The 144,179-nt window shown below is 45.0% G+C and overlaps 1 protein-coding gene and 1 long non-coding RNA gene across 2 annotated transcripts; both read right to left on the bottom strand.

Annotated features, from left to right (window-relative positions):
* Positions 1–28,771: 28,771 nt before the first annotated feature.
* Positions 28,772–113,178, bottom strand: RCOR1 (REST corepressor 1). Its single transcript, XM_017807649.1, has 13 exons — positions 113,110–113,178; positions 112,642–112,821; positions 112,486–112,545; positions 70,067–70,150; positions 52,740–52,792; positions 48,506–48,667; positions 45,778–45,896; positions 42,290–42,368; positions 37,507–37,701; positions 36,492–36,569; positions 35,715–35,772; positions 34,937–35,166; positions 28,772–32,413 (listed from the first exon to the last, which is right to left on the bottom strand). Exons 1-13 carry the CDS (start codon positions 113,156–113,158, stop codon positions 32,372–32,374), a joined length of 1,389 nt encoding a protein of 462 aa, XP_017663138.1. The 5' UTR covers positions 113,159–113,178; the 3' UTR covers positions 28,772–32,371.
* Positions 113,179–124,268: 11,090 nt separating this feature from the next.
* On the bottom strand, positions 124,269–127,422 carry LOC108493742. Its single transcript, XR_001873593.1, has 3 exons — positions 127,097–127,422; positions 126,330–126,424; positions 124,269–124,426 (listed from the first exon to the last, which is right to left on the bottom strand). It is a non-coding gene; the product is annotated as an uncharacterized LOC108493742 (long non-coding RNA).
* Positions 127,423–144,179: the final 16,757 nt, after the last annotated feature.

Genomic DNA, 144,179 nt, shown 5'->3' on the forward strand with positions numbered 1-144,179 from the left:
TGCAGCGCTGTCCTGTCGCTCGGTCTGTGGGGCACTGCTGAAAGAAGCAAACACCCAGCGGCGTGGCTGCAGCCCCGTGGCTTTAATGAGCAGTGAACTTCACGGGGGAGTTGGGGCTGTTTTGTCAATAACGTTTGCCCTCCTACCTCTCTCCTGTGAAAAAGGAGCGAAGTTCAATTCCGAGCTCTGCGCTAATGCAACTGTAAAATTACAGTTTAAAAAAAGCTCAGAAAGGGGAAGCTGAGGGGCTGTTTCAGCAGCAGCTGTAGTCCAGCCTTGCTGCAGTGACCCAGGTGGGTTCCCCTGGGCGAGGACACGCTGACAGCGTTACAGCTTTGATCTCGGTGTTTTGGCAGAGCAAAGAGCTCAGGGAGACTTGGCACAGCCTTGGATGCAACTTCCAGAGCCTCTGCAGGCTCGCACCTTGGCTCTCATTTTAATAATCAGTGCATGGTGCAATCTGATGGTGCCTGGAAGGAGCCTGTGCCATAGCTACACATGCATGCAAGCAAGCTGAGGAACAGGTAGGAAAAACAAAGTATATGAAGCTGCATTTCTGCTGGCATGCATGTAAATCCTGATGACAGACTAATCCTTCTTGTTAACGTCCCTAAATTTCTTGCTACCGTTTAGCAAGTTGATGCTATTTGGGCAAAATACCACAATCAACATATAAGTTGGCAGGCACGGCAAATTGAAAAGGTTTTGAATAATGTTGTTCCAATTCCTAGCTTGAAAGCTTATAGCCCACAAACAACATAACATGTAACAAGACTGTGTATTGATTTCATTAAATAATAGCACTGGGTGGGGGGAAATTGCTCTGAAAAGTGGCTTTTAGGAAAATCACTTTATAGTCCGTAGCATCTGATAAAAATCACGGTGCTATCAATCCAGACCAAGGGGAGAAAGAGCTGAATCAGAAGCCCTCGGGATGCAGCGCCAGTCTCTGCTGCAAGGGTGTGGGAATCCTGCAGCAAATTTTACTAATTCTCCTCCAGCCCTGCAGTAGCAGCATGTGACTGCAATCCCCCGGCCCCGGGCTGCCGCCAGCCCCGCTCGGCCCTGCGTCCCCAAGAGCCACCACTGAAATCCTCCACAGCAAGAAACAGCATCAATCCTTCTGAGCAGTGCTTGTGCTTGGACTAGGCAGGTTATGCCACAACGTATTGTGCCAGAATAAAATGTTTTAAACTAAAAGAGCAGAGATTTACACTGGATGTTAGGAGGAAACTCATTACTCAGAGGTTGGTAAGACACTGGCACAGTGAATTGCACAGGTTGCTCAGGGAAGCTGTGGCTGCCTCATCTCTGGAGGTGTTCAAGGCCAAGTTGGATGGGGCTTTGAGCAACCTGCTCTAGTGGAAGGTGTCCTGGCCCATGGGAGGGTTGTTGAACTAGACGATCTTTAAGGTCACTTCCAACCCAAGACATTCCATGATTCTATGGCTTGGGTATGGGCTAGAGCTGCACAGGTGGGGCTTTATCAGAACAACTAGACCAGACTATCCCCAGGCAAAGTGGTCTGAGTGCAGTCATTGGCCATCTGCAAAAGTGAATTTCTGCCAGATAAATGTACCCAACCTCTCCTCTGCCTCCCTTACCCCAAACAACCCTAGTAGGGAAAAGACTGCTCAGGGCATATCCAAAGGGCTTTTTCCATCACTATTCTCTCAAGCACCCTCTGGATCCCATCACACTTCCAGCTGGTGCGGCTCTGGGAGGGTCACCAGAGCCTGGCCTCCAGTAAGACAAAAGGGAAAAGCCTCAAAAATTGACAGATTAGGTCCTGCTCAGAGCAGCACGGACAGTGTTAGGATCTGTGGGGCAGCCATTTAACATCATCATGAAGTTTCCATCAGGTGACACCACTGCCCCTGCCAATTCACTGGGTAGGTCCCAGTTAATTGTCACCTCCCCGTCCCTGGCTCCTCTCATTCAGAGCAGTCTGTAAAGGCACAGACCTTGCCAGCCAGAAGCACACTATAAGTAGTACTAGTAGTGGCACTGTTATTATTAGCTAGTCTTGTATTTATTTTTTAGGAAGTTCTACTGCTGGACTGCAGACCTGTCTGCAATGCTTTTCTAAGGGGGGGTTGGGGAGGGCAGACTCCCAGGCACCAAATCCATCATTAATCTATTTTGAAAACAAGATCATGTTTTCCAAATAGCACTGCATGACTCGTTCCTATTCTGCCAATACATTTTTATGGTGGTTTGGGATTTTTAGGGGGTTTCTTGGTGGTGGGGGAGGAGCTTAATGACTGATAAGTGTACTAGCCTGCTTCGCAGGGAGCCAGAATAGTCTGTGCCCTCACCCTGGGCTGCTGAGTGAGTAAAGCCCTTCTGTGTTGGGTGGGGAGCGGGTCCCTGGGAAGCCCTCTTCACAGGAACTGGCTATAATCCGTCCAAGCTGGAGGATGTGCCCGTTTCAATACACAGCTGGATCACCGGCCATGCACGCAGGAGGTTGGCTGAGGCACACGCTGTGGGAGGTTGGCTGAGGCACACGCTGTGGGATCGTAGTTAACCCCCTCAAAAAGCTGCCGTGACTGCAGCCCAGCGAAATGTGGGGCTGGATTCTCCACCAATGCTCTGTCAAGCTGAGCTTTAACTGCCTTGTCCTGCTGGAAATGCCGCCTCTGCTGCAGCGCAGCATCCCTCGCTCCCCGCGGGGCTGACCCGGCTGCCAGAGGGCAGCCGGACCTCACAGGAGCACTCTGCCCCTGCCTGGGGAAGGTGCCTGGGGTGGGTTCCTGCAGGCCCCAGCCACATTTGCCAAGTGCAGAGGTCCCTCCTCTGTCACTGCTGCGATTAAAAATGAGGCTCAGTTATAGGCTACATGTCAGAGCTGGTCTGAAGGGTTTATGGTGCTCGAGTACAGGCAGATGCTCCAAATCCGAGTGGATTTGCCCTGCACCTCAGCACAGACTAGCTTAGGATGGAAAGCTGGTTCAGTCTCCAGCTGCTGCTGTTTAAGGAGATGTGTGTTTTACAGATAGGAAGAATTGAGCTGGCTGCTGGCAGCCACTGTGAACAGGATCGGGAGGGACAGGCGAGGACCATCAGCCTTGCAGTGAAGACAGTATGGAAAGCGAAACCTCAGCATTTTAGCTCAAAGCTTTGGACCCCTTTGGGGAATTCCCAGCATTCAAGACGCTATTTCCTTTCTCCTGGGGTCCCTCAGGAGCTTTAGGGCAATTACAAATGCATGTGGTGAAGCACAAAACCTGGCTTCTCCCTGGGATAGAGGAGGAAGTCTGGCTCTGCAGCAAGCTTTTCCAGCAGCCTGGAGGAGCCGTGCTCACTCTGAGCTTCTGCACCATCCCCGCCTCCAGCCCGGCACTAACGTGGGTAAAAGGCACCCGAGCAAGAAGCAGCAGAGGCGAGAGTACAGACCTACAGTTCAGAAAACACAGTCTACTTCCAGTGCCACCTTTTCCTCCTGATGGTCCTGTACAAGATGCCTGCCTGGCTCCATGCCTCGGTTTCCCTCTCTGTAAAATGGGCTGGCAGCCACCCTTCTGGTGAGGTCTCTGACAGGTAGGGAGGGGAAGCACTGCTAGTGCCATTGCCTGGCTGCTGCCCTGGGGAGAGGCGGGGGGCTGGGGGCAGGTAGATGTGTCAGCTGCGTAGCAGGAACAGCAGAAAGGACCTTAGCACTTGCTTTTCCCACGACATTGTTTAAAAAAACAGGAATCCTGGCTAAAGGAAATGAAATTAAGAAATTCAGGTGAGAAAATGGGTGGCTGCCAAAGCCAAACAAATGGGAAAACTGAGGCAGAGACAAGCTTCAGTTGAGAATCCACTGACACTGAAAAGCCTCTTCAGCAGAGGGCCTCATCCACTCTTGAGACTAGGACATTCCTGGCAGCCCATATATTGCCTCTAAATATTGCAGAAAGTCCCAGCTGCTGCAGAGAAAGGAGTCTTCCCCCCAGGATAGTGCCAGACCGGCTCAGGAGAATGTGAGTGTGCTGCAAAACAAATCTCCTGGAAAGGCTACTGGGTGCTTTGCTCGTTTAGAACAGCGTTGTGCTTATTCATCTCTGTGCAATGTCCCCTGTGATCACACACGGCTGCATGCAATACTGGGGAAGTTAGGAGAAATTCAATTATATTGATTTACAGAAGAAAGAGACAATAACAAATGTAATGGGTAGTTGCTATTCCATATTTTATCGTGAGCCATTAAGACTTCAGGTTCTAATATCCTCTACCTTTAGAATGAAATTAAAACAATCATTTTCAGGATGAGGTGCTTCTCCACACAGAGCCTGGAGCTGCCAGCTAACCAAGCGTTGACACACATAAATCAAAGCCTCCTCAAATCTGGGTGCCCTCAGATACTTGCTGGAAATCAATGGAAGAAGGCTCCTCTCAGTAAAAGTGCTTCTTGGTACAAAATATACCAAGCAGGTGCCCCACTCATTGTGCAAACCTAGTTGTAGACTGGATAAATACACAGTAGGAATCTGAATCTGCAGAGGCTTCTGTTTGACACCCATGCTTTGAAGATCCACCTTCTAATTACTATGTAGGTGACCACAGTCTATTTCCCTAGCAGGGAAATAGAAAACTCAAAGTATTAAGCTAAAGCAAGTAGAGAATTGTGCTGGTCTGTAGCATTTTACAGGTGCCAATGATTTTATGGGAGACTTGAAAACAAAACAAAACAAAACAAAACAAACAAAAAAACCCAAACCCAAAGAAACAAACAAAAAACCTCAAACAAACAAACGAACAAAAAACGGATTTTTGAGAGGTGGTAACAAAACCAGCCATCCAGATGTGAGGCTACCAGCTAAGGAGTCCCTGGCATCACCTGCTGCTGGATACACATATCACTACTGGCAGCTTAATGTGCTGCTGCTCTGAAGCTAGGTGTGCAGCTCCACTCCCACAAGGAATAAAGCCCTGAGCCTCTCCTAGCTGCCTTTCCTCCTCTGGCTCACCTCTCATTAGGTTTGCAGTGCCGCGATGACCCAGATGGAAAACAAAGTGCGACCAGTTCTCCAAACCTCTTCCTTTCAAGCAAACACAGTCCGAAACCCCCTCATGGATAGGTATGCTGCTAGTGGAGGAGTTTCCCTCCCCAGCATTCAGATTCTGCTGGGGACACATAACCAGGCAGTCACTCTGTCTAACACAGTCTGAAAACAATTGTTCTTTTTTATGGGCAAGGGCTAAAAAGCTGCTGAGACACATTCCAGCATTGTAATATTGCTCTGAATAGAAAACAATAGGATAAAACTCTGGCTTCGTGAAGTATAGCATTTTTATGTTAATTGTGGTTTAGAAGCCCTGCTCAGTGGTTGAATGAGTGGCCATTTGTTTGCATCATCTTAAGCTACCACTGCATGCAGTTTATGGCAATTTAACAGAGTATTTATAGCCAAGGCTAATAATTTCCCTGCAGTTTTTCTTAGCTCCTTGCCATCATCTGACACCTTGAATGGCTCTTGCTCACCCACTGCCTGGACCGAGCAGCAACGTGCTGCCAAAGCAGCAGTGATGGGAGCAACTTTTGCCTACCTAAGGCATGGCCCCTTGTTCCCAGCAATCAGTCTCAGAGTCGTACATCTCTCTCCCTAATGCTATCAATGCTGAGGACTTCCCAAAAGTCCCCCTTTAAGAAACACCACAGCACCCCCTGCACTGGATCTGGTGGGACCCTGGTGCAGCTCCCATGGGATGTGAGGGAGACTGCTAACACACCCAGCCTTCCTCCATTGAGCAGACCAGAGTGCTGCTTCAGCTCACAGCTGCCTGGCACTTCTCCAGGTGATGCTTGCTTGCGTTTTAAAAGCAAGCCACCCACAGCCAAGTCCCACCACAGGTGGTTTCCCCAGCATTGGCTTTCTGCATGAAACCCAGAGACACCTCATAGTCCCAAAGCACCAGCGGGTGGAAAGTGGCTCCCTGAGCCCTGCACATAAGCCCACTCCAGAGCACTGCTCCTGCTGACAACCTCCAAAGTCCTTTCTCTGGGTGGGGAGAGTGCAGAGGGCAGTTACCTCCATCAGGCTCTTCCCTCTGTTTCACACTTGTTTAGAAGGATGGATGGATGGATGGATGGATGGATGGATGGATGGATGGATGGATGGTTGGTTCAGTGCCTCCACATCCTCAAGGATGCCCAGCTCCTGCAGGGCAGCTCACTGAGGGCTGGCTCTACCCCAACTTGAGCCTGGAGCTCCAATGCATTTAGACCACCCTTGGGGAGAGATGACCTGATGTTTGGGTGGAGGCCAGGGAGGTGGGAGGGGGCTCTGGGGCATCCCTGGGGTGCAGGGCAGGGGTGTGAGGGGAAGCAGCAGCTGCACACCTTCCCTAGGGAGCAGAGAGCTGAGAGACAAGTTTCAGTGCCAGTTTCAAAGGCACATGCTTCTCACAATTAACCCTCTGACCTCCCTGCATGCCCTGGGCCAGGGCAGAGTCAGGCAGAGCAGATTGCTCGATTAGGCTTTGTGTATCTCTGTGGGTGGAGATGCTACATCCTCTCTGGGTGCCCTATACTTGTGTTTGACCATCTATGACATCCAGGCAGGCTGGGATTTAATCTCAGTCAACATCTGAAAATGTCATCGCAGCTGAGCAGAGCTGGTCATTCTGGATCCCTTTCCGCACCCACAGCGTGGGGGAGCCCAGTTCTAGTTCCATCTCCATCTGAAGAACCATTTCGACGTCTTGAGGGACAGGGAAAGGGAACTCCAGCGACAGGGTTTTTCAGGCCCCGAGCCTGGAGGGGAGAGGTGCCCTCCCCTCCCCCCAGCACCCACGTGGTCCCATGGCAGGCACAGAGACAGCACACTGGTGTGGAGAGGAGGCAAGAGAGAGTTTATTGTTGGGGATGTTACATTTATAGGGTTTAGGAGGATTTACAGAGTAACCAATTAGATGTCTCAAGGGGCTTACAGGAACACCCAATCACAGGATGGGGTTAACAAGGTCCAATGGGAAACACCTCAGGACACCTTTCCCAGGACATTCCTGCATGGGAGATAACCTGTCCTGGGGGGTGCTGGGAAGAAGAAACACGTGTTTGCAAAGAGACCACAAAAGGCCATTTTAAGACATGTTTAAACAAGTTTCTCATCAGATTTAGTGCTACAGGTCATCTTCATCCTTATCCTAAGTCTCCTCCCTATGTGTGTAAAACTGTCACTCTCTGCCTGGCCCCGGTCCAGCGCTGCTTCTTGGGAGCCTGCACCACCTCAGAGGTACAATCACATTAGGACAGAAGACAGTCTCTCCACTAGATCAGCTCCCTCCTCTAAGCTCACCATCCATTTGATAATTCACAGAGTCAAATATTCTACCTTTTGCCATTTAACCTTTGTTGGCAAAGTTAATTTGCAGAGGCAGATTGTGAGCTCTGTGGGACAGAAACCACATTTTTCTACTGTGTTGTACATAGTAACAGTTTCTATGTAATATTCCATAGAAATAAGAGTCTTTATAGGACAGACTAAATATAACAGCTCTAATGAAGTTACCTCTGGTCTTAAACATAACATGTTGCCTTTTCAGCCTGCAGGGCTTCAGTACATGTATTGTTCCCCTTTCTCAAAAACAGGGGAGTGGGATGGCTGGTTTTTTTTGTCCTCAGGCAGATTTACCAACTGTTTTTCTGTTCTTATGCAGCTTTACCTGCCTCCTTTTTGTCCTGGGAGCTGTTTCAATACATCCTTTACTTTCTAAATATTGCATGGTGACCCTTAGGACATGTCACATCCCTCTTTTGCCACCTCCTCCTGCCCAGACCACTTCCGAGCTCTGTCCCACCACTCCACAGCCTCCTCATCCTCACCCCTGTCACTGCGTTTCTTGGCATCTCCATCCCTCATTACTTCCCAGAACTACCTAAATCTCAGCAGAAAATAGGTCTGCCACCTTTTTCTATGCTCATTTTTTTAAAAAATTTTCTCTTACTGTGCCTAAAAATGAGGAGATAAATCTCATGTGAGAGCAAACAAAATCATCCCCCAACCTCAGGATGAACAAAATGAAGCCTTGCCTGATTAGCTAGAGAGGAATTGAAACTTCCCTCTAAAAGCTCTCAGCATAGTAGCCCAAAAACTGAGGAAACTTTAATGACCTCAGCTAATGAATTAGATTGCTCAGGTTGATTCCTGCTTGTGAGTTACATGGCATCACACACAGTGCAGCAACGCAACCATCCAGGTTAAAAATGTGTGCAATCACCTCCAGGCTTGCAGACAGTAATGGAAGACAAGGGATTCCTGCCTGGCCCCGAAGAGAGAGTGCCTTGGATCACTGCACCCTAAACATGTAAAGTTATTAAATGTGTTTGTTGGGACCATCTGCTCCGAGAGCTGCAGCGGGCAGGCAGGAGGAGCTGCCTGCCATGGCTTGTTGTCTGTAGCTGCTTATCTGGAACCCAAGTCACAGTTGGCTGCTGGTCCAGAACTGAGAAGCGAAAGGCACCCAAATGAAATGTAGTCAGCTCGAGCAAGGCTTTAGCATTTCGCTCACGGGCCGCCTCACTTAAAATCACTTACAACTTCTGTTCCACGTGCAGAGGGAAAGAGCACTTCAGAAGTCACAGATACTCTACATGTAGACGCACAAAAATAAACAGTGGCTTAGCTAAAATTATGTATAGATATGAGGAGGGAGGGGAACCCACTATCCTTATTATGCATTTCAGGCTTACAGATAATAAGAATCTCATTTCCTTTTCCTACCTGCTCTCTGCATCCTCTTCCATCACAGGGAGTGTTTGAAGAACCCAAATAAGCAAAGAGTATCTGACAATGTGCCACTGCAGATGCAGTGGTAGCACTTGCTATTTGCACCTTTATTGTCTAAAACTGACATCATGCCCTTGTAAAACAAGCCAGAGACTCTGCTCCACACCCCTTCACTAGAATAGGTACACCTGCTATAGCTATACCTATAGAACTCTATCTATTCTATTGACAGAATAGGTTACACTCACTGTACCCAAAAGTGTGCTGGATGAAATTTGTGGAGAAGCTCCTTTAAAATACCCAGTTTTCATTGCCTGTGAAGGCCAGATCCAGGCAATAGCACTCTGTACTGTGTGCATTGCAACAACCTGTAGATCACTGTGTGACATGAGACTTACCTGCAGACTGCCAAGCTGTCCAGGAGCTCGAGATGAGAGACCTCAGTGGTTCTGACTAACCTCATGTGCTCAGGACCTGTGGGCCACTGTGCACCACTTTCCCTCATGAAGCAGGCACCTCTTAGCCAAGGTCATGAAGTCACTCTCTTTGGCAAACAGTGACCAACACAAGTTACAGCCAAAAGCCTCTTGGCTGGGGTTGTTTTCTACAATCTCCATGGCTGCCTTTGCAAAGGGCAACCAGGCAGGGTGGAGGCTAATGCCACTGGTCAGCTGCCTGGCTCCTGGATGGTGTTCCAGGTAGCAGTAGGGAGTTTTCTCCCTAAGGGGATCTCAACTTGGGATGTTCAAATTCCAAGTAATGGGTTAATTTACTGAGGTAGACCCAGAGGTCTGTGCTTACAGGAGCCTGAGATGCTGTTTTGAGCACAATACTGTCATGAGCAGCCAGCCACCTGCCAGCCCCAAGGTCTCCAGGCTGGGGCCGCAACTCTATTCCAAAAAAACCAACACCCCGTGCAATATTCTCTTTTTCTGTTTTACCACTGAGAAACTCTGTGTTTTCTCATGTTGCCAACTGCACCCAGCTGTCACCACCAAGCAAAGGCAGCTCAGCAGCCACATCCACTCTGGCAAGCCAAGTTGGAGAGCATGGCCACACAGCCAGGGGGAAGAGCTGCACCAGAGAGACTGTGTGAGGGGCAGCAGAGAGGATCTTCCTTCTGCTTTGCTCTCTGTGTTTTCTCCTTTTATCACTTGCATTCCTTCTTTACCTTTTCCTGCTGTCTTCTTCCTCCTCTCTCCTTGATAACAAATCCACCCTTGGTTCCCACCAGAGCTCAGTGGGTTCAGCATCTGACATTTGCAGCTCCAACACCGAACTAAGCTGTGCTTTCTCTCAGGCAAGAATCATCAGTTCCACCACCAAGACTGCTCCTAATCTCTGCACCTCCGTCTCCCCAAACAGCTTTTTTTCTCACCAGTCCCCAGAGTCCCCAAGCTCTCTGGGTGAGGTTAAGTTTGGAAACTACAAGCAGATGTCCATGGTGGCAGAGGACAGCATTTGGCTGGATCAGGAGAGCAGAGCACTGTGGATGCCTGAGCTTTGTTGCCAAACCCACAAGTCCTTTGTGGGTGCATGCAGGCATGGGATGTCCCTCTGTCCAGCCGTGTTTGGACCTGCAGCTCTCCCCTCCCAAACCGGCACCTCTGCTCACGTCGTCACTCCATTCTCTGCTTCCAGCACTTGCTCAAAGTCAAAGCTCGCTCAAACTCAACTGGCATTCACAGTGATTGGGCTAGGGGTACCTATATCCTTTATTCTCAGAGTTTCACCATGCCACAAGGAGCAAATACTCTTCAGATTTAGTTTAGTGCAAGAATTTCTTTCATTAAATGCTCACTAGAAACCCCTCACCTTATCCATGCTGCTAATGCCGCACAGGACTTGGCATTAATCCAACACACAGCCACCAACACTCAAATTTGTTGCTAATAAACATGAAGAAATGCTTGGCTGCTGATGCATCCATGACCTTGTCTCTGGCATCACAAGGAATTGCTGTTTTCCCCTTACCTGACTTCTTCTCTTCCATTTTCCAGGATGCGAAACAATCAATCATGGGGGCTGGGAGGGGGGGGTGGAAGATGGGGGGAAATGCTCTTTTTTGCTCCCGGAGAAGGGAAGAAAGGAGCTGCAGGACACTTCTAGCCCAAGTAAAAAGCATCAGGCAGTCTGGCACCAAGTCATCCTACAAAGAAATTAGCAATGATCTCCACTGCAACAGGAACAGGAGCTGGCTGGATATTTGTCAGGATTTTGGCATGTGTGGGTTGGGGTTGGTTGGGGTTTTTTGCTTTTATATAAATTAATTTAGAAATGGAATGCAGAGGTGCCCCTTTTATAGTGGCTCAGCTGAGAAAATGTTGATTTGCTGTTTTTGTGAGCGTTTAAGTGATAAGGTTCCTCTTGCTTTCACTGAACCAGCCCATTTCTACACCATGGACACACCGGTTTGCTTCCTCTCTGCTCGTTTGTGAGGAATATATATCAGCTATATAAATGTTTGTTTGTTTTCCCTGTTTGTATTTCAAACCTCCTTTTTTTCCTCTCCAGGCATCTTTATTGACAGACTAATAAATAGTACAGCCTCTCTTTCCCATGGATTAGGAGGGCTGCAACTATCTGTTCAAATGCTCAGAATAATCCATTTTTTCACTGCACGTAATAGGGGAGGGGAAGAAAAAGCATCATAACCCGCAACGGGCAATCAGGCAGGAGAACAGCGTGTACACAAAATGCTCCATAGCGGCTCTGGAATTACACTGTACCTGTTTCTGAAAGCTTCATTTTTCATTTCAGGATTTTGTATACCAGAAGATCCAGCTGCAAGCTTGAATCACTGTATTCCCATCCAGGCAGCTCACAGAAATCATGCAGGAGGAAAGCCATATACCAGAACCAAGAGGTTTATTGTTTTCAGCAGGCCAGGTAAGAATGGGTGTTTCAAAACAACAGCGTGCCCTGTATTTCTGGAAATGAAGAATTGGGTCTGAGGCTCTTGAGTCAAGAGCAATCTTCTGGTCTTCTCAAGCACCCAAATATCTCAGGATGCCACAGTCTCCCCTCTTTTCCCAGACGTGGTGCTGAATTTGTTAGTCCTGTGCTGCAGGGTGGGACCAGACATGGGAAAGCCACACCAGATGTGCAGGCAGGATTTGCATCTCTGATGTATTATGGCCGCAAAGCCCAATGCTCTAGGCAAGACCAAGGCAATGGGACTTACTAAAATCACTGCTTTTCCTCAAAAAAAAGCCATTTCTTGCCTTTACCACAGGGACGTTACCCGCAGACTCATGGAGATTTGAGAGCACAGGGCATCGACTGGATAAAACTGGCAGGAGTAAAGGAGAAATGAGATATGAAATTAAATAATGGATTATAACACTTGTCTCTTGCCTGTGAAAATCTGGAAAATAAGAGACGGGAATGTGCCTAGCACCAGAAATACCATTAATAAAGGCTCATGGAAGGTTTTATTTTTATGAAGACATGCTCAAAAGGAAGACAAGCAAAGCATGGCTCTAAAACAAATATGATTTTTCACAGTCAAAAAGATTAGTCTTGCTCAATAGTCTACAGCTAAGTGGGAAGAGGTAGTAATTAGGTGACACAAGACAAGAAAGAGAACAACACTGCAATCTTACAAAAAATATTGGAGGGCTAACGCTTTTATACAAAGACAGACACTCCTGAGGTATAAGATGGGAGATTTACATCAGACTCAGTTTGGTGAAATGCCTTGTTTAAGGCTAGGTTGTAAGGGCTGTCAGAGATACAAAGCTCAAAAAGATGGTGCTAAAAAAGCCCAGTGAGGATTCACTACTACTGCAGATCACAGCTGCAAATCCTGGCCAGAAAACCATGGTGGGCTGAGTGAGACCATCGCAGCCCCAGGAAGTGGTGATGCAGAGCCAGGATTGCAAGACCCAAGGAAAGATTTGCAAAGCCCAGTGTCTTTGCAGAAAGGTTTTCCCATCCACTGTGGAAGTATGCATGGGCTTCTGCAGCTCTGCTGCTTCGACAAGAACACGGTGAGGACCCACAGAAACACACCTTGAAAGAAACCCCAAAGGTCCATCCCCATGGGGCCTTGGTACAGAGATGAGGAGGGGAACCTCTCACGGGGATCTCTCAAGAAGTCAAGGCACTCAGCAGGTGAAACATGAGCATCAGCATGAGGGTCTCTTATAAACTGAACACTTCTATGAGTGGGTAGAGAGAGGCTCAATAAAAGGGTTGGAAAGAAACTGTAATCGAGTTCATTGCTGACCTCAGCTAGCACAGTGGGAAAATAATTTCTGTCGTGGATAGAGGCAAGCTACATGTCTGAGGAAAACAAAATATTGAACTGTTTCTTTCAAGTAACAAGTTCTATCCCAGAGCTGAAAACATCTTAAGCTTCAGCACTTGGACTCATGTTCCTCAGCTTGGATGGAAACCTGAGTTTCCAGGGTCCCCTCATGGGTTAAGGGGAGAACAGACACCTCTGAGATGCAGTTCAGCTCAGCTGGTTTAGAGAACTAGCTTAGAAGGAGATGAGCCGCATCAAAGAAAGGAGTATTTTTCTCCATCAGATAAAAAGAGGGGCTTTACAACACAAGTATCTACACATGAGCTGGTTGGTCACCATCATCTGAAACCAGGGTGGGATTCATCTTACCTAACTGAAGGAAAATTTGTAGTACGGGAGCTTGCAGGGAAAAAAATAAAGAGAAGCAGAATTAAAGAACAAAAACAAAATAAAAGCCCAATTCCCAGTAGTAGGTGAAGGCAATGCAGAGAGAGATATCTCTAAAATAAAATGAAAAAGAGACAGAATAAAAAATCCTCTAAGCTAGTGTTTCTGAACATACTGAAGGAAGCCAGATTCACAGGCCAAGGCTGGCACAGGCCTGCTGATGCTGGGAAAATATATATATTGATTTTGGATCATTGTTCTTAGAATCCCAAAATAGCATGATTAAAGATTACAAACCAGTAACAATGTGTCTAAAAGTCTATCTGCCAGTCACAGCACAACAACTATGGAAACAACAGATAACAAACCACAGCTTGTCTATTACAAGTTAAAGTGGTCCAGGGGGGAAAAAATTATTGTGAATAAAATCCACTGAGCCCAAAGCGATTTGGCTCAGTCTGGGTTCTCCAGCTTATCTACCTCATGGGAAGCAATGCCTACTGTCCCAGCTCGGCATACAAATGTATAATGAGGTGTTATTCTATTTGCTGGGAGGCAATTTCACCCTCCTGGTGCCTCCAAAGGGATTACTAGAGGGGACAAGACCTATAAGAGAAACAGGAAACCCTTCATCAGGTTCACCTAGGGAAAAGAGAGATGGCAGCTCTGGTTCTCCAAGTTGCTGAGGGAGGCTGGCTGGGCTCATCGGACCTGGAAGGGGACTGAGGGGTCAGCACTGGGACACTTGGGGTGCACATAAGCGAGAAGTCCAGTGCCAGGCACAGCCAAGTCCCAATGATTTGCTTGTTCAGTGCTATGCAAGTCTATCCTTCCTTCCTTCCAGACAGTGGGGCTGAGCTGCAGTGTCCCAGAGCAACCCAGCCAGAGCAGTTTTGGGAACAGTAAGAGTCTGCAGCCAGGGACAAGAAGATGATGCCTTTTTTCAGCTGGCAGGAAGATTTTTTTTAATTTATCTCATACACTAAGATGCATCCAAGTCATTACTCCAGCCAGGCAACTGCCTCCCCTCCACCTACATGTATTGCCTGTGTGAAGAAGCTGTAACCAACAGCTGGACCCCTCCACCCAACGAGTGGCTGTACCTCCATGGTGGCTGAGCTGCCTGGAGGGGGGAGTGAGCTGGTCCCACAGGGGCCAGCACTGCCCAGGGGCTGAGCAGCTGCTGCTGGAGCTGCAGCCCCTCCGAGTCTCCAGCAGCTCCTCTGTGTCCAGGGCACTGTGACTTCAGGGTCTGCTGCAAGCTTGATGTTCTTGGCAGAGGCACGAGAAGGATGAAGGAGGGAGAGGGTGATGGAGAAGAATTCAATGCTGTTCTGAGCACAGTGAAAACTACAGAAAGAAAAAAATAATCCTGCAGAGGTAGAAAAGCTGATTTACAGCCAAGCTCATTTTTAGAGTGGCAGCCACCAACATCTGCTAATGGCAGTAAAAGTCCTCCCACTTTGGCTACACATCAGCTCCTGTATAAACTCATCTGAAGGCTGGCAGGCATTCTGGGATGGCTCTTTCTGTATGTTTTATTGCTTCAGCACTTGTGAAGGGAACAAATTTCTGTTCCTGATGGCCGAGAGCCACACATAACCTGCAGCTTCACCTCTCACTGATGTTTAAACCCCCCTGCGTTTCCTGTCCCACACCCACTTGTTAATGCTGCCCCAGGCTGCAGAGTCCCAGCCCAGCCCCCACCTTCACCACAGCTCCACCAAGCCCCTACTTCCCAGTGGAGGACAACAGCACAGCAGCTGAGCTTCCTTCCACCTGGCCAGGAGTTCCCTTAGGAGGAAGGCTCCAGCTCACCAAGCCCAGAGCAGGCATGGCCTGGAGAGTGCAGCATGCACAAGCTACCCAGGACAGTGCCAGCAGGGCAGGAGAACAGCTACAACTTCTGCTAAAATTCCTCTGCAAAGGACTCAGGATGTTAGTGGGTTTTAATTTTCCATGAATTTGCAAAAGCAGTATCCTGCAAAGCTGCAGCTGATTGTTCGTGCTTACTCACCTAGTCTAACATTTATTATATTTTTCAAACAGGCATTAGTATTAATTTAATCTTGATTTTATTTTTTTTTCCTGAAGTAGGCTATAATTATGTATGCTTTTCCCTGTGACATTTGCTGGGATATAGTGAGGCCAGGGCATTTTTAAAGGCTGAGTATAACTAGCATTTCAATTAGTGTAAGCACACAAAGTAAACATTTTTAAAAAACAGCCTAGTCACTTGAACTCATATACATGGGACAATTTGATTTTTAATTGACTGCAGTTTTTCATTTTTTCAAAGGATAGGAAGTCTGATTGAGTGGTGGAAGTCCTAACAGAGTATGCATGTTAAAGCATGCTGAATTTCTCCTCATTTTCTCCTCACAGCTGTAATATATTTTCCTTTCCACAGCCGAAGCCTCATGTTGACACTTAATCTCTGTGCTGCTGCCTTTAGTTGGGGAGATTTTCATACAGGAAATTTCCTACTGAGCAACACTGTTTCACTGAACAAAGCTGCTTCTCTTTTGGTCCATCCCATCAGCGTGCCTGAGCATGGATTGGCAAAGGCATAAGTAATATTTTCAGTGGTTTACCCTTGCTCTTTAAAAGCAATCACAGAGAAATACGGTATTCATTTCATTCCTCTATTTCAGGGAACGTCTCTGAAAAGAAAAATAAAATAAAGGCCTCCTTTGGGGGTTCACAGGTTCCAGCTACCTACTGAGAAGTAGGTCGTTAAAGCAAGAGTCACATCTCGCTGTGTATTAGTGCAGCATCTCACACAACAGACCCCTGACCTTGCTTGGGGTGCTGGGCAGGAGGTGGCAGCGCTCTGCAGCAGTAACAGCCATTGAGCCTTTAATAAGTTGTCTCAAATTACCACAGGAGACATTAAGGAAAGAGACATTTAATTACAGTTCTCTGTTAGAGGGGGAAAAAAAAAGTAAGGATCATTTTAATTCATCTCCCACAAAGCATGGGAAAAGAATGCCATCTTCCCTGTTAAATCTCCTTTCTGTACCACAGTGACCGAGGCCGAAGGGCAGTGGGGAGAGGACACCAGTGACTCCTGGAGGCTCAACTTTTCCAACCCACTATAAAGGCAGTTACAATATAGCACTGGAGAGGTTGTCCTGCTTGAAGAAAGCTCCCTGTGTTCCTGCCAGCACCTGCTGGTTGCACAGCTCCTAGTGCAGCATGTTTGTGAGAGGGCACTAACACTTCTGGGCTTGTTGCAGAAGCCACAGGGAGAAATCATGCACTGAAGCTGAAGAGTCAGGTTTGGGAAAAAGACAAACCTGAACTTTCCCTGCAGGAAGCAGAGGCCTGGGGGCTCACGTGGTAAGAGGGGCATGTCCCTAAAGTGACTGCTCAAAGGCACATGGGGGAGGCTCCCGCCATGGGAGCAGCAGTGGCAAGGAACTCTGCATGCAGACACCTCATCCCTGAGTAACCCAACCAGGCTGGAGTAAATTAGGCAGGTCTTTGGCCCCAGTTCCCCCCAAGACCTGGAGAAACATGGGCAGAGAACTCAAGAAGAAACCCAGCATCTACACTGCTATTTCTCTTCCCAATAAAACTGTTACAATACCTAAGTGAAGTGTGATTACAAAAACCAAGAGTATTTCTAAAAATAAAGAAATACCAGGAAATGCCTACATATGAAATGCAGCATTTTATCTAACACTCCCAATTGAACTAAATGCTGCGCTGCTCACTCTGCCGTTCCCAGAAAAAGCACAGTACATCTCCAATTGATTTACCCTTATTACTCATTTTGTAGTGGGGTTTGCAAATTCCTCTCCCAGCACAACACATAATTTTTCTCCATTGCTGATGAACAGCAGCAGGCTGACTCCGATAAATCCCACTTGGTCAGAACTGAGTATCTCCATAATCATTCCTCCTAACCGAGTGGGTGAAAACGCTGCTGGCACTGCATTAGTGGGAGGCAATTTCAGTAGTTGCATTTATCCTTTAGCTTCCTTTAGCTTCTTCCACAGATCCCAGAGCTTTCCCATTATTTCAGATGCTGGAGATGCTTTTCTCAACTTAGGTGGAAAGCAATCCTGTCCAGGAGGAAAGGAGATTTGAATGCCATCATCTCTGGGAAGAAAATCACCTTTAGAAAGGCTCAACCCAGAATCATCAGTTGTTCCCAAGGGGAAGCGAGCATTCCAGTGCCATTTTCCTGCCTCAGCCGAAGGCACTTGGCTTGAGCAGGAACCCAACAGGTCCCATGGTTGGAGTAAGATTTATGAGTAGCTTAGCAATATGTTTGTTTTTGTGCAGTCAGTTACTACACACTGACAAGTGTCCTTAACTTGACACTTCTGGGGCTGGCATTTCCTGCCCAACAGGAAAATTGTTGGCCAAGAGGCTCTAAATAATTAATCCCTGGCCATCCTCAATATTTGCTGATAAGACCCCCGAGCGAGGGTCCATGCTTAATTTTCCTGGGCATAGGTAACCTCATTTCCATCTTTTTTTTTTTTAATTGAACTTGCAGTAGGTGAGTACCAGAGATAAACAGGGGAGGAGGAGGAAGGTGACAGTTTAAACACCAAAGCTGACCTGCCTGGCATGCCAATGATGCTCCTCCACTGGCAAACCATTTCCCTATCTCTCCCTACAGCAGAGGAGAGGCAGCCCGGGACAGCAGTGCAGGAAACGCAAACCCATTAGCTGTGCCTCTCAGTTAAAGGTGACATCTAGAAAGCTCCTCACCACAGGAAGGAGGTGGCATGCCTGGCTAACTGTGCCCCTCAGTATCCTCAAGAAGTGATACAGGGGCTGGAGCCTCCCCTATGCCCTTCCCAGAGGAAACTCAGCTCAGCTCCCTGACCCATGGACTGGTTTTGCCTTGAGATCCTGGTGCCCCCCAGGCCTCCAGAGGAAATCACATTATTTTCTCTCAGGGACACCTGGGGCCTTGCCTGGACTCCGCCAATTAGAGGCAGAGTTGCAGAGAGACTGCAGAATTACTCTCATTTGGTATTTCATTTTTTCAGTTAGATTAGTTCAGGAATCAGAAAATGAATGAGCTTAGCTCAAGTCCCACAAGCCTGCTTTTCCTCCAGGCAGCTAAACACGCAGCTCGACTTGCTAGGCAAACATTTAATCACTTTCTGCACTCAGCATCCTCCATCACGCTGGGAGGTGGGCTCTGGCCAGGTTCCTTAAACAGGCAAAGCAGCCTCATGCATATACTTTTTCCTGAGCAAGTTGTGGTGAACGCATGAGAACAGACACAAAGAGAGGAAATAACCTTTTGTAAGGCAGCAACCTTGTAAATAGGATCAGGTTCAATGGCTTTCTTGACTTCCAGAGCATCTTCAATGCATCTATGAAACAGGAACCCATCTGATAACGTACCTATCCAATAATTTATTCCAGGAAACACAGGGGAAGGGAGATTCACCTCCAAATGTCATCAGTGCCAAGTATCATGGGTTTGAGTGGAGGGCATTTAAGTTTTCCAAAGTCCTCCTTTTCATGAAAGCAGCAGGAAACTCATACTACTTGGTTTATCCAAAATAAGACTGAGGTGCAGCTGCCTGCTCATCAAGTACCAGGCTGGGAAGAAGTGGCTGATCATGGTCTTTAACCTAGCAGAAGGCAATGCAATGAAGTATAGCAAGTAGAAAACAAAAAAGATGCTGGGCAAATTAAGGCAGCAAAGGTAACTTAAAATTGAAGCAACTTGCTTAGGGACCTTGTGAATTCATCATTGCTTGAAGTCAAACCTGGGCATCTTTCCAAGAGCTACGTTACAGCTCAAGAATAAATTACAGGTGTGACAGAGCTTATGTTCTGGAAGCGCAGAGATATGACAAAGGCCGCGGAAACAGTCACATCAAGCGGATATCATTATGAATAAATTGTTATTCCTTACCTGATGGGAACTGCTGAAATGTGCGGGAAAGGGGAGAAAGGGATAATTAGGGCAAGCTCCCACAACTGCCTGTATCGACGGTTTGTCCTCCTGAGACATCACCTCCCAAGGAAAACAGCACTGCTTGGTTTTGGAGGCTGGATGAGACCCTTGAGGTAAATACCAACAATGCTGGGCTTGGAAGAGCAGTCCTCACTCTGGTATCAAATGCCAAGCATATGCTCCACATGCACCATCTGCTCCTACTGCTGTCCTGCTAACCTGGGCAAACGGGGATCTGCTTTGTAGGAGCCTCTACCCTCAGCTGGGGAGGTCTAGCTGGCATCCAACAGCTGGAACCTACCACGGCACATCAGAAAGCAATTGGAGGTTTAAAACCCATTCCTGGGTTTCCAGACTTCAAAACCTGCAATTCATCCCACTTCATCATTTACCATTAGACGTGTGGGTCCTTCATGCATCCCAGCACAGCTTGTGCCTCCCCCTCAAATTACATTCATCTAGACTTTTCTTCAGAGAAATCCCCCAAATAAATCATTAGTGATTCATAATTTATTGAAGCAGTTCCCAATCCTTTGGAATAGGTATTGCTTGAGCTGTCATCTGACAAGATTAATCACTTTTCAGAGCCACTGGGAACACCTTCCCCATCCTTGCCTCCTCAGAGCTTTGCCGACTCTGGCAAAGTACAGGCTGGAGGTGCCACCTGGCACTCCTGGATCGAGCACAGGCTGTTGAGAAACAGTTTTCTGTAGAAAGATAACCAAACTCAAAGTTTTGCAGCAATAAAGAACACGGCACATCTGTCACTCAGCTCTGCTAATGATTAATTCCCTTTGCCGCCTCATTTCCAGGACTTTGTCAAGAGCTAATTTCTAGCCCTACCACACAGTCTGGGCTGAAGCACCCACCTCTCCACTGTCCTTGGCCAGAAACCATCTCCTGCAAAAATAAATCCTGTCAGTTCAGGGCTCTGAGCTGCTCCCTGCACCAGGGGCATAGTCTACACTCAGTGTCTCCTTTCCATCCCCCAAGGACTTGCACCACTTCCTTCCAGCCCCTCACTGTTCCTGCCACTGCCCTTCTGCAGCCTCTGCTTCACCACTGGACAAGAGTTGGATTTTTTGTCAGTATATTTCAGTATCTTTGAATGGTCAGAGTAATTAACTTATCCCAAGCTTCCCACATGAAAGACCTCCTTCTAAGAGGGGTTAGGAGGGAGTGAAGAGGAAATACGAGGACACATCCATGCCCCTTCCTCCTGTAGGGTCTTCAGTTTCTTCCCCAGTTTCTGCTGTAGGCACTATTCAAGACAGCAGCACACACACACTGCCCAGCTTCCAGCCACAAACATACGGCTTCCAAAGGCTTCTGCAAGCATTAATCAAACACTTCAGGACACACAGTTTTCACGTACTAATTTACTTAAATGACATGTTACTTTGTCTTCACATCCAAGACACCTAAACAGCTGAACAGAAATCACAAACTGAATCTCAAAGGAATAATTAGTATACAAAAAATAAACCAAGCTGAGCTAAAGCCACCCAGGCAAGTGGCCCTTGGGGTCTGCCTACAAAACAACTCACTTAGAACAAAATTGTCACAGAATAGTCACTGAAGAAATTTGGACAGTGTTCTCCAAAGCTCCAGCTATTCTAGGAGAACAACCTGCTATAAAAGGCTGTCATGAAAAATGGAACCTGTGATCTGCAGCCAGACTCAGCAGGGAAAACAAACCGAACTTTTCATCCATTACTCAGGAATGGCCTTAGAGATGGGACCATGGCAGCAGTCCCAAGCCCCAACTCCTCCACAGACTGCAATGGTGCTTCCACTGCTCCCAGTGTAGATTCCATGGTGTTGATTTCTAGACGCCCACGCTTGTCTGTAGCTGGAGCACAGCCGAACAATCTTGTTGATGTGTATAATATCTCTCTGTGCTTTGGTTGTACTTGGTTAGGAGTTTGCAGAAAAAACTGCTAAAAATACCATCACTGCCAAGGAGGAAGCCAACACCAAGGGCAGCATCCTTCTAGTATCGGAGAACTTCAGCCTTCAGAAAGTGAGTCCACACTGACATCTCTCTCCAGAAGATTCTTGCATCCAGCCAAGGACCTCATTCCTCCAGTCTGCTACATGACCTCAGCCTCTATAACATTCCTGCAACAGGGACACACTCACAGCCACGTGCAGCTCAAGTCAGCCCCTTCCCACTAGCATTGACTTTTCATAGGACTTGTCTTGCACAAGGCAAAAATAACCCTTTGCTATTAGAGAATATCCCCCACAGATCTCTCATACAATACCTTGTTTGAGCACATTTCCTAAAACGACATTGTGGGGTCTTTGGTAGCCAAGTATCACAAGGATTAGAAAATGCATCTTCCTTAGGTGTGTTAATTGCTCTTCTATAACTGTGAAACATTAAGGGTTTTACCTCCCAAACCCCCACAGGCTGGGAACCCAAGACCTAACTGACCCCTTTTCTAGGACTGACTAATCCATAGGAAGGACACATCCTAACACTTCCCATCTGCAGACATCAGACTGACATTACTGTCTACCCAGAGCTCATGGGTGAGTTAACCTGGACTCAGGTTTGGCAGAAGTTAGCAGGAATTATAGTTTTGCTCCACCTCCACAAGCACGTTAACAACCCACAGCAGTGCTGTGAGTCCTCCCCAAGTGACCAGCAGTTGTTTGAAGCCTTTAGTAGGTTCTGAATTTTTAAACAAAGACATATTCTCCTGAGGGTTTACAGGCCATTAAGTAAACATTAAACTTTTTAGCAAAATGTAAAAACATTGAAAACCCTCTCAATTACTCAGCTTTCATTTATACAGCACTGTGACCTCTCTGTCCCAGGAGGCTGTAGAAACAAGACTGAGTTACTAAATGAAAAAATGCACCTTTACAAGAAAAATAGAGATGACTCCACTGCCTTTTGGCAATCTTTTAATGTAAGAACAGCAACAAAAATTATATAAACCCTCTTTGCTTCATTTTACAGATTACTTTTTTCTTTTCATATCAGAGCAAAAGCAAAATATTGCAGGAGGACAGAAAACAGGACCACATTCACTGGCCTCTTGTTAACACAATTATTCAGGAAATCCTTAAGATCACCCTGTTCGATCCAGGAGATTACCATCTCCAGTGGACAAAGTAAAAAAAAAAAAAAAGAGTTTCATGAATGCAAGATAATTCTCTCCTTAATGCCTTCAAAATGGGTTCACCAACCAACAAGGAAGCAATTTGAGGTGCTGGATGCTCTCGTGAGTCGATAAAGCATTGCTGAAATCTTGCTGCTTCTCACAGCACACCAACACATCCCTTCATCAGCAAGGCATGTCCTTCCTTGTCAGGTTTCTGCTTGGCCACAACACTAATAAGAGGCTGACAGGTAATCATTTAAAACTGCATTTGCTGTAACGTTATCAAGTTATTTACCATCCACCTGGTCCAACTCTTACTGCAGACTATGTAAATGCACCTAACAAGGCTTGGATTAGGCTCCTTACTGTTTATTTAACGCCTACTGCAGGGCCTACACCCCCTCTTGGGGGGGACTTGTGGTTTAAAGCATTAATACAAAAATATTTTGGGAAGCTAGGGAATCATAAGTAATTTTTATTTATATATATGTATATAAAAATCAAGTTTTCTCCTCTTATTGTAAGAGATTTTCTCTGCACCTCAAGAGCCAGGCTGGCAGAAGAAGACTCAGTATTTCTCATTATGGAGGCCCTAGGAAGTGCACATTTGAGGGCAGCGAAGTTGCAAGTCAGTTGATAGTTATTTGTTATGGAGCTTTTTTCTTGACACTGAATTCTGAACCACAGATCTGGAGCCCTGGGCAGATCCCAGTACCCACCGCTAACAATGCACTAAAATAAAACCAGGAGGAAGAGAAGTTATCCATCCATGCCTTGGGCTAAAGGCATTGTTCATAACAAATTGCTTGACTAGTTTATCTTCCTTGTGTACACAGCACAATTCTCTTAAATTATTTTTCTGCTGCTAAATCCCACTGTGGTTCTGGGTCACTCATTTGGAGTCAAAGCAAGAGGCTGCTTGTGATGGAGCACAGGCACAGGGTATTGTTTGCTTCCCGAGTAAGGCACGGTGCTGATCCCACAGCCTCCCATGATTAATTGCAGAAACTGAAATCTTTATACAAATACTTTTAAAGGATAATTTGTTTAAGCTTAAAAGTTATCTTCTCAGAATATTTGTACCAGTGAGACTTGACCGTACAAGGGAGAGAACCAGTCACGCAGCAAAAGGGAATTAGCTTAAAAGAGAACATCCAATTGACTGCTTTTGGGTTTATTAATAGGGGTTTTTTAATTTATTTTTTCAAGAGAGAACATTAACAGCACAATATATTGATAAGAGACCCAAAGGTACTTTTGGCATCAGAAAAGCTGTCCCTGAAGTTGTATTGGATAGGCTAAAAATGGTAGAAAACATACATATATTTTCAGCATTAGTGACACTTCTTCACAGGATGACACTTCTTACCTGAGTTGTCTCTTCAAGGCAAGTGGGACACAGGGCCCAAAGGAATGGAAATTGGGTCCAGTGAGGTTCCCCACACAACACAGATACATTTCTAGAGTACTCAAAAGGTACCAAGCCAGACAGGTCTGGCACTTGGAGAATGAACAGTTACTGCATCCCAATGGCAAGTGTCCCGGCTGCTGTGGGCTGCAGTTCAAAGCAGGCAAGGTGCCTGCAGCGAGCCAAGGCTTCTTCAAATCAGCTTCTATACCCAGAATAGCACACACAAAATCCAGCTGAGTGCCACAACACCATCTTTACTTGCCCAGGGGCATGTCTCTCAAATCTCCCCCTATTCCAAAGCCATCTATCCCACCCCCCAGACAGCACACGGAGCATAGCCATGGACCTGACTACTCAAGGGAGCTCTCCATCCCCTGCTCTCACCCACACAGATGCCAGCTAGCAGCTTCATCCTGGTGCACGACTGGACTCGAAATCCACAGCCAGCACACTCCTACACAGTCCCAGCACCTCTATTCACCTCTGACACTGGAGCTGCTTGGCCTCTGCACCCACTGGCCAGCTGCAGGCAGCTGAAAGCCAGGACAGGGGACAACTCCAGATACAATCAGAGGCAGGTATGTCTCCTGGAGCACCCTTCCACCAGAGGCCATGGTCCTGCCAACAGTATAATTCCTGGGATTCAACACCACTCTCCTGGAAAAGCAGCTGGCAGTAAGGGTGGACCTAAGTGGCAAACCAGGGTCGCTCAACACTCTTCTGTACCAAGAAGCAGGGAACTGGGAAGAATCTTCTCAGTACCATGTTCAGCACAGTAACTACAGCACCTCCTTCACATACTTTCAAAGTTTAGGATTAATGGAAATGTTTGTCCTCAAACCTGGAAGAATCACCTCACTAAGGTTCTGGACAGCCTAGTTTTACTCCCATCAACACTGCCTTTATCAGAACATGTGATGCCCAGGTGCCATTTCGAGAGAACAGACACAACCCCCAGACCTCCTTTCCACCTTTCCAAGCAAGGCGGGAAGGCACAGGCGCCTTCCTTTCATCTCCATGTGCTTGGGCAGACCAGTCTTCCAGAGGATGAGCCAGGATTATACAAAACACCCCACAGGAACCTCCCAAAGCATTGGTATGAGGCATTCACATTTCTTTGTCCAGCTGCAAGTGCAACACCCAGTGCTGAGCGAGGGGTCTAAGTCCTCCCTCCCCTCCTGGGTTAAGCCCAGGCAGCCACAGCACCAGTGTGGTTAATGCCCAGCTTCCACACCCGAGACAGAGCCCTAGGCTCTACCTTAATCTATAATAAGGGAAGGAATAAGCACTTCCAGCATGTAATACATTAGATCAGTTTTCAACATCTAATTTAGGATTAAATTAATTATACCCTAGAAAAGCTTATTTCTCTCTAAGGGATTCTGGACAGTGAGCTCAGGCAGCGATATCCTTATCCACTGATGAATCCTGCACCTTGTGATAGACTAGTCAGGCACACTGCTCTCTCTGGCAAACTCACTGCACCCTTTCTTCTATTTCATTAATTCACCTAATTTTCTTTTCCATCACAGCTTATTCTAAACCTTGAATACACAAGGCAGCATCAAGAACTCTGCAGCTGCCTAGATCTCCTATTCATCTTTTTCTTTGAGAAATCAGTTCAGTTTTGTCACACACATAGTCTCATCTACCATTTCAAAAGCTTATTCATGTCTTGCTAAGCCATACAGTCTCATAAGCTAGGTGTCAGACAAATTATGTCTGTTCCCCCAAAGTGTGCACGTAGGGAAAAGCACCTCCCAGTTCACATGTGCATGTTTTATTTCCATCATTCCACACACCACCTCCTGTTGCAAACTAACTTCATGAAAACTAAGCATGTGTCCAGAATCAGAACAAACACCTCACCTCTCACTCATCCTCGTCTCCAGCTGGATACAAGTAGAAGTCAGCACAATGTATCAGTTCTTTAACTCCCATTTCCCGATCTCCCCAGTGTAAACTTCTTGGCTGGTCAGTGTTTTTTCCCATCTCAGAAATCCCTGCCCTTTGCTGCCCTTGCTAGGCTAGGCCTGCAGCCCTACAAACTTCTCCCCTTTTAGTAGAGGAAACTTCCAGGTGATTTCTCCACCTCATATCAAAGTTCAGACCTCCTGTATGCTACTGTCCTCAAGAATTCCCTCCTTGATGACTTCAGAAACTAGTTCCCTTAATATTTTACAGTGATTCTCTCCTTAGCCTTTCGGCAGCAAAAGAAAACAATTTTTCTACCACTGTCAGCAGGAGTGTTTTTGTTTTGTTGGGTTTGTTTGTTTTTACACACACAGTTTTTTGACTGTTTACTAAAAGCAAGACCAGAAATTACATTTGCCGTTATTACCTCAAAGACTAGATGGGTGGATAAGCCAGAGCATGGTTTGGAGGAGAATGTTATAATGGGTTTGATAACTGGGTTTCTCTCTCAAACATCACACAGCATCTTTCACACTGGAAGATAGTTTATGAAATGAAATCCAAGCTTATACTGTTATTTCATAAAGCTGATAGTTGGGGATTTGATTAAGATCTCAACACACAAACAGCACCAACACTGAACTCTTCCCTTTCAGCCTTAACTCCAGCTCATACTGCATCCTACAAGACATTTCCTATCCTAAGGGAGAAGTACTCCATGCTGCCATGTTGCTCATACTCCACAGGAGGGGAATGGCCTGGAAGACACACCCATGCTTTGGAAACTAAGGTTTCCCCATATACACCTTTCCATTCTTAGTTAAGGTCCAAAGCTTAGTTAAGGCCAGACCTCAAAGTCCAAACCACAGTAGTTGCTTGAGTGCTGATGATGCCTTAACACTTCAGCACCGGAAATTATCAGATGCCAATTTGTTTCTGTAGGACAGGCTATCAGGAATACTGAACACATTAATTCACCACTGCATTCCTATTTACAAATACATACCACTACTAGGTAGAAATGTAGCACCTGTGTTTCCAAAACCAGCACTATTACCACTACTTTACCTTTGCTTCTGGACTCCTCAGGAGACTCCTGAGGTACATGTTCAGGCACGGAAGTCCCCATTTCCTCACCTCTTTCTGTTCCCTGACTGAAAGAAGGGGAAATTCCTTCTTTTTTATTTGTGTCTTTGTTTTACTTTGGGGCAAGAAGAGCTGATTTGTATTGAAGGTTTAAGGGCTGAAAGGACTTTGAGTCAAACTCCCCTGAAAGAGCAGATCGCTACTTTACAAAACTGGTACCATATTCTCTACCAGCAGGAAAATTACAAGGATGCTTTCCAGTAAGGAAGCACCTTCAGTTTTCAAAAATGCTGTCTGTTCCTCCAAAACCCCAAGCCCTTCTTCCTCCCCACTCCCTTACTTCACAATATAGAAATGGCTAATTCCTGCCCTCCATATGCTGCAGCATTGGAAACCACCACAGTATCCTTCTGTATTAGTTCTACTGTAGAGAACTTCTTGTCACCTGTCCTGCACTAACACCCAGAGCACTGCTGGTACCTGCCTGTCAAAGGTAACAAGGCAAGACAGAGCAGTTTCCCCCAGACTGCCCTATAAAGTCTTGTTTGGGCTCCTGCATTTAGTGCTTAGTAGCACCAAGCATGTGAAGAGACAAAACACAACCTTCCTGAAAATCTCAAGGCACAAAATTTCCTGCCTTTTTGAGCACCTTCAATAGCAACATCTACGCATTGCTAAGCTTTGAGGGCAAGGGTTGCCTTTTTCTATATATTTTAAACGCATTTCTTTCATTGTAGGACAAAGATGAAAATCTTGTCAACGTGTACAGCCAAGTGCTCTTTGCACGGAGCAGAGGAAGCAGTTTATTCTTCAGGTCCTCCTCATATCAGGGATGACACTGTCAACTACACTCCACCCATATTCTATGAGCAAGGCTCCTGCTCTACCTCTTCAAAACCAGTCATCACTCCAGTCCCACTGCTTCCCAAATGCAAGAGCAGTTGCCTGGAAGGTGGCCAGGGAAAGGAATGTGCCACACCACCAGGAAAGGAGGAGCAGCCGCCTCTCCAGGGCCACTGGTGGGAATCACAACAGGCAGCTCCAGCTGGCAGCAGTGTACTAAGGCTGCTGGAGTTTCCCAAGCGCCCAAGACTTTGATCCCTGACTCCAGGGAACCTGCACTCCAATGACACCTCCACACAGACGATGCAAGACAGCAAGGGGCAAACACCGGTTGCATCTCCTCACCAAAATTTGAAAGGTAAGTGGGGTCAATTACACATCAGAACCACACTTTATGTCAATAACATTTTACTACACATTTTATTACATCAATGGCTTGAAAAAATTTTATTTGATGTCAGCAAACATTGGAAATCATAGAAAAATGAATTATGTAGAATTTCACAAAGGAATTTACCCCACTATAATTCCTCATACAGTAAAATAATCCAAAACCAAATGTTACTTTTCAGTGGCTAAGCAATTTTATAATGCTATGAACATTCATCACAGTAAGTGTGCTGAATAATAGAAAACAGGCAAAAAAGACATTTAAAATATTACTTACAACAGCATTATTACAACATACTTTCTTTAAAATCCCAACGAGTATTTAATCACTTCAAAAGCTATACAGCATTTCCATTATATTTGCAAACTTAACCTTATACATCTTTTAAAATCTTGAAAAAACTTCTTTTAAGCAATCTATAAGCAGTTAACAAAATTGATAAAATCTACATAATGGAATACTATACACTCCAGTATAAATCTTATTTTAGGAGAATATGAATGTAAACACTCATTATTATACAACATGCATAGACTATACTGACCTTCCATCTTCTGAACTGTAACTTTCACTGCAATTGTGCTTTACTATCAACAGGAAAAGCTGCATTAATCCAGGGAGTGGCAGAAAGTATTTGCTTTAGGGGGCATTGCACAAGATCACTAGATTTTTTTACTTGCTGAAGACAAGCTGGAGCTAATAAAATAATTTTTCACTTTTTTTTTTTGTAGACAGTAAGTATCAGGCCACTCATTGCTGAATGGGCTGTGCACAACTTTATACCAATTGGAAAAACACGCATTATCAAAAGAAATCTCCTCCGGTATTTTTGCATTTTGTTGACTCGGAGATTTTTGTTCACAAATCCAGTGATCGAGTTAGTGTAATGCACTGTTTGGCTCATATTTGGTGTGCAAGAATACCAACAGCATATTAGCGATTTCAGAGAATAAAAACTGAAATTTAAAGTGACAATGAGCATATTTTAATACATAATGTTTCTGATGTATTTGTACAGGAAAGAAAAATGTTTGTCGGGACATTGCTTTAAGAGAGTAAGAGTTTCACTCTTATTTTAACTATTAAAAAAGTGTTCTAGTGGATATTCATGGGGTCTTCCTGGTTGCAAACTTGTAAAAATATATTAAGAAATCATTATCCCCATTGGTATTAAATATATTGAGACACAACCATTGTGGTTGCATTACCAGTTATGGCTACTATGGTCTTAAGCATCTGATTGTACATTGTTGCTATACTGTTAAGCACAACTGAGGCGTGTATTTTTTTCCCTTGGTTATAAGATTAAATTACAAAAATTGATCACTGTTTCAAACCAGATAAACACGAATATTCAAGTAACAAGGTTGTTTTAATGGATAAGTGAAAAAAGAAGTTACCTAGCACTTTACACAACTACATAAAAATTAAATAGAACAAATGAAATTTGTTTATGCATATGCAATACACTTTTATATCTTTAAGATTTCTAAAACTAAAACTTAAACTATCATTTGCTTTAACGATACCATATTTTGCACAATAACTTATACTTAGGAGAAATAATTTCCCATTTTCCACAAAATATATATAATTATGACATTCACATTGATAGTTTAAGAAACAAAATTTAAGTGAATATTCTATCTTATGCAGTTATCTTTGTGGACCCTTCTAGTCAGAATGCAACCAGTTGATGTTTCTAATGCTTGACCCATTTAAAAAAAGAAAAAGAGGGTCTTCACCTAAACAAGATCAAACCATTTCAAAAGCTAAAATGATTTTATCGCATTTAAAAACATAGTTCAAGAGAACGTAAAAAACTAAACCTTTAAAATACAGTGCTATTATATTGCATGTATCAACTACAATAAGATAGCAGTCAACTGAAAAGTAATTAAACAACTTTTTTCTTCCTAATATCACGAATTATACATGTTTCCCCCTACCCCTTGGGGATGAAGCCAAAACACAACTTTTCTGATCATAAGATGGACAGATTTGAGGGCAAAAACCAATAGAAAGTCCTCACAGGTAACTAACTCTCCAGCAGAAGCCTCTCCTGACGAGTCCCCCCAGCTGGGATGCAGGTTCCACAACATTCCCACACTGGCGAGGACCTGTCTCTATGCATTGGTACCAGCAGGAGGTTTAATACTAGAGTGTTTCTAATGAGCAGCATTGCTTTACACAACTGTCAACTGGATTCACAGTGCTATTTGCCCGGTCTTTAATCCTAATTCACACACTGGCTAACAACTAGCGTCCTTTCCCACAGGAGACTCCCAACTCCAACTGGCACAGGTCTGAAGGAACATCTGAACCACGATCAGAGCTCCCAGTTCACAGCAACAGCTGTAGAGACACAAACATCAACACAAAGGATAGGGAATAGCTCCCTTCCATACTCCCATCACCTCGTAGGATCTCTCTGGAGCTACTAGAATGGAACTGCTCAGGAACAGCTGCCAGGTTTCTGAAACAGCCCCTTTGTGGGCTCCATGCTCCAGCATGCCCTAGGAAATCCCTATCTGCTCTGTGCCTGTGTGTCGTTGCTCAGTTTCTGATGTTGAATTACTCTCCTCACACAAGGCCCAAGGGGAAGGACTTTCCTTGGGCTGTGTCCACACTGCAGGAGGTGCACAGAGCTGGCATCAGCCTGCCTCGCTCAGGTACAGAGAGCAGAGCCACTACAGCACACAACATAGCACAGCCCAGCAGCTAAACATCAGCACCAAGGACGGGGCTCAACTATGAGCTGCAGCACCTCAGCTGCAGGCCAGGCCACGGACTAGCTCATTTCAGGTTGTGTTAAGAAAGGTTGGTGCTGTACATCACTGTGTGCCATCTTGGCTTGAACCCTCTGCAGAGGAAGAGAAGCAAAAAAGGTCCTTTTTTCCACCTGGTAGTTTCTTTCAACATCATTAAATTAACCATTTTTAAATGCTTTGTGACTAGTGTTATTTTGCAGCTTTCCACTGGACAAGAAGTAATAATGCTGCTTCTAGTTTCTCTGAACACTGTCTGCTCGGCAGTCAGCAACTACCTTGTTCAAGGTGCAAAGTCCTCATACAGGACTTCCAAGAACAGCTCCAGTTCAAGCCAGGTCATCCGAGCAGAGGGCTGGGATTTGAAAGCTGCATGCACCAAGTATTTGGAAAAGCACCTCTTAGATTTTAAATTGCATATTTTGGTTCAGAACATGAAAGCGATGTGTGCTTCAGAAGGGTTAAAATGGCCAATGAAAATTAACCCGGTTCTTCTCCATTAAACTTCCAAGAGATCAAAAACTCTTGAAGGTTGAATTTTGTGCTCCAACCCTCATCCAGACTTCCAGTGGGAGAAGCAGTTTGATGTCTTTGGCAAACAGCGCTCTGAAGAGAAATGAGACACTGGGACAGAAAGTGACCTATGGTAGCCAAATGTAAAAAGGCACATATTCCCCAAAGGAGAGGCACCAGAGGAAGTTTGTTTTGACTTAATCCCACAGAGGATCAGGAAAAAGAAAGTTGTGTAGCACTCATTTAACAAGTTACAATGCAAATGCTGAATGCCAGGGGTTAAATAGCGTATCAAACAGTTTCAGGTTACGTATTCCCTTTTGCACTAAATAAAAGCCATTAAAATATACAGGAATAAAATGCTCAATTAGGGAGCTTTCTATGAAGCAAGAACACACAAATACAGTGGAAGGAATTGCACAAACCAGAAGTGTAATGAGTTACATCTACAACCTTGGACTGACCAAACCTTAGAAATAACATTTCCTATCACTTTGCATTATTCAAGATTGTTTGTTAACATGTCCTGTCATGGCAGAACAAACCTGACACTGCTGGCATGTGCACAGGCCTCTCCTTTATAGAAAGCTCACTAACAATAGTGTCATCGTAAGAATACACAGGAAGCGGAGACCACAAGGCCATGCAGCAATACATACTTATACCCTATGGACCAAGTATTATAAGAACTCCTAATGTGTAGAGTTACTGTGGGGCTGCTAAGGAGCTCCTTGTTTTGCAGGTTGGTCAAAAATTTATAGGTGTTACTGGTTCTAGAAGTCCCCATGCTTAAGCATGATGTTGATGAAATGGAGAGCTGAGCTACCTGGGTGCTTTTGAAAGAAAGTGGAGGCAGTATGGAGGAATGAGGGGAGATTAAGGCAGATGTAGCACAGGACTGGAAGCGTTTGCCTTTTTTTGGTAATAGCTGCTTGTCCACAGATATGATGCAGATGGCTGTCTGAGGTTTGCTAATACCTGATATCCTGGATAACACAGTAGTCAACACAAATTGTTCTAGGCTACAGCACCTTCTCACGAAGCAGATGCATATCTGACATCAAGAACAGAAGTAGCCTGGAGGGAAGGGGAAAGGGGGGAGAAAAAGGAGATGTTTAGTTTAAAATGAATACACAATAGGCTTTCTTGCATCTCCAAACTTCACCCCAGATCCACGGTACTAAAAGCGACTAAACAGACAACCCTGGCACATAGGAAGAATTGCAGCAGCTTTCCCTATTTTGAGCACACTGGGATTTGTTGTTGGGAATTTAAACATACAGGAATTAAGACTGGAGCTGTGGCTGCTTTATAACCAGTAGTCTCACCTCCCTCCTTCAAAAGGGAAGTGTAGCCATTTGCTATGGAAAAGCCCAGAGCCCTCAGAGGGCTGATGAAGCTTTCACCAGGCTGGTGGTCAGACAGCTAAGGCATGCCAGGGGAGAAAGCACCCAAGGGACTTCAGTGTTAGGCCAGCAAAGTCATCTCCTGGCTGCTGCAGAGTCCCCCTGACTTGACCACATACCACCTGTGTAAGTGCCCTCAGGAGCAGGCATCAGCCATGCAGTACTGTGCAGTTCAAGAGGGACTGGGAAACCTGCTCCTAGGCCACACAGATCACTTATGGGATAATCCCAATGACGTCACCTTGCCCCCGGAACTGCTGAGACAGGCACCCAGTCAGCACAGTGCTTATGTTATTTCTGAAGGCAGGAGCACTGCATTTATAGCCAGTCTGAGGCAAGGTTTGATGTGCTCAGAGAGCATGGTGGCCACTAGATATCCACTGTGGGACAGCTTTGTGTCCCTCAAACCGGGACACTTCCATATGTGTTTTTATAAAAAACTGCAGGCTTGGTAGTTAAAATCCCCTCTATGCTGCCAGCCATGACATATCAGTTCTCCTACTGTCCAGAACAGGCCTCATCAAGACCCACAAGCCACACAGCACTAGGCATATGTGGTGTGCCACAGCTGGCAGCTCACTGCCACCCTGCCTAGCTCCTGTGTGTGTCAGCCTGGTGCAGGCAGGCTCTGCCCTCATCCCCACAGTACTGCAGGGCACTGAGCTGCCTGACTCTCACAACAGCTGCCATTTCTCCAGGCTTTGCAACCATTTCCACCAGACTGTTGTTTTGGTCTGGTTCCCACCACTCAGCACTTGTTCTGCTCCAGACTGGACACTTTCCATCACTAGTTTCGGTGATCACAACAGCTGCTCTAGCAGTAATTTTACCAGACCTTGCCATCATGCCTCCACTCCCTGCTCCTCCTCTGCTAACTCGTTTGGGATCCTCATTGCTCCAGTACCCTCACACTTGGCCACATCAGCCCACTCCAGTTCCTGCTGGAGCCATTTTTTCCTATGTCAGGCGAGACTCACCTGTTTTGACCTCAACTGTCAGGAACAAGGGTGTATTTGAAGCTAGGGAGAATCTCAGAGGGCTCAGAGAAGAAAAGCTCTGCATTGCCAACAGATACAACTCTACTGATGACAGGAAAAGGCAGTGACGTGAGCCATCTATCTTTCAAATTGGTGGCTCTACCTCTCAATTCTGGAAGAATGGGACAATTTCACTCACACCCTCCTGAGAAGTCGAGTTTTCTGAGTTTGATTTTATTTATCTGTCATACCTTTGGATCTAGTTCCCAAATATAAGCATCATTGAATTACATGTTATTAGGATTTGTGAAGCAGTGGAGTTCTGCTTTTTGAATGTCTGAAGGACAAGGTATGGGTGACCCACCCTTAATCAGACCAACAAAGATATACAGTACACTGAGAAGTCTTTACTCCAAAATTTGCCTTATGTTGTTGACTGTGCTTGCATTTAAAAGACATGGCTTGTGCACCAAGTTGTCTTACAAATTAGGCCAAAGGAAGTCCTTGACATTTTTAACACACAAGCCTCTACTGGGGTTTTTCTTTGTAAGATCGTGTTGATACTACATTTTTTAACTCACTTTCATATTTAAACATTCTACAGTCCCTTCGTTAACTTTAAGCATACATGGCCTTTGGAGAAGTGTTAACTCCATGAAGATCCATCACGGAGATGCTGTTCCTAAAACGTCTGTCTTCACACAAACTGCTGTAAAAATCATGGAAACTTTGTCTTTAGGTAATTCCAGAGTCAAGAGTTTCACACACTCATCTTGTTTATAGCTTTCTTCCCTTCCCTCGAGTGAAGCCACTCAATCATCAAAAATGAAAGAGCAAGTTTTGGCTCAGAAGACTGTAGGGTCCCACAAAGCCAAACCTAGAACAGTTGGGAGAACTGAGTGCAGGGAAAACATCCAAGTGAGATAAAGATGTATGGGGTTTCAGCAGCAAGAGGCATTAAAATCTCCTTGTTCTGATGAGATACAGATACTGTCAGAGGGCTGCAAACCAACTGTTCTCTTTCTGCTTTCGTACATGCCTGGAATTCCCAATTCCCAAAATCAGTACTGGAATGTGTATATCCAGAGGAAGTGAAATATGCTCAGATTGAAGACTGTAAAAAATTTGCAAAGACTGTGTGTGTACATATATACACACACATCTATCCTAACTGAGCTCAGATCAGGAATTTTATGTTACTTTTAAACTGGATTTACCTCATCTTCCTCTTCAGACATCTTAGTGGAATTATCAGGGGATTTTACAGGCTTCTGGCTGTTGGTTCCATTTGTCTCCTCTTTGCCGTGCTCTGCCTCCCACTCCTGTAGGACTTCATCTATGTTGAAACGACGTCGATAATTTACAAAAAAGTTTTTCACTTGCACCACAGATTTGTTTCCAATCACATCAGAGATTGCCTGAAAGTCTCGGCCGTATTTTCTGATTGCTGGAAGCGACAAAAAGAAAACCAAAAGCAATGTGTTATTTCCACTAAGACCACAAATCAGGCTCAAGTCACAGCATAAGGATCCAAAGCTGAACCTCTGTCAAGGTTTCAAGCCTTTTTCAGATTAATCCAGGAAAAAAGAAGTCTAAATGGGGCAAGAGACACAGCTAAGACCAGCCCTGGAGAAGAGAAGAAAATAAAGGTTTAGTAAAAGATGGGCAGAGTCAAATCTACAAGACCTGTGTAAATCTGCCTGTACTGCTTGAAAAGTTACACAAGAAGACAGCATAGCAGTGATTCCAGCAGAGTTTCATTTTCTGAAAGCTTAGACAAGCAGACATTATTTTCAAATATTCATATGATGAAATTTATACTGCCCAGGGAGGGGAAGGGGGAATATTTTTGCCTTGTTCAAATACATTCTTGGTGCATTAGTACACAGCAACGTCAAAATCCTCCATTAGCCACTGAAAGGAAACTCAGCCCTGAAATACAGCAAAGTTTTGACCATCAACAATTGAAGTACAAATAAACTTGCAGTGCCATACCTTGCACAGCAAGAAGCTGCTCATCTGTGGTCCAACGTGCATTAAATTTCTGGACGACCTAGACAGCAAAACAAAATAAAAATTAGGTAACTTCATTTATGTACCTTCACTTATATCTGAGCTCTTAAAAACCCCTCAAAAGTGCAAAAAAGAATTGTTAGTCAAAGTATATAATTCCTTTAGTAGCAATGACATTTTCAGCATAAAGAACTGCATATGGCATCCATTCAGTTAACTGTGACATACACTGTGCCTGTAAGTCATGGTAACAAAAGAAGATAGGGAAGGGTTTGAGCAGATAACTAAGAGCCACACTCTTCCAAAGCACCTACTTGTTTTTATCACAGACACCTTCTGTAATCTGGGCCAAATTACTTCCAGCATGAGGTACCAGCATTGGAGGGAACACAGAGAAAGCCCCAAGTGCCCAAAGAAAGATGGGCCATTAATATCCTCTTCCACATTTCTCAGCATTTAGAGCAAAGCAACTACCTCTCTCACAAAGGCATATAGATATAGCACTGACAAATCATGATCTATCTGGGATACCTGTACTCTGTTAGAAGCAACTTTCACAAGTTTCAACTTAAACACTGCTTCTTACTTTCTTCTCATCTCCCATTTCCATTACACATCAGTGAATATGGTAAAGGACCTGAGTCACACCGACAACCAACAGGACATTGGTCCTACTTTACTGGAAACCAATAGCCATGGTATGTAAACACAGATTAGCATTTATCTTCACAATAAACAAGGGTCAGAAAACGATCTTACCTCTGGAAGTCTGTATTGTTCTATACCACCTTCAAGTTTTTCTTTGAGCGCGCTGTTTGTCTGTTTGATATTCTGAATCTGAAAAGAAAGTTTCATTCCTTTAAAATGGATTAAAACATACCTTTGGACAAGCCTTTTTTCTAGCAGCCTCAGCGGGAACCCCACAAGCTCAGCCTTTCCAAAAGGAAGTGTGTGGAATGCAGGAGCAGCTGGTGAATCAGGAGATCCCATTTAATTTATTCTCTGCTGTTTGCAAGTTATTTGGAGCACGAACCGCCCAAACTTTGAGGTCTGTATAAAGACCAGTATGAGAAGAAAGACCCTGTTTGCAGCAAGTAATGAATCAAAGACTGCTAGAGAACTTCACTTCTCCCAGAGTGCCAAAAAAAGGCTTCAGGCCAAAATACCAGTTCTATAAAGTTTAATAAAGAGCTTGAGACAGATCTCTGCTTCAGAAAGAGCAAAAATGCTCAGATCTAGGCAACAGACTCATGTAGTAAACCTGTCTTTAATCACAGATATTTGAAAAACATTTGTTTAAAAGGCAGATCCATGAGGGAAGCAAAAGGTATACAGGAAAGTTTATATGATGCCTGTTTAAGAAAGACTAAACCATATCTGCCTCTTCTAAAAGTACCATATGAAAAAGCAAAGGAAACCAGCTGCTGCAGATGGAAATCGGATACTGCTGAAACTAATGTCACCTGAGGAAAGTTCACAGTTAAAACCAAAGGAACTCTGAACTGCAAGAAACAGCAAGTGCCAACAAGTGTTCCTTCAAGTCCCCGCTGTGAACTTCTCCTTGCTTTTAGGTATAAAATAGGCTTGCCTAAAGAACTACAACATGAGATGTAAAATCCAGGGCTGCATTAGTTCAGAGCACAGAACTAGCAGCTTGTCAACTAAGCCACATAACAATACACATCATCACTGCCAAGCCACAAATTCCTGCCAGCTTCACAGACTGAAACAGGCCTTACCACCAAAACCAGCCCATCCATACCCCAATCCATACCTGTCGTTTGATTGAGACTAATTCCATGTCCAGTTGTCTGAGTACAGTGGTAGCAGCTGTTGCATTGGCAGAAACAGCCTCCACATCTTCCTGGGAAAGGAACATTCCTTTGGGAGGTTTCCTCTTTGCTCTGTTTTTGGCCTGCGTACTGTGCTTCTCCTTCTTCACCTGAGGGACAGTTTCAGCAGGTGGCACCTGGCAGAGAGCAGTCATTTTATAAAACTAGATGATCTTTAAAGGTCCCTTCCAGCTCAAACCATCCTATGATTCTATGACTTTTAGCCATCAAAGACTGGAGAACAACAAAGCTACTTTGCAGACAGGAAGACATTTTTTGCTTTAAGTGGCGTGTCATACAAACACTGTCTTGTACAAATCTCTCCTTTCTTCTAGGCAGCTTTCAGTATTTACAAAGATACTGATTGTCGTCTCTGCCCATTCTCATTCTGGGAGGCAGATGCACAATTTTGCAGCAGTTAAATGTTCTCCTTATTTTGAAACCTCCAAAACCTCTCTTCTTGCTTTCATCACCAGGCCTGAAGACACCATTTTAACTGAACTCCAGAATGAAACAAAGTGGAGTTTGCAGACAGGGGAAGAATACAACTAGAACAGTTTACCGAGATTTGTATTATTACAAGTCAGGCAGGAAAAGGAATAAACCAAATTTATTTAAAGGCGAAGGATAAAGGAGTGAGATGACTACAGAGTAATTCTCAGATTGTTACACCATTCATTGGAAGACAAGTTTTCTTGCATAGCACTTGTATATCAACTGTTCCATTAAACTGATGCAGTTTTGCCTAAAATAAAATTTAAGTCTCTTTTGGAAAAACAAGTATTTCACAGACCACTTATTATTTTTATCCCTTACATTTAAAGCAAAGAATTTAGCACACATCTCTAACAGGGAGATTAGCCAGGACACTACGCTACACATCCTTCAAGAGCACATCTGATTCTAAAAACCAAAACCATTTCTTCCAGAAGTTATTTTCAACATGCAACTCATAACTAAGATTTACTACCCAGTGACTGGAGCCTGGCCAAGAACACAGAACAGAAGAAGGGTGGCAGGGAGAGAAAAAGCAGAGAGGGGAGGCTGAATACTCTACTTGATCACTGCCAGCTTTAAACACATTGGCTTCATTTAGAGCTATTGTTCCCCTCCTAATTTGCAGCTACATTGCAGTTTCTACAGAGTTTGTGACATTTGCTCATTAGTGAACATTAAATGCTCACATTTGAAACCACACAAGGCTGAGGACCAACCCCACGTAAGCATGAGGTTCTGACTCCCAAAGTCCAGAGGACTCCTCCACAGATGTCAGGAGACAAAAGCTTGCACCCTCTTCATGGGCACAACGGCTGCAGCCACATAACAGCAGTAATGTGGACAATTGCCTGTTCTCAACCCTTTTCTTCCATCGATTAGTGCAAAGTATTCCATGAGATACGATGCCAAAGGCAAGCCCAGAAGCAAGAGGTAACTACTGCTATGGCAGGATGGATACTCCTATTTCTTTTTGCAGAAAGGAGTGGTGAGCAGGGGAAAGCAAAGTGGTTTAGCTACGAGCAAGTGAGGTAAGCTCTGTACCCTGCTTCAGAAGTGAGCACTTTGATAACTGAGCCAGGTAAATTATTCAGCATGGATAGGCATTTCAGATCTACTCCTATTTCATTTGCATACACAACTTCACAGCACCACACAGCAATAACTCACTACAGGTTCAGGCTGTAGGTTGACCAACATGCAATTCCCACAGTGCAAACACCCTAGAAGCCTCAATATTAAGGAAAAATGAAAGCATTTTTAAATGACTGTTTTACACAGTTCAAAAAATGCAAAACTCTTTTGTGCTGGGGACAAGAAGCCAGAGCTCCAGCAGAACAGTTTGTGATGGCTCCAAATGCCTCCAGGATCCACCAAAAATTTGAATATCTACTCTTTCTTGGAAACTCTTGCTTTCCTGGCCACACACATCCCTCTTTAGAATTAAATAAAGTAATGAAAACCAGAAAGAATTAAAATGTAGGGATTTAACAGTGCTCCTCTGTTTATTTAGGTATTGCCACTGCTATCCAGTGTACTTCAGTCTTACAAACCCCTTAATACAAAGTTCTCTTCCTCAGATTTCACTCTGGGAGAAGAAAAGACCAAGCTATCTCAAGCCATGTAAAAGCAGAGGATGAAATGGGAGGCATTTCCAGGAACAGGGAAGATATGGAGAAAGCAGCTCTAGGTCATGACCTCAGTATTACAGAGTTACTATCTGAGGAAATCCGAACAATTGCACTAACACTGAAAGTAAAAAGGGAAGATTCCTCCTCCAGTGATCCCCAAAAGAGGAAACAGATGAGAGATTTCAGATACTCTGAGAAATCCCAGTATTATTGGGCAAGTCAGATAGTAACCAACATGTCTCAGAGACCCAAAAAACATCTCTGAGCGGTTGGGACAAGGAGGTTCTTTACGGTAAGAGTCCTGAGCTGCTGACACATCACCAGCCCTGCGCATCTGACCATTAAAGGAAACACAATGATCAAGAACGACCTTATTGCCCCCTCCTGGATACCTGCTCTCTCTCAAGGCATTTCCATCAGCCCCAGGTGCAGGTACTGTAAAATCAGAATCATAAAATCATTGTTGGAAAGATTGTTGGAAAAGTTGGAAAAGACCTCCAGGATCTTCAAGTCAAACCTTTGACTGAACACTACCATGACAACTAAACCATAACACTACGAGCCACATTCACTCGTTTCTCCAACACCTCCAGGGCTGGTGACTCCACTACCTCCCTGGGCAACCCACTTCAATGCTTAACAACCCTTTCAGTGAAAAATTTCTTCCTGATGTCCAGCCTGAACCTCCCCTGGCACAGCTTAAGGCCGTGCCCTCTTGTCCTGTCATTAGTTGCCTGGGAGAAGAGGCCAACCCCCGTCCTGCTACAACCTCCTTTCAGGTAGTTGTAGAGAGTGATAAGGTCTTCCACAAGCCTCCTCTTCTCCAGGCTAAACAACCTCAGCTAAACTCTTAACAGGCTGTGAAAGCTGTTGGCTTCATTTTGCCCTCCAGTACAATCCCTGACCAGAAGAGCCCCCACCAGGCTGCCTGACACTGCACACACAGCCAGACTGCACATGCTGCATGAGTTTCAGATCAGCAGGAGTGCCATGGCCTGCATCAGTGTGACAGGGAGGGCACACAGCCTCCTCCCACACAATATTTTCTACAAAGATGCCTTGATGGTAACTATTAGACATCTGATCTGGTTTGGCCTTACAACAGAAAGTTGTCAAAGAACTACCTTTCCCTCTTCTGCAGCAAATTCAGGGCATGTCAGCATTGGTAGGGAAGGAAGCAATAACAGAGGGGATTGAAGGGAGCTCTTTTACAGATGCAAGCCTTTGAAGAGCTTACAAAGAAATCTAAACTTGAAAATTTATTAAAATATTGGGAAATAGGACAACACTATTATTTACAAGACACTGGAGAGCTGCAGTATGCAGCTGCAACTTAGCCAAGTGAGAACCCTTCCTGTTTGGCTGTTGCTGAAGCTTCTGCAGTTTCTTATAAGGATGAATGCAAATGGCTTCACATCCACTCTGCTCCTAGACAGACATCAAGGGTGCTGGTCCTTTCAGTGGAAGCAACAGTTAGGCTTTTCTGGAAAGTCTAGAGAGCACCCTGGCACAGGCAAAGAACAGATGGGAATGTTGCAATTTTTCAGTTATTTCCATTAAAAATAATTTGTTGGAGAAATTAATCTCTCTGACAGTGGCTGACAAAACAGCTGCTCTAGGACTTTGTTTTTGCCTCAGTTAGATCAGCTTTTTAAATATTTCTAGTGGATTTTCCCGACACATAACCTTTAAAGGAATTTAAAAAAGGAAATAGAATGTCCATGGGAGAGAAATTAGGCTACAAGAAATCAGGAAAGGGAACTACTTCAAGGAGAGATGGTCTTAGGGTAAGCATCTTTCTCACTCACACATACAACCCACGCTGCAGCTGAAAGGCAAGGTGCTTTCATTTAGTAGCAGATAACCTGCAGGTTACAGACATGAAGTATATGCTTTCTGGTTAAGCATCACAGACTAGGTTTTTAAAACTGTTATATCTGTGTGGCTATTTTCATCCAGAACTCTATGCCCACTTCAACTACTTCATTTTAAGTGAGATGCAAGTACTGCACTTCGAGTAGACAAAATAGTCTGCACATAACAGGTTAAGGCCCCTCTGCCACACAAAATGAACTGGTTACAAAAACCTTCTCCTTTTCACCAATGGAGTTGAAATCCTGGTGCAACTGAAATCCTCAGAACCACTGTTGGGAATTTCAGTACATCAGGAATTTACCTCAGCATCTAAGCTGTAGATAAACACGCTCTTGATGGTCTACCTAGAACAAAAGGCTGTCTTCTCCCCTTCCAAGCCATCTTAATGGGGAGATGTGCTTCTACTCCATCTCCACGCAGTTAGGTTGATTTAAACCATCACTGAAGGTGGTTTAAGCTAACACACCCGAAGAGAGAATCAAAGAGACTAGAAACAATCACAGACTACATAATCATGGGACGGTAAAGTCTGAAATTTTCCCAGTTCCATCCATAATAACTTATCTAAACTTGTCTTGATCTAAGAATAATTCTGAAGACAATTCTTTTCTTGTATGACAACTATACAAAGTACAAAAAGAAAATTACATACTGTCAGCTTCTACATGAAGTAGCTAGTAAGTAAACACTTTCATTTGTACAGAAATAAGGAAAAGAATTATACCTCCTTTTTGCTCTCCTTGTTTTGTTCAACTTCAATGTCAATTGGGTTATTTCCATTTGCTTCCTCCATTTCATCCTCACTGGAAGATAAAAGCAAACAGTACTGTATTAGTTTGTGAGACTCTCTTTTTCTATAAATAGCATGCTAAAACAAATGCATGGATGCAATATCAAGTCCAACAGCTTTCCTTAGTTTTATTCCCAGGATGTTGGGTTTTTTAGAGGGTTACAGGTATCTTTGGGTTTCTTTGGCTTTGGTTTAAGTCAATAAATTCTTAACTGTGAAGACAGTACATACAGGATAACTTCTCAGTAGTGTACTTGGGCAAAGTAAGTCTGCACAGAGATATGAAATTTATTCCACAAGTTATCTTTTAAAGAACACGGGACACTGAGCATTTTAACTTTAGGCAAACTGACAGAAAGAAGACTGAGAAATACAGCAAGTAGCTAAAACTTGGATTTCATAGAACTCCTTAACATTTTGCTAAACAGACACGCACAAGATGAGCTCCCTCAAGAACAAGCATAAAAAATGTTTGGTTGTTTTGTTTTTTCTTCAGTGACAGCTTTACATTTTATTTTCCCTTAGAAAAGAAAAAGACTATCAGTTACAGAATAATAATAGGCATGAAATTTGGGCCATATTGAAAGTGACCCTGGCACACCTGTCCAGTTTAGCTTCATTGGAATTTTAATCAGACATTAAATCAAATGTATTTCCACCATTTAGAATATTTGTACTGTACACAACTAAAGTTAATTGCACCATTTGAGATGATGCCCAGAAACAGAAGAAATAAGCTGATCTAATCCAAGCTTTTTACTTTTTTTTTTTAAATCAAAAAAATAAACCTATTTTGTCAAGTCAAACTTTATAGCCTGGGCTGAGGAACCATCAGCTGGTGCAGGTATGCCACAGCTTCAGTGCAGGGCAGAGCTGTACTACAGTGCTGGAGACAACAGGGTACCGCTCGTGGTTGGTTCCCTGCTGCAGCCACATCTCAAGGAGGAACGGACTGCCAGGTGGCTTGGGCTGGCATCCCTCTCCACAAGAGCAGTCACTTGTTCAAGCCACTTCTGCTCTCCCAAGCTGCCTGGCTCACCAGCTGATTCACAGGGCATTCCAGGGTAATCACGATTCCAGGGAATAAACTCCCAAGCATCCCCTCCCAGAGCTGAACACACAAAGCCCCTCACACACTACTAAGAATGGCTACTGAAAACCTGGTTCTAAATGCACTGGGAGTTATTTTAGCAACAACCTGAGGAGTTGGGGAATTTCCCTGCCTAGCCACAGAAGAGATACAGAGGTATTCGAGTGAGATACCTCAGACTGCCTCTTCTCTTAACCCTATCTCTGAAAGAACTTCCTTGTGTTCTCACCTAGGTTCAGATTTCAGCCTTTCTACAACAGTCAAGTCCCACAGCCTTTGCTGTGCTGATAGTTTGATCCTGTATTCTAGCATGTTCTCTAGACATGAGCTAGACCAAAACCCACCCACTCATTTCTGCAGTTTTAGACACTGATCACTATAACCAAAGAGTACTTCTGCAGTTCTGCCAGCACCGAATGGCACAGTACAACCTGAAAATCCGGGCACCCTGAACTCACCCAGTGTGGATTCCACACCCCGCATGGCTGCACTGACAAATCCTTTGAGGGTGTAGGGTTTGACTATTTTATGTAATGGAGGGGAAGAATGGCAATCAAAAAATCAAGCTGATGGCCTTGTGCTTAGCTTGCTACAGATGTAAACCAAATATGCATTTCCAATCCAGCTGCCTTCCTCAAAGGTTACAAAATTGCAGCACATGACAGCCCATACAGTTCTTTCCCAAGGACCAGATGGTCTGAGGTGCTGCTTTTCCTACCAAACAGGCATAGGTACCTGAGAGGTGCATTTCCAAATTGTAGTAATTTCATTTATGAGCACAGAACAAAAATAGAGGAGGTAGTATGAAAAGACCCCAAAATTACATAGTATGAGACAAACAAATACTCCTTACAAAAGATTCCATGCCCCCCATAAATTAGTAGGAAAACTAAAACCAAACCAAACCAAAATAAATAAATAAATAAACCCCATCAGGATGGGGAGAAGAAAAACAGACAGCCTTTGCAGAGAAAAGAAAGGAACAGAGTGGAAAAAGAGACTCAAGTCAAAGAAAGCCAACCAAATACTGGACAAGTTGGCTGGCAGTATCTCCCTGGCCCTGCCTGTTAAGCAAGTATTGTTGACCTAATGGAGAGATGGGAGAGGTTGAGTGAGTCATTGGTGTAGAACAGCTCAACCCCAGAAACACATTTCTTCCCCCTGCCCAAACAGAGCTTGCTCATATGCACTGGAGCCAGCAAAGAGCTCCTTGGGAAGTGCAGCAACTCCTTTGAGGGAAAAACTTTTGCAGAATTGTGCCCAATTATATTAGAAGTCTCCCAAAGCCAGGAACAACTCAAGTTTGGTCTGCAAAGACATTAACTGCATTTTAGAGCAGGTTGAGAAGGCACTTGCATCAAGTAGATGGAGTTGCTGCTGTTCAGAGGGGTTACTTTCCCCACAGACACGTGAGGCCTCTGCATTTCTGAGGCTCTGTCAGCTCCAGAACTAGGCAAAGTCACCGAGTGGCAGTTCCAACTGTACAGATATTTATAGCAATACACACAAGGCCACTGGCTGCTTTACCTTCAAGGGCTTCCATGGTTACCCAGGAGGGTGAACTTGCAGAAAAAGCAAGAGTCAAGTTCATCTGCTAAACCTCAGTAGCTAGTGACCTGCAGAACACCACCAGCCTCACTCAGATCCTAATGCACCCAGCACTCCTTGGGATACCTCTGCCAGAGAGCTCATCCTGAGTTGTCCTCTGCTACCCTCTTCTCAGTCACTCAAAAACAGCCTTAACTTCACCTTTCTTAGGGAACAGCTTGGCCTGACAGCCTTACACTGGTCACAGTTTTCTAAGAGGCAGGGGAGGGCCTGTGTGCATACACACACAGGAGAGAGGTCCTGCACTGGAGTCTGTTCCCTGTATCAGGTGCACATTCTCACTCTGCTGAGCATCACTGAGAGGAAATAAAGGCAGATTTCTAGCTCTTTCATTACTTCCTTTTACCATCCTGCTTATCAGCTTTTCTGGCTCTGCTGACTACAGTGCCAATCAGACTGTAAACAGTTTTAATTTCATTTTCTCCACCCTCATGCAGTATCAGAGAAAAGGTTCTAGAATGGGACGGAAACCAGTGCATTAGAGGGCAATCAGGAATCGCACAGTGTTGAAAAAGGGAGCACACCTAATTGCCAACAGATTCCTTCTGGCTTTAAGCAAAGCAAAACATGCACAGCAGGGAAGAGAGGTGGGGAAAGGTGTGGTACCAGGAAACGTTTTGGGGAAAATCCTCCATCTAGTTTCTTACAAGCTAACAGGAATCTCTGGGATAGTCTAAAGAAACCAGTGTGCAGCAATACACAGCCTTTCTGCTTGCAAACCTACCTTTCCTCACGTTCCCTTTTTTGTTTACGAGCATGACGGTCCATCACACTAGTTTTAGTCCTTGTCTTCTTCCAGGAGTAGTAAAATTTCACCAGGCTGGCTATTGATTTGTCAGGAAGCTGTAAATTAAACATGTATCCTTTTATATGTTTATATGTAAAGTATTCCCAGAAGTTCATATACAATTGGTCTGGTTCTGTCAAGGAACATCTGATCTCTCTACATTGGATTGTCTCAAAGGCTCAAGCAAGGCAGTTCTGCAGCCTTTCCAAAAATGAGCTATGGCAGAGTGTTTCAGGTTAGTGCCTACTATTTAGGACATCAAAATCTCTGAAGAGCATCTCAGCAAGCCTCCACTCACCAGCCACGTAGCTGGTTCCCTTCAGAGTAGAGGAACAGAGCAAGAGCATATCCAAAATGAGGCCTTGAAACTGAGATAACAGTTTTAAAAGCCGACACAGACACGCGTAAACAACTGCAGGAACTGCTGAATTGCAGGCACCATCCCAAGCACATCTTTGATGTTTGGTTAAATAGGTTTATTCACACCATTCACACGATGAAGTCTATTCAAAGGCATCAACAAAGGATGTTTTCAAAAGGTGAAATGTTATTGTATGGTGAACTTACAATACAGAAAAACACAAGTCTCAGAATTAATTTTTTTGGTCCTTTTATACTAATACCATTACCCTGTAGCTATGAATGAAAGATCTGCCTCCAAAAAGCATAAAACTACATTACAACTAATTCTCTACTTCTGAAACACTCTGCATGGATGTTCTTACAAAGGACTTTTAAAAGGTAGAAGTCCAGCCTTTCTTGCTGAATAAAACATGTTATAGTTAAGTGTCTGATTCAGCTTGGAGGGCAGAACAGGTAGGGTTTGAAACAAAACTGTGAGCAAGAGCCAGATCTCTCTTATTCAGATACTGCAGTTTTAAGTCTTCACTTGAGATAAGCCTGGTTCTCAAACTGCAGATTGACTTTAGGTTCTAATAGCGGATCTACCACTCTGGCCCACAGCTGCACACAGAAATCCATCTGTGCTGGCAAAGCACAGGTGCTGTGTCGATGTTGTGTTGCCAATAGCCACACAACAGGTTGGTATGCTGAAATTAAGAGTTCCACAGAACAAACTCAGGGACAAGGCTGTTACTGACAAATATCCACTTGGCTATAAATCCGTGCTAAGAGTGCCAAAATATCAGAAGTAGCTTCGGTAAATAACGTAACTTGCTCTTCATTCTCTGGCTTTGATGATTTCTCCCCTCAGTTCCAAACTGCATTGGTGTTAATGGGGCAGCATATATAAACTACTAACGTGCTCCCGAGCCATTGATTCCTGTCCCCTGCTAAACACAAAGCTTCTTGCCATTTAATTTCTTTCATGCAGGATGGCTTTCCTGGGAGCAACAGTAAAAAAGTATCATTAGCTAGGGAACAAGTGCATTAGCTTGGCATCCCTGTACTGGAATGCACTTCACTGAGGGACAGAGCCATGCTCCTGCACATAAACTGAATGGAGAATTTCTTGCTTTAGCATTTAACCAAGCAACAGGATAGGCTTTATGTTCTCTTTTTTTCCCCAGGACATTCCCCTCCCCTTTTTTTCCCGCCCTGTATAAAAACAGGAATAACGAAGCTTCACCCTTCCCTTCAAGAGTTCCACAAGTCCAGACTGCCCACAGTTTGTGCAAGCCCTGTCACCTGACCGAAGGGAGTGGGAGACTCTAGGACTCCTGGAACATTTGGAAATGGACATCAGTGAAGGAACATTCAAGGAGGACATGAGGAGAACAAGCCTCTTCCTGCTCTTCCCTTTTGAAAAGGGATCTGGTGGTTTTCCTTCATCCGTGGAAGGCCAAGTCAGCTTTCACTTTTCAGCAGGATCAGCAACACAGACCTTCACATGTGCTTTTAAAGAGGTTGAACAGACAGACTGCAACAGCCTATGCTCACTTCAGAGGGTCACAGCCAATGTAACTGGATCCTGCTGGAACACTTGAGAGGGAGGCACTTTACTGAAGGAGAGCAAAGAAAAAAGTCTGGTTCCCCACCCAGGTGATAAATTTGAAGACACTCTCAAGATACAATTAATAAAAGTTTTTTACATCCCATCCTCTCCCTCTTTCAAAAGAAAATTGCACACTCCCCTAGCACCTCCCTTTCAGGCAGAAATCTACCCTTGAAGTTTTCAATCACAGTTTAAAACAATATCAATACCAACCAAAATCAAAGGACTGAATGCTTGCAATGATGTATAAACCTCCACCACAGCATCCACTGACGGTCCCAAATCACATTAAGCACAGACTTCATAGTTAAATAAAATTAATTCCTAAAAAGCAGGCTGTAAGAAAGGAGATCAACTTTGCACAGAGATGATCTTTATTGTGTGTGTGTGTGTGGGCACGTGTATATAGACCATGCCTGAACTCCAGTTGAGACAAACACTACCATGGCACACAGGGGACTGAAAACTGTAATTTCCAACCAAAAAAATTGTACAGTCAAAGTCTATCCTGAACCAGTAAAGCACTTCAGGAAAACATTTCTACGGAGACTCTGGAAACAATATTATTTCTTTCTATTCATGGCAGTATTTTCCCTCTAACATCTCCTCTGGCCTCTCCCAAGAGCATTACACATGCATTCAGCACAATCAGCACTGAAGACGACAGTCCAGCTGCCTGTTCTGCTTTTCCACTCCTGTGACACCACTTACCATCTGCTGGATCCTGTGAAAAGTTTTCCCATGGAAACTGAAGGCCTGTTCAAACAAGACCTTGTCTTCCACTGTCCACTCATCTGGGAACGGAGTAAAGTTTGGCAGATCTGCCAAAGACTTCTCGATGTTGTGCTTGTGCCAAAACAGCATCCCAAGGGCCTAGAAATAACACAGACACCAAGGGGACAATCGTAATTGAAAATAATTGTAAAAAGAAACATGACTGGAAAATGGAGAGGGAGAGCTACAACATTTTTCTCAGGCAACACAGTAGGTATAATTTTAATTCACAGCTACATCAGATGCTTTTCTGAGAAACGTGGAATCTGACCCCCCCCAGGCTGTGAAGATCAATCTGAAGTTTATCAAAACCACATAGGTAGTCACATAATAAGAGAGCAGCAACAGAAAGGTGGAAGAAGAAAACTGAAGAAATTACTCCAGCTTTATCCATCATGGTATGCATAGGAAAGCTAAGCAAAGACTTGAGAAGTCTAGCTAAAAAAACAGTTTCTTGCCAGTGCTGAACTCTATTTCCTGACAATCAGAAGGATAGTTTAGTTGACTGGGGGTTCTTATGGTTGTTTAGGGGGTTCTTTCTGAGGGGGAGGGGTAAAAGGGTTAGAGGATGAGAGAAGAACTGGAAGAAGGAGCGTGCACAACCTTGACTTGCTGCTGAAATGTCCCTGGACCAAAGGAGGAATAAATCTCACTCATTTTGGGGGCTGCTCATTTGTTCCCTTGAGAGATGCCTCATTTCACTGCTGCAGTCTCTCATTCTCAGTTCCAAAGACAAAGTACATGTGTTGCACTTCAGCACCTGCAAACCATTCTCCTCCCGCTGCCTCCGAGACACTCACATGCAGCCCCCCCCTCCCAGGGGTGCACAGCCCCTGTGTGCTATGACACATCACTGCCTCTGGCATGTCAGCAACCACTGCAAGTCATTTTGGGAAGGCCTGACTCTACAGAGCTAAAAACCAGCCTTTCACAATGGCTGTGAAGTGAAAGCAATCCCTAACATGCTGAGTAAAACATAAGAGTAACCTGCTCATCATATGCAAACTCAGCTCAGGTTTCACAGCCATAGTTACCCTCTTCTAGTAGTTTCACCCTGGCTGCTCAGTGTTACAAAATCCCTCCAAATCTGGGGTTTCCCCACTGTGCTTTGCTATGCAAAAAGCAGTTCATTTATGGGATCTTGTGCCCCTAAGATTATGCAGAGAGCATGCATATAAATGTTAGTGATATCCAAGATCTTGCCCGGACCCTACTGGCCTCTCAGTGCTGCCCAGACACCCTCTTCTCCCTTCTGCCACCATGCAGAACAAGTAGTAGTCTTGGTTGCATCAGTCACTCCAGATGTCACAGGAGCCATGCAGCCACTCTGGCAAGCATGGGGCCAAAGGAACTATTTTGCAGCCATGAAGGACTGAGTTTTCTCTCTCCTGCCATCCTTTTCAGCTTCAGACACAAGCTGTACCAAATATCCCCATGAGGAAGCAAGGGAAAAACAAGGAGCAAGACATTTTGGGAGGAGGGCAGGGTAGCATTAAATACCACTGAGATGCTAGCGAGGGCTGAGGGGGCAGCTGCTTACACAAAGCAAAAGGTAAACAAAAAGATTTTCCTTACAGGCTTGTTTTAGCAGCAGAGCAATATTCCTCCTCCAGCCCGTGCTGCCCGAGAAGAACTCTGCACTCATACACGGGTAAGTACATAGCTTTCCCAGACTCCTTTGTCCCGGGGTGTCTGACACAGGCTGGCAGGAAAACACGGCTCACAGCCAGACTTACTGTAGTGCTTCCAAAAGCCTGCGACTGCCACAGCTCAGCACAACCACCGACAGCTGTTTGCACCACCAGCTGAATTGGGCTTGCCTTGCCGGAGCTCACTGGCCTGCAGGAGCCTGTCCTTTGCCTGCCCTCCAGCTGGCAAAGCTGCAGAGACTCCCACCAGCACAGCCCCGAGCCTCCAGCCATCATCCAACAGCAGCAGAGCCAACAGGGCACTCGGCCACAGGAAGGGGACAGAAAAGACAGAGCTGGGAGCTGCACATGGCACAGATGTGGCCAGCTGGGCTGGACGGGAACAACGCTGGGCAGAGGAGGGCTGGCACACACCCCAGAACCCTGCCAGCTGCTCATCACTCCCTTCAACAGACTGGCACGTCTTAGTCTGCAAAGGGAGCCTTTGGGCAGCGGGCACAGGTGGAAGAACAGGAATCTCCATGCAGTGACTGTCAGACAAGCCACCTGGACAGAGGTCCAAAGAGACCAGCTGTTAGGGGGATGTGTGTGTGGGAGAGGGCTGCCTTGGCCAGCAAAGCCCAGAGACGGTGGCCAATTGCTAAAGCAAGCTCTGACTGGCTTCCAGCTTGTCCACAGTTACTCAGCCAACAGCAACTCTCATGATACCTGCTGAAGACAGAGTGTCCCTTGGTGACACAACAAATCATCCTGATTTGAAAGCCTTGACACTTGTCCCTATAATACAAAATGAATACATGCCTTCCAGAGTAATAGAAGATAGATCCTCTCCAGTTATTTCCTGGAAGTGCCTAGTGTAGTTGTCTAGAAAATCCCAAAGGACCTAGGAAACATTTTTGACTCCAGAGTATTATGTGAGAGTACTACAGTAGGAATGAGAAAATGTTTAGAAGTAGGGAATTTTTACAAGTTGCTCAGCTACTTTACATCCTGGTGTGGCAAGTCCTACAACTTCTGTACACAGAGAAGAGGAAAACAGAGAAAAAGACTTCAAGGAACGAGTGGGAGGTCTGTATTTCCAACATTAGAATGAATGCAAATTTCTGCTAGCTAAATTTAAGTTTTTCAACTGACAAGAATTCAGTTGGTTTTTTTGTTGGGTTTTTTGTTTGGTTGGTTGGTTTTTTTTTTTAAATCACAAGCTTAATTTGTATCAGTCTTTTGTATCAGTCTATACTCTCCAAACATCACTTCTCCACTAAAACAATGAAACCCATTTCTATTACTCTAAGACCATCTCTCTTGGTAAATATTACCCACAATATCCAATATTAGGGTATACCCATATCAGCTGAAGAGAGTTACCATCTTTATGTTCATTTTAAGTTCACAGCCTTTTGAAGCCTTCATTTTCCTTTTATTGCTATTTTCTGCTCTTTGAAACTACAATTATGAAGTCTGATCATTCCTGGTTTTGCTGGCTATCTCAATTTCAATGTTCTTGTTCAGAAAGAAGTCTTTTTGAGCATGAGTATCAACCACAGAAAGTCTGACTCAAAGATGACAGCAGAATCATTTAAATAGAAGCCCTTGCCCATCCAAATCATTGGTTTCTATGCTCTGCCTGAACAATTTTATAAACTTTCAAGTTTTCATAGAATCCCTTTGTAGAGACAGTATGTGATTTGACAATTCAGTAAGTCATGAGATCCCCTGCCTTCCCTTTCCGGGCAAGTAGTAGTGCATAAGGAAACTCCAGAGAATTCAGAAAAGTTTCCCAGGCACAGATCTACTCATCTCCCCAACAAATGTTGAAATCAATGTTAGTTAACACAGGAAAGATTAGTACACAATCCTAGACCACAGGGAGTAAAGGGGAGATCTGCTCCTCAGATCAGGATTCCCATCCCTAGGCTACAGGTACTGGCTAATGTCAGTGACAGCTGGCAAAGTCACCCACCATTACTGCACCGACAGGCAAGGTGCTCATCTATGAAATGCAAAATGATTTGCAACACAGTTTCAAGGTAAATAACTGTAGATATTGGTTCACCTTAGAAAAGCATATGATGGTTCAATAGCTCATTAATAACTGCCAAGACATCCATGAAGCAAGAGATGGAGCAGTCAGCTGGAAACTGCAATGCAATCAGGCGGCTGTCCAAAGACAAGCCAATCTTTTTAAAATTGTTTAGGGGTTCTGAAAGTGTGCAGAAGGAAGCATAACACTTATGGCCAGACTCTGTTAGAAATTACAGTGGTTTTGGTTTTGTTTTTTTGACTCTTCATGTAAAACTAGGGGCTAACACCATATTCCCAGATAAAACTACAGGTGAACTCCATATCCCCAGAGCACAACTTAGTGTTACTAGGAACAGTCAGTTTTGGGACAAGCAGGAGAGAAGAAAACACAGTCAATAAAGAAGGGAAGAAGCAGTTCTAGGCAGTCACTTAAAGTCATGTTTTAATACAAGTTAGAAAATATTTTAAAATAAAGTAAGTATTCAGAGGATTGTTGTTACCTGCTCCATATTGTATCCATGCTTCTCTTTAGCAATGGCAATATATTCATCCACTGAAAAACAAAGAAGAGATGAGATCATTATATTAAATGCTCTTATACCTTTTCTTCCCTTGCCCTTCCCAGTCTAAAACCCAGATTTGCAGCTCTGACTTCAGTTCTCCACAGAGAACTCTGATGAACAGCTGCTGTTTCCAACAATTCAGGAAAGAAATGAAACAAAAGAAAAACAACAGTCATCAGACAAACTACTACATATTTTCTTAACAAGCCTCAATGATGCATGATATCCAATCCAGTTCCAGTACTTCTGAAACACAGCATATAATATTTCAAAATTTGTTCACCAAAACTGTAAACATAATTGTGTCAGCTATTTTTTGGGGGGTGTGTTTGCTTTGTTGTGGGTTTTTTGTTTGTTGGTTGGTGGGGATTTTTTTTAATCCCCCAAAGCAGTTGTTTTCTTAAGGAAAAACATCCCCAAATACAATCCATACCTTTCAATATTGCCAGACTCCTAGTGTTGCACAACCACTGCAAATATCTTGGCAAATTCTTCTACTCTTAGGCCTCAGCAATTTTCATCTTGGACCAAACCCTACCTCTATGTATTATTAGGCCCCCAAAAGCTTTTAACCTTTACAACATGAAGACACCCTGAGCACTTATATTTTGTATAGATGGGACTAAACCCCAAATGTCTCTTTCACTGTGAGTGACTGAGTTTACATTATATCCAAGAGCAGCCATTTGAGAGGACTGGATCAAAGTCAGTACCAGTGGTGGTGTTCTGAAATCTGTGCCCTTATGCTTGCTCTTTATTAACCAGACTGTAGTGACAACATCCCTGAAAATAAAAATTCAGTCTAAAAGGTCAGACTCCTATTTCACCTAACGGAGTGGAAGACTCTGGAAGTACTCATTGCCTGTAGGATCCGTAACGTACTTGGGACAGATACATACAGCCAGAGTTCTCATTCTTCTACAAGTTTTGGACTTCATGACAAGTCACAATGAACTCAAAAATCATTCCCCCTTCCTTTGCTAGAGATACCCTGGGAGGGATGCAAGTAAATTCCTGTACTGAGCACCAGAGTCATGGAGAGCATCCATAGCACCTCCAGAAGGAAAATGGTTCCGTGTACTCTGCAGCTAAGGAAGCCGTATTTCCCATGGTTTGGGCCTCGTGATTCACTTCAGCTCTCAACTGTGCTTCTCCCATGTTTTCTGACTTTATGAACGCTGTCACGGAACAGCATGGCATTTTTTAAAGTTTTTCCTTCAAGCTGTGACAGTCCTCAATTCTTCCTTCAGCTAAGCAATAAACTCAAAAGGTACTGGGAAAACAGAAAGGATAAATCAGAAAACACACAGCAGGACAGCAACAGCCTGTTATTTTCAGCTTGTCATTAATAATAAGTATTTAAATCTAGGTACTTAAAGTAAACATCCCATCTTTAGACTACTCAATATGACATGTGGTACCAATGCCAGACCTTCATATGGAAAGGAGAAGCATTTGTTAATTTTCACAGAGGCATTGCAAAAGAGGGCTTTGTTAAGTGCCATGCAAAAGTCTGTGAGAATATTAATACAGCCACATGTTGTGGCAGAAGAGCATGCAATAAACACAGGCACAGTTACACATTAGCAAGGGGACTCCATGAGGTTTTTGCTCTTCCAAGCTCCCACCTGCACACAATGGCAGCTACCAATGGGCTGATGAACCTGTTTGTTGGTCCATGTTCTGGATACTTTCAGTAAAAGCTTTATTAGCCCTTTGGAAAAAGGTGCAGCCATAACCATTCATTTGCACTGCTGCAGCACAAACATGTGCATCTGTCCAAGTGAAATTGTTTCTAAGGACTGTGCTGAACTGGGATGAAAACCATCCTTTCTCACGAACAACCTTTTCTTGCACAAGGCAAACACTGTAAAATAATCGAAAAGGCAATGGAGGTGATTGGGACAATGACAAAAACTTCCTAGGCTGAATTCGCTGCATTGCCTAACAGAATAGGCTAGTACAAACCTCAAAAATCAGCTTTGCCGTGGGGGGAAAAAAAACAACTTGCAAAACCACATCCCAAGGGAAGAACATGGTCCAGGAGGGCCACACAGGGTAAGCAGGGACAGAGAAGGGATGCACACCATCCCTTCCCTCCACATGCCAAACAGGGCAGAGAACGTCAGTAAGATGTGGGCAAAAGAACCACTTTAGGTGCTTCCAGTTATAGATGGTTATAAAACCACACCAAAAAAAAAAAGCTGCCAGGAAACCCTACATGCAGCATTTCCCTGTACTTCAGCTAAATGTTCTCAGCTTCCTTAAAACAGACACTGCACATGCAGTGTTATATATTTTGTCTAAGAAGGAGGTGGAAGGAGGGAAAGGAGCTGAATTCTCTGAAGTCCAAGGCTGAATTAAGCTCCTGAATGCTAAGTACTGCTGCATTAAGTACCTTGCTTTCACTGTGGAAAGACCTACAGTTCCTCATTTCGCTTCAGCATCTTATCCTTTAATATATACAGAGAGGAGATGAGGTCATTCTCCTTTCCAGTGTATTACCTTCCTTATGCCAGATGCTGTAAGTAATGAAAACATACTTGCTTCCCAGCCCCCCAAAAAATCATTACAGCATTTTCTCTCCTAACTGAGCAAGAATATTAGCAAGGTCCCCAAATATCAGTAGGATTTCTCTTCAAACAAGTCAATACATCACTGAGCCAAACAGCAGATTATGAGTGACTGGACACCATGAAAGGAAGCAAGATGCTTTTCTTGTCACAGTAGGTTCTGTAACACATCAGTATTACACCTCATTGTTACAGTGAAAAGAAAATAAGAAAAAGGCAATAAAGCAGTAAATATGACCATGAGCAAACAGCAGTGCTTCTTCTATACACCGTAAGAGTTTGTGGGTGAAGGAAGGACAAGGAGTACACAATTGTACTCTTCTCTTGGCCTGTTTCCTGCCCACTTACTGAAAATCTAGCCCATTCTGCTTGTCATTTCATGGCTAATTGTGGGCTCACTTGCTTTGATGCTTGCACCATCTGAGAGGTATGACAGCCCCTTAAGCAATCCTTCCGTTTGCTCTTTCTTTACCATCCCCCTCCATATGAAGTAAGCAAGGAAGAGCACAGCACCATTTCAGTCACAGGACCCTTTAGTCTCCGATACCAGTAGAGCCTGGAATTGCCACAAGCTTAATGCTTTACATGCCACACCAGATAAATAAGTGCCCTCTTCCATCTCTGCCTTCCCCACACAACTCTAGCGAGCACAGGGCAGCGGGCACGTGAAATTCTGCTCCACTGCATTTTAGCGGCATTCAGTCACGCTCAGCGTGTAACCCAGCAATCTGTTTAGACATCACAGTTCAGAGCCAGAGAAGCCTAGGGCAGAGCTCTACTTACACCAGAAGAGACAGTTTGCCAGCACAGCTCTTCACTGCTTTCCAGAAGAGAATAAGCAAGAGCAGCAGAGCATTCCCGTCCCACTTCCCCAGCATAAAATACACCACCACGCATTCTTTCTACCAGTGTAACTTTTCCCCAAACAGGGCACACAGGAGTATCCTTCCCTCCCATCCAACTCATTCCCCTGTGCCAGAAAGATATTTCAACAGACCAGACCAAAAATACAATGATACTTGAATAGAAACAGTCGTGTGACACAGGAGATGCATTGCTCCTGTGAAGGCTCTTGTTGCTACTAGAAACCAGATGGGGGGAGGGACAGAAAAGAGAACCATAAACTGTTATTTCTTTACCTACTTGGCTACATTTCTTCTCTTGCATACACTTTACCTGTGTGGGTGAGCAGGATCCCACTGTCCACCCCACACCCAAAATGGAGTGAGCACTGGCCCCTTTCATACAGCCCGTCACGCTCAGGAAGGCAGAAGCAGCACAAAAGGCAGGGACACAGAGGGAACAGCCTCACATACGCAGTCACCAACAAAGAGGGGTACAAAGTACTCAAATGCTAACACACACCTCTCCCAAATATGAGATGACGGAAGGACCCTGCGTATAGCACTAACACAGCCAAAGAGATAAGGGAAATTGAAGAGAGTGGGAAAGAAAGCAGAGAAAGATGTTTCCACCCCCTGTCATCTAGAGAGGAGAGTTTGACCAAAATGGTGCCATCAACCCCCTGAATTTTGTGTTCTTGTTTCCAGCCATCTTTCTCATAAACGCTTTTCTTCTGCTAACCATCTCCCTGCAAGAATTCCTCACTAGAGGAAAAGAAAGGGGACCCTCTTGGCTGACAGAGGGAAGGAGGAACAAGAGCAAACAACTGCATTGCTGATTTTCAGTCCCGCATCCTTGAACAGAGAATCGAGAGATGTAAAACAGGAGCATTAATTTCAGGGGGCAGGAGAACTCTGAAAAGACAAATGCCTGAAAATAATGACTCCCCTCTGCACCATTTGATCACATCACAATCTCTCCAAGTGGCTCTTTCTGAAGAATTTCTACCCCCCTACCCAAATTGTTTCTTAATGACCCCACAAGGATCACATCATGTTCAGTGGACTCAATGACCCCAAGGAGGGTTTGCAGCATAAGTGAGTGTGCTAAAGCCTATAGAAAGTAACAGGAATGCAGAGGTAGGGCTGTTGCTGCAACCTCAGTTCACCCCTATTACTAGGGTACTGCAGGAGCTCCGAACACTTTGCATATTACGTGATGCAATACCCTGACAGAACGAGGTGAAATGAGGACAAAAGCAGCATCCTTCACAGCCTCAGTAATGTGCTTCACAGGGTTTGATCAATGTTGGAACCTGCAAGGAATTCTGGATGTTGCTATACATCTCCCCCTCCCCTCCATCTCCCCTGAGAACACGGGGAAAAAAAAAGAAAATAAAAAAAAAGGAAAAAAGTCAAGACCCAAAACAAATCAATACTATATAAAGAAAATAAGGACATGTAGACATACAGGTGAAATTTTTCGAAATTTCAAAACACAATTATGACGGTATACAAACAACTAAGCACAGTTTTCGCCTGACTATAAAAAACGAGCAGCTGCATTGCTGTCCCGCTGCCCTAGCAGCATCGGTGGAACACTCCTGCCACCTCGTGGTCCCAGCTCGGGAGAAGAAGCTGCCAAAAGCACACGAGTCTGGACAACTGTCTCCCTGAAGTTAGCTGCAACTGGAAACATGGGAAGCAGGCAGAGATCAAAGCCTGAACAAAGTCACTTAGAAGAAAACAAAACCCACCTGATCTTAGAATTCCTTCTAACCTTAATCATTCTACTTTTCTATTCAAATAATTCTTTTTCTTGGAAAAGCTATTTCCTCTTCTTGTTATGATATGATGTGATCTGTGTAAGAGGCAGGAGAAGAGCAGGAAGACAGAGCACAGACATGTTTTGTGTCCTGTGTTGCACCCACCTGGGAAGGCACAGAGTCCTTTAACACTGTCTCTAGGAACAGAAAAGTGCTAGTTACAGACACAAAGGCTACTTAAAAATCACTTCATGCAACTGAAGGCACAAGAGGATTTAGGCCTCAACTCCACTGCATCTACAGCAGGTGAGGAGAAAGTCTGGAGGCAACTGCAAGGCAAAGGAACACCTACCTTACCTGGAAAAGCCATAGAAGCACCGCGTGGTGGCTGAAAGTAGGGAGATGCTCTCACCTCCCAGGAGGGGCAGTGCCAGACCATCAGAGCACCAGCCCTACCTACACAGGTTGCCCCCTTCTCCTGCACCTCCTCCGGTGCTTTACACTCTATGTTTATACCATGCTGCATACCATATAAAAATCACTTTTTTGGGAGATTACACAAGCCTGAGAAGAGATGAGCCCTCCTAGTTTCAAGCAAGGGACAAGACTGGCTCAAGCCATGAGTGCAACTCATTCCTTGCCCCAGCAGAGTGGCAGGGATGAGCAGGAGGGTAGGAACAGGCACGGCTACGTAAACTGGCATTGGTGTGGAAAAAGCTGCTCGCGGAACCGCACCTGGAGCCTGGGGAAACTCCAGCCTCAGAGAAAAAAATTAAGGAGTAAAATGGAGTGCCCCACTGCTAGGAGATTTATCCCTTTAAAATTACCTTTGGTGATACCTACCAAAGCTTCCTCTTTCACACAAAGGCAACCAGTCCCCAACCAGAGCCCAACTAATAAGCTAAAAAGAAACACCTATTTCCTACCGCCTTTTTAAATTATTTTTAATATTGCTCTTTGCATGGCCTGCATCTAAGGCCCAGTGATGGTTAAAGATCCGACTCATCTGCCTTTAGATTTTGCTATACCAGCTAGAAGGCTGTACTGCAGACACAGGTGTACTGACAAATTCGCATAGATTTTGTAGCTCACCAAAACTATATTAAACTCCTTCCCAGGAAAGGCCTTCTGCTAATAGACATGTGTTACTTTTAAAGCTTTCACCAACACATGTTCATTCCTGAAGTAGCACCCTCACCTAACATCATCACATCAAGAAAAGGCCTAACACAATGTGTATATCCATGGAGTGGTGTATTAATGAGGATCGCTATAAGGAAAGCCACACAGCTGATGCTCTCTTGCTCTCTGATGCTGCTGCTGTTCTCCCTCAGAAAGGCCATGTGGATGCCCATTGTAAGGACATCCATGGAGGATGCTCTGGGAAGAAAGGCTGCTTCTTATACATCCACGACATTCAACCATCAGTCATAAATTTGCTCCACCGTAGCACTGAACACCATTTTACTGGAGCGATGGCACAGGTTTAAATATCTACAGAGCCCTGGGCACAGTGGGGCAACAGATGTTGCTACATGTACCACAGAATAGAAGAGGATGAGGGAGATCTGGCAGGGCAGTAACAAAGGAAACACTTGTCTCTGGCACCTAGCACAGACAGGGAGAGTGACATCAGATCATCCAGGGACCTAAACTGTGACCATACAGGATCTGAGCATGTCTATCATTTAGCAGTGAAAACTTGATCCTAAATCAGACACAGAGACTGGACTGTATTAAATATAATTAGCCAGAGCAATTGATACTGGGTTTAGAACCCATGTAAAAACATAAAACCAGCACACACTAGCTTCTGGCAGGGACGGAATACTCGTTCCCACGTATGACCTTCCAAGACAGAGCCAGGAAGTTATAGACAGGATAAATCCACACAGCATACGCCTCAACAACAAAGTGAGTTTATAGCAGAATGGCTCTTTGCATTATTCAGTACAGTGCTCTCAATTCAGTCCGAGAAGCCCTAAAGCCAGATTTATTCTGCTGTCAAACCATGGCTTGAGTTCACTCTACTGGGAGGTTACAGCCTTGGATTATACACTTCAACTACAGGCAGCAACATGCTCAAGCAATGCAACTAGGAACATTATCAATACAGTTGTGACAAGAGGTAGATTATTAAAAAAAAAATTCGTCATATTCTTCAGTGCAGGGAATGCTAACTTGGGTTCGAACAAACCTCCCTCACACAGATTTTCTTATGGAAATTATTCTTCTCACTCCTTGAGAATGCCTGATCCAGTGAACCCTTTCCAAAAGCCAGATTTGCTAATTTGAAAAAAAAATACAGTTTGGCACACACTAATGACAGAATAAGTATGGGAGACCACAAATTCAGTCTACTAGCAGTGCAATACAAGGCTTCAGTACTCTGCCTAGGAACATTCTCAGCTCTTCATCCTCATCATGCTATAACACTGAAATTCTTGGTCTGCAAAACAGTCAGTGAGAATTCCACTAAGCTTCGTCAAGCAACCTGCTGCCAACCAGCTTCAGAAGCCACCAAAGAATATCCAGACCCAAAACTCCTTAAAGAGGGTGACACACTCCACAAGGTCCATTTTCCATCCTCAGTAAGACTTTGGAAAGCTCCTGTCTAAAACCAGAACTGTTATATTCTTCGTTGTTGTAGGAATGCAGACTAATGAAGGCCCTGTGTCAGAGCCAGGCTTCCTAACCAGCATGTGTAACTTCACTTCCCCACGACAGAGGGTCTTTGTGCAGCATGAGGGCGCACACACAAGGGGTATGCGGGAGCAGAATAGCCATCAGGTTAAATTACAGCTCATTATTATTGTTACTGATGATAAAGCTTGAGACAAGAGAGTAGAAGCCATGCTGACTCCCTTTATACTGGACACAAAGGCAAGAGAAATGATCAATTTGTCCCCTGGCTACCTCCTTGAGGGATGTCACTTGGGCAGAAAGGAAGCATCGGGCAAGCCAGCAGGCAGCGAAAGGAAGGAGACAAGTCTGAGTCACACAGAGTTGCTGCCCTCAGCAGATGTGCATTGCCCTACTACAGACAGGTCAGTCTTGGGAGACACGAACACTCAATGCATCCATTCTTGCACTTCTTTACTTCCTATAGCCTTGAAAGAACAGAGGTCCAAAGATGTTTTTGACCTCACCAAGAAGTCCATGCAGAAAGACAGGAAGCTTCCACAGCCGGATCCTGGACATCATTCTTACAGTAGCCTCCAAATCAAAATATTAGTGTTGACTGATATTAAGGTATTAAAAAACACATAAAATTAAGTCAATTTAGAAAAAAATCAAGTTACAAATTCATACAGCATCTGCTGAAACATGAATTACATAGAGGCCCTCAGCCTTCAAGACTGACCTAAAGAGACTGAGCGGAAAAGCCTATGATAAACCAAAAAGACCCTGGAGTATCAGTGGTGGGTGGTCATAGCTTTTAGCCAGGATTTAGAAGCCTAGTCCTTACTGAGAAGTTATTATGTATTACTACTAATCCTTGGAGTGCTAGAAAATTCACTACTACCCTACCATAATATGAATCTGCACAAGAAGCACATGATCAGGAAAGTAACTTAATGTGGAGGGCAAAAATAAGAGTACAGGAAAATTAACTAGTGGGAGTGGTTCCTAATTAGAGCAAATAATGCCACAGCAAGCATATTATGATGAGGGAAGCTCTGGTACATGTCCTTGAGAAGGCCTGGTTGCTCTGCCTCCTGCACTAGCACCTCTGTAAAGGTCACACTTGGCAGCATATGAACTCATCACAGCAAGATGTTACAGCCATGACCTACTCAAGCATTCCTCGGTGGAAACATCTCCCACAAGAGTTCCTCCCTGCCTGTGCACAGCTCCCATGATACACCTATAAACATGCATTTGCTGACTAACTTTGCTCCAAGGAAAAATTAAAACAAAAAAAAAAATGTAGAAAGTTACCCTCCAGTTCCCTGATCCTTCTTATATTCACTCACAGCTACAGTAAGAGAAAAGAGGCCAGAAAAAAAAAAAAAAAAGACCTAGTCCTCTGAAATGCTCCAAGCCTACCCATCCCAGCAAGACCAGCAAGACTGGAGCACACTCAGCCCATCCCAGGGCTGAGCCCAAGCAGCACAAAGTAGCTGCAGCCTGCTCGTTCTCGTCATACTGGTCCTACAACTCACACAGCGCCGATCAGGCTGGCTAAGACTGCTCCCAAATGCATTTCAGATCAAGGCTTGCTGCCAGGGTAACTCTTAACACAGCTATCATCACTCCATTACATCCACGTCATCTTATCTCTAAACTTCTCTTAGGAAATAAAAGCTCCTTCCTAGCGCCAGCACCAGTTCAATCCCGCAGCAGCCACAGTAGTGGCAGTCGGCATTTTCAAAGTGGGTCATCTTGACACGTTCAGAGAAGGCCTGGATCACACTGCAGTGAAAAGGAGGAACAAACAGGTGGCAGGAGAGAACAAGGCACACGAAGAAACTGAGGACTACCTCCCCCCTCCCAGCACAGCAGCAAAAATTCCTTCAGGATAACACAGCTACCTTAGATAAGACATCCTTTTCCTGGATACTCTCCAACACAATCTCTCTCCTTCGGGTTTTTTTTGTTTGTGAGCTTCAAAAAAAACCAAAAACCAATACACCACAAACACCGCCCCCACCCCTGCTACAATCCATCCCAACACATACCCTATCTAGTTCTCTTGAACTAAAGTGCTTTCCTGACTCCACTGCTGGGAAAGGGTTAAAATTTCATCTTAATTTAAATATTCATTCAGGATCCAGAAATATCAACCTGCAGCAATAATGATGAAAGAGCTGCTCTGAGATTTCCACACAGTGTTGCAACAGCAACTGGTATAGCAGATTACAAACAAAGGGAAAACTGCAGCTAAGTTTGAGGCAACTCAGCCATTTCTGGGATACACCCATAGCCTTTGAAGCCTGGAATCTTCTTTTTGCTGTTCACAATATTGCTACTATAAGCATCAAAAGTTGCCTTAGCTAAAACGAAATATTGCATTCCTTCACCACCTTCTTCTGAGCATTTTCTGAAGTGCAGCAACCGCAGCTGCTGGGAGAAGTGGCCATGACTATTATTTCTACAGCTAAATTCAAGCAGAATCCTAAATTGAACACTAGTTCTCTCATTTCTGAATTCATGGAGTTGCATTCTTCAGCTGCTGTATTTGCATCCAAGCTTCACAGCTGCCAGGTTCACTGCATAATATGAAATTTGGATTAGGGATAAACATAAACCTAATTCTGCTTTTCCATTAATCCTTTTCGCTGTCATTGGGACAGACAACAAACTGATATTTCTAAGGAAGGAGCATACAGAAACAGCATAATCCTAAATTTGGGAGTTTTGCTATCTCCACTTGAGCAACAAAAGGTCAGCACCTACCTTCAGGAGATAATCACAACCCCTGAAGTTCACCCCTCAGAGACCTAGAAGTCTTGGCTCTACCTGGCAGCTCTTCTTTAAAGCTAATACTTCTACTACTACTAAAAAAACCCCAACACCTCAACAAGTAGAACCCTGGACACAAACAAGCAGAAAAACCCCAAACAAGAGAAGCACAATACACATGCTCCTTCCCTCACAACCTCCCACAGCACTTAGCCAGCCACGAAAAACCCCAAGTATGAGCTCAGCTAAGAGTTCAACAATACTTTTTCCTCTCTGGTGACAAAGTCTAAGCAGCTCCCTCTCTCCCATTCCTGATCAAGGTGGCTGCGCACTCTTACTGAGCTTCATACAACCTTTTGGGGAGTTACCTTATAAACCAGGTCAGAGAAGACAGGGGTTGGAGGGGAGAGGGTACTAAAAATAAAACCACGATACCAACTGTTTCAAGGATCCTGTTCAGGGGATGATGGAGAGGAGAGACTTAAAAAGCACCTGAATACGTACCAGACTATATCCTCTGCCTCACTGCTGCTCCCTGCGTGCGGAGGGGGTGCCTGTGTGTCGAGGAGGGGGTGGCTCTCAAATAGCTCTGAAGTGTTAATCCCTTCCATTTTAAATGCATCCTGTTAAATAAGGGCTTCATTTTCTAAAAGGGAGATTTTAAGATCAACACTTTCCCCAGTCTATTCTCTCCCATTTGTCGTTTTCCCTCTCACATTTATGTATTGTTAGGGCACTTTACAACTCACAGAAAAGAGAGCTAATGATGATAGTTGATGGAGTCCTATATCCACAGAATTCACAGGCCAAAATAAGTGAGCCAAGGGTAAAGGCTATGTCCAAGCAGAAGCCCTTTGCAAAACAGTTATGGCTCAGCTACACACTGAAGACAGAGATCAGCCACACAAATCACATACACATGCAGCAACCTTAGAAGACATTTTCATGTCCATTACTCTGGCAGTCATTTTAAGTCAGAAAATTCAGACAAAATAGAACTCCAAGCTTGTTTAATATTCCCTTCAGAAGAAAAACTAAAGAGAAGTCCAGAGTCCATGTTATGCCAAAATTATCCCTTGAACTAAAGCTGGAGATGGACTCCGGCCACTTACACCTGCAACCTGCCCTCAGAAATTTTGGGGTTCACCTTACCATCACAAGAGAGGACAGCTACCAAAACTCACTCTCACCCAAAGAAGGCTGCTAACACTAACAACCAGGACACACTTAGAAAGAAATGTGGTTGGGACACTGAAATCCTGAATGCCAACTCAGAGCTTCTTTGGGTGGAGCACCGCACACTCCCAAACAGTTACCCGGCCTGTGGCACAGTTAACTAAAACCGTGCCCATCCAAACACCATAGGGTTGATATCCTTAGTAACCATAGCAACCAGCACTTCTTCCTCCATCAGAGCCTCAGCTGGCACATTACTGCCTTCCCAGCATCAGGTTTTGCAGCACATTTAAGAAGCCTTCCCTTTTCCCCAGCCACAGGGTTTGGCAAAACACATTAGGGGATGTCAAAGCACTCAGCTGTTTTCACTTAATTCTGGCATTTCTCTATCCCCATGTCCCCTGACCGTTTCTACTTCCCCTCCATAGCGGGAACAAGATATCTGAATTCTCTCGATGTGCACCAAGGCAGGTGTAATGTAAAGCAGGGAGCCAGCTGCAGCCTCAAAAGAAGAGGTGTCACAGAGTAATGGAGACAGGAACTGGTGAATGTCCAAAGCTGGCAGTGCCAATCAACTGTCAGGTCAAGCAGAAGCAGCACTGCAAGACCAGAAGACCCAGCTGCCCTCTACAACCCCACTGCCCCACAGGCATTAGGGACAGTGCCTGCCTGTTCAGTGACACCCATAAACTGCAAATCCACTGGAGACATCCACCAAGACATCAAGTGAGAAAACAGAACTCCCATCTAGCAGCACATGTATTCTGTCAGGAAGAGAGCAGAAAAATTACTCTCAAAGCAGAGCTTATTGCTGGTAAAACAATACATCTTTCCCTCTTGTAGTTCACCTTTGAACTGCAGGTCTATAAAAGCAATCATCACATCCTACCCTCTTACCTGGTATCTATCCCTTGCTCCTGGGCAGCTGCACCATGCCAGCACTTGCTCATTTCTAAACCAACCCAAAGTCATCTTTATGGTTCCACTCACTGGCGCACTTGGCACAGAGAGAGACACTGCTGTTTTATTAATAGCTTCCTGCTGGCCCAGCTCTATCCTGTGCAGAGTTTCCACAGCATCATTACAATGCATTTTTCACTATTTCCCCTCCTCCTTCCCCACATGCCACTCAAAGAGAGCAGATGCCTGTCTTCCACCTAGCTGTTCCTGCTCCTCAATGTCACCTTGCTCAAGGCATCATTCTTCTTCCCCTCTCCCTGTCTCCTTCCTCACCCTCCATGACAAAGTCCCACAACAGCCTGAACAGTTGCCCTCCATGGCACCAAGTCCACAGACAGCCTCTCAGGAGTCTCACTTTGAGAGCAAGCTCTCTGTAAGAGGTGTGACACCAGCCACAGGGTATTTGGAGCAGAGTTGGAAGGGGAGCACAGTTATTTTAAGTCCCAATGTTCAGTTACTGCACAATGACATTTCTTTCTTTCTTCTTCAAAAGACACAGGACAAAATTCTAGCTTTGGGCTAACTCTGTGACCTACTCACTAATGGTGACACTGCTGTGCAAGTGACCCCTCAAAGGCAGAAGTCTGTCAGTAGATATGGACCTTGCTGGCAGCATTCAACTTCGGTATTAATATGGGCAAGGCAATAAGTGGTTTGTGTCCAGGATTAATGGTTAACAAGGAACAGGATAAAATAAATGAGCAATGTGCCAACACATACTTTTGTTTTCATCTTCTCTTTTACATCCCTCATTTCATGGTATCCAGGCAAAAGGTTTCTCCAGTGTGATTAAAACACTGCTTCATGGGACCCAAATGAGCTCTTAACTGTGTGAGACTGGAGCATCAGATATGCAGATATCCACCAGGTCTTGGCTGACACACTGGTCACTAAGGTTCCTTTCAGCAGCTTACAGAGACCCTCCCACAGCCTCCATCAGTTTGGCCAGCCCTCTGCCAAACCCATCAGGTGCACTGCTCTGAGCATGGTCACAGAATCTGCTCAGTGGTTTTTAGCACCTTTAACAGAGGTGGCTTCCACAAGCTGCACTGACTGCACTGAACTCTCCTGCTCACAAGAGCTACCAGTTCACTCTAAGGAAGAGCTAACATGTGTTGCACTAACTTCCATCTTCACAGTGAGCCACAGGAACAGAGAAGAGTCCTGTGTCTTACAGGCACAGGATGGATTAAAGACTTTGGAGTACAAACCAAAGTAATCACAGGTACCAACAGGCTGCAGATTGGAAGGATTTGCTCACCCACACTTCAACCTGAACAGCAGTATTAAGAATGGATGTGCTAGATAGGACTAACAGTACTTACAGCCCAAGGGGCTACACCAACCTCCTGGAGACCACATCTCCTTCCACTCGCAATTTCACACTGCCAGTGAATGATCTACCGCACCATGTCACAAAAATCCATGGTTTAAAAAGGCATCGAGAAATAGAGAATCCATCATTTCCCTGAATAACTTCCAGTAGTCAATCACAAAAAAAAAAAGCACACCAAAAAGCCCAAACTCAGGCATTTCATTTCAGTCCATGTGGACTTATTTCACAGCCATCTATTTGTATTATGCATGTCTCTTACTATGTCAAATTTTTCCTCTAAGTGAATAATTGAGAATAGTCCCCTTTCAGCCTCTTTTCAGTAAGCTAAACAGATGGATTTTGCTTCATCTTCAGTTTGCAAAATGTTTCAGTAGCTTCAGTAGCTTCAGTAGCTGTCTCCATCCTTTTCTCAGTTTTTAAACTAAAGCCACTATTTCAAGGTTCATTTTCCTGAACGCTGCTGGGTATAGATGCAGCAAACTGTACCAGTGACTACCTCACTCTTTACATCCACATCATCCCCTGGGTCAAGCAGGACACCATGAACCTTTGCTGAATTACCTGCCCACTGTTTCCCCAATATTGCTCTCTAAGCCATTTCTTTCCAAACATCACACTTGATGTAGAAGGCCAGAGCTTTCAGGACTGAGATTCATAACCCTGCAGTTGGGTCATTAAGAGCCCATTGCATTGGCAGCAATCCAAGTCAGGAAAAGACCCAAAGCGCTCCACAAGACTGTCAGTAGCATTAATTTTATTTACCACCCTGTCAGTCTACGGGTCATCAACAATTTCATATCAATTCCCACATCGCTGATGAAATGTTGATCATCACCAGTCCTCTTACACATCCCCACGGACCCCATTTAATTAGGATTCACTATCAACGATGCCAAGACTTGTTAGTGAATTCAAGAGTCGCTGAAGAGACCTCCTGTCCCCTGATGTTCTTTCATCATAAACCATAAAGCAGATTAGGGAACTCTGCATGTAATATATTTAGTAAGTGCTCTACAGCCATTGCAGAGCACTGGTGTTTTGGAGGAGGTTCTCATCTTCAGAAAGGAAGGGGGACTGAATCAGGCTCTCGTGCAATCAGTGCCTAACAGCTGGCTTGAATACATTAGAGCAATAAACTTATTTCTACCAATCAATCCATTTCTAGTCTCAAAAACCCAAAAGCATCTACCTTCAGCAGAATTTGGTTTTCATAGTTCATTTTTAAGTAATGCCAGATAGAGACAGGAATAACTGATATCTTTCAGCAGGATCAGCTCAAATTGACTCAAGACAAAGCAATGACCAACGAGCTCCCTGTTCTCTCATTCCCTGTATAGCTGCCCTTTCCCCATCTGCTGGAGACTTCCTACCACCCAAGGTCCTCCCAGCCACCTCTCCCAATATTTCCTTGGGTTTTTTACTACTACTAGATGCTTAATTTCACAACTCCATCCACTCTGTATCAATCAGGCACCTGGGAGGTATTTTGTGTGTCATGTATGGTGCAACACCCTCACACTTTACTTCCTCAAATTCCCCATGAAATATTTATTCTTTTTTTTCTGTATCTGTTTTGGAAGGTGAAATAACTGAGACCCTATACTCTTACTGAAATTGAGTATTTTGAGAAATTTCTTCTTGCCTTCTTATATTCATATTGTTTTCCCCAACTTTTTTGTTGTACCAACATCACCTGCCACCTAGTTTCTATTCATATGACTTTTTAAATTACCTCCTAGGTTCATGACATCTTAGCAGATATTATATCCTTTCTATGCTCTATAATATGAGCATATTTTTGCCAATTGCTACAAAATTCTCAGTTACAGATAATTTTACTCAATTCCACATATCTTCCCTCCCTTTCCTCTTCCCTCTTCAAGAAACCTGTTTCCTACAAGGCAGGAGTTAAACATTCCACAAGGCTGAGCTGAGATACAAAAGACACTCAGATTTGAGAGGCATCTACAGGAATTCTGTGTGTCACAGACAGCCCATGAACAGTCATTCCTTTCAGTGGCAGAAACAATTTCTTGCTCTTATACCTTTTAAGAGGCTTCTAGCTGTAGATAACTGTCAAGCATATTCCTCTCCTCATCAGTCTTATTTAGTTCAGCATGCAACAGCCAGCAGGGAGCAGACAAGACACTACTGGTAGGAGAGAAGGCAGACATGATCCTTGCAAAGCCCTTTTTATCTGTAGATCACAGTACCATCATCCTTATGTAATTTAAGGGGTAACTTGCTCAGTGGAACAAATGCCCCAGGGCAGAACACAGGCCTTTCATGGCAGAGCCAGTTTGTGCACAATCTCTGCTGCCTTAATTTGCAAATGCCACTACAGCCTCACAAGTGCCTTGTGATGCATCCTAGCCCTTGGGTCTAGGGGAAGAACAGGTATCAAGTTAATAATGCCACCACAAAAACTGCAGAGGAACAGGAATGCAAGATTCTCAGTCTTGGTTCCAGAATCAGAAAAGATAAAAGAAAAAAAAAAGGTATGAGCATAAAGTCAAAAATAGCTCTTTTCAGCTCCCTCCCCCAAAAGCACTTAGGTTTAGTTACTGCATTCAAACAGCAGCCCTTTAATCAAGGAGTCCTACTTATTCATGAGGAGAACTGTAGCTAGACAAACCTTTCAAACACTAGTTCTGCCATCTGGCAGCAGCACTGAGACTTGTTCCCAGACACACACAGAGTACTGTTAATTGCCCTCACGTGGAATTCCAAGGCACTGCAATTGTTCTGGCATTTAAAACCTCCATGGGCTCCAGATGTGGATTTTATTTGTGTCTTTGTGGAGAAAAAGGTACTACTAATTACCAAATGTTTCATGGCCCCCTCCCAATATTTTTCATTTTGCCCTCCCCAGCTATTTCTGTTGCCTTCTACAGCACCAACAGCAAAAAAAGCAGATTGTGTAGGCCCACGGATAAGTACCTTAAAGAATTCATACCAGGGAAGAAGGCATGTCACATTTCTCTTCATTTCCCTGCCCCTGTGGATTTGATGCTCTGAGCAGCTGCCCAGCGGGGAAGAAACATGATATGGGGGATTTCTTTGTTGGCTTTTCTTTTTTTAAATTAATTTCTAATCATAATGGAAAGGTCATACACATAACCTCTCTACCAAAAGTGGCAACTTTGCATTCCTGAAGTGATACATGCAAGGAAAAAGGGGAATAAAATTATTTGAAGAGACTTACATTTTGCTTCAGACAGATTCTGGTTAGGTGACCAGACCAGCATGCCGAGATTCTCTCTCTCCTGACTTCTCCTTGCAAGTTTGGCTTAAGAGAAAACAGATACAAACCAAGTTACAGAGAAAGTAATTTCAGATGCAAAATGGATACAAAAGCGACTTATTGCACATCTGCAGCTTTTAATCAAGATACAAAACCCATCCACAGAGTTAAAACCTCATCTTCCCATTCAGACCTGAGGCTTTTCCTTGTTTCTTCAATGCATCATCCTCTATATAACATGACAGATACCGCACACTCACTCTTTCCTGCAGTGCACTAAGCAGCATACGTTAGATCTAAATTAAAAGTTAATTAATGTTTCTCTTCCAGCATACTTGATTATTTTTCTTCCAGCCATCGTTAAATGAAAAAGGGAGGAGCTAGGCTCAGGCAGCAGGCTCCAAGCCCTGGACATCATGAGGCTACACTGTGTAGCTACAGAATCACAGAACATGCTGAGCTGGAAGGGACCCACAAGGATGATTGAGACTCTGCACAGGACCACCCTCACGAGTCATACTATGCACTCAAGAGTATTGTCCAAACACCTCTTGAACTCTGCCAGGCTTGGTGCTGTGGCCACTTCCCCGAGGAGCCTGTTCCAGTGCCCAATCACCCTCTGGGTAAAGAACCTCTTTCTCAGATCCAACCTAAACCTCCCCTGACACAACTTCAGGCCATTCCCTCAGGTCCTGTCACTAGTCACCACAGAGACCAGTGCCTGCCCCTCCTCTTACCCTCACGAGGAAGTTGTAACTGCGATGAAGTCTCCCCTCAGCCTCCTCTTCTCCACTATGAACAGATCAAGTGACCTCAGCCCCTCCCCTCATACAACTTCCCCTCAAGGCCCTTCACCATCTTCACTGCCCTCCTTTGGACACTCTCTAATAACTTTATATCTTTCATATACTGCAATGACCAAAACTGCATGAACACTTCAGGGTACACACATGCACAAACCTCTCAGATTTCACTTCTAAGCACCTCCTGCCCTGCCCCAGCAGCCCTCCTACGCCTCCATCCCCCATAGTCAGGAATGCCCACCAAGGTGACACTCAGTTCCCCCCCAGTCAGGATCAGGTCCTCTTCTCAACTACTCCAGAGGAACCTGTGTGCACTCACACCCACACCGCGTACACACACCCATGCTCAGAAAGCAAGTCAGATTTTAACCAGCTTAACACCTGGCTGACACAAGAGCTCTGAAAGTCTCAAGTGAAGATCCACAGCTGCACACAGTTTCAAAAAGCAACCTCAAACTAAGGTATGTTTCACGAATGAGCTCTTGTGAATCTGCTGATGTTTGGTCACAAGAAGTCAAAAAGAGGAGGAGGAGGAAGAAGAGGATGAGAAGAGAAAGAAACTCGCTCTGTTGAGTCAGCACAGCCAGCTCAACCACCCGCCCTGGCAGGGAGAAACTTGCAGGTCTTGTTATGAATGAGTGCCTGCAGTAATACTTCCACTACAAAACATCACATAACGCTCAAGTTTTATGCAATATTTCAACACAATTTTCTCTGCACTGTGCAATTAGGCATATAACCACCACTTCATAATGCATTAAAACAGGTCAGAAAAGACCTAGTAACACAAAATTACATTACAGTGCTACAAACAGTCATGGCGTGACTACTGTTTTTAACCTGAAATCTGCTCAACTAAGAAGTCACGGTTTAGACGACAATAATATTTTAACATTAAATTTAAAGTACAAATAGCATGTACTAAAAACAACCAGCTGCCAGCAACATATTTACACTGAACTAACAGGTTTTTTCATGTCAAACACCATGACTATCTTTCACACAATTTGTTGGTTTTTTTTAAATAAGGTTAGCAACTGCACATACAAGATATTTTGCAGGCTGTGCATATTCATTATTTTCTACACTAGGCAAAAAAAGGAGTGAGACAAGAGATGGGAGGTGGACATCAGGTCTGTACACAGAACACAAAGGATGTCTGAAATTAAAATTACAAGTCCTGAAACACTGGGCATTAAATTTTACTTTCTCTCTTATTTCAAGTCTCAGTCAGGAATGTAAAGAGAGGCAACTTTAAACTTCCCCTTTTGTCAGCCAGGCTTTACCCCAGTCTGGGGATGAACTGGGAAACCCACCTAACTCAGGAAAAAAAGTTTTCTCCTAGTTTCACAGGGTGAACCTCCTCTCCTCTCTGATAGCCAGGCACACGTCCCAGCCGGGCTGTCCCTGTCAGGAGCAGAGCACCGCTAATGCAGCTCACCCACAGTAAGACGGGTGAAGCTTCACCTCCCACGGTTAAAACCCCAAGGTACACTTTGAGGTATTGCAGAGGGAGTGCCACAGCCTTCCTGGCTGTGACCTGCAGCCAGCCCCGGGAGGTGACAACCAGCGCAGGAACTGCAGGACCTCATGGCACCCATGGGGTTGGGGAAATGTGTTCCTCGTCTCCCACCACGGCTCCCCCACATGCACCCAGGATGTCCCGTTGCAAAGAAAATGCCTTGGGTTAGGTGCTGCCTCCTTCCAGTCACACATCCCCTCCCTGGGCCTCATACCCAGAACGGGAGCCTTCGTGCCACCCTCAGGACCCCTTTCTGTCCAGTTCCCACAGCCCAGCTTCTTTCTCTCTGCCTCCCTCCAGCCCCTTGGTAGCAACAACCAGCCAAGTTTTGCTGCACTTGCGAATAGGTGTGAAGCAGCACCTCCAGTATTCCCAAAATGTTATCTCCTGCTGTCTCTCCACTCAAGCCCACACCTATCCACCCTCAGGCCTCATTCCTTGACAGATGTAGAGGTCAGTGCAAAGCACACAGAACGGTTAGGTCAAAACTCATGCTTCTCTGCAAAGGACAGAAGCACCTAAAGGCCAACACACATAGAAGGTTGGAGGGTAGGCATGTTCCTTAAACATCCACGGAGGCTGAGATTCCCTCCCTAACATCCGAGATGCTGGCCACCCAGCTCCTTCACTTTCTAGCACCACTCCCTCCCTAACATCCCTTCTCAAGCCCACAGCCCCCATATGTATTGTCCCTCACACACAAGGCAGACATGACAGGCATTCTTCCAAGTCCAGTGTCGACCCAATCATAAATACACACAGCATAAGCACTCTTCCTTCATGATGTACCAAGGAAAAACTTAAGAGCTTGCTCAGAATTTGGAAGCACATTGAAATAATTGCTTCAGAGCAACAGCCATGAGAGCAGAAGACGGGTCTTAGAGCAGAGTGGCTGTTACATCCCTTTCCTGCACCATTCCAAGCACAGCTGCAAGGTTCACCATCACTGGGAAATTCTTTCCCCTTACCCCTGCTTCAGGACAAAAAATACCAGGGTGAATACTAACACTCTGCACTTCACTGACAAAGCTAAAAAGATAAGATAATTTTATTTAATCTGTTATATATTTCATATAAAAATAGCCATGTAAGATGGGCAAGTGTTAGTCTTTTTTTAGGGGAACAGATCAATTTAGGATCAATAGGGTTTGCTTGTTTAAGCCACTGCAGTTAAACCAGTGAAACCCGTGTTTAGAGAAGCTGTACACTGGCAGACAAGATGACCTGACATTTCAGGTAATCCTGCACTTTCATCTAGGCTACCCACCAGATATTTGTAAAGTCTCTGCCACTGCCATTAGTTCCTATCATAGCTGTTGTGGGAGCAAACACTCTAATCACTTTCCCACTGCCAGCTTTCCCATTTGTCCCAAGTCTGTCAGGAATCACAGACACTTCCTCCATCCCCAAGAGAAAGACCATCTACTACAAGCAGCACCCCCTAAGTTTTGTTTCACTGTCAGAATTCACATGGGATGCAAACTCCCACTGCTTCTACCCAAACAGAAAAGTGCAGCCCCAACCAGGCACAGTATTGTGTTGCTTTTTCCACAGCAGTTCCCATCCCTTTCTCTTCTCTCATGTCTAGAATATACCCCTACTCCACAGACTATACACTAAAACATAGGAGAGAACCAATCCAGCTTAAAACTCACTTTGTGAAGAAAATGTTAATTTTTTACAGTGGTTTACTGCAAAAGCCCAAACAGTTCTACTGTGCAAGGGAGGAGAGATGAAGCAGGGCAGAACACCCATATATCAGCATCATTCTAAAGGTTGTGGGGGCTTTTTTTTTCCCCCCTGAAACTGTGAGGACACATCTCAACACCAGGGTGTAGAAATACATTGGTTTGCACAGGAGAGAAACAACACCACCACTGAAGTTCCTATCATTTCTGCCCATAGGCCAAGGCTCTCCATCCCTGGGGGCTCCATGAGCTAAGGGACAGGCCTGGCACGTGCAAGACTAGCACCTTGCAGGATGTGAAACCCTAATCCACAGCAGTCAAGGCTCTTCCCCAGCTTCTGGAAAGCTGTTGCAAGACTGCCCCACAGAAAAACAAGACAGAGGTTCCAACCAGCAGAAGCAGTCAGTTCAGACACCAAGTGACAGGAGGCTGATTTAAAAAACAAAAAGTATCTTGTGTCTTTAAAATATGTGTTTTCCCTGCTGTGAAGGTTACTACATGGGGCAGTCTCACTCTCTAGTATCTGTCTGTCCAATTTTCCCTTGCATACACAAAGATGTCAGTTCTGCTCTCCCACTACCACCCACAAAGTTTAAAGCCTCAGGGCTAAATCCACGTCAGACCCCACACCTGAGTGATCTCAGCTCACAAAGGAAAAGAACAAAGAGAGAAGTGAAAGCAAAATGATTTTTTTGTCAATACCAAAAAAAACAAATGCCCCCAAAAAAGAAAACAAACCCAGAATCAAAACTCTTCAAATCTACTCCCTCCCAGAGCCAAACTCCTCTGCTGAATTTAGTCCAAATCAGAGAGCAGATGGTCAACTCTGCCAGGACCCTCTGCAGAAACAGAGGAGAAAGGCAGAACTTCCAAGTTCCTTGAAAGAAACTTCTTAAAGGACACCAAGCCCTAAATACCCTTGCAAGTTCCCTGATGTGTCTATTAACTTAAACCCTGGGTCTAGACCCCCTTCCTATACCAAGAAACATGCATTTTATCTCCTCGCATCCTCAGCATTCTTCTGCAGATACTGTAACTTCATATTTACTCTTAGGCAAACCAAAGTTGCACCAGTGCTGGAATGAGGACTGTATTAAGAAGCTCAGTGTTGAACATGCTGCAGAGTTTGTCATCATGAATAATGTGGACATGAAACCACAGATCTCTGTTCTGGCTCTCTCCAGAACGTTGCAAGAGAGCCAAGATGTGGACGTGCCCTGCAGTCTCCTCAGCCACCACACTCAGTAGAGTTGCTGCAAATGGACCGCAAAGCAGGGCTGGAAGAAACAAGGCTGCTTCTCTCCCCACCTCCACCTGGGTGCTGTGAAGCCAAGACACCCAACAGGGAAAGGGAAATGGGCATGTCTCCAAACAAACTACCAAAGGTCACCATGCCGCACACATCAAGTCCCTCCTACAGGTCAGAGAGTACCCTCCCCAATTTCAAATTACTCATGGAGTAACTGGTATCAGCACAAAAGGAAACTTGTGCCTGGCAGTAATACCACTCCCTTCAACCCACCTGAATCTTCTTTTGGTGAGATGAACTACAAGCCTCTGAAGAGCTGTGTCAAAAGGCCAAAGGGTGAAGCTTGCACCTCACAGCTTGAATCCATCCTCACCACTTCTGAAGGGAAAGGAGATCCTGCTCAGCCAGCATTTCTCTGCCCTCCTGACACATTCCCTGCCTCTCCTCCCCCCTTCCTATGTTGACTCTGGCATTTATCCCTCCAAGCCAAGCACAATCGCTAAAAGTAACCTAGCAAAATATGAAGCAAACTGCATTTTCCCCAGTTATTAAATCAAATCAGCTGAGAGGGTGCACAGACAGTGGCAGACCCATGTGGGTGGGGGGCTCTGCCTTCACCCACATCACGGTTCAGCAGCACCACTGCAAAAGAGAAGGTGGGAGATTGTTTCCCCTTCCACCACCACCATCTACTTGAGAAACCAAAGCAGGGGATCTACCCGAGCTTTTAAAAAAAAAAATAAAAATTAATCCAACAAAAAAGCCAGGTGTTCCTGTTGGCTTTAACTCAATACCAATTCCTAGTTTTCCAGCACATATCCTAAGAGACAAGGAAGGAGAGTAAGGAAGCAGGGACAGCCAGGACACCTCCCTCGGTCACAGCATCACTTTGGTCTGCGCCTTAAGGACCACTGGTGGAACGGATACCACACACAGAGAGCGTGCAGGAAGGCAAAGCCTGTCAGCAAGCAGGAGCACAGCGCTGCCCAGCTCGAGCCTGACCCATCGCGTCTTATTTTCCTTCTCCAAGTTAGAGAAGAAACATGCCAGAATAAACTCAGTAGGAGCCGAGGCCTCTCAAAGAGCCACCAATCACTCTGTTGTCTGTTATTTTGCTTCTGTGCAAGGGAGCGGTGCCAGCTCCCACTTGAGGGACCTGCTCCATCTCACAGCTCTCCCCAAGGATGCTGCATGATCCAGCCACAGCTGTGAGCCATTCAAGCGCTTTGTGCTTTGCTTTTGACACCTGTACTGACCCCTCTGGGAGATGATCCTCACCTTCTGCACATGCCAAGACACTTTCCTCCCCATTCTACCCTGCCCAAGTCAGAATGAGGCTCTGCCAGGAGACCTCCAGCATTTTCCATTCTCCATCCTTTCAATAATCTGTGATGTTTTTACTGTTTGCACAAGGCATTTCAGAGCTACTGAACCCCTCTGGATTTCAAAGCAAAGCACACCTACACATGACTATGCAAGAGCCCTGCAACACACACCAGGAAGAGCGAGACCCTGCTGCTAGTAAGATCCTTTTGTTATTCAGAATTGGGAAAAAGTAACTCAGAAAAGTAGGTACACTGTCAGGTGTACCTTGATACAGATACATACTTCTTACCATCTCTGGAAAGCAAACAAAAGCCTTAAATCAAAGTTTAAAAAACACTTGCCATAGAACTACAGGGAACTCTTCGGGTACTGATCTTTTGCAAAACAAGAGGTAAGAAAAGACTTCCAGATCTGAATAACATCTTTCAAAAAGTTAATAAGGTTTACACAACAACAACTGAAATCCCCAAGGTACAGGATGGCAAGATTTCCACCAACAAAAGCTACTGCTTTACTAACAGCACTTGACAACCGCCCCTTCATTTTTAAATCACACATTGCAGGTTTAAAAAGAAAGAGCAAGAAACATCTCTTCCTTTTAATATGTAACCCTGAGCACTATGTATAAAATATGCATTGCATAATATCCAAAGGTGAATAGGTGTTTTTATTGTTTAGGAAGAGCTGGAGCTGCCATATAATAACTTAGCTGCTGAATGCTTCTTCAAGCAGTTTTGGACCAAGTCTAAACATATTTACTTTTAATGAAGTGAGATTAAACATGTGCTTCTATTCCCAACCCTGCATTTTTAATCAATGCAGACCTTAAATTCATTGCATAGGGTGAAATCCCCTGTTTACTGTACCCATGATGATTATTAAACGAAATAAGCCAAGGGAGGCACAGGCTCCCATAGTATAAAAAACTCTCACGGGTTCATTGTTATTACTCAGGCTCACGGTGTAATTGTAAATGCACAGCTGTGATACAATAGCACAACACCTATGTGGCACAAGAGAATTCAAACATAACTGAGAGTCAGAAGAAGAGCTTTTTTCACCTTCCTTCCCCACTGCTGGCACTGGTGTCTCAAGCAGCAACTCAAAGACATTTGAAGAACTTTGCTGCTCATCTCCACTGCCTTCTGCATGTGACTTCTCCCTGAGTCAGCAGATAATGCTTGTGATCCCCTTTCATTCGTGTTTTCCAAGGACTGCCTAGTTGTAGCAGCTGGTACCTCACAGAAATACCATCTTCATACACACTATAGCAGCATTAAATGCAGGAGAACATTTTAGACTGGAATACTGAAAGCTAAGGAACATTTTTTAATTAAAAAGTTATAAATCAAGCAGTAGTTAGCTCTTCCTATACATGACTACACCCAGGCAGCACTATAATCTATATGCAAATAAAGTTCTGAGGGCATTTTTGTATCTGCCTAGGGAAACAAAAGTGACTATTTGGGTTTGTATACAGAGCAGCACCACTGGAAATGCAGGCTGAAGGGCCCTACTGCCTCAAAATAACTGCAGGTACTGTGATACAAAACCCCACAGTATTACACATTACAACAGTGTGCAAAATATTGCTTTAAAAATTACCCAGTTAAAGATTAATCATCCAGCAATGATTACAAAGGTCACTTTGCAGTGATAAAAATTATTACCATCAGAAGAACTGAAAGAGAAAACGAGAAAAAGCATAGATAGCAATACAGTTTCCTTTTATTTAAAGTAATCAAGTTCAATCCCACCCTAAGTTTGAACTTAACGTCTTTGTATTTTTTTTTAAACTTTTTAAGAACACATCTGATCCGAGATGCCTTTCCAGTTTCAGAGCTAGCAGCAACACAAAAGCTGTGGCCTACATTTTGCCCATAGCCCAGGCCAGAGCAAACAATAAAGCCAGAACAGATGTTGAGGCCTCGCCTTGTATTTTTTTTTTCCTGAATAATAGGAGTCCGCTCATTCCCTCCTGCAAGCAGGTGGCACCAATGTGCAGCCATAGATGAGGTCTGAATAACTATACGAGCGAACAGCCTTTCAATATACACTCTTAGTGTGTAAAATCTTCTACGCACACGCAATTCCAACCTGAGCTCTTCGGCAAGTTCTGCATACACAAGCCCTGCGATCCACACATGAGCAGGAAATACATTACCACATCAGAAACATGACTATACCCCCACACTTGCTCAGCATGGAGCAGCACACCTCTGCTAATCACAACGGGCTTTTGTCTAGACAGGGCTGGGGTTTTGTACTGAAACGTGGAAGGGTTGGAGTTTGTTTAAAGAGAGAGCTGAGTACAAAATTAAAATGAGAAAATGCACATTTGATCAAGATTTTACAAGAGATCCCTTGTAAGCCTTTTTAAAACACTTGGTTTTTGAAGGAGGAGGGCTGGTAACTACACCAGAGCAATTGCGAATGCACACCCAGAGAGCAGGCAACCAGAACAAAGCCAAAATGTGCAGTGCACACGTCGAGCTGGACCGATGAGGCTCACCCGCCCTCCCAAGCACACTTCTCCCACCTCCACATTGCAGAGAGCATCCCTTGCCTCCCCAGCTGTGCTTCACAGCCACACCAGCTCCAAAGCTCCACCAGAAGGGCTGGGATGGGACTAGACCCATTCCACCCCACCAGTCAGTACTAACAAAAGCAAACACCACACATGGGGTCTCGGGGGCCCCACACACCCTATGGATACCAGCCCATAAACCACAGCTCCACACTGGGACCCACATCCTGCCAGTAACCTTGGGAACCCCTGCACACTCAAAACCCTACCAGAGGAAAAAAAAAAAAAATCAATGCAGGACCTTCACGGAGCCACACAGTGAACTATTTTAAAGTTTGTTAAAAATAGGTAAATGTATGCAGTCAGTTCTGAGAGCCAAGCTACAATAAGCAAACTACTGTTGGTTTCTGTTCAGTCTTCCCGAGCACTGCCCCAAGAAGACACTTCCTGCCTTCTTTCCCTCCACGCTATTTCCCTTCCACTTTCATTCAAGTGACCAAGCAGTCACACAGACATGGCTACATGTATGCAAGGAAGATCCACATACAGAATTTAATACACACAAAAGAAACAACAATAACACCACACAGTTTCCTCAAGTGCCAGGTCCCGTGCTGCTGACAAATATCTAGACACTGCCAAATCTATTTGAAGTCAAACAGCCTACTAATGAGGAAGCAAAGATAAGCGAACACATCCTCTCTTTCCATCACAGACCTTGATTCTGCTGCCTCCCCTGATCTTTGACAATCAGCAACTCCTACATGCACAGCTCCACATCCATACAGCCTCCCATTTCTTTACTAAGCCAGCCCTCAGCTCTTCTCACCTATTGAATGGGGTTCTCTGTTGTGTTCCCTAAAGAACAAGTGCAGCTGCTTGGGCCCAGTCCTGCCCATTATTCACAGGCAGCACTTAAGAATAACAAGACCAGGACCAGCAGAGAGACTTCCTGAGCCTGGTACTGTATCTGCATCATTGGATTTAATGACCCTTCATGGGAGAAGGGAATAAAAAGAAAAAAAAAAATCCATCAAATAGTCTAATCCTTTTTGAACCCATTTGTAATTTTGGCATCTACAATATCCTGTGGCAGAGTGCTTCAATTTAATTATATGTTTGTTGTCTGAAGGAGAACAAAGAAAGCCCATGCACACACTCCCTTCTCTACTCTGAAGCTGCTACCCAGTCATTTCATTTGGTGGCCCCATTTCCTGCCTTATGAGAAGCAGAGAATAACTGCACTCTGTTCCTCTCCTCCATGTCTCTTGCTGTTTTACAGATCTTCTACTACGCTCCTCTTGGTCATCTGCTTTCCAAGCTTAACAGTCTGCATTTTTCTGCTTCTTCCTCGTGTGGAGACGGGAAGCAAGAATAATTCTTGTACTTTATCTAGTTATCTTACAGCTCTGAGCAGCATGTAAGCATGGGGGAGGGATGAGAACGGGGCACAACCAGAACTGTACACAGTGTTCGAATAGAGGGTTCACCACAGGATTTATAAAACATGCCATAATGAGGTTCTGTTTTGTTCTCGGATGCTTTCATAACAGCTTTTAACAATACACCTGCCTTTTCATTATTATCCTCGAGTTGATGAAAAAAAACCACTCTGACTCCCCAAGATCTTTATCTGGAAAGGCAACACCTAATTTAGAGACCACTACTGTACACACACAGTTAAGGGCTGTTCCACCCTACCCCCCCTCAATATCAGTTAGCATGTAAAAAGTGTCACCTGTCACAAGACTAAGAATGGGTTGCCCATTCCCTCCATTCTGCAGATGTCTGCACTGCCCCCGTTCACATACTGTCTTTTACTGACAAAAGGATAATCCAGCTGTTAGTAGTAAAAATTAGGTGAGAAACAAAAAATAACAAGGTATGTAGTTTGAAATAGGAAATACACAAGTGTTGCTTAAATTGGAGAGTGACAAGTGCACAGTGTCTCTTCTCCAACCCCCAGCTGCAGGACACCTCTGGCTTCCCCAGGCTTCTTCTCCCAGGAGAACTAAGTGACACAAGGAGCGAGAAGCCAACAGAGGGTTCTCAGACCTTGCAGCTTCCCCTATTCCCTTTCCTGTTAAATGGCAATGCTGCTTAGACCACCCATCCAAGTAGTTCCCACCTGTCAGTTCCAGCCACCCTTCTCCATTCCCTGGCAACCCAAACAAGCAGCATTTTACTCATCTTTCCCACACACTAAGGACCAGCTGGCCTGTTTCTAATGCCCAATGCAAGAAGAAAGAAAAAAAGTTAGTCTCAAGTGTTCACTAACCAGAGATTTTTGATATTTTTAGCAACACCTCTTCCCTTTCCACCCATCAAAAGTTCACAACAGCATTCTTTTGAGATAGCTTAAACTGACTAGTAGAGTAACGAATGCCTAGAAAGCACCAGTGATATAAAATGTAGATTCTTGGTTAACAAAGAATAACTGGTTTATTTTTTCCACCACACTTCAAAAACCCTTGCCAAGAGATAGTCAAGAACAAATCTGACTAATTAGAACTCAGTCTCGAAAGAGTATGAAGATGTGGGCACTTCTCCTCACCCCACATCTCAGGAGATCAGAATACATAAAAAACCAACCAGCTATGCTCCATGGGTTACCAACTAAGGTTTTTGGGCAAATGTGTTACTACTTGGCAAGACTGTACTGTGAGGGGCATGGAGACAGGACACACCGGTGTCCTCATTCAGACACAAGCCTACTCAAAAGGTCAAGTGAGAGAGAAATTCCATGTTACTCTACTCTTGCAGTACCAAATCATTTTACAGTCAAATGAATCAATCAAGCACAGTCAGCTTGCAAAGAGTATAGGTTTGTCATTTTATTATTATTCCTTAAAACCTGGGTCAAACACCAACACTTTCCAAGGCCACAAACAGAAAATATCATCATATAACAGTGGCAGACACATCTTTCAAACCCAGCTGGGTGCTTTAAATAGGCTAGACATCCAAGGAAGGTACCACCGTGGCACCTCCCTGCTGAAGGTAGTGCCCTCCAAGAGCAGCAGAATCAGGCCCTGCCAATATGCCCAGGAGAGGTCTCACCTCTGTGCTGAACTCACCTAAACTAACCCGGCCACTTCTACCCAAAGCTAGTTTCACAGAGGTTACAAGAGTGGCCTGGCTGGCAGAGCTGCAGAGACTGCAGCCTCTGAAAAGGGGGCACAGCTTCTTCTCCCGACGCAGCCATCTCCAGAAGCAGACACCTGTCCTCAGGCCAACGCGAGCGCTCAAGAAGCTTATATATCAAATCCCACCCAGCACTGAGTCATGCACCAATGTGGTGTGCAACTGCAATCAACAGGCTGAGAGCATGCCCAGTTTAACCCACACAAATCCGACTTCTAAACGTCTGTGACAGTTGCATATCCTCCTCTCACCCCCATCCATGACAGTCTTCCAGGTCCTTATCCTCACAGCACCCCTACCAGCAGATGAGAGCTTTTATCAACACACACATGCAAAGCTCTGACTTCCAGGCTTGCAGGGGTTGAGTGAGGTTTCCCAGGTCCCATGCTAGAGCCCAAATTGTGGGTCATCCTTCCTCATCATCCCACTCTCAGAAATGCTGAAATCAAATAGGAAACCATAAATAACACATTTCTAATATTTCAAATCAGATCTTGAAAACTCAGTCTGCTTCCAGTTCTCCTTGGAGATGACTGGTGCATTCATTATCTCACAAATTCCCCAAGGTACAGACAGTCCCTCTCTCCTTCTGTCTGCACAGGGCCCGGCTCAACAGGGTGCTGTAAGGATAATATTCATACCCAAAAACACAGTCAGATTTAACATGCCCTTGAAACGCAGGCAGTTCCTGGATCACAATTTTCCGACAGATTTCACAAGTTAGTTTGTTTTTTTCCCCATTTTTGCCAAACTCAGAGGCACAGTAAGGACTATATTTAAAATGCAGCTAACAATCACAGCAAATCTTAACAGTTTGATTTTAACATTCAACTTTTACTACAAGACTATCCAAAAACAAGTTATCTGGTTTCTCTCCTTCTCCTGCCTTCAAAGAATCTCAGAACTAGTTTGTCTTGCATCTACACTAACAGTTTCAGAGCAAAAACGCAGTACGATAACTACAAGAGAGGCTAAACAATTCATCATTGCTGCACACCAAGCACCGCCCTGCACTCATTCTGCTCTGCTGTTCTCCCTATATTCCCACTTCATGCTGAACATAACTGACCCCAAAAGATGGCAAGTAACAGCAAACCAAGCCCTGGAGAGACAGGCTCTCGGCAATAAGGAGCACCAAGCACACTTGCAGCCCAGAGGAACAAAACAAGGGCAGAGCCCTGCAAAGACGTTGGATTTCCCTGAGCTGCCTCTGCTTTAGGATTACAAACGCTCTTTCTGCAGTGCCAGCATTTGCATACCACAGCATATTTACAAAGAAATCAATCGGGACACAAGCCCGGAGGTGAACACGGAGAAGAGGCCGGTAGTACTTGGGGCACCCCGCAGAAAAGCTCGTGGCTTTCTGCTCAGATGCTTCAGGGAAAAGCAAACCGGTTACGCCGTATCCACGTCTGGCGCACGATTCCCTTCCCCACCCCGTTTAACAAAGAGGACAGAAGTTTGCAGGCGCAGGGCCTTGCAGGCTCTCAAACGCAACCACCACGTGGCGAGCATCAGGAGCAGAGCTCACACAAAGAGCCGAGAAGCAGCAGGAGACGGGGGAGAGGGCTGGGAAAGCCTCGGCAGCCAGGAGACGGGGGAAGGGGAGACCCAGCCTTGTTCTCCAGCCATCCCCACGAGGAAGCAAGCACAAAGGGGACAGCGAGGCCAAGCAGATAAGGAGAAGCCAGCCGAATGCCAGCCTGGCAGTGCAGATAAACAGAGGAGCCAAGACCCTGCTGGAAGGAGAAGAGTGTGGTTTGGTAGAGAGCTGAGGGAGGAACCCGGCTTGGCACTGCCCCGGGAGGAGAAGGAGGAGCCGCTTCCCGGCGAGGCAGAGGAGGGCAGTTCGCACAGCACTTACCTGCCCTGTAGCACGTCCCCTCTCACCGCACCCCTGCGGCACAGCCCTCCCCACACACATACACAGCTACAAAATTAACTTAATTTTACTGTGTTCAGGGCCATTAGTCTTTCCAATTTGAGGAGTAAGATCCTATTCAGCACATAAATGCCTCTTTATTGAGGCTGAAAATTCTTCTGTTTTCTCCAATTTGGGGGGCAGAGGGAATATCTTTCAGGCATAATTCATGCTCAGGGCAAATCATCTCCTCTCTCTTTTCCTTCCAAAAACTATCACCCTTGTGAAAGCAACCAGAGCGTCACTGTGTGTGCTAAGCGCCCAGAGGTCTTATTTTCCCTTCCCACAAATTATAAAATGGGGGAAAAAAATGCAGCTGCCATCCCCTGCCAGCTGTTTGATAGGAATACAGATGTACCTCCCTGCACATCAATTGTGATGCCCCACATTGCTCTGGACAAATTCAAAACATAGCTTCCAAGTTAATTTTCTTTATCCAGTGACTATGGGATAACTCCATAAAAGCAATGAGCAGCTCCCCACAGGGCACCATATTGAGCTCCAGACACCTGAAGAAGTGTCCTCCTACATCCAGTGCTACCACCTTGGCCACTCTGGAACACTGTCTCCATACTATCACCTTCTGACCATCAGTGACCCAAGGTAGTGTCTGGTTCTGCCACCAGGTTGCTTCAACTCCCAACCTCAGCTCCCCAGCTTGTAGAGAAGGGCTTAATGGGGCTTGTACACATCCGCACAGAAGTTTAAAAAAAAAAGCACAGCAACAAGAACAAGGCAGCAAGGGAAACAAAACACACAGGGACATAAAGAGGACAGAGAGCCTCAGGGGAGGGACAGTATTTAGAAGAGCAGAGTTATTAGGGACTGAGAAGCTAAACCATGCTAGGGTTGCTGGAGCTTCAAAGGAGGGGGGGGAATATGTGCAGAGGATCTTGGGAGAACACAACAGCCTTACAGGTGCGTATACAGGCAGGAGTAGAGAAGAGCCGAGACATACTGGCACCAGAGAGGACAGCAGACTGTCAAAGAAAACTACAGGGCAAGACAGGCCAGGGAATCCATATCATTTACCTGTAGCAAGGGGCTCTGTCAAGTATTTTGAGACACTTGTATCTTCCTCAGCAGAAAAGCTGTGTATCCTCTTCACTTCTATCCTGGTCTGAATTTCCTTCCCAACTTTCCCAGCACAATGTATTGCATTTACTGAAAGACAACCATTTTCCCTGACAACTGAATTTTCACAGGCTGCTATTTCGATACAAGTTTGTTACTTTAAAGAATAGACTACAAGACCAGTACCATGAAACAGAGAGTAAGGACAACTGTTCTTAGTGCAACTGAGCTCTGATCTGCAACAGGGAGCTGCAGGTACTGCTGCAACTCTGTGAATTTGGAAGTCTTGAATCTTCTGTTCTGTGCCACCACTCAAATACAAATTGCTAAGAGTCCAGTTATATCTATGTGAAAAGGAAAGAACAAGTGTCAGAATAACTCAGGGTACATTGACTCCACAGGCTTCTCTTCTTGTCTACCTTCTTGCTCAGAAAATCCCTCAGTCTCACCTCCCCCCTTGCAGACACACCCCCTCGGCAAGAGCTTTGCACACATTAAACCAATACTTGTTAGCATGGCCAGGGACCCTGCTGAGAGCCTCAGCTCCCTTAAGACAGTTCCAAGTGGTCTGACTTTCTAATGATAAAGCTATTTGTAGCCAGATATTCATGATGCTGGCAGTGATTCTTGGTATAATTACTAATACCTAGACTGAATATATAACGGCAAAGGAGGGAGAGCCAACAGCCTGTAAAAGATACCAAGCTTCACTTAAAAACACTCAAGAGTAAATCAGCTTCACTGAACAACTAAAGCTCTTTTCCTATGGCAGATTTCTGCCATTTACTGTGCAGAACAACAAGAACATCTTACCCTCCTCATTCCTAAGATCCCACCCAAGCAATGCCCACAGAAGGCACTAGCTGGCTGTACTGGGCCCAAATGCAAGACTCCAAGCTCACTCTTGTCAACACATCCCACATCTCCACTTGCAGAGCCCTGTGTGAGGGTATCCAGCTGCAGCACTGACATACTCACCCTCCCACACCTCCACTGTCCTGCAACAGCTGTTCACTCCTGCAGGAGCAGTGAACATGTGCTGCTGTGCAAGACACAGAAGCAGCAGGGAAATGAGACTCCTTGAAGCCCAAGACATTCAGCAGGAATACAGTCCAAGCTTTTTCAACAGCTGAATGCTGGATCTTTGCACCCGGGTATTTTTTCTGCTATATCCAGCATAAGCTACAAACACGGGTCCCTTCTGCTCCAGCAAGGCCTGAACATCAGCAATGCTTTCAAGACTTTGGCAGAAGGCAGGGAGACAGAAGCACCCTTAACAAGTCCCAAGAAATTTGGGATATTCTTTTCTTCAAGGTCATGACTATCACAGGTACCAGCATTGTGCCCAGGCTGTTAAGGCACATGCTAGATCAACTCACATGGCCTCCAGAAAAACAGTCATAACAACAGCAGTCTTAGACACGTAGCCACCTTCAGCACAGTACCTAAGACTGCCAAGCTACTGACTGCATGGTCTTACTTGTTTCCCTGCCCCCACACAGGAGGAAGCTGCTTACAAGACTCCTTAAAAGACCTCTTTCTCATAGCAGTGTTCCAGATCCACTGCCAGCTGTTCCAGACTTGCAGAACAAGACAATCCCATTGCATATGATGTTGTCCTGAACTAGAGGTATCAGCTTACATGAAAGAGAGTTTAGATGACTGTTGCTGCTGAGTTTGGTCTAAACTGGCAGAATCCCCTCCAAAAGCCTCTGTTTCTCCTTCCCCCCCTGCTCCCTCCCTGAACACAACAGTTCAACTACACAGGTTGAACAGGTTCACCAAAAGACAGGATCAGTCCAAAAACAGTCCAATAACGAGTTACAGAACCCTGGCATGTCCCCTGACAACCTCAGCATCTTCTTATGCAACTGCCCAGTCAGTATGCAGAAGAGTCACATGAGACTAGCACAGATGCTGGGAGAGCAGGTTTTAAGTTATTCCTGCACAAGAAAAAGGAGTGACAATTAAGCAATGCCTAATAAGATTCCTAGGCTCTATCTGTTTGAGAATCCTTGCTCCCTTGACTGTAGCAGTACACCAAAAAAACAGCACTCTCTCTACATAGTTTGTTTAAATATCTGTGCTGTCTCCACCAGAGAACTCTGCGGCAATTTCTAGGAAAGATGACACCAGAGCACCACAGTTTCCACACCTCTGGCTTACTGCCCTTGGACAGTTCTCTTTGTGCAGAGTCGGTAAGGCTGAAAACTGGTTTCCGCTTGGCACTGTCTGGTGACGCAACCTCCCTCCCTCACAGCCTAAGGAGAGCAAAGCCCTGCTAAAGATCTCACCCAGTGGTTTACAGGAACGAAGTAACTGTACCTTTCTCCCAAAGCCCCACTTTGCTGGGTTGATACTACGGGAACACTAAAGCTTTCAGAACGAGCTCCTAAGGTTGCTTTTTGATCCCTAAACCTGAATGTCACATGGCAGCAGGCTCAGCTAGTGCCCTGCAGCTTACACTGTGTGTAAGGCAAGGGCACCGTGCCTTTGCTCTGCTGCCCCCCTGCACGAGGAAATTTGCCCTGTAGGAGCAGGAGAGAGACAACAGGGACAGGAAACGCATCAGGCATTGGTGTGCAGAAACAAAATGTAAGCTTTTGTCTCTTACAGCCATGTCCTGACAGAAGAATCCTGCTGAGTAGATCCCCCCACAAGCTGTATGCACACATGCTAGGTGGTCAGTCATTGCTCCCTTGTCAGGTTCATGATTGGTCATGTCCAACTTTGCCCTGTGTCACTGGCACCTTCCTAAACAGAGCTTTAAATTTAAATGTATCAGCCAAGGACATGCTACCAACATCGCTAGGAAAGCGCATTTTTGTGCTTTCAGAAGCACTTCCTCTGCTGTTCCTACAGAACCATCAATTTTGGCCACTAGAAACCATGACACAAGGGGAAAAAATACCTTCTTTTTTTATATAAATAGAAGCAGCAATTATCATCCCTGGGTTTGCCATTTAGCTATCCTAACAATCTCTTTCCAGGCTTCTCGGCTCTTCTGTATAAAACTCACTTGAAAGCCCCACAACCCTACCACTTCTGCCATTGTTCAAAAAACATGGCGAGATTCCCTTGTTCCACCCATTTCTTTCATTTGGGTGATTTCAGTATCACTCTCAGCACTGACACTAAAAATAACATTTGCGAATTGGAAGAAGAACTTCCCTAGCCATCTAAATCCTGGTAGAACAAGGTACACATGCAGAGGATAGAGGGAAAGGTTCATGCTATGTCCCATCTTGTTACATCCTAATGTAAAGACGATCAGTCCCGTTCACCTCATGCATCACCCAGAGGTGTAATGTTTCCTGAAGTTTTGAAACATGGGGAGTGAAAATTACTATTTTCTTTCTACCTTTCCCAGAAGTTTTCAAAGAAGTCAGTTGTAGGAACTTGTAACTTCATTTCCTCATCAAGGAATGAGAAACATGTCATGTTTAATTGAGTTAGCTCATAAATTTCCACCAGGTACGCTTCCAAATAAAGTTCTTTAATACAGGGTACATTTATCACCATTCAGAAGTGAGACTAGAACATCACAGCACACTACAGTAGTAAGTGTATTTTTGCCAGTTGGTATATCTCCAAAATGAGACAAAGGAGGGAGGAAAAGTGTCAGAAATAGGATATATCAATATTGTTAACTCAAACAGAAGGTTAAATATCCTGGGGGCTCTAAAATGGTAAGTAAATAAAGACCTAGTGTCATAATGCAAACGTAAAGAAACAAATACAACATCCCAGTCTACATAAAAGTGTCCTTCATTGTGACATGAAAACAGCAAGGACAAAAAGTAAATCTGATCCCATGTTATCACTAATTAAATTCATATGTACCAATTTTCTTTTTTTAAATGAAGCAAATGTTCAAATTCATTAGTGACAGAAAACATTCAGAATAACTTAATTGCAGTGGTCATCTCCATTTAAAGCTTTTCATGTTTAAAACTAAATATATCTGAAGAATATCTCTTCTGATTTTTCCACACTAGACTTGGCAAGGGGAAAGTGGATTCTGAGAGCTAATGACTTAGCCTTTTTCCTTCCAAATGCTCACACTGAGTACATTGCATCCATGACTTTTCCAGAGAGATTAAGAGTTATTTCATGTACTGAATCTTGCCCTAGAGAACTATCTGGCCTTCATGAAACACAACGCTATCATCCATGAACCAGCCCTAGGTATCATTTAATTCTAGTTATGAGGATACGTGTTAGTCTGACCTTCTGACTTTGAGGCCAGAGTTTGCAAGACACCCATAAAACCACTTTATTCATTTATTAAAACAAACAAAAAACTCGAGGGTATTATTTTCTTCTTATAGACCTAAAAGATCTGATCCTTGGAATGGGACTCCCTGCATTTCATTACTGATTCATGAAGACCTTACCCTGCTGAGTTGCTTTGCAGCCAGCAGCCCCATGTTTTCTCCTCTCAAGCACCGCTACAAAAGCTTAGATCGCCTGCTAGAATGCTTACAGACTGCAGTTCTGGAGAAAAAGCTGAATAAAAATGGATTTATTTCTGACTACCACAGAAAGTGACTGAACATGGAACAGGGATGCTATTGGAAAACCATGTTTTGTTCCCCGGAGCAGAAGTAACTCATTTTACCTCAATGCCTCAATTTGCTCCTGCCTTCAACACGCAGCAATATTCAGCACTTTGCAGACATGTAGGTCTGAAGTCTGAAGGCCATGATCAGGACAGCGTTCCACACTCCATGGCAAAAAGAATTGCTGCACACACACGAGCCAGGCAAGGCCCGACGTTGGGGGAATTTTCACCACAATGCGGTTCAAAGTGAGAAGACCACAGAAAGCCAATTCAAGTTACCTCCTGCTGGCCATAGCATCCATCACAGCCAAAGAATGAATCGCCCAGTGTTAACAGCTTACCAACACAAGCAGACCACTGTGTCTGCTGAAGAACAACTTCCACAGCACACTGTACTACAAAAATGTCTTTTCTGAGGAGAAAGAAGAAAAAAAAACCAAGAAAAGTGGAGTCCTGCAGGAGAGCACTCTGCAGTCACACCTCCAGTTATGTCCTAACTTTTCCAGTGCACCAGTAGTTGCACATCCAGTTCCAGTGCTAATGAAAGCAGACACCAGTGTCAGGCCAGTTACCTGGGCAAGTCTCTCGGTAGCTTTGTCCCTTTTGCTTCAGACACAGGCCTTTCCAGGAACCAAGATATCAGAGAGCTCCATAAAACAGTTCCTGGTCTGAGGCGGCAAAGCAAGAGCAGAAACCACTCACTCCAGCAGGACAAAGGAAAGCTGTCCTTGGGCTCATGGGCCTCAGAATGAAGTCTAACAGGATATGAGATGCCTTGCCTACCTAGAAAAGTCTGCAACTTCCCAAGTACCATTTAAGGTTTCACAAGACCTCTTTCTAAATAGGAGACCCCACTGTGAAAGAGAAGAAAGGAAGGCGAAAGCAAGCTAATAAAAAGTGAGTGGATTTCCTCTGTAAGGGTTATAAAGCCCTAACCACAGCAGATTAAATTCACACCCTAGCTCAGCTCATACAGGAAAAGCTTTTTAGTATAGACAAAGAGTAAGGCAGAACCCTGTGCAGATCTGTAGCAAGAGATGTGCTACACAGCTTAAGCTTTACTTAAAACAATTAAGACAATATAGCAGAATGATGATACTCATATACCTGAGTTATCAATAGAAGTTCATGAAGTTATATCCAGGAATCCACTGCAGAGTGCAGTTAACATACCTACGGCTGCTACCCCAAGGAGGGGCAGTCATGACATAACTCAAATCTCTGTACAGATAGGGAAGATGAGAGCAAGTTAAACTGAGCAGTTATCAGTGAAAAAGGAGTTGCACCACATCATGCCCACTGCTGCAGTGGAGGAAGGTTGCTCCATGGTTATACTGGTACGATTGTATCAATTCAGCAGCAGAACTTCACCAGGAAACCAAAATACTCTGTGCCCATCTGGTGTGCTCCTCAGAGGCTGCTAAACTAAACCTCCTTTTCCTACAGTCAGGTTAAGACAGACCACAACCTTCAGGCTGAGTCCAAGGATGCTCTGACATTCTGCAATGTCTTCACGTACAGTACCTTTGTAGGGAACATTGCCAAAATACTACAGAAGGACAAGGCAGGACCAACCCCGCTCTCCCTCAAATCCCACGTTTCTCCATAATGAAACTTGATAGGTTATTACATGCCAAGAGAAAGTCTAGCCCTAGCTCAGAATGACTGATGCCAATAAAAAGGAATTTTAACCCTGTCTGGTGAAGTGTTGGATTGAAAAAAAAAAAAATCAGACTGAACCACCCAGTTATTTACAGCATTGCAGACTTCCTGTTTTGATGCAAGTCAGCAAGATCTTCTGGAAAACCCAGGAACAAAGAACAGTAGTTAAGGAGGATAAGTTAGTTACAGAGAAGCTAATGATCTATCTCTGTTAAGACTTCAGAACAGAGGAAACTGCATGCCCATCCTTTTCTAGCAGTATTTCAAAGACTAATGCACAGGAAAATGAAGTAATAAGTTAATGAACTAGAAAGAAAAGCAAGCTACTAGCCATAACAAGGGAGGCTATCTATGCCTGTGGAGTTTCAGACACAATTCTTCTCCCCTGCTTCCCCAGCCCATCCTTCCTTACGTGCCACATCAGTTCACTCAAACCAGGCACCCCGACTCTGCAGTACCAAGTGCAGAACACCTTTGGGAGGCAGGTGGGCAGAAGTGATTCTGAGAAGTTCAGAACAGCAAGTCTTACCTCAGCTCCAAGCAGACTGCCTGAAAAAGATCACTGGAGACAGCTATTAAAACAAAAAGCTAAACAAATGAAGACAAGACATTTAGGTTCTAGGGATCTTCTTGTTCTTATTGTAAAAGCTCTTAGAGTACTAAAAAATATTTTAACGTACTGTTAAGCTTTAATTAAGTCTCTTGCCAAATTACAATTGTGGAGAGTCACAGGTGATAGGATAAGACACTACTGTGGATTAAAACCAACTACATAAAAATTATAGGAGGAAAAAAAACCAATTCTTTCATATGATACATTAGGGAAAGGACAAATGGCAAATACAAGGCTCAGCCTACAGTCCTCCGACCCACAGGGACTTGTTCCACTGACCTAGCTGGGCTCTGGTTTATGGCATTTCCACTCTGAAGTTCATGGATTCACTCCATAGCAGTTAAGTACAAAAGCATCCCCAGAGCATTCCCAGTACATACCCTGCTACATTGGCAGAGATGTGCTTTGTACAGTTAAACCAAATCACCTCCCAGCAAGTTCTGCTGTGGAAGGATGAGGTTTGCTGGTCACACAGTACCTACATCAGGGATTTCTGCCTGCCAGCAGCTGACCCACACCTCTTTCTCAAAGATGAACTAACAGCAGATCCCACCATCACAAGCCTGCACACAGCCAATAATTCCAAGTTTATTTTTAAAGCTGTAACTGATGAAGCCGTGAGGAAAGAGCTTTGCATAGCTAGAGAGCCAGCCTGCAAGCCCTTGATCAGAGCCAGTCACGGTGCACTTAAGAACGATGATCCTCAAGGACTGCTCTCAAAATACCCTCAACATTGCTCTGCACTCCCCTGCAAGCAGCTCTACAGCAGAACATGGTGCTGCACACCTCTTTCTTCCAAGTCCCTGGACCAAATACTGAGAAAGATCATTCACTTTAAAGCATAAAATTCCTCAAAGCTGAGAAGACACAGGCAGCCAGGCTTCCAGCAACTGCTCCTGCACACGGAGGCTCCATCCGGGTTCCTTTGCACAACCTGCGCCAAGCAGGGACCAAGCCAGCACGACGCACTTCAGACTTGCTTCTTAGCCCATCAGAGTGTTCACACTCTGAAACTCAAAAGCAAGTTTCCAGGAATAAGTAGTGGGGAATTTTGTGACTGGAGGGATGGATGATTTATGTCAGCATGATAAACATACGCTGCAAAAAGTCTTATGATAACCAAGGAACAGCTACAGACCAATTTGTCTGAGACAGGAAATGTTCTGCATAGCTGGTAATATACCTTACAGAAATACATTTTCAAGACCCTTGGGTGCACGCTAGCAGCGTTTGAGCCAGTGTTTGTTTCATCCTTTTCTCTGCAAGCCATTCCCACAAGGTGCTGATTAGGACAACATCTGTTTGGCTGTAAGATACAGGAGAAGCTCTTCTAGCTACTCTGACCTCTTGCCCTCTTTCTTGGCTCACCTGTGTGTCCATCTGTCATAACACACATGTCAAACTACAGCCTGATGTACTTGAATCATAGCCTTGGACCAGCTCCTGCTTGTCCATGTCACGGTAGCACCTCTTCATGGTAAAGTAGGTCACCATGAGGCCTTGAACCCTGAGAGGGGCCTCAAATTATGCCTCCACATCAGAGCAACAAGAGCTTATTCCCCTCAGGACACCCTAAGGCTCCATTATAAATGAGCCCAGGAAGATAATTTCACTATCCAATAGACCGTGGTTTTCACAGACCACAGCAGACACATTTAGGACCTGCTTTTAATCTCTTCCTTTCATGAGCCAACTGAACACGAGTTCTACTAAGATTTCCAAATAACAGGCATGTTGTACAGACATACCCTGCACAGAGTGGGCTGGAACAAACCTGAGCTCCACTACCAAGGACTTCTGATAGATGTGGCAGACACTCAGCACCCTCTGGCTACCCTGCCCATGGCCGAGTGACAAATGCTGTGGTGCCTCTGTAGACCAGCTGTCCTCTCATCATTTAGCAGGGCATAGTTCTGTAGTTGTCATTTAATAAAGATTTTGAATTCATTTCCTTTTTTACACCATCATGGGGAAAACCAGCATAGCTCAGAGGCATAAGACAATGAATGGTGTGACTTATGCAGAGGGTGTTTATTTAAGCAGGCAGATAGAGAGAAATCTGGAAGAACCAAACATGCTTCTATTAGCATCATTTGACATTTCCTTCTCCAGTTTTTGCAGTAGATGAGATCTCTGAGTACCAGAAATTCTGGGCTTCAGGCACTTGTTTGAGTCCAGCATGCTGGAGCACACTGCCTCAAGAGTTTCCCTACTTTCTCTGGTATCTTGTATTCTCCTCACAGATTTTCAGGGTACAGGTCTCCAGATTCTCAGAAACCTTTTACTGAAATAGTCAAATTTAAAAAAAGCATGAAAGAGAAACTGCCAAGAAACACCTTCCAAACCCTTTGTGTAAGGGGTAAGAGGGTTTCTCCTGAGCCAATGAAATCCAAATCCCTCTGATCCAGGGCTGTGGCTGCTCTGTCATGCCAGGCTTCACCCACAGAAGTGACATTCAGAAAGAGGGACAAAGCCAAAGCAGTGAGAGCAGAGAACTCCCCAGTTCCACTGGTCCCTGGGAGCAGTTTTTCTTGTACGGGCAAGCAAGAGAGGCAGCACCATGGACTAGAAAGTTAAGGTAACACAGAGAAATGTGCCCTTACAAGAGCAGTACTGGACAGTCCAGGAAATCTTCCAGTCCCTCATCGCTCCATTACAGGCACAGGGAAGGAGTTAAAACTTTGAGATACATCAAGGCTATTCATAAGGCACAGAACAGGTCTGGCACAACAGAGTCTAACCCCAACATACATTTATTTACTATATATTTCTCTTCCTTCCAAGCAACCTGAAAGGAAAATGTGTAAATTTAGCTTCTGCCTTCCTTGTTACAGACATCTCTCCCCCTCCACCAGTGCACAAATGCAGGCTCCTCCCCGAGATAGCCAGGCAAGCTGAGCACTGGCTGCACCTGCTTTGCAGTAAAGCCAGAGGAAGCACACTGTCTCCACAAGGAATTCACAGTGGAATAGTTAATGCACCTTAGTTACCCTGCAGCCAGAAACACTTTTGACTTTTGGGAGACAGATTAAAAAGGAAAATTTCTTCCTGTTCTACCTCAAGAACGTGAATCAGTCTGTTGTGGTCAGACCAGACTTCAGATGCATCAATTCTGTTAATACGACAGACCACAAACACTGACATCTCCTCTTCCCATCTTACTTGTCACCAAATCAGACGGGGGATTTCAGCTCTGCCTCATAAAGCACTGGCTCTTCTCAGGCTCCTGGTGCCTTCTCTGATGTTTCTAGATTCACTCACATTTGTCCACTCCACTCTCATCCCCATCCTGAACAACACAGGGAGCTTTAATATAAACCAGAGAAAGCTAAAAGGTTCAGCTTTCTGCCCAAGGTCACACTGGAAGTCAAGCAATGGATTTCCTATGGTGAAACACCTGTCACAGTCTACACCAAGTGGAAATGATTCTCACGTGTCAGGATTTTAGGTGACTTTGCTTAATGAAACCAAACTCTTTTTGGATGCTTCTCCCTGCCACCACCTCTTATCTTCAGAGTTAGTGTTCTTTGCTGCAGGGCAGAGCACCCTAAACTAAGCTTACCTTCCCTTATTAGGGAGAGACTTGTCCGTTCCCCCATTTGAAAAATCAACTGAAGGATTCTTTTTCAGAACAGGGTTTGAGGCCACTGGGCCAAAAAGGGGAGGAAGGAGAAGAAACATCACCATATTATCTGCATACTAAGCTGGCTCACCTCCCAACCGGTTTCTCATTCATTCAAGTCCAGCCTCCATTGTGCAAAGAGAGGTGACCCAGCTGGGGGCTACCAGAATACAAAACTTAAGAACTGGACGAGGTCTTAACTATGGAGAACATAAATGCAGAGTAGAAGTGCTAATTACTCATTTTACTGCCTGGATTAACTGTGCACTGGAAATTCTGTCCTGAACAGCAACAGTTTCTACTTTTCCTGTGGCACACAAATGTCCCAGCCTCCTCTATGTTGGTACTTACGGAAGTAAGTACCTAAAGCCACAAATGCTGCAGGCAATAACATTCATTTTCCCCAATACCAGCACAAACTCGTACTCTTACAGTCCAAATGACTGAAAGAGAGGAACAAGTTATTTTACTTCCCTTTACACTGCCTGCCCCTTGTTACTATGCATCCAAACCCTGGAAGGAACCTATCAGTCAGCTTCCAGTGGTCAGATATGCCCCTGAGAGCCTTCAGAGGTTCCTGTCAAATCCCAGCATCCTATGTGCTCTTTCCCCCATCACTGCCAATTAGTCAGACATCTACACAGAAGGGCCATTTTTGGTGTGCTGACAGCTTCCCCCGTCCAATTCATTCCAGGGTCTGTCCACGATCATTACTTCATTCCCTCGCTCGCTTCACTAACACTCTAGCTGTGCTTGGCCCCAACCAGAGACTATTTATTTATGGCTATTTGGAGGCAGTATTCCCACCACCTTTCCTCAGTGTTAGCCCATACTTCTATCCTACTCAACTCAGTCGTAGTTGCGTGGAGATAGTGCATTACAGCGTAAGTTAAATAGCCACTTAAACATCTGCTTTGGCAAGAAGAGCTTTGTCATCCTAGAGCTGCGTGACACGAGCGCATCTGTGAAACAACAGGGTGTAACTGTACTGTGAGCAAAGTACAACAGGGATCTCATGCCTGTATAACAACAGCACCAGCACAAAGTGCCTGCTCTTACTGAACAAGGTCCTGGGCATGCCTGACCAAATTCAGCACCAGAGTAACCACCTGCTGCAGCAAGGACACCCCAATGGCAGAAGAGGGTCCTGCTCTGAAGATGTGGCAGAGAACAGTGCATGAAGGGCTGCAGTATTGCTTGTTTTTCAGAGGGGGAGGTCCAGCTCTCTCGCACAGCACAAGAAACAGGATTTGGCATGACCCACAAGATCCGAGTTAGACAATGCCTGTCCCAGCCTCAGAGAGGTCTAGGAATGCGGGTAATAATGATATTTCCACCTCTGATAAAGATATGGTGCTTTGTACTGCTCAGCGATGAAGGGAGGAGTCTGGAGAGAAGGAAGGTTAGAGGTGAAAAGAGAGAAAGCCATAAGGGTCCCTTAACTCAAACAAGTATTTATCCAAGAATTTATATGGAATAAAATAGAGACAGAGGAACAAGACCTGTACTGTAAAACTCAAGCCTGAAGAGAAGTAACAAGACTTTAGAAGACCCACTCAGAGTTGAATTCAGACTCCAGACCCTGCAAAGCACATGTCTTGCAACTACACTCAGATGGGTACTGTGCCAATAGCTAGCCTGCATGGTGACTTACAGTGTTTGGCTCTTCCTGCATCTGGCTCAGGCACATTCCCCAGAGCCAGCAGTTCATTAGACTCGCTCACACTTCCAGCAGCCTGCTACAGTCCAGGTAATCATACGCGAGGTCCCCATGCCCTGACAGCAGTACAAAGAGATGCTGCCTGGCTTCAAAGGGCAGGCAGGACGACCAACAGCAGAGTAAAATACACTGACAGGACAGCAGAAACGCACACTTGCGATCCCACACACACCTTCGTTGCAGGTTATGGCAAGTAAGTCATTAGCTCCGTGGTGACTAAGCCCAGCACAGCGGGGCCAAGTAAACAGTGCTGTGGGGACATCACACTTTGCTGATGGTCACAGGAAATCACAAGTGACAGCCACAACAGCAGGTGCCAAACACAACGTGCATCCCACTATGTACCTCAGCTTCCAGGCAAACTGCTTCTGGGAAGGGCAGAACAAAAGTCACAGCAAAGAAGAGTTTAAGCTGAATGGCCTGAGCAGCTGCAGGTCTGGCAAAGGGCATGTGAGCAGAGAAAGCCACAGCTCTCCTTCCCTAGGAGGAGCAAAAGGAAGGACAGGCCTGCTCTGGCTCTCCCATCACCAGGCACGCTGCATATCTGCCCAGGATGCCAGAACAGTACCCAGCCACGTATGTAAGCCCCTAACACAGACAAGGACAGCTGCTGTAGGCAGAAGCAGTAGCTCAGCTCAACGCTGATGCGTCAGGCCTTCAGACACAGCAGCCTTTGGCTAGTTTGATACTGTCATGAATGTAGTTTCCCTTCCACCACCACCTGGCTGTCTCCTGATCTCAGGAATTCAATTCAAGACCCTATTGTCCAAAGTGTAGGAAGAGAGGATTTGCACCCACCTGAACTAGCAACCGTATGTTTAATTCATCAAGTAACAAAACAACAGAAAGAATATCCAAGTATCTTTAGAAAAGGACACTAAAAGCATGAGATTTTTTTTTTGTTAAAATTTTGCCCACTGCTGCTTTCCAGCTGTTCTTGGTTGGTTTTCTTCCTGTTCCCTGCCTCCCATATAAGACACTTAGCTTCCAGTTCTGCTGACCTCACAAGTCCTTCTCACATCATTCTTGAATCTTCACTGATTTCTCTCTCCTTACAGTTGCCCTCCAAGACTACAGAGTCTTGCCAAAATGCAGAAGATAAAACACATTCTTGTTGTCAAGTCAGCTTGTCCTTTTAACATATGGCACACAGAGCTTTGTTTCATCTTAAACTCAAAGCAACGAAGTTTAGCAGCCAGCTCTCATCTTGGAGAAAGAGAAATTTTAGGCTCATTAGAAAATAGCGTATTAAGATTTCTATATTAGATTCATGAACATTGGAAGCTACTTAATAAAAAATAAAAATCAAAGGCAACAGAAAGGCATATTTCATACAGCCTGAGAGCAATTCTGCCATTTGTTTTAAGCTTTTCAGTAACATAACATGGCCTTTGAGTTAACATTTCATTTCCAACCACTTTAGAAATATCTGACTGCTCTATGACTGTTCTGCTCCTATGGACATTTTTGTTGGAAAAAGTAAGTCTGGATATGTACGTTCTCTAGTTAGTTCTCATTGATTCCCTAAAATAATGCGTAAAAAATCCAAGGGCATCAAAAGATGCTTCTAATTACTTTTACACTACTGGTAAGAATCAGATATTTACTCCCTACTGCATAATCCCCATGTGTCAGGTACTGTACAACTCACCAAGAAATTCTCTTTCAAACTTCCTTAAAAAATGCTTTTGTATTTTGACTACATTCTCCACCAAGCCCATACAATATTTATTAACCAAACGGGGAGAAAATTACATGCAACAGAATAGTTCTGTTGAAATTCATTACAACTGTCATTCCTAAAGCTTCCAGGTACTTTCTGAAAACATTGCCTTCTCCCCACTCCCATGAGATGCACAGATTGATGAGATACACTTCTGCTAAGGAACCTCCACAGGTAAGACTTACTCAGGTCTTGGCTAGAGTTTCACTTATCATCAGGAAAGTGAATTTTAGTTAGAACTATTATGCCCAGAAAGATATGGAAAGATGGATGTCTTCTGAAGGCAGCATCCCGTATCAAATTCGTTTCCACCTAGAGCGCAGCTACTTAGAACATTTTGTTCAAACTGAAAAATTTCCAGCCCTTTGATTACAAAGGCAACCTGCCAAGTAAGAGTATAAAATTAGCACATTAGTGCAGTAGTGTCTTCCTTAGTTTGGATGCAGCATCAGTGCCTCAACTGCATGCCACAGTTTTACAGAGGTAAAACTAAGTCTAACTAGATTCATTCTCTTCTACTCCAGAGGCTCAGAATAACTTGTACAGCATCGAAATACAGGTACTAAGCCAAATTCTGTCTACTGACAAAAGACTAAGAACAGAGTAACAGTAAGAGAAGGCAGGCAACCCTAGCACACAAGGAAAACCCCGCTGCAACAGCCAACAAACACCACAGTACGCGAGCAGCACCCAACCATTTTATCCCTTCCTGCTGCAGGGTGTATTGTGGCACAGGTGCTTTATGCTTGCAAGTGCCAAGTCCATTTTTCAAACCCTGGTTGTAACTGCTTCTGACTTTAGAAATGTAAGTTATTTTTAAAATGCATCATCAAAAAAAGGTTAAATACAACCTTTTTCCTTTTATTCTCATGTTTGATAAACATTTCAGCAGGCATCTATCCAACTTAAGCAAGCTCTGGGTGTGCACCTGCTCCAAGCTTTGTCCTAGCCCTGGCAGCATGAATTAAATCCACTGCCTGTATTAGTACAGGCACTACATAGTCACTGGAAAGGTTTTTCCTACCTGTCTCTCTCAGAGCCTCCATTGCATCTCCTCCCACCCCCTCACCCAGCAGACACTGAAATAATTTCTGCACCCAGTACTTTCCTTCTCTCAAGCTGAAACAAAAGGACATGCTGCTGCTACAGAGGTATTGCTGTGGGCAACACAGCAGCCACAGTGGAGTGAGAGATAACCAGACAGGGCAGCATTCCACCAAACTAAGCTGGAGACTTGGTTCCAAGAGAAGCCTGGTGTCTGCTCCAAGAGCCTCTTTCACAAGGGCTCAGGTAAGAGGGCACGAAACAGTCCCCTTCCCAGCAAGCTTCAGAGCAATAAGGACTGCTTCCAAGCCTAATTCCCCAACATCTCATTTATTTGTTTTTATGATCTCTAAAAATGTTCTTATGTGGGGTTTAAGAAGTTCTGTCTTTATTTCTCCTCCCTCCTTCAAAATAACTTCAGCAAGGTGAGTACAATAGAAAACATCAATTTGCCTACAGTAACTACTCACACACACACACTTTAAACAGCTTCAGCATTTATAAAGGTCTTCTCAATTGACATCCATCCTTTCAAAACAGCAGCAGCCAGTCTCAGATCGTCAGGCAAAGCAAATGCTGCCCATCTCCACACTGGAGCAGCACATGGATGTTCCTCAGTCACTAGTTTCACCAGAGCAAACCACAAGACCTTCCAGCTCAAATCACCTTTGCTTCTGCTCCAGTAAAAAAAGTCATTTTTCACCCAAATCTACAAATATACTCCTAAACCTTTGCCAATTTTCAGCCTGCTGGCAGGACGGCTGGATTTGTGCCTGCCCGGTTTGCACCACAAGGACTGCGCCTGACCTGTGTGGAGGACAGCTTCCTGTTTCACCTGAAACTGCCCAAGAAAAGAAACCGATCCCATGTACTCAAAATCCCAAGCAAATCTTGGGGGGACTATCATCTTAAGAACCAAACCAAGAGGACTGAAAACCCATCCGAAATACAGAAAGAGCTAGAGCACAATACAGCAGTTTCCCAGAGAGCAGACCCACTTCTCAGAGCCAGTACACACAGGAGGGAACAATTTGTCAAGCAACTCAGCTCTTGGGCTGAAATCCAGAGGACAGCTCTGAAAAATCATCCCTTTGCCACCAAGTTCCCACCAGCAAGCCTCTCTCCCAAGTTATTCGATACTTGCATAAAGCCTAACAGGGGAAGAGAGCTGATGAGAACTGCAGATGAGATCCAGCTGTACCCTCCCAGCTCCCCTCAGCACACACAACCATGAGCCCAAGGCTGAGACTACAGCAAAAAGAAAAGCTCTTCACAGCACTTGCGTGTCCTCACTGCATCAAAACTCACTGCTCGCAGATTTAAGTTAGTCAGCAACCTCAAGGTTTGCTTTACTCACAAAACAGGCAAGGAGACCTCCCCTCTCTCCAAATTCACAGGACAGGCTTCAGAGCTACTCTGGGCAACTCAGCCTCAGTGCCCATCAGGTAGGGGCTGGCTAGAGGTTCCAGACGAGTGCTCGGTCGGCTCCCAGGACAGCCCTGGCTGCAGGAAAGATCAGCTCCCTCACCTTTCTCACGCATCTGTTTGCTCACAGCAGCAACAGGTCAGAAGAGTAACACTACTGTCCAGAGAGATAGATGCTCTACCAGCTAAAGTGGGGGGAAGCATGTGCTCCTACAGGAGCAAGCAGCACCTTGAGGCTTCCACAGGAGAAGTTGAGGCTGAAATTCTTCAGTGATGGGAAAAAAAAAAAGCCTTAAGGAGCCTGAAAAGACAAAAACATCACTGCTATGTAAATGGTTGAAAAGCAAGCTGACACCATGCACAGAAGATGCATGAAAGTTGTAAAAGAGGCTAAGGGACAGAGTCCTGCTACATTTTCCCCTCTTTTAGCGCAAAATTGTAACAAAGTAAAAATCATGACTACTTTCTTCCAACCTGAGGGAGAACTTGCAACAACAACTACAATGAAGCTCAGACACGGGTGTCTCTCCTGGAGAGACAAAGTACCAGAAAAGAGGGCTCAGGAGCACAGAGAAGAGCACAGAAATCCAAGCAGGCCTGGGTTGGTAAGAGGGTGGACAGATAGGATATAAAAACTGAACTAAAACTCTAATGAAAGTGGGAGAACCACAAATAGCAACTTAGGAAACAAAGAAAAGGGCTGAGCCACAATACAGGAAAGCAATCTTTTCTTATAAGAGTTGACTGCAAAAACATTTGGGGCAAACCAAGCAAGTAGGCTTTCTCCCCAGAAGTAAGTAATTTTTGAAAGGACAAACAGGGACAACTGCCATTTGTTAGGGTGGTCGGAGGGAAAAGGGATAGCAGTGAGGCAAGGTGCAAAGAGAAAACAACTTCAAAGCAATTTCTGTGGGAGGTTAAATTAGGTAAGAGTGTATTTTGCTTAGAAAGAAAAAGAGCAGGTGGTAATTGGGAGCATCTCTATAAATGGCCTTATTCCAACAGGAATGACAGTTACTGCACAGCAAATGTTTATAAAATAAAAAAGATCCGTTTAAACGAGTGGCCAGAGCATAACTAATTACTGCTGTGATACAGGAAGCCAACAGCTGCAGGGACAAAGGCAGGCTGGAGCACAGCCCTCAAGAAGCATACGGGGCCCATCGCTCTCTTAAAGTTTGGGCCTCCAATTCCCTTTGGGCCCCTATAAAGTGCCGTACGTCCTTGGTCAGGCATTGACAACAAAAACAACATGAGGGAGTGGGCTACCCTTGTTTCTTGAGCACCTAGTGCCAAAACACAGGCTTGGGACAAAGCAACTTAACAAGTTAAAAGGTCTACACCAGTTCATCCAGCACATGTCAGCAGCTGCACCAACAGTATGCAAAAGCAGTGCAAGTTTTGAAGGTGTTTACCTTGCCTTAGTCATAATTTTAAGTTTTTACAGCCAGAGTTTAGAAACGATCTTGTGATATTTTAAGCCTATGACCTTTGTTTAGAGTGTATGTCGCTTTGAGCAGTATCTATTTTAACGCAGGCTAAAACTTTTAGACTATCTGAGTGGCACAATGGTTTTGCATTGGGGGGCACATCACTTTACTTCGCAGCACTTGGTTTTTTAGAAAAGGTGGCGTCAAAACCTACCTGCTGAAACTCCCGCCCCCCCCAACCACCACATACTCATGATTCAGATGTGCAAGAGGGGTTTGCCCCAAGGTGAGGGGGCACGTTTGGGGCTGGTTTCATTCTGCCAGCCTAAGGACAAAGACTCAGAATTTGAGGTGAGCCAAGTTGTCTTCCCCCACAAGAGGTACAATATCTGGAGTGGGGATTTTTTGTTGTTGTTTAGACTACTTAATGCACACATTGAGCTGGGTCTGCCTAGCAACAAGTTAGAGTTTTAAACTTGTATCATCCTACTTGTGTTCCCATGGCTACTGTCATGAACGGTGTGGTGGCAGCTGCACAAATCAGCAGAAGGGTCCCAGGAGGGACATCTTTAAGATTCCCAGACAGAAAACAATACCGAGAAAGTACAAATGCTACACCTGGTATGCCTGCCTGCCTTTACAGCCACTACTCCTCCCAAAAGCACCCACACCAGCTCCCTCCTAAGGATGGAGGGATATCAGCCATAGAAATAGATGTGCACACTGGTATGTACTGATCATTTTACACTCTTTGGAACAAAAAAGCTTGGGTTACAGATGCGGCACTTTTAGCTTCTCACACAGCTGTTAGCAACCTAAATGCAGAACCACACACAGCTCCAGCCAACAGTGCCTGCTACATGGGGCAGTGAGCTCTCAACAAAGAGTGGGGAGCAGCTGAAAAATCCCAGCCCCCCCCCCCGTTACCATTCACACCTGGCCAAAACTCAAACCAATGTTATTGATGGGAACAGAGGGATGAGTTTAGACACCCAAAGAAGGTGGGAAGTCAGAGGCAACAGAGAAAACTCGACATTTCAATGCAAGCTGCAAGTAAAAAGTTGCTTCAAAAGCAATGCTCTAATGTGGACCAGATTTTCCTAGTCCTGCCACTTCACTTCTACAGGGAAGGCCATTTCCTACTCAAGAGAGGTTTTTCTTAGTCTATATCCATGCCCAAACCCCTTGTGTAACTAGAATCTCTATGTGCCCTCCCCAGGGACCAGTTAATAGGAGAGGGCAGGCATTGTACCCCTGCATGCGAGCCTTGTTTACATGTATTCCTTAGGGATTTCTGAACCCAGAAGCCACAACTATGATTACACATTTGTTACACTGTGCTTTCACAGTAGGCTTATAAAGCCTAGAAGGATACCAATTCAAGGTCATGTACATTAATAATTATTTTCAAGACCAAACTTTCAAAACAAAGTCTCTGTATGAACTCAGGCTCAACCTGATAAGACATCCAGTCATCTAAAAGTACATGCACCTGTTATCACAACAGGTTATCAAAGATACCTATAGAAAGCAGAACTAAAAAAGATGCAATAGACAGCCACGTGGTTAATTAGACAAGTGCAATACAAAAATAAGCTGTTGGCTCTCTCAGGTTTTGTGAAATCCATCCAGGTGAAGAGCACGGGGATAAGGGAGGTGGCAAGGAAGATAAAATAACTTTAAGGACAAAAAGTCACGACCTTAAACTCGTGCCCCTAATGGGGCAGGGGAATATTTTTGTACAGACACACCTAGTTACAGACACAGAGTACCTATGAGACCCTACTGATGCCCCCTAGACACACCTGCATGATAGGAGAACAGAGTTGAAGGGGAAGAATAGACTAGAATTTCCTCCTGGGAGTGGATTTTTGCAATTTTATCACACTGCTGCAGCCTCCTGCCCCCAAAGAGGCAACATTTACCTATACTTCCTTTATCAAGTTCAAAGAGCAAGCATAGAGCTGAATTTAAGATACTTGGAAAGGTAGGTTAAACTCACTTGTTTCATCTCAAAATTCTACTTGAGGAGCAAAGTAAATTTATTGAGTTTGACCTACAATACTTAAAGGCAGTCCCATCACAATGTGTTGCATTTCAAAACAAACAGTGAGAAGAGCACAAAAGCAGCCCAGTTCTCCAATATGCTGGAGAAACTGCCACTGCCTTGACTAAGGCCGAGCACATCCTCTTGCACTTTCAAAAAGCACAAAGTCATCAAAACTTTCACATGGAACAATAAATTAAAAGCTTGTAAAGTTTAAAGAAAGAAACACCTCATCCAGCATTCCTTAAAAAGTATTTTTTAAGATCAAGTTTATTTTACAAATCAACTCCATATTTTCAAGAACTGAATTTCAAACTGCTCTTTCCAGTTTAAACACTTAAGAACACAGGATTGCTCATCTCGTTATCCTGTCAAGTCAAAGCCTCAGAAGACAAAGTCACCCAGTGCAGAAAGAAGTACAGACTTCCTAGGAAAGGGGCATGCTCTAACTACCCCAGAGTTTTCTTTTTTATTTGGTCTCTGGGCTCCATCAACTACGAGTCAACATGTCTCAATCTCACCTTACACTTGGAATGGGTAAGGCAAGCCTTGGCCACAACCAGAAATTGTCCTGTGCGAGGGAAGCAGGCACTAGCACTAACCACAAGTTTCTGAGGAGCCAGTTACTTCACATTCACCTGCCTGGCACATATTAAAAAATTACATATTAAAGTTACAACACAGTCAAACACACACACATGTCCACCAAAGCACTGTCACCTGTACCACTCTGAAGGTATGTGACAGGACTAGAGCCCACTGTAAGCCGCATTATACCGTGCGCCTTGATCACAGAGGCAAAGATTTCCGAGCTAATTATAATGACTAATCACAGGGAGCTCTAAGCCTTCACTTGGCCAAGTCACAGACCTAACTAGGACTGAAAACAAGAGTTTTAAGAGCACCTCATTAAGCAGCAGGAACCAACTATGAAGAACAAAGCAGTCACTCTACCTAGTATTAATTCCAGTCCAGCCATTAATACATTTGTCAGTACATGAGACAGCTATTACCTCCACATACAAACACTGCATGTGCCAGGCAGGGAAGGAAGCCACAGGCTTTGGCTACACCAAGACCTGTTTGTTTACTACAGCATTAAGGTTTGAGAAGGATGTTCTCGGTACTATTTGAATAATGAGAAAGCTCCAAAAGCCATGCCTTGAAATATGTTCGAGTGGGAGTTGTGCTCACCACCAGAAGCCTCTGAACCTCTTCATAGGATGAGTGAACAGACTGGGTGAAAGCTGACTACAGAGCAATGTAGGCTTAAAAATGATCTCCCTCAGGTGAGCAGCCCAGAGGTAAAAAAGATACGGCACCAAATCAACAGCTGAACTCCTGCTGAGGTGCCAGAGATATGGATAATAAAGTTTCCAACTTGAGCACGACTCTTTCTCCAGGGTAGATTTGAAAAACAGAGGATAAGCTGAAGTGTCAGCACCTACATGTCAGCTTCGTTCTCCTAACGCAGTAGCGGGAGCGCACTCTCTCCTGCCATGGCAATTGGACCAGCAGCAAGCACCACTGACAGAATGAGATGAGACAGACTCACCCACACACCAGCAGAGCTGCCAGTACAGTAAGGAGGCAGCAGGAGTCACCTTCCCCCTTCCTCAAGGCCGCTGGGGACCAGCCTGACCTTGAGAACCCCTTCAGACTGTACCTAAATGCCTATGGGGGTAAGACGAGAAAACAAGGCTTTGGCAACAACTTCTGGTGGAGTGCCTGTTGAGGACCTTCTCATCTGCTCTGCACTGCAGCACATACAGAGAGGCTGTGACCTCTGAGGAAGAGGACAAGACAAATACAGCCCATGAGGAAGTATGGGGTTGAGCAGACAACCAGGGGAAAAAACTTCTCCTCTCCCACCAGTTTAAGAGAAAACCTGCAAAACCCAAATTTTCCACCACCTAATTCTGAAAACACACTCTTGTTGGGCATGATGCACATCTCAAACAACAGTGAAAGACTCAAGGCGCACATGGTTTACCAAGACACCAGGCAGCCTCTGTCAGCCCAAACACACTGGGCATTAGTTCATTATGGTTTGATATTTCTGATCAGATCAAACATCCTAATAACTCTTCCTTCTTTTCCAAAAGGACTGTTGAACTAAGGGAGTTCCTGCCTCTTGTGTTTGAGGCATAGTCATTTGAGGAGATGAGATAGCTTTCCAGGATACCAGTATTTCCAGTTTCAGGAGTTTGGTTTTGACTCTTCCACTTGCTTAGATGGAGACTGCAAAGTCTCACCTGAAGAGCACTTCTTTTTTTCCTCATCCCCTTTCTGATGAGTCCGTTCATCCAAACACCATTTTCTCTTATAGCCATTAGTACTCAGACTACTCACAAACTATTAGGACTGTGAGGATCAAGACTAGCTGCAAACAAAGAAACAGAACAAGCTGGCTGGGAGTTGGACTTGTGAAGTGGAAGTCATAAGGGGCTTTTAACAACCTCTTGTTAAAGGGCTACAGTCCCAGCTGCATAGGCCAATAGGTGCTTCTGCCCAGAACCCCGTGAAGCAGCTGATGATAAAACCTAATAAAACATGGCCTTTGCAACCACCAGAGCAATACAGCAATTCTAGGGGAATCAGCCACCTAGGGGCTGTCCCAATATTATACTTTCAACCTTTGATCCTAAATAGGCAGAGGGTGGGCACATTTTAACAGCCAGAATTGGATGGATAGATGAAATCATCAGTTTCCTCCCCTGCTACCACTTCCCCACAGTGATCAGGCACTCCAGACCAGAAAAGCAGACTATGTTTTTGGGGTTCTTTTACTCCCTCTTTGACACAACTACACTGACAGAGTTTCTCACTACATTGAAAAGGGTTGCTGGTTTCTCCCCCCCCCTCATTTTTTGGTCTGGAATATCCACTGTTGGCGCAGGAGCACCCAGAGCACAGCTAACAGTGAGCACCAGAGAATGAGCTCCTCAAGGACTAGACACATTAGTGAGCACCCTCCAGCAGGCTTTTCTGAACCAAGAGGTGAAAGCACCTTCCACCATTTTTACTTTAATTCTTATGGTACAACAACAAAAAAGTGGGAGAAGAGCAGCATTGCAAACAAGGGATTGAAGTCTCCCAACTGACATACATCCCAGATTTGCATTTCTACAACAAGACACTATTGAGTCAAACTTGCTTTTTCTCATCTATTTCCACTGGAAAGAGCCCCAGAAGCTGTTTTTCAAAGATGACCAACACAACCACTGTCCAAAGACAGAAGATGTGGCATGTATTTTTAATGCCATTGCAACAAATAAGGAAATCTGAAGTTTTAACGCTATAAAGGAGAAAAAAACCCAAAAACTTCATCTGCCTTCATCACAAGTCAAAATTTGGGAGTAACTGTTCTCTTAAGGGAGTTATTTAACACTCCTCAAAATTATGGCAATTTTAATCTTCAGTTAAATTCATTGGCTGTGTTAAAGTGCTTACTAATGCTTTCTTCCTCCTATTTTCAGTGTTCCAACAGCATAAGTTAATAAGCAACAAATAAAATGGTCAAGTACAATATCAGAGCTTCCCTATATGAAAGATTTTTTTTTTTTAGCTTTAGGATATGCAATGTTTCCTTTCGCTGAGTTTTTCCATTAACAAGACATGTGGGTTTCATTTGTATGGATTAAAAGAATCATAATAGTTTTCCCTCTTCAAAACCTTCCGTGTCTCAGTTTCCAAACTCCCAAGAAATGCTGACCTACCAATATCAGCCTTTGTTTAACAGATAGAATTTTTGGCTGGCAAACATTTGACTCTGAGCTTTAATAAGACAAGAAATAGCAGACAAAACAGCAATTTTTCACATCGCATATGTGAACTCAAGGCCAAAAAGTGAAACAGAGCAGAAGTGCAAGTTTTACTGAGTTTACTGAGCTCTGACATGGGACTTTCAGCCCAAAAAGTTTTGCCTATTCTTATCTCAAGCTGAATTGGCTTCTTTAGTATACACATTGTCTCTGAAAAAGCCCTGCCTTTACAGTACAGCTATTCTTATATAAATAATAACAGAGGTGTAAGTACTGTAACAATAATAATAAAAAAGGTGTATGTTTTTGAGAGAATAAAAGAAGTGGGATCAATGCAGTGAGAACTTACTTTCTCAAACTAAGGAGAAACTGGGATAGGTAAAAAAGCTAGCAACATTAACTTTGGCAAAGAACCTATAAGCTCTGTCAGCACATGGAATAGGCCTTGCCACTGTAAAGAGATTTACTAAAGGAGCTGAGAGTAAGAACCACCTCTTACAGAGGATTCCAGCCACAAGCATTTTTACAGACAAAGAATCACATCAGGCCCTTCCTTGGCCACTGCCACAGCAAGTTTCAGCCACAAGGAATATTAAAAACTAACACCAAGGTATTTTAATCCAGAATGTGAACTTGTCATTTTCTGGTTCCAAGGATGAAGCAAAAACAAAGAAGCACAACCCTTAACCATTTCTCTCTTACTCTACTAAAACAGGGAAGAGACAAGCACTTTCTATCCTTCTCCATGCTAACAAAAAGGTGGTGAGGTCCCTTTCCTGTCTAAACCTAGGCAATCATTGAGAACACTCTCCACTTTCAGGCCATACAACGTAGTAAATTTTTTCTCTTCTCTGACTATTTCATTTATGAAACCCAAATCGACATCCTGCCTTGCTCTACCTCTCTTTTCTCCTGTAGCTTCACAGAAATGGATTTCAGAAAAGCTTTCCTGATTTCACTGCTCTTTGCAGCAGCTCACATGTGGCTGAGAAGTGAAACAAAATTAAAGGCTTTCTCTGCCCCTCTGCATGGGGACAGAGGAACACCCACATAAGAATGCTGATGTAAGAATCAGTAGTTACAGATATACCTCAAGCCAAACACGAAGTATAGCTGAGCATTAAATTAAAAAAAAAAAAAAAAAGAAGTACACACAAGGCCTGGTCTGTGTTATTTTCCCCTCAGACACAGCCACAGAGGCACAAGCACTCTGCATCTTCCCAGCCAGCTAACCTGAAGGTGAAAGCCTCCACAACTCAACAACAACCAACCTTCAAGCTTTAGGATCCTTTGGTCAATCAGCCCCTCAAATTTCTAAAGAGAAACAGACCCAGCATCTGTGCACTCTGATAACACTATTCCATAGATTTAACTTTCTAAATTACCAGCAAGACAGGACAATTTCATAGTTTCAGTCAAACGGTCTTAGCACAGCACGTTAGGCTTATTTAGGGTTTTCTTTCTTAAAAAGAGAAACCAAAGAGACATAACAGATGAACACAACTTGGCTTTTAGCCTTTAGGACCAAGAAGAGATGACAAAATTCAGGGAACAAGCTGGCACTGCAAAATTATTCCTGGGTAGTTCCACGAGCCAGGAAATCAACTCTTCAATACCCAATCAGACAAAAGTTCACCCCAAACTTCTTACCTAACAAGTATACTTTCAAGAACCAGAGTAAAAAATAGAGACCAGTACAGGAGGATCTGATGTCCATTCAGGTCATCAGAGGACTGTGCATTCACTTCAGGTAACCCTACTATGAGCTTGCTATATTACACTGTGTACTCAAACACCAGTACCTGCTGATCCTGTGTTAGGGTACGTATTACTGAGAAAAAAATTTGTTTCTTCACATCTCACACTTCCTCTCTCCCTCCTACTCCACAGAGCACAGAAAACAATAACCTTTGTATAGGTCACTGTATGCCTGTGAGTTTAAACCAGAACAATGTACAGCTGAGCACATAACAGTGAGGAAGGGGCTCACAGTATTTTTCCCCCCTCCATTATGTTACAGAAATGAATTGCACAAAAGAGCATAATTCTCCAGGGTGACCGAAAAGCCCAAGTATTGTTGTGATACGTGGCTGAATAGCCAGTGTGATGCACCCTGTGTGTGCTACAGAAATGTTACGTTTGACCTACAGATTGAAAACCAGTGTCAACTGCTGCCTAACCAACTGCTCCCCCTCCCTTCCCCCCCATCTCCTCCTCCTCCTCCTCTCCCCGCCCGCCCCCTTTTTCCTCCTGGTCAACCAAGAAACGGAGCTCCCATGTGCCAAGACCTTGCATCTTATTTTGTCATGAAAACGAAGGGGGGAAGGGGTGGGGGAAAATTATTCTATAAATAAATACAAGTAATACTGAACTTAAGAAAAAAAATCCTCTTTACCCTGAGACCTGAACAGTTAAGAACAAACATACTTAATAATAAAAAAGGTATCCAACATTAGTGCACAGTCTGAGGATGACCCACGAGAAACCTTTTTCCTGAACCCACACAATAGTAACTCTAAGGATTATTCGATAAAGAGACACCGTGGCTTTCCACACTATTCTTTTTGTTTTAAGGCGAGAGGTGCGGAGGATTCAATTAAGTTTGGGCTGGGCAAAGGGACAACTCCAAACGCTAGGATCTCCAGCAGGCAGGAGGAAGGTTTTCGCTGGCTTCAACCTCCACTTACAAAGGAACAATACCAAAAAAAAAAAAAAAAAAAGCTTAGATTTCAAACTAAAGAGGTCAACAGCCTGTCTTTCTATACACGGAGATACATCAGTACTAACGTGCTTCCAGCACCTGCCTTTCAGCACAGCCCCAATTCCTTTGTTTGCTCAAAATTTGCTTCCATACCACTTTAAATTAGCTTACAAAGAACCGCAGCGGAATAGCTGGAACGTGAAACAATAATTTTTTTGGAGGAGGGAGGCGAGCAGCTTCTTAGGAAGAGAGAAAATTAAAATACAGACCCAAGTCACTTCTAAATACCTTCGAAAAAAATATTTGTAACTTGATGTCTTCTAGTTCCATACCTATCACTGAGACTACAGAAACACGAGTTCAGGAGAGGATAGAACAAACAAAAAAAAAAAAAAAAGGAAAAAAAGAAAAAAAAAAAAAAAAAAAAAAAAAAAAAAAAAAAAAAGGAAAGAAAGAGAGAAAGAAAGAAAGAAGAAAAAAAAAATCCCACCCAACTGCCATCTCCTGCCTCCTCCAGCCCTGCCAGCTTCCCTGTTCCTCCCTGCCTGCAAAGCGCCCTCTGGAAAGCATCGAGACTTCTTTTATCAACCGTGTGCGTTGGGGAAGGGGGGAGGAAGGGGGGGGTCCTTGTTCTTGCTCTGGGTGTTTGAGACTAGAATTAAGGGAGGATTATTTTTGGACCCCTTCCGATGAGAGGTGCCCCGGGTACCCCACCCCCCACCCCCCAGGGGGCTCCGCTCATCGGGAGGGGTCCAAAGCACTAAATGAGAGGGGAGGACTTGTCCCCCCATAAAATATAATAAAGACTTACCGGGGTCGAAATCAGGGACCACCGCCTGGTACTGCGGCCCGACCCTCATTCCGCCGCCAGCTGAGGGAGGCAGAGGGACAAGCGTTACCCGCGTGGGCCCAAGCGGCCCCTTCACCCCCCCCCCCAAAAAAAACCACCCCCCCTCCCGCTCCTCACCGTGCTCCTCATCGCTGGAGGACCCCGAGCTCCCCTCCTCCCAGGAGTTCCCGCTGCTGTTGCCGTTGGGGGCGGCGGATAAACTTTTACTGCCGCCGTTGTTGTTATTATTCGCCCCGGCGGCGTTGTGGTTCCTGCCCCGCCGTTTCCCCGAGACCTCCGGGCCCTTCTCGATCATGGCTGGCATTTAGGGGAGGAAGGGGGGGGGGAGTGGAAAAGAAGGGAAGGGGGGGGATCAGAGTTTAAAAACTGCGGGGGGGGGGCTGTGGGAGGCGCCAAGGGCGGGCGGGAGCCGGGGCGGGCCGGGCCGGTGCGCGGCGGTGGCGGCGCTGCTACATCCCCCACCGCGATCGCCCCGAACTTTGAGGCTCATCCCAGCCCTGCGCTGGGACTCCGCTCAACCTGCGCTGCTGCCCGCCGAGAGCCCCGCCCCTCCCGCTCCCGCCGCTGCCCATTGGCCGAACCTACATTTTGGGAGGCCATCCCGCCCGCCCATTGGCCGGCGCCGCCTGTCCATCGCAGCGGCCCCGCGCTTCCGTTCGCTGGGCGCGGCGGGGGCGGAGCGCGGGCCGTGCGTGTGTGCTGGAGCCGCGATCTCTCCGCCCGGCGATACCTCTGCTCCCCTCTCTCCTGCTCCGGGCCGAGCGGGGGAGAGGCGGGCCCGCAGCTCCCGCCGGGGAGCCTCTCCTCGGCCGCTCCCCCGGCCCGGCCCGGCTCCGCCGCCCCGCCGGGAACTCAGTCCCGGGAGGATCGTGGCGAGGGACTACTTTGCCCCCCCCTGCGCCTCCCCCCGCGGCGGAAGGTTACGACGCGGTTTGAATGGGATTCCCTACAAAGCTCAGTTTCCCTGGGGGATTTGAGCCCGGCGGGGTCGGAGGTCTGTGATCCTTGTGTTCGGGACGGCTCCTGTCGGCAGCACCGGCCACAGAACGCCGAGGGCAGGGGTGTCCCGGCGGCCGGAGGGGGCGGCCCCGCCGGAGCGGCGCCGAGGTTGCGGGACAGCGCTGGGACTGGGGGTGCTCCTGCTGCCCCGAGGGAACGGCAGCATCCCGCCGGGCAGCGGGACCGCACGGAGTGGGGTCCGCGGTGCAGCCCCGCCCGCAGGGCGCTGCCACTACCCCCGGGGCAGAGCCGCCCGCCGCGGGGCTCGCACGGTGCCGAGGAGCCGCTGCCGCCCAGCTCCGCTCAAGTAACTCCTGAGTTCCCCCATCCTCGTTCCCGTGCCGAGCCGGGATTCGCGCTGGGGGCCCGGCCGAGCAACAGATCCGGCGCCCCACATTCCCAGCGGCGCGCCCGGTTCCCCACGCGGCGGAGGAGGATGAGCCGGCCGGGATCAGGAATCCCTCCCGGGGGCGGCCGCGTCCCACGCCCGGTGCCTTCCCCGGGGTGACCCAGCAGCGAGCGGCTGCCTCGCCGCCGGCAGCGCTCCCGGAGCGGGGCGAGGGAGAGAACAAAAGGGGCAGCGGGACCGCTTTCCCTCCCTTCGTCACACGAGGCTCCTGCCGGGAAAACCTGCACGCCGCGGGGGAGAACTGATGGGGGAGGAGGGACGGGAACGGGGAGTCCGGACCCGCCCTGGCTAAATGGGCAACCAAAGTATGTATAGACCGCTCGCTGTTATTTTGCGACTCGGACTGTACGTCAGGATGAGGCAACGCAATGCACGATCATGGAAAGCAGCTTGTGGGGTGTGTCTGCTATTTTCATTCAAATTAACTTCTGTAGCAAGTTGGTTTTTTTATTGGCCTGTGCAATTAAAAGTGCCATTTGACTAGCAGCGGTTATCTCGTTTCAGCCAAACTGTCCCCAGCCACTCCCCGCCTCCCTCTGCCATTTTAATCCAAGAGAATTTGCACAGGGGGAGGGGGAAAGAGCTGCCGAGGGAGAGCCGTGGTCTCCAGCCCTGGGCTTATCCTTCCCTCTCTATGTTGTGCTTAAGATTATCAAAATCATTTCACTTCTAGTTTAGACACGGTATTTTGTCCATTAAAATTAGGGAAAGAAATACCTTTTTGAAATGCATGGTAGTTTGTTTCAGCATACTGTCGTCTTTACAATATCTCCTTTCTCCTCTACACTCGGTACGTGTGTTGTTTGTACATACTGACATGCACAGTTTCCTTCATGTACACATGTGTGTACCTGTGAATATTTATTCAACACAGTTATTTAAAGCAGAAAAACTGAGCTCACTTTCACTGCATTAAAATAACTTTTGCTAGCTCACAATGTTAAATTTTATGACTGTGACTCTTGATCCCACACTCTTTAAAAATATCAGCTCTAAATCAGGGGAGTAATTAGTGATGCTCTTAAACCCCAGCACTGACAGCCACAAATATTTTCCAGTGTGAAGTGTATTACTTCTGTAGTGCAGAATACATTTTCATGATAGACAGGAATGCAAACATGGCTGAGTGTTCGTTATCCTTCTCTGTACTCTAGGATTTCTACACCAGAAATCCTAACACTCTAGGATTTCTAGAAATCCTAACACTCTAGGATTTCTACACCAGAAATCCAAGAGCAGGAAAGGAACACCCACTCTTTCATTTAAAAATGAGCTTGAGTAAAATTCAAAAGGTTTCTCCATTGCTTTTGAAAGTCCCACCACTTAAAAAAAAAAAAAAGGCTTACCCAAGACTTAGGCTGAAACACACTTGAACCCAAGACCACAGAAGACATTTGGAAGCGTGTGCGTACAGTTTACACCAAGACATGTGTGTACAGCTTTGCAAATTGGGGCCTAATTTTTGTCTTCACTTCCTCTCTCTCCTTCCCTCCCTCCTCCTCTCTTTATAGCCATTACCCACTTAGGCCCCAGGATTAAAATCTTAAGTCAATCATCTAAATTATTTATAACACAATTTCCCTCATTTAAACTGTGGAAACAACATTTACTGCCGCTTCGCCACTGTTTGCCTTTCCCAAAGCCATGGCCCCTGCAGCTCCTCCTGGAAGCGGGATTGAGCAGTGCAGTCCATCCCCAGGCTGGGGGAGCAGTGTATTCCCTGTCCCCAGTTCTGCTTGGCAGTGCCATGAGGGAGGCCACTGCTGCTGAAGCCATACCCTGGGGCAGTAGGGCACACTCTACCCCTCCTGCCCACTCACCAGGCTGCTCTGTGACCCCAGCAGAAGATAAGGAGATGCCCAGGAACAACAGCAGATCTCTGCCTTCTGCCTTGGGTGCCAAAGGCTGCATGTGTGCACTCTGTGCATGTGTGTATGTCCCCAAAGCAGGAAGTCTTGGCATTGTCACTGTCACTGCAGTTTGCACCTGTCACAGCTGTTGTCCCAGGCCAACAACATCCTCTTCACCCACAGCAGGGCTCCTATTTGTTTTCAAACCTTTCTGCAGAAATTCATAAGCCCTGAACAGAACATCTCTGATGCTAATGGGAGCTTTTTATTTCTAACCATTGAGAAAATTTTTCGTGCTTGTTTCTTCTTCCCGAACACTGTGGTGTTGGGTTTCTTTCTGCTTCGGCTTTAGCCTGAAGTTATGAGGGTGTTCCAACACAGCACTACAGATTTTGGGGGTGTTCTTGAAGGAAATTTTGAAAAATTCTTTTCTGGCCATAAAGAAAACTCTTTGCAGAGTGTGGGTGAACATGTACACAGAAACTGTACACAAAACACAGAATTGTGTTTTATTTTTTAGCAGCAGTAGTGAATACACTTTTATCAGCCTCTAATACAAGCGCCAGAAGAGCAATGAATTCTACTCCTCTGGCTCGTGCTGTTTGCTCTGCAGAAAACCTGTGTTAAAACTTATTTTGAAGTTCTGCAAGGTGGGACAGATGAGGAGGAAACCTCTTGAGCACTAAGTGAGCCTATGGTGTGTGGGGGTCTTGTTTACCTGGATCAAAATTCTACTGACATGTTAGGCCATGATCCCACATGTGACTGTGCACACCTGTGTGACCTGCCAAGGCTCACCAAGAGGAGTTTCGTGCATGATCTGCAACAGACTGAGTTATGTAAAGCAGGGATGATATTTTTCCTAGATCCTGAGCTTGACTGCAACTTCTGGACATTACTGAAATGTAGTGGTTAACCTGCTCAGCTATTTAGATATCAGACCAAAAAAGGTGGGAGAAAAGGTCTCCTCCTTATAAAGACAGTGTTATTGTTGCATGTGTGTTGTAACCTAACAGGTTGCATGAGGCAGGACTGTCTTTTTAAATAATTTCTTGAAATTTGTTTCTCTTTGTCAAAGGAAAAGCACCTCTCCTTGCCAGTTTTTAAATGAAAACTTTTCTTATTGCCATTAACCCTGTCACTCCCACAAGTGAAATACAGATGAAGTAGAAATGCAGCCAGGATGCCCAACAACTGAGCAGCCTTCATTCTCTGGATGAAAAAAAAAAGTGTCTTCTGCCTCTTTCTTGGTCTCCTTCCTTTTGAGACTTTTCCCAGGGCAGCAATGCTCATCATGCATCCTCAGGGCTGACAGTTCTTGTGACAAAGGGTTACGAGAGCTAAAACCCTACCCATTTGCTGCTCTCACCTCTTTTGTACAGTATTTTCCTTGAAAACAGACATGCTAAAAATGCTTACCCCAGTGAGAATGTGCCTGTGTGTTTACACAAGTATATATGTATGTATGTATATATATATATATATATATATATATATATATATATTTGGTTACTAGTAGTAAAAGGGACAATTAATCATGCTCTGGACTGATTGTTTTTAATACTGAAAGGCTATTAATCAGGAAAATGTTGCCCTTTGAACAAGATGTTTATACAGTCAACACTATGGATTGTTTTTTTTTCCCCTGGTGCTAAGCTGCCTGCTAATGCAGAGCGGAAGTCGGGTTTATAATCTCTTACATTAGAACTTCGTGCTCCAAGTTCGACAACAATTTTGGCTGGAATTTGGAAGGAATGCATGGGAGTTGATGCCTGGTTCTCTTAGATTTCAAGGGGACTTGGGTGTTCAAACCCAAAATCTCTGGAAGCATTTACAAGCCTAAAAGACAGAAACAGGCATCATGTGCAAATTTCAAAAACACCCCCTTCTGCTGAAAAAACCCCAAGGGGCATCTAATTTCACTTTAATGTAACTAAAAGACTTTTAAAATCTGTCCCTAAATCTCTTGCAAGCCTTTGCAAATTTGTCCTTGGAGCCTTTCAGCCTGAAAGTTGCTTTTAGAGAAGGAATAGTATAGCAAATTTTAATCCAAACTTTTATTTCCCACTGGAGAGAATGGCTCATATCCTGTAGTGAGTGGGAGGCCAGCGGAAAAAATAGAGGGGGGAACTATGGTGGGAGTGAGAGGGTGCAGAGAGGCAGCTGGGGCTGGATCAGCAGCAGGAGGCAGGAAAAGGGATGCTGGCAGCTGCAGGGTAAGCACGGCAGGACTAGGGGAGCCACAGCAGCCCAGGAAACCATGTCTTGGCTTGAAGCAAAGCTCCAGGCTGATCCGGAGGGGAGGCACTAAGGGCTGGCCCTGGGAGGAAGGAGAGGATGAGATTGAAATCCTGCACAGGCAGAGGCTGACGACACCAGGGAGAGCAGTGGGACAAACACACGACATCTTGGCACAGGCAGAATTTGCTGTGTATCCCAGCAAAGTATGGACACAGACTCTAGTGGTTTTGTTTCAGCGTCCATGCTAGGAGCTATTTCCCAGCCTATGAAGCTGATGGGAATAGGAATCATCCATCTGTCTCTGCTCTTGTGCACATCCCCTTAGCAGGGTTTTGACTCCTGGGGTGTATGGCTTTCCCTGTCACCCTGTGCTGCTCTCACAGGATTCCGCTTCCTCCCTTTCCTCCTGGGAGCTTCTCTCAGCTAATTAAATTTGAGACTGTCAAGGAGCCCTGTTCCCCCTCAGCTCCCCCAGCTGCCCAGCCAGCAGGGCTCCAGAGTGGGGCACCCTCGGCAGGCAGCACCCAGAGTGGGCAGCCCCTCTCTGAACAACATCCTGCACCCCTGATCAGCCCCGGAGAAGAGCTCAGGAGGAGAAAGTGGGAAGGGACAGCAGTGAGAGGAGGTGAGACAGGAGCTAGTCTCTGGTGGTACTAATCCCTCCATAGCTGGTGCCTTCTCACAAAAAACAAACTTTGAATGAGGTGGGACAGGGACCTTTACCTGCCTGAGAATGAGAAAAAGGCACACAGCAAAATCAGAGTAGAAAGCCTCAGATAACTGATGGGCTTGCCCCACTCAATTCTGTGTTTAAGTTAATCTCCATATTTGAAGAGAAACACATGGTGTGAAGAGATTACTCCTTAAAAAAAACAAATGGAGAAACAATATTTCCTTTTAGGGAACCACTTAATTGTAGGGATGATTGCAGGTGGCACAGCACTTATCTGGGAAGATACTCCTCTCTTTTTATAAACTTTCATTTCACTTGTCTCCTTCATCACCATCTCAGCAGTGAGGCACAGTGCTGAAGTCTGTGAGGGGAGACAGAATTGCAGGGGACAGCTGCCATCATTTTTAGAGTGATTGGGAGTCAAATAACATAATTTTCCTCATTGGTGATTTTGAACAAGCAATGCACATCCCTTTGCAGAGCTCTTTGTCACAAGACCTAGCGGGACAGAGATTGAGGTTTAACAGTAGATATTCATTGCAAGAGGTTTGCAAGGAATACAATCCCTTGCACTTCAGTTTTTAAATCAACCCTTTTTTCTTTTGGTTTTTTTTTTTTTGAGTGAGGGAAGTTTTCCTCGGGAGCAGCTACTTGTGCAGTTCTGTGGCATTATCTTCGAAGGATGCTGCTATGGCAAGGCTAACCAACTATGAGAAACATCACCTGAATCCAGCAGGAAAACTCCTCTGTACAAGTCTCTCGATGGGAGCAGCTTTCCACGTTGCTGCAGTCCACAGCAACAGAGGTGGAAGCAGAAAAGGCTGCTCAGAGAGAGGTGTCCTACCTTTGCAACCTGGCAGGCAGCTCCCTACCAGCACCCTCCCACGATAGTGCCCGGGGCTGCAATCGCAGCAAAGTCCCTCAGCCAAGCCTCCCTCAGTCCCCCTCATGTCTTGCTGCTATCAGGGTAATCTCAGCAATGAGGAAGAGAGGTCCAGTTGAGAGGCAGCTGCTTGCTCCTGAAATCCTACCAAAAAAACCCCCAGTTTGACGTCCTGCCAACACAGCCCCCTTTACTCCACCATTCATCTCAATCTTTTCCCATGACATAGGGTGATCTTAGGGAAATGCAGCCAGAGGTATCCTGAAGGGCCTCTGACCACTGGCATTCCTATGGGAAAGGGAACTATTTGAATTAATCTGAAATTCCCCTCAAAACTCATAGTCATAGGTCCAAGCAAACTGTTGTAACAGAGTAAAAATGTACAGGTTGGTATGTCCATACACGTATGTGGGAGTGGAGAAAATTGTCTTTCACATCATTCTGACGTACATGGAGATCACTCTGCTGAAATCCCTGGAAATTCCCTTTGTTAAAAAAAACAGTAGAAGGCTCAGGCCCAGTGTTTCTGTGAACACACCCCTAAGGCAGCACAGCTCATCAGGACTCTAAGAGCCAACCTTTTATTGTATGCTTTCTCTTCCATTCAGTCCAAATATAATCTGGAAATCTCAAATGCTAGTTATCTCAGGGGGAGAAGAGAAAAATCAAGGTTAGTCCTTCACTGGTATTTGTCTAAAGAAAACCTGCAACACATGAAAACCCAAAAAAAGACAATTAAAAAATCAATGAAAGCTCTATTTAGTGTCAAGTGAGGAACTAATCATGAACCAAAAGAAACAATTTTATAAAACAACATGACCTAGTACCTCTTAAAATCATTATTAAAAAAAAAGCTACATTCCTATCTGCCCCAAGATTTTTTTTTTCCCTTATTAAACACTGAACACATCTAAGACAGATGCATTTCCCCCCCACACCAGCACTGAGCACAGGGGATGGATGCTGTTTCTCAACAGACAACTTGTTGGTACCCTTTCACAGCCACTGCACCACTGGTATTCACCTGATGACACCAGAAACCAAACTCAGACATTAGACCAAATCTTTCTTCTGTGGTCTACTTTTTCTCAGTTACAATGTTGTAAATCGAGGGTTTAAACTGATCCCAACCTGCTCAGAGGCACTGGAAGGCTCTGGATTAATATCAAGCACAGGCATCTGCCTCCTGCTGTTTCTGTGTCTGTGGTATCAATAGTGATTTTGAAAATTGTTATTTCCATACAGGCTATAATGACTTACAAGGAATAGTTACAGCCTGTTGTGCAAATGTGAGCAACACTCGCTTTTTTAAAACGTGGATTTTTCATACAACAGGAACTAATGGCCCTTTCAGAGCAGTTATGGTCTATCTTGTCAATTTGGTTTCTATTCATGCATGCTAAGTGAATTTTTATAGCCAAACTAGGAGTCCTTAAAAATGAGCCTTATACTGGAAATGCAGATGTGACTTACTGTGAGTTGTGCTAGGAGAGCATCCCTGCCCCTGGGGAGCCAGAGCCAGTAATCAGAATTCCCTTTCCCTGTGCACATAACATGACTTGCAGGCACTCTTTCATCTGCACTGAGAGGCAGGAAGGAGAGGCAGAATTAGCCCCTCATTACAATAATGTTTCTCACTCTTTCTCCAGCTACTCTCTGCAGGCATTAGTAGAGAGGCCCCGGCTGCCAGAATTGCTGAAAACCTACATCTCCAGTTAAAAGAAATCAGAGAGCAGGGTGCTCAGTGGCTCTGAAAAATCACAGCCACAGAGCTTTAAACAAATGCTTTTATACCATTAAAAATATAAATATATAGACTCACCTTAACTTTACTCTCTACTGTGAGTGCTTTGTTGTGAAAGAAAATTGTATATTTTCCAGACTATCTGATTTCTCTTACGGCTTCACCACTATAAACTGTACTGCATATGTACATCAATATATTTACCTGCCTGCTTCACAGCTGGACAGAAAATGAAGCCATCTCAATCATCTTCACATTCAGCAGTAGAGAAAACTGACTTTTTCCCTCACTTGATGCCAATTAAAATGCAAAATGTGGATAATCTGATCTCCACTAAATATTCCAATCCCCTCCATAGCACAGGGTGGATATATTTCCGTACTCACTGGCAACCTGAACCTTTTCTAAGACTGGAAAAAGCAAGAGAATAGAGACTGTACAATCTTATTACTTATTTATTCAGAATGTTGTAGCCGTGCCTCCCTTCATCTCTTGGCTCCTTACCCAAAACCTGTGTAATGAGCAACATCACAGGACCTGACTACCAGCAGACGCGACACCTCCACTAAAATGAATGCATTTATACTGATTTATGGCAGCTGAGGAGCTGCCACAGCACATCCAGGGAATACCTATCTCTCCAGAAAAAAAGACACACCTCTGACAATGTGTTCCTGAGGTATTTCTCACAGATCCCATGCCTTAGCGGAGTAGGAGCCACCCCCCACCCCAGCTTCTAATCTTGTCTCCATTGCTGCACCGAGTGCCTGACCACCTTGTCCTCATCATAGAGGCTCTCCTCTGAAAAGGCATGGAGCCAAACCTGGCATGAACCGATCAGATATGTACAAAGGAAAATCTTGACAGCATCTGTGAACAGAGTTTAAGAGAAAGGAACAAAATAATACCACATATGTTAACAGATTGAAATGGTAGCTATGGTGACCACGGACAGACAAAGAACAAACCATTTTGACTGAATTCAGCGAATTCTTTCTGGCAACAAACTGCAAGTATAAAGCAAACTTTTAAAAATCCCTAATGAAATCATTATAACAAATCCATTTAGCTCTGTTTGGTGTGTTTGGTTTTTAAATTTCCATTGCAGCTATTACATTAAACCTATTAATCATTGATGTAGTCAAATAATTTCCACCAACTAAAAATAGGGATTTTCTCACCGTAAAAATAAATAAATAAATAAATAAATAAATTGCATTTTCAAGACAAAAAATTAAAAGCAAGGAATAGTTATTGTAAAATGGCAGGCATTCATAATTCAGAGCATTTTCTAGTACATGAGAGAGTGTCTGGGTTTTGTAGAATAAAGGCTTGTTTATGAAAGTTGGATCACTTTCCCTATCCTGATATGCAGTGTAGCTGTGGAAAATGACAGTCCTGTTTATTGTGTATCACAGTGTCAAACATCTCAGAGTCTCTTTCCTCCAGGGTGCCCATTTTTTTTCAGCCCTTTGGAGGAGCTGTCCCTCAGTGCTCTCCCATTGAGGGCTGGCCAGTTGTGCCAAGGGGAATTGGGCTGAGGACAACATGGGGGAGGACAGAGCTGAGTTATCGAGGGGCAGAAAAGCTGCCTCCTTAGAACCAGCACTGGAGATAGCTGGGAGATGGGGAAGATTACTCCAGTGTCAGCACAGCATAAGGCTGCTCAAAGTGCTGCACAGCTGCTTGCAAACTCCCACCCCAGGAGGCTTGCAGGGGCTGGAGGAGGCTCCACAGGGAACGTCACAATGGAGACTCCAGTATGTCACCTGCTGTAGAGCATCCCAGGCACACCTTGGTGGACACCCCACTGCCTGCTCTGTTTTAGTCTGGAGACTGATTCAACAACCAAAACAGATGATGCTGCCCCAGCACCCCATCCCTTCCCCCAGCTGCACTCGCTGGGTATAGTTTCACAGCACAACACAAAATCCTAATTCTAACCTGAAGCTAGAAGTCTTACTTCTAACCAGAAGAACTACTGTCATTTCCCTGTCTTGCTAATATTTAACTCAGTGTGTTTGGTCCTTTCTGCAGACTGTACAATTCCTAACAAGATGGATTTGCAATGTAGCCATGCTTTTGATGCTCCAGGAGCAGTAACTTCAGATTTCTGCAGTGCACGGACACTCTCGACTCTACTCTCTCATTATCTGCACAGGTTAATTGTTCTTTAAAAAACAAAACAAACCAAAAAAAGCAAACTTGCAAGAAGTGCCCACCATTCAAATGCCACTATCTGTTTGATGACTGAGGCTCTGGCTCAGCCTTCTGTCAATTAAATTAAGTTCCCAGCTATGCCATCGCTGCCTGCGTGACAAAAGGCACTTCACTGGCTGGCTCTGCTCTTCAGTTTCCTGTACACTAAAACGGGACCAAGTTTAAGGCCTTTCACTTCTGCCTAGCATGGCCCTTCCTTATATTCTCCACCCACACACTTTGCTTTTACTCTTGCCAGCACATAAGGCAGGTCCTCCGGGACTGTGCCTGGCTCTGTATGGGTCCCCCGAGAGCAGAGCTGAGCGAGGGTGAGCACATGTGCTCCCTGTCTTTTGTAAAGGGATAGCCAGAGGAATGAGCATTCAGTCCACACAGCCTCACCTGCTCAAGCTGTTTGCTTTAGCCGCGGCTCAAGTGTGGCAGGAGCACATGGAGTGGGGGGAAGAGGGGAAAAAATTAGTGCCTTTTCTTTTGGTATTGCCTGGAAACAGTAAAGAAACAGTTACTTTGATTTTATGTGCAGTAAACCCTCACTAGATGGCTCCTTACAGCAAGTAAATATATTCCCCACAGAAAGAACACTGATGTGGCATAATCTGTGTGAGAGCCGAGGTAGCGTGATGCTAACGGGGCTTTATCGCTGGCTGAGCGTTTTCCATGGAAAAGCAGTGTCTGACATGGGGTGTGTGGGCGAATTATGACTTACGAATGGCATCACTCCACGAGTCATGAACTGTGAGTCACATGGGCACGGGTGTCTCAGGCACGTCAGAAATACCACTTGCCCTTTTCTGTAGGTTTTTATGTTAATCCGTTTCACATTCAACTTTCTAATTCAGAAAGCAGAACTGGGTTGCAGTCAAGGGTACCAGCAGAGGAGATCCTGGGGGGAAAAGGAGCAAAGGTAATAGATGGTATTAAGCCAGAAACTCCAAATGTCATGTAATAACTCCTAAAACAAAGAAGCGATGCTGGCTTCTGAAATGCCCCCCCATTACCATCACAAGAACATGTTATTTGTAATATGTGTATTGGCAGGATGTTCTGGGCAGAAGAGCAAAAAGAAATGAGCTGTCATCTGCAGTTAACCTCTCATTCATACATCACTGTGTGCACTCAGTGGTTCAAGGTTATGCAAGTTGATTGTGCCCTCATTAATGAGCAGTGTTAATTGGTGTCTAGCCTGCTTTGAGATAAACATATGTATATTATGTGTTAAGAGTACTGCAGGCTGTGAAGGAGCTGTATGATATACAAATATATATGGGCCCTGCATAGAGAGCTACAGGGAGAAGTTGTGTTGTGAAATACTAGGACTGATTTAAATCCACCGGTGATTTCGATCTGGGCAGCCCATGTCCCCTTAAGCCAGCCTGGCGCTGGCTCAAGGGCCGGGTAACTTCTGCTGGCAGAGCTCTGACACCATCATTTGGCTCCCTGCTCTGGCTCTTGTTGCACCCCCGAGCACTCTGCCTACAGCCCACTTTTCAAGGCGAATTAGCAGTGATTTTAGTTTCCCTTAAACCCCTAGGCTGTAAGCTCTGACCATCACAGCTCGCAGATGATTTAACTGCCATGGGGTTGGGGCAAGCAGACACAGTGGAAGATATTGTCCATCCCCATATAAACTGCCCCTGCTCAGGAGTCAGTGGCAAGGGAGCTAGGTTGGCTGCTGGTCTGTCTGTCAGCAGCCCCAAAGGCTTTATCCAGCCTCTTTTCTCTCGCTTTTCCCTCTGCACATGTGCTGGCATGGTGCTAACTTGGAATGAGCTCAAGTACACAGACTCATGAGCCTCACCTCTCCTCATGAGGGACAGAAACCAAGGTTTGACATGGTGGCAGACTTGAACATCATGAAAAGACCTTTTATTCTTTCCCTGAGAGCTACTGGAAATGAGCACAGATAAATACCCTGAACCAGGTCATAATCAACACACAACATTGATGCAAATATGTGGATTAGAGAATTATGACAATTACATTAAATAACCTCAAAAGAAGAGAGTCACATGTCTCATAGTCTGCACAAGCTATCCCAGACCAATGCAAGAATATACTAATAAAGTAATATTTGATCATCTAATTAATGGAGCTGCTATCTCCCCATACCAATGCAGGGCTTACAGCTTTTAGGCTGTTAAATATTTTGTCTCAATGTTTAAAAGCAAGTAGCACCCAACAGACCTTTCCTTTTCTCAGTAGCATTCCCTTGAAATGTGGTTGTTTACTTCAGACCTCAAAGGCTGGATTAACAGCAGAGATTGTTTGCTTTAAATTATACACACAAATTTTGTTGTCGTTGCTTCTGCCACTAACAGGCTATTTAATAAGTGTCAAAGTGGCAAAGCTTACTGACTGCAAAAGTGAAAGGGTCAAATCTGTGCATCCAGAAATAATACAGAGATTTTCCTCTCTTTTCATGAAATGTACTTGCAGCAGGCAGTGTTAAAGTGCTTCCAACTTTCATAGCAACCAGGAGAAGCAGCTCATGAGTCAGCCCAAGGAGGAAATATGTCATTAGCCAGAGAGTTTTCAACATATGCAAAACTGTCGACGTGTCTATGGCATCCAGGGAGGAATTTTTATAATATTGCTTGTAGTCAGCAGTTTATTGCCACAGTCGTGGGTGTGGGCAAGTGTCTCAATGGCCGAGGCTGTGATTGCCCCCAACATCTTGCAGTGTTTCACACCATGGCTCTCATGCTCCTTCTTTTCAAGACAGGAAACAGACGAGACATATTTGGTTTTGAGAGCTGTGGGAAAGACCCGAGTGCTCATGGTTGTACCTTGAGTTCCTCTTCATCCTTCATATCGTGTTCCCCGCGCCAAGGAAGGGGTAGGGCTCTTATCTCAGCTTTCTGCAGTTCCAGCCCTTCTGCAACTGAATGAAAACAAACAGAAAGAAAAAAATAATCAGCTCTGTAGGTTTTCTTGCCTGTGTAAATTATGCATCACACTCATTATAGGAAAAAGGAAGACGCAGATTTGGAAATCAGTTGTGAGTTTCTCCATATTTCTTACAGTTATGCCAGTGTTACAGCTGCATACACAGGGGACTTTTCTTTTTTCATTCAGCTTTACACCAAAATAAAGGCCTCAGTTGTTCTAGTTGGTGATTAGGCTCAATATTATGCCTCTGGGAATGGGAGGCACGGGCACTCAGAGGAACAGAAAACTTAATGAGTTCTTTATATGAAGAAGAAAAAATTTTTCAAAATGTTTTCCAGAGCTCACAGGAGAGATTCAGAGGCTATTCCCTCTTCAGGAAGATGCAGCTCTTCCAGGTGAAAAAATTAACCCTTGTCTGCCCCCAGTAGCCCCTCACCGAAGGTTTCCTTGCCCTCCAAGCCCAAGCTGAGCTGTGGTGCACAAATTTTCTCACTGGTTAAAATGCTGAGCTCTTTACTAGATCTTTTTACTAATATGGTTCATATTGGCATGTCTCCCTGCAGGACTTGGGATTCACAGTGGGATCACTCAGAAACCAATCTTTCGTTGCACAACAAGCTCCAGAAAGACAAGGAGTACAATCAGTGAATTTGCATACACTTACCTTGGAGGGGAGCTTGCAAGTGGTTCATGAACCAGGCTTAGGACACCCCTATTTTGGGTAGGTTCCTGTGTCCAGGTCTGACCTGAGAACATCACACCTCAAAATGGAAACTGCTGCACTGCGAGCTGAAAGGGCAGAGACCGTGTCCAGCAGGAGCAAAAGGGAAATGTTGGTATCTGAAAATATCTTTAGGTATTTGTAATTTTTATGGCTTGTGGTCTTTTTTTCAAATTTGAATATTTTATGTAATGGAACAAATAAAACCAAACCCCAATTTCAAGACTGCTTGCAGAGCAGCTGGGCAGTGGGCAGAGCATCAGTGAGGCTGGGCACCGAATCCCCACTGTCACCCTGAGGCAGAGCCTCCTGCAGCTTCTGGGTCTGTGACATCAACCTGGGGAGAACACCGCAGAGGCCACAAACTCTGACACCAGATGGCCCAGCACTGGAGCTGTGGGCCAACCTCAGCTCCCAGTAGCCCAGCTGGCAGCATGCCCTGCATCCCTGGACTCTGCCATCCCTGCTGCTGGGACACAGCACTTCCAGCACTGAGGCATCTTGTTGGATAGGGCCACACCTGTTGAAGATGACCCCACTGCCAGCTCTATCTACAGTAGGAGGTAAAGGCGTGATGCTAAAAGCTACCCACTGTCTTATTTTATCCCAGATCAGATGTCTCGAACTCAGTGAGCTGTGGTTGGTGCTTCCAGGTGCACTGAAGCCTGCACATGAAAGAGGACAGGCAAAATAATAGTGTTGCAAAATGCTGAGAATAGTAGAAGTGGTCACCCTGTGTATCTGGGCTGCTAAGAAAGCTCTTTCGATTAAATGAAACACAGAGCACAAGAAAAATGCTCACGTCATACATGATGGTGTCTCCTGGGCTGCCTTATGCTGAGATGAAAAAGAAAAAATTACCCATGCAAAGCCTACATCATCCATAATCTGCAATACATTTGGACAGAGGGGGCCATCCTTAACCCAAACCATGTGTGTCTGGCTTTAAAACCAGCATTAGCAGGGCTCAACCAGCCTCTGTGCCATCCTGCATGTCCTGGATTCAGCGCTTCTCTCTGGGATTCAGAATTTCTTTCCATGTTCACTGCTGAATCACTCTCACATCAGCAGCATCACCGTGGGCAGTGTTCCCTCTACAAGGCATGCAAGTGGCAAGAACCCCCAGCCCAGCTCTGCTCAAGCTGGCAGTGGCACAAGATCTCTTTTAGGATAGTGTGTCAGACTTCTGCAGGGCCTTGTGCAACTTTTTTTTTTTTTAATCCCAAATTAAAACTTAAGCTTCAAAGGCATAGGTCTAAGGGGGTCTCTTCATGCAGACACTGTATTTCCTGGAACAGATCCTTTAATTTTGTGGTGAGACAGAGTTGAAGACATTTGTATTCAAATCCTTATTTAGGCTCTAATGCTCTTTAGTATTGGATATAGGGATTTTAGACTGGAAATGGCACTCTTGACTTTACTATCACCCCAAACAGACAGACAATCAAATTTTAAGCTGCTATTTCTTTTCCAGCCTTCTTATGCCGTTTCCAACACTCTCCCAGAAACTGTAATTATTCTGCCACATCTACTCTACTAATAAAATTTATTCTGCTCTGTGTTTTTCCCCCTATTTTCTTCTTATGTCTTACACCATCAAATAAAATCAGGGTTTTCATTTGTAAAGTGGTTATCAGCAGCTCAGCTTTTACTTACAGTTCTTTGAACAGGCTACAGGGATTCTAGATGGGTAGAAATGTGGTGTAATAACATATTCTGTGGTGCAACCTCCAAGCATCACTTTGTATGGGATGTCCCGCAATGCCCTGTCCTTCTAGGAGGGTTTTAGTCCTCCAGTAGTGGTTTTAATAATTTTGCTGGATGTTAAAAATAGATATGATCTAGTTGATGTTCTTGTCACTCATGCCAGCTCACCTCACTGTTTGCAGTCCTCTCTGAACACAACAGGACTTGGTAATCTCTAGGGGCCCTTGTAGAACAGCCCTCACTTAGGGATCTCTCAGAGCTTTACAAGCTCATGTTTTGCTGTTGTGTGCCAGCTAAAAACCACAGAGATGTACATCACTGGGATAGTGCAGAGGCAAGGGCAGATGGGACCTGCAGATTCCAGTCCAGGTGCATGACCACATCCCTCTAAAACCACATCCACCGAAACTTCCTTTGAAGGATTGATTGCATTTAAATTCTCAACTACGCACAAAAAAATATTATGAATATACACAAAAGATTTGTTTGAATCTCAGTTCATTCCCAGATTTGCTCATCTTTTTGCTGGTGGCTTTAGGAGCAGCAGCTTTTGTAGCTGTCCAGCAAAGGATTCATTCTCGTGTACCTTCTGTGCAGGTGTGTCTGTGGTGTCCATGGGGTGCCATGCACCCCCTCTGCTCCCAGGTGTGCAGGGTTTTTTCCTCAAATGTTCACACCTGAGCTGGGATGCACAGGCAGAACCTTCCACTCACAAACACTTAACTCCCAGGCCTGCGGCCCAGGAGAGTTTTGTTTCATAGGCTGATATTGCTCCTGCTCTTGAAAAAAAACCAACATCCCACATTAAGGACAAGCTGGAAACTTGCTGTACGTTCCCTTCACAGAAAACAGGGACTCCAAAAAATTGGAGGGGGGGGCAGAAATCAAAGGTCATTCCCAAAAGGCAACAAGACAACATTCATTTATATAGTCTCATATTCCCTCACCTAAAGGTAATAACAAACACCAAATAATAGAATGGACACACCCATTCATTGCTTTTAGATCTAGGGAATACTGCAAAGAAGTAGTTAGGAATATTATTTCATATTCTCAGCATGTGGATGCACGTTGCTTTGGGAGCAGCTTTCCATGAGCACTCCAGCTAACAAGCTTGCTGCAGAACTATCTTTGAGCAGCAAATTTTTAAAAGAAGCCCTAGAAAATATTCCCCAGAAGACAATTTGGAATAACTAATCATAAAAAACTTTACACTGGACACCTAATTTAGGAGCTCTGATCATCCTTTCAGCAGCTAGAAATATAACACTTCATCTGCTTGTCCAGTCAGAGCAGATGTGTGACTCACAGCTCGGGAAGTTATCGCTCCCTGAAAGTCAGAGCTGGATCCCAGAAAAATCATAAGTGAGAAAGAGTGTGTGTGTGTCAGGGGGTTCCCCCGAGTACATTATTTACTGTGAATTAGACAGCCCTAGATTTTATGTGATAATTTTTCCCTTGATGTGTCCCATATAAAGGAAATGTTAGCATTAACCAAAGCTAATCCATGGCGCGCCTGGGAAGGGGATTATTTTGCCAATGATTAGTTTCTTTAAACATGGAATTGTGATCAAAGCAATATGGTTCTGATTTTTTCTGTATTTTTTAGCTTTGTAGTATGGTTCTTCTTAATAGTAAGTTACTGCTATAAGCATGCTGTGAATTTCCAATATAGCAAAGCTTTAATAATTTGCAGCCATAATTGTTCCTGCTTCAGTCTCCAATTCAATTTGGTGTGGAATTCCCATCTCCCAACACAAAGCTTAACTCAATGGTATCTGTGAGAGACAGACTATGAAACTAGTCTGGTATAATGGACTTCATTAAAGGATAGGCAAATTATTTTCATCTGTAATCTATTTTAAATGGAAAAAAGGGCTTTTGAATAAATATTTTTCCTTCAAAAGTTATTAATTTCTGTGGGAAAAGAGGAATGGTTATTGTTGCTAATTTTGTCCTTTGTTTTCATAAAGGGTTTGAAAATTATTTTCTGGTAGAGTTATTTCTTTGGTTGAAAAAACAAATATTTAAGCCAGGAATGGAAACAACATCTTTTTATTTTCCTGAAGAGTCAAACTGTGCAAGGAGCTTTCACTTTTTTGCCTGCCCATCCTCTTCTGATGATAAAATCCGAGCTTGTGGGCTGACATGATGAGCACCACCCACCTCCAGACCTTGGTGGCCATTCCTCTGCCTACGTGCAGATTTGGTTGCCTCAAACCATTTTTCAGTCAAGCCTGAAAGTAGCAAGCTATGCAATGTTAGCACAGATATCTGTTTTTAAGAGGCAGCCTGCACTGGCACAAAACCATTAACCCTAACATGAACATGCACAGTCTAATAACAGGTTGGTGGAGAGTCTTATTCAGGCCCTGCACATGGCAGTAAATTACTCCCTTGATGAATAAAAGCCATTACTTAGTATTTAGCATCATAGCAAGAAGCCTCTTCGGCCTGTTCCTAACAGAGATGTTACAGTTAATTTAGTGTAAAATTATCACCTGCTGTACAATAAAACAACAAACTGCAGTCAAATAATCTCTTAATAAATGAAAATGTGTAATAAACTGTGTCAGCACCGCAGAGACTTGGCAAGGCTGAATACCCTAAAGGTACCAATCCAAACAAATTCACCATACAATATATGGCCTGTGTCATTTCTGGTTCTTATCAGAGATGATTCATCTGGGAATCCTTGGCTCTGAGTTTTACCTCTAAAGGCCAGGCAGTTATTACAATGATATAATTTCTGCCACATTAATTAAATATAATACCTGAAAGCCCCTTTATAGGGATCTATAAATTCGTTGTAAACACATGCTGTGGATGAGCATATGTAATCCACCAAATGTAATAAACGTTCAGTCAACTTCCTCTCCTTGCAGAGCAGAGAGAGATCAAATGATCACCATGCCAAAAAAAAACAGACACCCAAAGGTACACCTAATGTTTCTTCTGTCACTCATTATGACAAATACATATAAACATATATAAATACATATATACACAGACAGAGACCCCTGTCTCTCTGACAGAGAGAAGGCAGAGGGAGCATGAGTCCGGGGAGCATGAGTCTGTGGCAGCAGCCAGGAGGACATGTGGCTGCTCTTGCTGGCCGCAGGCTGTCAGCTCCAACGTTGGTGTACAGGGATAATAAAGCCCCCCCCAAGTCACTGCAGTTCAGCACAGTCCTTCTGCTGGCCTCTTCCGACTGCAGGAGAGCTGCGGATATGTTATGTGTTGCTGAAAATCTATCTTTGCTGGGGATTCAAATGCTCCTTTTACCCAGTATAAAACAAAAAAACAAAACAAAACAAAACCAAAAAAACCCCAAACAAACAACAAAAAACTCCACATGCACACACCAAAAAAAAAAAAAAAAAAAAAAAAAAAAAAAAAGAGGGGAAACCAAAAAGGAAAGGAAAGCCAAAGGAACAAGAGCTGGGCAACACTTTTTGCAGTCAGCCAGGCCCAGACTTTGAGCAGCTTGTCTGAGATCCAGGCTGAGCAGCATCAACAGACTTTCTGATGCATCACATGAGAAAGTCGAGGAAGAGCTTCCCCATTCCCTTGCTGCACTGGGAAGAGGAAAGCAGAGTGCTCAGCAGGCACTGCTTGCCCAGAAGCCCAAGTCCATCCATTTGGACACCACAAAGAGATCACAAAAACACTTTACCTTTCTGTGCCCCCACCCCACCCTGCCTGCTTCAGCGAGTGCCAGGAGCCTGGTGCCCCTCAGCCAGGCAGGTTTTTTGCTGGTGTGCGGAGCAGGTTGTCTCTCCTGGGGCTGGCACAGGGCATGTCTCCAGAGCTGCTGACTCCCAGCCTCTGTTCCTGGAGGGAGCCAGAGGGTGGGCTGCAGCACAGGCCATTCACACTTTCACGCTGTACTTATTCTTGTTTTGTTTCACACAGCTCACAAGGCGAGAGCAGGGACAGCTGGTGACAGCTGAAAACGATGTAGGGTCAGGGCAGGACACGGCAAGATGCAGCTACCTAGCAGAAATTTTAAATAAGCATCACCATCAGGAGCCCTTTTTTTTCCCAGAAATATTAGTCAAATCATGAAAAACTGATGAATTACTTTTGTTTGTGTGCAGTGCCTCCTATATAGATATTTCTGATCCCATTCCCACTAACACAGCAAACCCCACATCTTATTATAGAGTTCAACCAGAATAATGGCTTCACTTGAGACAAATGGGGAGCTGCCTGGCACCCCATGCCCGCCCTCTCAAGGGCTGCCCACGGTGCAGGTCAGCACTGGATAATCCTTTATGTTAAGCATCCATCTGCTAGCCCCTTTATAATGCAACCCTCACTGGTACAAACATCCCCTGTCCATCAATATTTCCAACCTCATTCTGGCACCATGGGCAGCAGGAATGACCTTTCCAGTCTACTGGCTCCCACCTATCTTCCAGGCTGTTGCTGGTGTCCTTACACAGGTAATTGTGCCCCAACACTGCTTCAGTCCCCACCTCTCCAAGGTAACTTCTGCAGAGGAGTAATGGAACAATTTCTCTCAGGCTTTCAGGATAGGGAAAGAGGCTGTGCTGATGCATGAATTTGGCTTGGCATCTGCAGTCAAAACAACACAATTCCAGCCCCTACCTCCAGAAGATGGCCGGCATGTCTTTTTCCATCCTGTCTAGCAGGTTGACATGACACCACTGGAGACCCATAAGAGGTTTGGGTGCTGCTACTGGGCTGGGTGTAACCTCTGTGATGGTGTGGGCAGGAATAAGGTTCAGGAGCCTATTGAATAATCACACCAGCCCTATAACTCTTGTGGGGCATGTACCATACTGGGCAGCACTGGAGTTGGAACAAGTCTCTCATGTCACTGGTATACCCCTCCCATTGTTAATCTGAAGGGGCCCTCTGGCCAGCAGCTGTTTTCCAAAGACAGGACCACCCAACCCATGGCAGATGTTGGGCTTCTGAGCCACGAGGGCCTCCACGAGTGGGGCTGGAGGCATCAGTTTATTCATTTCACACTGCCACAATGGCAAAGCACACATCCAACACACATCCCTCTTGAAAGGCTGAAACCAATCATTTAAAACCAGGAAATTAGAATGACAGCTAGAGGAGACATCTCCTCCACCCAGCTCCCTCCTTGGGAAGCTCCATTCCTGTATAAACATCCTCTATTGTTAACTTCTCTGGACAGCGTTTTCCTCAAGCTACAAGAGCAGAGCCTTTTCTTCAAACTGAGTTAAGATGAGCAAAAGATAAATACAGCATTTTTCCTCAATTACATCAAACAGTAATGGATTATCAGAACATGCCAGCGCCTTCTGATAGCAGGAAGGGGCAGTGCAGTGGTGGGGCTGGTGGCCTCTGACACCTGCCCTGCCAGGGGGCTCAGCTGTGCCAGAGCTGTGCCAGGCATGCTTCTGCTGTGGGGGGCAGCTGATATCTAAATTGGTCTCAGGGGCAAAATGAAATGTAAAGCTGCTCTGTGCTTCAAGCTGATCCTAATATTTTCCTCACTTAGAGAATCTTTTCCTCACGAAAGAATGCTTTTGATCAAAATGGTGAAAGTATCACTATTTTGAGCAGTTTAACATCTGCACCTCCCTGTGCAGCCTCCGTCCTGTCACACTGCCCGCGTGTGCTTGCAAAGGTAAGAACAAAAATAAAAATTATCAGTGCAGTGAAAATATTTTTTTTCCATTACAAGGCCGGGGACAATCTATATATCCATTTTTATTGATACAGTGCTTGAGAAAGTTCGTGCCCAACCAGCAGTTTGAGGTGGGCAAGCTGCCAGGCACCAGCTCTCAGAGCCAGAGCACAGAATAGGGCCAAGTCACCTCCATCAGGTCTCCCTCAGAGTGACACTGTCTGAAGGAGTGGAGAAAGAGAACTGGATAGTAAAAGGCTGAACATAATCCTTCAGCCTTTAGTTATAAAACAGATGGGGAAGCACTCCCCCAACACCAAGATGGGACCAAGAAGAGAACTTGGAAGTTGTGTGGTTTTGCCTTTACACATTCTTTTCATTCTGGAGGTGGAGGCGAAGAGTGAAGCAAGTGCGTTTTTATTACAATGATTTGTGACCAGAAAACTGGAGACATCTTTGGAGACCCCTAAGGGGACCCTGACACCCACGGGTGGCTGTGCTCTTTGCCTGGCCGCGCACATTTGCATAGGGGAGGCACTACACCTGCTTCTCCTCAGGCAGAGGAAACCTGACAAGTCTTTTGTCTGTGTCTGACACAAAGGAGAAGTTGCCTATAACAGGATGGTATAGAAAACCTTGTCGCTTCCAAGAGGGGCCGAGCCTGGCTCAGTTTGATCCCTGAAGCCGAGGGCAGCTCATATGACAGCGGGACCTGGCCACCGTGTCCCTGCACTGATCGAAAGGATGTCACAGCAGTGGGACCATTGATCTGGCTCGCTTTGTGGTCCACAACTGATGCCTGAGAGGAAGCGCTGCCTGCAAACCCATCCACCACAGGACAGGAAACAAAACCCTCAAAAGTGAAGCAAAGGGGCAGAGCCGAGGGCAAGGCAGCCTGGGGAGCGGAGGTCGGGAACCCCCCTGCTGGTCAGTCTGATCGCAGGTTCGGTCCTGAAGGGCAGCAGGACTGTATCTACATCCTCACATCCTCCCACCCTTCTGCATCTGCCCGCTGACTGCTAAAACAGTTAAACCACCCCAACCTGCTATGGTTTCAGTTTATCCCACATCACCTACAGCTCTCTCTGTGCTTGCTGTCTCTCATGATGTTTGCTTCCCTCAAAATGTCACCCTATAAAACATACCTAATTTGGCTGTAGGAGGGAGTTTAGTATTTTTTTCTGAGGCTTTGGTTTGTGAGGTTTTTTTACCAAGCAAACTCACATTGGCCTCCTATAACTGAAAGGAGAGAAGAGAGGGGAACATTGTGATCCATGGCCTCAAACTGCAGTTAAAGGCAGAAATGGAGGGACTGTAGTTTCCTTATTCCATCCCAGAAGGTCTCCACTGTCTGTAAGGCCAGTGACTGTCTGATTTGACTGTATGATCTTACTCTGTCAATGAAAGGGACAGACCACTCTCTGCACTTGTTCTTGCTGCTGTCAAGGGTCCCAATGAGTCTCCCCTTCCAAACAAAGTCTCCAGCCTCAGCATGTTCCTTTCTTTGTATTATGAAAATGGCTATTTCTATGATTATTATTTCTACTGGCACTTCAGTTTGGTGTAAAATTAAATACTTGGTTTGGTGCCGAACCATGGAATTCAGGTTTTTAATTAAAATTGATAAAAATTGAGTAAAAAAAGAAGAAAAGTTTGAAATAAAGTGGTGTTTGAAGTTTTTAGAAAAACAGGAAACTGTTCAGTTTTATTTTTCTTTACCTTTCAGCCATTTCAATGTCATTGAATTTTTGTGTTTTTTTGTTGAAGAAACCCAGCCACTCCAGTTATGAGCTGTAAAGCTAAGAAAAATAAACAAGAAAAGTTTCACTTTTTCATTGCCTTTATCTCTTGCCAAATCAGATGTGGCTTTTGCCTGAAGTGCAGTTATATTACAGCAGAGATGTCCATCTAAGGAGGATTTTCTCATAAGGATTCACTCTACTCATCTGGGATCACCTTGCTTTCTGCTTTGCCCAGTTCTGGATTTTCCCTTACCCCATCAAAGGCACAGCCATATTTGCACAGTGGTGTACATTTTGCATCAAGGGCAAGGAACATGGGCAGCAAACCAGCATCCCTTTGCTGTAGGCCAGCTGCAAAGGCAGGAGGATCCCCCTCCGCTGTCTTCCTGGGGACACATAGTGCCCAGGAGTGATTCCCCTTTGGCTGTGGAGTCCTGCCCAGGGTGCTGGCGTGTGTAGGACCACGTTGTACTCATATCCCTGACCTCACAGTTCATAGTGTGCCTTCCCCATGAAGGACATAAAAGGAAGGGTGATGCTTTGATTTTTGGAGTCACTCCTGATTTACACCACCACTACAGTTGATTTAGACATTCCTATAGGAATGGCAGTTCACTTCTGGTTGCATTTGGTCCAGCATGATTACTTGGGTGGTGACAAGGAACGGGATTTGGACCTGTATTATGGTGTCATTATTTTGATAATGATTTCCGCTTAACAGACATTTTCTCCCCTCTCTGCTGAGTGCAAACCTCACACAGAACCAAAAGCTATCCAGAAGTGCATTAAAATGCAAAATTATTTATGCTTCAGAGAAGGGCCCTTTCCGTAAGCACCTTTGATAGACTACATGGATAGTTCTCATTCTGTTTTACCAAATGCCCTGTTACAGTGAGGGAATGGGGATGGGGGTGTGTTTTAAGTGATGTGGAAGCTGTTGAACGTTTTCACCAGGTCTGTCAGAAATTCACATACAGAAACTGAAGTTGCAAAAAACCACACACACCAAAAAATTCCTACAATCTAGTTTCCTGGATACCAGTGCTGTTTTGCATGTGCCCAGCCATCAGCTATGAGCAGAGCCTGTACTGCCCAGGCAGTAACAAGTTTTTCTTGAATCAGACCCAAGTTTCCTCTGCCTATAACTTGTAGGCAGCACACCAGTACTGCTGTACAAACTGGGAAGAACAGGAACTGAGACCTCTAGACATGATTACACCCATGTAACCAGAATCATAGAGGGTGGATATTGCAGAAAGAAACCAACAGACAAGAAAGACCTACCTGGCCCCACCACAGCCACATCCCCATGGTTTGGGCTCTTCTCCTGTTTGCATTTCTTTCCCAGCTCTGTGGTATGATAAGAAGCTACATGCAGGGGCTCAGCACTGCACACCATCATAGTTCAACACCGGTGGCTCCAAAGGGCTGGTGAAAAAGTTTATTGCTCATTAATTAAAACTGAGCTCTCACGTGATGGGAGATGGAGCAGGAGAGGCTGCCAGAGAGGTTTAGCTCCTTGGGGTGCAGCTGACGAGGGAGAGCACCTCCCCCACAACACGGCTTTCTGAGCCCTGTGCCCAATGTTGTGACTGTAGACCCAGGCACAGCCAGTGCCCATACCCAGCCCTGCAGGAGAAGCCCCTGGGACAGGCCTGGGAATGGAAAACAGCTTCATGGAAAAGTTCTGCTCACGTGTGCACAGCATGGATATAACCTGACAGCAGCATAATCAACAGAGAAACAGCAAAACAGCCACCCCAGGATTACTCCAGAGAGAGAAGGGGAGGTGAGTCCACTTTTATCCTTTGTAGTAGGAAAAAGAAAATTCAATTGCAGTCTCTCTGCAATAAACACCTCGATGTTTTTTTCTGTTCCTTTGCTCTTTTTCTTTTCCTTTTCCTGCTTTGACTATTCATGTTTTTTTCTCACTGTAACCAAACACACAGCTATCCTGAAACCATTTTCTCCTCTCCCAGGAGAGGAGAAATATTAAAACACAAGTCTTCCTCCCTCAGTTCATGTCTCCTTTTTTACTTTCCACAGATTCCCTTTCCCTTAACCTTAATTTTTTTCTGCTGAAAAAGTCCCTCAAAATAACTAATCCTCCTGCCTTCTCTCCCTGCCTCCCACCTCCCATTTTCCCATCCCTGCTCCTCTCCCGCTTCTGTTTCCTTCCCTTTCATCTGGTTTCTCTCCACCAGCTGGTCTCTCCATACACACAGCTCTCCCTTCCTTCCCAGTCTATCTCCACCCTATTATCATTTTTTCACTCGTGCTAATTAGGCCCTCAGCAAACATCTTCTCTGCCTCCCTTCCCCCTCAGTCCCTTTCATGACTCCCTAACCCCCCTGTCTTGGCATTTTCCCCTCTGGGATTGCCTTTAATGCCCTCCTGGGATAAAGAGGCCACCCAGTGCTTCCAGAGGTCTGTGTAGGCTCTCACAACCCCTGTTAAAACACCCTTGCTCAGAAAGCTGCCCCATCCCCACGCACAGGCAGGCTACATGTCCGTCTGCCTGCCTGTGCAGCTCAGCACCAGCGAGGAGCCACCATAATGATGATCACCCCAACCGGGGCCGCTCTCTTAATTAAGGGAAAGAGGTCAGATCATTACCAGCAGGTCAGCCTCCAACACCAGCTCTGCGAGCACAGCCATGCCAGCTGCCTGCCCCCCCAGAATCCCCAGCCCTGCATGCAAACTCCTCCACTGCAGACCCAAATCACAACCAATGCTGGCTGCCGGGAAGGGCTGCACGTCTCTCCCTGTGAGGGGAAACAGAGCTGCACAGGAGCATTTCATCTCAGAGTTGCTGTTCATGCTACTTGCCCTCAAGGACATATGTTACCAGCAGCAGCGTGACTTATAAACAGAGTCTTGCTCTGCATCCTGGTGGCACATTCCCAAGTTTCCAAATAGCTCAGGTCACCGACAAATTGTAGGACTCAGATGCCAAGCCCTTAATATCTGGGTTGGCTCTAGTCAAGAAGCAGAGAAAGGAGGGCTTGTGGCTCCTGAGGAACGCAGCCCATTGCTGGGAGAGGTCAGAAGGGTTTTGGTCTATACTGCTACACTTGTGTATCCTTTTGCCAAAGCTGGGCTGGAAGAAAGTTTTCCCTCCCAAAAATGCCTTTGAACTGCTTTTCCCAGGGGTATTTTTCTTAGCATGGGATCCCCAGGCAGAGATTTGTCCAGCTGTCAGAATAAAAAATGTTTGCAGTCCAGCTCAGTATATTGTGTTTCAACATCACTGTCGTTTTTCCTCCTGATCATCACTGTTTGTCAGAGCAGCAAAAGCCCCACTCTTGGACAAGGCCCTCACTGTGCTGAGTATGGAAAGATGAACTCTCTGGTACAAGGGGAATCATCTAGACAGTTAACTCCCATTTTGAAATAATTTGTAACAAGAAAAGTAGATTTTTTAAACTTTGAAAACATTAAGACCACTTATCTGTCAGTAGAAGTGTGGCTCACACACACAATCCACCTGAGGATGCGGGAGGGGAACACAGGCACTGGGTTTTGGCCAGCACTGCTTGTAACACCCAAACTTTGCCTCTTTCCAGGGCCCATAAAGACTATAGAGGACAGCAGGTACCACTCTTACAGGGGGTAACTGAAGAACTGGGTGTTGAGACATGTAAACTCACGGCCAACTCTACCCAAGTGTCACCCAAAGCCCAGTTTTGCTGAGAACAGCCCCAGCAGACCCCCACCTCAAACCATGAGGAGCCCACAGGGAGCCAGTGGGACCAAAGACTAGAAAAGGGCTCTGCTGAACATACATGAGAGCTGGCACAGGGACACTACTGCCACTCCCCAGTCCCGCAGGGCCTTTCTGAGGACAACGAGCCACCGCAGCTGCAACTCTGCACTGCAGCTCTTCCCGCTTGGAGGAACACCCGCTTGGGATGTGTTTGACCCCACGTGAACCTTCTCCCTCCTTCCCCTGCCAACTGCAAATGCGTCACTGAGGGATATTGCCAGAGCCAGCCACGGTGAGAAGTCGGGTGCTTTTTATTGCAAAATTGATGAAAATGAGGCAGTCTGCACACAAAACCCTGTCAAAAAATATTTTGACAGGGATAAAGTTATTCTCATTTTCTGCATCACCAAATCTAAAGGATTTTATTTTAAATTAAAACAAAATTTTCAGTTGATTTCTTCCTCTCTCTCTCTCTCCCCCTTGGGTTTAGAAGCTGTGTTAGCAAACACCACAATGCAGTGGCAGTGCCATAAGCTCCCAAACAGCCTCCTCACTGACCCCACAGCACAGGCAGTGAATGAAGGACTCCTTTAAATTGCTCTCTGCTTTTCCCTTTGCCTCCCACTCTCTGCTCCCCAGGACACAGCTTCTCCTGGGACCACTGAGCAAACACAGTCCATCTCCTCTTTCACAAATACCACACTTCTGACTGTGACAAGAATAGACCCTCCAGGCTCAGACTACACCCCTTCAGCTACCTCTGGGTTCATGGAGGCTGAGGACCACACGAGCTCCTCCCCTGTTCAGGGCTGATGGTCTGTGCCTCAGCAGAGCTTTGCCTGGGCTGGGTTACCCGAGCACATTGGCAGTCCCCCGGAGTCTGTGTTCCTGCCCACCTAAAACACTGTTCCTTTGCAGTATTTGCCAGGTGCAGGGTGGAACGAGCCCATTTCCAGCCATGGCATCACCCTCTCCAAGTGTGAGTACCAGCAGGTCACCCACGGTCCAAAACTGGTCCTGGCCAGGTAGAAGCACAGGGAAACTGAATTACCCTGAGTGCTGTGGTTGCCAGGGCCATGCCAGCTGTGAGAAGATGGGTAATCTCCAATGAACCATGTGGCTGGAGCAGCCCTGACAAACTCTATCTGATCTTGCCTCAAGCCAGCCGATACAGTTTCCTTGTCAGAATGCTTTAAGCCCCCTTGGATGTGCAGAGGATGGTGCACCACTGCTCTGTGGCAAGGGGGTTGTGACAGCAGTGATCCAAACTCCAGGAGCAGGTATTCACTGAATCAGCAAACCAAGCTCGTGGTTCTCCTCTCATCCAGCTCCTGATGTTGAGGTCAGACAAATCTGCATCCTGGCACGAAGCAAAAAGCAGTAACATATTTTAACTATGCTTGTTAATAGACAGTAGCAACAACCCCAACCAATCAAAAAAGGGAGAATTTTAAGGCAGCAACAGGCTTCAGACAGGATTAACAGCACATATTCTGGAGATGAGGTACTGGTGTAAGAGGAAGCAGTAGAGACAAGACCAGCAGGGCTTTCCTGTTAACAGCAGTGATTCATCCAAGAGAATTAACCAAGTAAAGTTTTCCCAGAACATGGAGCAAGGTTCATCCTTGCAGTTATTTTAAAAGTCTTCATTCTAACAGAATTGGTTTTAAGTTCTCCATTGAGCATCAGTAGTTTCCTTGTCCACTCTTTCCAGGAAAACCTTTAGACAGGTTGAAGGGGAGGAAGGAGAAGGCGGTTCAAGGATGCCTGCAAGTTAATAAACAAAAAAAATCAGTCTGGAATGCTGTTCTATGACAAAAATTTGAGCATCTGATTTTCTAAAGGTTCTAGACTACTTTTTTCTTTATTGATTTTTATGAAATTTGAGTATATTTCCATTTGAGCATATTCCAGGTGGTTGTAGTGTTAGTTTTACACACCCTCTCCCTGAGCCAGGCCTAAATTTCCCCCCAACTCTGGCATGGAAATTGCTCTTGGGGACTTGCAGGCAAGGTGCAGCTTCCCCTCCCATCCCAATGGCCAGTGATGGGCAAGGGCCTGGAAGCACATTTAGAGCTCTGGGGGCCATAGCTGACCTGGGGCAGGTATTGCCTGGGATTCTCTCAGGGCTGGAAGCTCCAAAGCTCATGCCAGCAGTGCAAGAACCAGGCATGGAGACAGGACTCATCCCAGTCCTAGTGAAAAAAGGACAGACTCTGGCTCCCACAACACCAGTCCTACAGTGGAGGTGAACATTTAAAAGTGTTTGTTTGCTGCACCTTAAATAGGAAAAAAAATAATTTAATGTGTATTTTCTGAAGCTTTTAAAAGACTTGCTACCTGCTGTACTCTGCCAAGGACAGACCTGTTCCTCTAACCTGGAGTTAGAGTCACCCCTGTCAACTCACAACCCACACAGGCTTCCCATTCCAATGGCAGGCGCCAAACACCTGCCAGACATTGGCCAAAAGTGGCCCTTTTAAATTAAACTCCTAAAACCCAATAAACTGCATCCTGGTTCACAAGGAGAGTACTGAGGAAGTGGGTTTCCCCCTCTCTAAACCTTGTCAAAGGGTGGATACCCCACACCAGCTTGGATAAAACACCTCTCAACCTGGTGGTTTTCTCCTTCCCTCTCTGTGCTGCTCTGCAGAGGACCTGGGTGTATTTTTATCTGGAAGTTCCCACAGCTCCTTGTGTTGCCAGCCCCTTATGCCTGACTGAGATCTCGTCCAGGCTGTTGACATGACCTTCTGGTCCTTGGGGAACAGCTTTATCCCAAGGGACTGCTAAGGAGGTTGACTCCAAAATGCTCCCCAGGTTAAACCAGCAGCCCCATGGATGTAGGAGTGGGAGAGCAGGGAGCCAAGACTAGGGGTGGAAACATGCTTTGGGAAAGAATCAAGCTTCCCCTGGGGAGTCTTGCTTCATTGCACCCCTCCAGCTCTCCACATGGCTAATGCAAACCCAGTCTGGACCAGGCTTCTGGAAGGGAAGCCAAAGCTTGCTCCTTGTCCATCCCCTTCAGCCCCTGCACACCCATCACTTGCCACCTACATGCTACAAACACTGAACTGCCCCTGAACATCACCTGCTGGTGATGCCACTCACAGGCTTTGGGAATCCAACAGGGCTCTGGACATGGCAGGCCAGAGCCTTCTGCTCTTCACCACACCTTCTGCTGCCCACGTTCCTCACTTACCCTTTCCCTAGAGCTTCTGGGATGAGGACTATACCGCTCTGCCCAGCACCTCTAATACTAAACATTAGTTGATAACAAAAATAATGCCCCCCTGCCACTGGCAGAAACCTGTCATAGGCTTTGTGAAGGGAGAGAAATGTGTTTTCAGGGGCTTTTTTATGCCTTTGTGAGCTTCCACCACAAAAACAGAAGGGGGATGCAAGCTCCCTGTTTCCACAATCAGCAATAAAATGTTACACAGCTGTGAAGTTGAACCTGAGATCATAAAGTAAAACTAAGTTGAAATTTAGTACTTTTGCCTTAGGTCAAGAAGTTGCATTTTCAGTGAAACCTTAATTACCTCTTCCAGCTGTAGGTCTTAAATAAGCCTGTCTGTCAAAAGCTCACAGATTGGGTTGAAGTGGAAATTTCTGCCTAGCCAAATTTGGAGCAGATGAAATTAAAGAAAAATAAACCACAGAAGAAAAACAAAGACACAATGTACTTAGCTGGAATTAATTTTGCTTTCTTGCCAGCCTTCTGGAAGGGGTCACCAAGTCCCACATGCTGGTGCCCAAGGTGTTGGGCAGGAGGAGAGGAGAGCTACTACAGTGTTAATGCAGTGAAAACACCTACCAAAAGTTGAAGAAAGCCTAGAATAACCAAAAGCAAACGTCATTAGGTCACTCCTCAGCACAGCTGCATTTTATCATCTCCCAAGGTCAGTTTTCATGTGAGAGAATGTCAAAGTCAGCAATTCAAGTTTTTTATTGATGTGCCATCTTGCAGCAGGTTCCACGTTAAATTTAATGGATGCAATTTCCAGCAGGGCAGGCAGCTGTTGTGGTGTTGCCTCCCCCATGGGGAGCCCTTAGACTTGGTTGTGTCTGCTCCAGAAACCAGCTTACAGCAGAGCCAGGACCACCCTGGGCTCAAGAAGGGTTTGGCCACCAAGAGCTGTGGTAGGTTCCCACGGCCCCTCCATCATGGCTCATGCTGCTCCACAGCCTTCCCTGGGGACAGAGGTCAGCCCATCATGCACAGCCCACAGGAGGGGC

The sequence above is a fragment of the Lepidothrix coronata genome, unplaced genomic scaffold, assembly GCF_001604755.1.
Source record: "Lepidothrix coronata isolate B3197 unplaced genomic scaffold, Lepidothrix_coronata-1.0 Scaffold19, whole genome shotgun sequence".
NCBI lineage: Eukaryota > Metazoa > Chordata > Aves > Passeriformes > Pipridae > Lepidothrix > Lepidothrix coronata.

What these genes read in the sequence shown, in the direction of transcription:
- RCOR1 (XM_017807649.1), bottom strand. Translation starts at nt 113,158, where the DNA reads ATGGACAGGCGGCGCCGGCCAATGGGCGGGCGGGATGGCCTCCCAAAA. An exon ending in TTCACAGGATCCAGCAGATG is followed by an intron (nt 45,897 to 48,505) that starts GTAAGTGGTGTC and finishes TTTAATTTACAG; the next exon opens with CTTCCTGACAAATCAATAGC. An exon ending in AACAATACAGACTTCCAGAG is followed by an intron (nt 35,773 to 36,491) that starts GTAAGATCGTTT and finishes TTTGCTGTCTAG; the next exon opens with GTCGTCCAGAAATTTAATGC.